Source organism: Rhineura floridana, chromosome 1 (genome assembly GCF_030035675.1).
Source record: "Rhineura floridana isolate rRhiFlo1 chromosome 1, rRhiFlo1.hap2, whole genome shotgun sequence".
Lineage (NCBI taxonomy): Eukaryota > Metazoa > Chordata > Lepidosauria > Squamata > Rhineuridae > Rhineura > Rhineura floridana.
The window spans coordinates 104,910,118-105,054,296 of NC_084480.1; the positions used below are offsets into that span (position 1 = coordinate 104,910,118).

The 144,179-nt window shown below is 40.8% G+C and overlaps 1 protein-coding gene and 1 long non-coding RNA gene across 6 annotated transcripts; one reads left to right on the forward strand and one right to left on the reverse strand.

Annotated features, from left to right (window-relative positions):
* Positions 1-31,395: 31,395 nt before the first annotated feature.
* On the reverse strand, positions 31,396-104,780 carry GDA (guanine deaminase). 5 transcript variants are annotated; one of them, XM_061628006.1, is made up of 14 exons: positions 104,743-104,780; positions 91,561-91,649; positions 81,529-81,700; positions 79,131-79,218; positions 78,002-78,107; positions 65,515-65,542; positions 64,031-64,138; positions 51,440-51,547; positions 46,153-46,250; positions 44,817-44,884; positions 43,367-43,513; positions 39,418-39,536; positions 37,860-37,887; positions 31,396-36,425 (listed from the first exon to the last, which is right to left on the reverse strand). In XM_061628006.1, exons 1-14 carry the CDS (start codon positions 104,743-104,745, stop codon positions 36,355-36,357), a joined length of 1,233 nt encoding a protein of 410 aa, XP_061483990.1. In that variant the 5' UTR covers positions 104,746-104,780; the 3' UTR covers positions 31,396-36,354. The 5 variants fall into 5 exon arrangements, with proteins under 5 accessions (XP_061483990.1, XP_061483999.1, XP_061483962.1 ...); XM_061628015.1 differs by lacking the exon at positions 104,743-104,780 and adding an exon at positions 103,976-104,051; XM_061627978.1 differs by lacking the exon at positions 104,743-104,780 and adding an exon at positions 102,640-103,141.
* A 350-nt stretch (positions 104,781-105,130) lies between these two features.
* LOC133385301 (uncharacterized) lies at positions 105,131-121,361 on the forward strand. The gene is made up of 7 exons (XR_009762848.1): positions 105,131-105,204; positions 110,781-110,877; positions 112,262-112,363; positions 115,084-115,199; positions 117,832-117,914; positions 119,745-119,817; positions 121,123-121,361. It is a non-coding gene; the product is annotated as an uncharacterized LOC133385301 (long non-coding RNA).
* Positions 121,362-144,179: the final 22,818 nt, after the last annotated feature.

Sequence of the window (144,179 nt, forward strand, 5' to 3'; positions counted from 1 at the left end):
CCTAATCGCAGTGGAGGGACAATTTCAGGATCTCTCCTCAGGTGTGACCTCCCTCCTATGCTGCAATCAGGCTTAAGTTGCAGTGTGTATATGGTGCTTGCAACAGTTTAGCCAGTTTGCAAATATGCCTATGTGTACACGTTAACTTTAGCCCTCTGGCTTGTGACTGTATTTCCAAAAACTACTGAAGAACCTGTGCTGCTGCCTGCACATCCTTGATACATGGAGGGCAAATGTTAACTTTTTTCAACCAATTTGGCAGGTGAATTTTTTCCTGGTGTGAAGGTAAGTGCTAACTTAAGAATGTGTCTCTGAATGTGTGTAGCTGCTTATCTGTAAGACTTTAACTGATATGTGTAGCTTCAGGATACATAAGACAACCTGTTGATGGTTTTTTCCCAATCAGCTTTAGGATAATGTATCTCTTGATGATAGATCTTAAACTTGCTTCAGAATGTATTGGGTTTGTGGCATTAATGGATAAATCTGAGTGGAAGATTAAAATGAGGAAGAATAAGGTCTGCTGCAAACAGTATATTGGGACAGCTGACCATCAGAATGGCTTTAGAATTGATAATGGCAATTTAGGCAGACAGCTGCTCCTTTAAATTGCTCTCCACAACAGCCTTTGTCAGGAGGCAAGCCATTTGTGTGCAACTGCCTGCATCAAGTCCATAGCCAGCCTAAAAAATTTGAGGGCACCAAAAAAATAGGGGGGGGACCAGCCTTTTTTTCAATCATAAATTTACGGGGGCAAGGCATCCCAGCCCCTTGTGTTGGACTTGAACCAGTGTTGGTTACCGTTAATACCTGAGCTACCTGCCTTTCATTTTCAAAAATGCAAAGGTCCAGTCTGGAGACACCAGTCTCAGCCTGGGGCCAGCCACATTCAGTATGATTTGCAGCAGCATCCTTCTGTCTTCTCTAAATCAAAATCTTCACTGCCGCAGCATCCAAATAAAGGAGGGAGCAGGAGGCAACAGGCACTCTAGCACCTTGCAGTGGGGAAGGAGGGTAGGTTGTGTGACAGGGCTGATGACCATTCCAAGAACTAGTTAACAGGCAATCTACCTTTGTTATTTCTTTGTGGTCTCTGTGCAGTCCCACCTTTGGGTAGAGTAGTCAGCTTACATCCCAGAAGTGTGGCAGGGGCTAAGAAGTCAGGGGACTGAGCACAGCTGGACATCAAGCCAGTCATGGTGGGAAAAGGTAGACAGCTGTGACCAAGTGGCACTAATGAACCAGTGTTTCAATCTCCGATTAAAACTTGGCTCCCAGTTCATTGGTGAGTTTGACAACAAACAAAGCCTTTAGAGTTTGTGGGCAGGCTGCACAGAGGTGTGATGGCTCCCATTTCTTTGCATCAAAATCTGTGGGGAACATGCTTAAAATAGAGCTGTTCTTTTCCATTCATGTCCAAAGTTGGCACACAATTTGCATTTCAGGCTGGAATTGTGCTTATTGTCTAAAAAGACAACGGAAGGCACACGTGTTTGGCTGAAATCCACATCATTTCATTTTCTCCCTGGATCTTCCTCAATAGTGAGATTGAGGTTTGTTTTTTAATTGTTATATTATAGATGTCATATTCTAATTTTCATGAAAAAATATTAAATATAGCCTTCCTTTTAACTTACCTCAAATTACTGTATAATTTAATGAATGCAGAAGTGAGATATACATATTGCCTTACATAAAAGTAATTGATCCTGCAAGCCTATATGCATTTACCTGGAAGTAAGCTTCACTGAACTCAGTGGGATCTACTTTTGACTAAGCATGTATAGGATTACACTATCAGTGAGATTTTATAATAATGGTTAAGTAAAATTTATTAGTTTGAGCTACAGTCCTATATGCATTTCTGTTGAAGTAAAAAAAATTGAAATGGACTACCTTCAAGTCGATTCCGACTTATGGCAACCCTATGAATAGGGTTTTCATGATAAGCGGTATTCAGAGGGGGTTTACCATTGCCTTTCTCTGAGGCTGAGAGGCAGTGATAGGCCCAAGGTCACCCAGTGAGTTTAATGGCTGTGTGGGGATTCGAACCCTTTTCTTCCAGGTCATAGTCCAACACCTTAACCACTACACTACATAAGCGCTTCTGAATTCAATGAGATCTAGCTATGTATAGGATTGCACTGATAAAGGATGTACTTATTTTTGTCAGCGCTCTGGCTCCAACTGGTTCTACTAAATCGTATTCCACTAGCTGTGTATCAAGACAATAATGCTGGGAAAAATAGAAGGAAGTAGAAAAAGAGGAAAGCCAAACAAGAGATGGATTGATTCCATAAAGGAAGCCACAGATCTGAACTTACAAGCTCTGAACAGCGTGGTTCATGACAGATGCTCTTGGAGGTCACTGATTCATAGGGTCGCCATAAGTCGTCATTGACTTGAAGGCACATAATAAACAACAAGCTGTGTATCTGTGTGTGAAGGCAGGAACCAGTAGCCTGCAGCAAAGTACCTGGGTTTATGCATAGTGAGAACATGTCACTACCCCATAAGCATAAGGGGGGGGGGGGGAGAAGCATTGGTGTTGAGTTGAAGAGGGAGGAAAATGCCATTTTAAAATTATGGTGGACAAATGACAATGGGAAAGACTGTTGTGGGAGCTTGTCTGCACTCTTATTCCTGAGCCAACAAATCACAGCAATAATCACTTTGCGTACATTGGAGGGAAAACTACAAAGAAATATATGTTTTGCATAAATTACCATTTTTATGGTTCCCTTCCCCCCCCCTTTAGTTCTGAAGTAGTTCTCTCGATATGCCCTGAGGGAATATGCATTTCAGTGTAGGCAGATGAAAAAACTGGTTTGAATATTTATTTCGCCATCATTTCATCACCATAGCATCTGTGAAAAGTGGATCATTATGTGATCAGTGTTATGGATTTCCAGGTTTCAAATATATATCCAAACATAATTTACTGATTTATAAAGCAGGACAGCTCTGCTCTATCCCAGGTGTTGCAGGACTTCCTGTATTCCAGCCAGATGCCATTCACTAACCTGGTACCCTCTGCTAATTTGTTGTGTTCTCTTGAACACATAGTTTTGTCCAGGGTGTGCTGGCTTTCATGTCGTTGTGTCTTAATAAAGCAATCCTATATGTGTTCAGTGTGTGTAGGATTGCTTCCTACATTTCTTATTGCTATCTACATACATATGATCTTGTGCTGGCATGCCTCTTAGTATGACCAAACTATCCTGTCCTAACCATGTTTCTTGGCCCTTATTCCCAGTTGATCCTATCCCATCCTCCCACCATCACGACCTTATTCTCACTTTTTCCTATTTAATATTTTTTTGTTAATTCCAGCATTCAATGTATAATTTGCATTTGTTGTTATATGCCTTCAACCTGATTACGACTTATGGCAACCCTATGAATCAGTGACCTCCAATAGCATCTATTATAAACCACCCTGTTCAGATCTTGTAAGTTCAGATCTGTGGCTTCCTTTATGGAATCAATCCATCTCTTGTTTGGCCTTCTTCTTTTTCTACTCCATTCTGTTTTCCCCAGCATTATTGTCTTTTCTAGTGAATAATGTCTTCTCATTATGTGCCCAAAGTAGGATAACCTCAGCTTCATCATTTTAGATTCTGATGATACTTCTGGTTTAATTTGTTCTAACACCCAATTATTTGTCTTTTTCGTGGTCCATGGTATCTGCAAAGCTCTCCTCCAACACCACATTTCAAACAAGTTGATTTTTCTCTTCTCCGCTTTTTTCACAGTCTAACTTTCACATCCATACATAGAGATCAGGAATACCATGGTCTGAATGATCCTGACTTTAGTGTTCAGTGATACATCTTTGCATTTGAGGACCTTTTCTAGTTTTCTCATAGCTGCACTCCCCATTCCTAGCCTTCTGCTGATTTCTTGACTATTGTCTCCATTTTGGTTAAGGACTATGCCAAGGTACTGATAATCTTTGACAAGTTCAGTGTCCTCATTGTCAGCTTTAAAGTTACATAAATCTTCCATTGTCATTACTTTAGTTTTCTTGTCATTCAGCTGTAGTCCTGCTTTTGTGCTTTCCTCTTTAACTTTCATCAGCATTCATTTCAAATCTTTACTGGTTTCTGCTAGGAGTATGGTATCATCTGCATATCTTAAATTATGGATATTTCTCCCTCCAATTTTCACACCTCCTTCATCTTGGTCCAATCCCGCTTTCCGTATGATATGTTCTGCATATAGATTAAGCAAATAAGGTGATAAAATACACCCCTGTCTCACACAATTTTCAATTGGGAACCAGTCAGTTTCTCCATATTCTGTCCTTACAGTAGCCTCTTGTCCAGAGCATAGGTTGTGCATCAGGGTAATCAGATGCTGTGGCACCCCCATTTCTTTTAATGCATTCCATAGTTTTTCATGATCTACACAGTCAAATGCTTTGCTGTAATCTATAAAGCACAAGGTGATTTCCTTCTGAAATTCCTTGGTCCATACCATTATCCAGCATAAATCCAGCTTGAACGTCTGGCATTTCTCGCTCCATATATGGTAAGAGCCTTTGTTGTAGAATCTTGAGCGTTACGTTACTTGCATGGGATATTAAGGCAATAGTTTGATAATTACTGCATTCCCTGGGATCCCCTTTCTTTGCAGTTGGGATATATATTGAATGCTTCCAGTCTGTGGGCCATTGTTTTCTTTTCCATATTTGTTGACACATTTTTGTCAAAATTTGTACAGATTCAGTCTCAGTAGCTTGTAGCAACTCTATGGATATGCAATCTGTTCCTGGCAATTTGTTTCTTCCAAGTATTTTAAGAGCAGCTTTCACCTCACATTCTAAAATTTCTGGTTCTTCATCATACGGTTCCTCCGTGAATGAATCTGTCATCCTTGAATCTGTTCTTCAGTGTATTGCTTTCATGTTCTTTTTATTTCATCTCGGTCAGTCAGTGTGTTCCCCTGTTGATTATTCAACATCCCTACTCGTGGTTTAAATTTCCCTTTCATTTCTCTAATCTTTTGGAATAGGGATCTTGTTCTACCCTTTTTGTTGTCCTCTTCTATTTCTATACAATATCTATTGGGATAGTTCTCTTTGTCCCTACATACTAGTCACTGTATTATTGCATTTAGGGTTCTAACTGTGTTTCTATCTCCTTTTGCTTTCCTTCTCTCTTTAACCATTTCAAGAGTTTATTCAGTCATCCATTGAGGTCTTTCTTTTTAACTAGAGGTATTGTCTTTTTTCATTCTTCCCTGATAATGTCTCTGCCTTCAGTCCATAGTTCTTCTGGTTCTCTGTCAAGTAAGTTTAAAGCCTCAAATCTGTTCCTTATTTGATCTTTGTATTCTTCTGGGATGTTATTTAAATTGTATTTTGGCATTATGATTGCTTTGTTCTTCTTCTTTAGCTTTACTCTGATTTTCAATACGATCAGTTCATGATCTGTACTGCAGTCTGTTCCTGGTCTTGTTTTTGCAGAAAGTACGGAACTTCTCCATCTTATGCTACCAATTATATAAATTTGATTCCTGTATTGACCATTTGGTGATGTCCATGTGTACAGTCATCACATTTGCATATATTTGCACATTTAGTCTCACCTGTTCTCTGCTTCTGTTTCCACTCCACAATGATCTTCAGTTCATTCTGCTCAAATAATCTCTGCCACCAGATGCTCTTGGTATTCACTGCATTGTACATCGTTATCTGCAAATGACTTAATTCTATGGATGTGTTCAGTTAGCATAACCATTATTTTGATGAAGAGGAATAGGATTATTGCTATTCCATGTTTTTTCCATTTTCACCAGGAGGTGCCAAGCCCTACCATTCCAGAGTTGTGTCTCTGTTATTGAACTTCCTTGTATTGAAATGCATTATAGTACAATTTCATTTATCCAAAGGCAGGCAGGAGATTCAATATGATAAAGTTTAGAAGAGTGGCATGCTACTACAATATAAATGCATATTGTTAGGCTCAAAAAGCTATACAGGAAACAAATAAGCTCAGGAATTGCATTTGTTTTGACATGATGAGAAAATCAACACAAACTCTTCTCTAACACATGTAAACAGTAAGCCTTCCTTCTCTCTTATATAGGCCATGATTTAGCATGTCTCTAGGCTATTGTTAATGGCTCATCTTACTATAACGGGGATTTATGTTGAAGAAAAGTTTTCCATATGGGAATAACAAGGGAATATCACCGGAGGGTGATGACAAGATCTAGGGCCTTCTCAGTGGTGGCCCCCAAACTATGGAACAGTCTCCCCGAGGAAGTACGCCTGGCGCCGACTCTGCTCTCCTTCCGGCACCAGGTCAAAACCTTCCTATTCTCTGAAGCATTTTAAGTTACACTGATTTACTTTTTAAAATGTTTATTGTATTGGATTGATGATTGTATTTTAGTATTATTTTGTTATTCATTGTATTTTTATGCTATTTTATGTTCACCGCCCAGAGAGCTATTGCTAGTCGGGCGGTATATAAATTTAATAAATAAATAAAATAAAATAAATAAATGTGATCATATTGAAAAAATGAATGACCATTAAGGCCCAGCACAGGGCCTCTGAGAAGAATTTTATCAGGGGGTACAAAGTTTCTTTTGGGCCCCTTCCCTTCTCCATTAGTCATTCTGTTTTTATCCACTACGGTTTTATGCCATGAGCTGTAGCCTGTAAGGTCAAAAAGGGTATGGAAGATGAGAGAGGGGTGGAGTGGAGCGCTCTGTGAATTTTCTGCATTTAAGGCCTTATGCTCTTATACTCCCTCCACGATAAATATAAATAAAATAAAAGAGGATCAGAGATAAGAAAGCACATTTGATTTGAACATCTTTGTTTATGCTACAATACAGATAAGGAGAAAGAATTCACATTGAAACAAGGTAGATAAACTTACTATTTACTTTTAAAAAAAGAGCTTTCCTGGCCTTTTTTTGTGAAAGATTTCAAATCATAGCATGAAAATTAATTGTTCTGGCAATGTTTGATTCAATACTTAGCCTGGCCAAATCCACAAGATGCTCCTGAGACATTGTAGACCTTAAATAATTCTTAATTAGCTTAAGTTTGCTAAATGACCTCTCTCCAGAAGCTACTGTTGCTGGAATTGTTAATAGTATTCTTAAGCTAACACAAACATTTGGAAACAGGTCACCAAGTCTGTATTCTGTTAACAAGTTCAACAGATCTAATGGCTTTAACTGTGCATTTACAAAATTTGCTTTATGTACTGAGGGTAAATGTTGCATTTCTTTTCCAAAATCATCACCATTAAGGTCAGCAGGATATTGCTCTGATAAAGATAAAGCTTTTCTCTCCACATCACTTTCGGACATGGTGACATATTTCCACAAGAAATCAAATTTTTCTGCCAACTGTTTAACAGCATTGAAGCGGACAGTTAATCCTGCTATAACATTGTCTACCAAAATGTAAAACACACACTTTCTGAAGTAGGCCTCTTCTGGAGTATCATCTGTGTCATTCATTTCTTCCAAGTTAGCATCAGGTGTGCTGTCGTCATGCGGCCTTGCCCTCTTGCGCCTAACTCCATCACATCTACAGGAGAGTTTTATTTCTATATTTGGGTTTGACGCAACCAATTTGGCTTCATTCCACATGCATTTCCAGTTCTTTCAAAGTTTTGTCAGCTCTGTGACGAGAGTTTCTATGTTTGCTACTTCAGCATCCAGTGTGGCATCTCTAGCTTGGATGACCTTGTTGCCAATATCTATGCCAGCTAATATTTTGTACCACACGGCTGACATTAACACACACGCAAAAGATGTCACATATAATAAAACTCCATGGACTTCATTTCTTGTTTTGGCTGTCAAATTTAGTTCTAGGAGGTCTTCCAGTGCTAATTTAATGCCAGGCAGGTGAGCTGCAAAAGGCTTTACACATTCAACACAATCTGACCATCTTGTTTCAGACATACCATGAAGAGAACAACCAATACAGTTTTGTAGTAATTCCCACCACTTAGCACTGGAACTGAACAGGTGGTACACCGGTTGAATTGTTCTGAAAAAGGTTATTGCTTCAGGTATGCATTCAGCAGCATCATTTCCACATAAGTTGAGTGTGTGACAACCACAAGGTGAAAAAATTGCTGTTGAGCATTGTTCTTGTATTTTTGCTTGTGCGCCATTGTATTTTCCGGCCATATTTGCCCCATTATCGTAGCCTTGAGCTCTACAATCACTGAGAGGAATAGCATGGTCTTTCAATGTATCAGTTATCAACTGAGCAATTTCTTCCCCTCTTTTCTTGCTACAATCTGCAAACTTGAGAAATCTTTCTTGAATCTCATACTGCGTTTCTTTTAAAAGTACGTATCTCAAAAGAAATGTTGTTTGTTCAATATGGGAAGAATCTGGTGTGGCATCTACTATTATTGCAAAGTACTTTGCAGATTGCCTCTCAAGCAAAATGTGTTGTTTCACAAGATTCAAGCATTCTGCAATAAATTCATTTTGTGAGTCGGGACAGATAATGAACTTGAAGCCGCTCACTCCTTTTCTGTGACTCTACACTTAGCACATGTTCCTGAAGGATGGGGTCCCACCTGGAGAGCAGTTCAATGAGTCCTAAAAAGTTTCCATTGTTTGAATCACCAATTCGATGGGATGAACCAGTAAATGCTAGGCAACGTTCTCCCAAGAAGAGTACAACATCGATGATGCGCTTTAAAAGGTTGTACCATTTCACAGCTTCAGTGTTGATTGACGCTTCTAAGATTATGTCAACTCCTGTCTCAGACAGCAGGCGCCTTTCTAGTTCTCGCCAAGCTAGGTAACATTCTCTGTGACTATTGCCTTTTTCATGTTTTGGGATCCTGTAGGAAAGTTTCCGCCACTTCCCATTAGAATCCCAGCCTTCAGCAGATACCAGTGCAGACTTAGACGCAGAAGTGCTAGTCTTGACTGTCTTGTGCCAAAATAATCGACATGGAAAGCAATATAAAGCTTGTTTCTGTTGACTCCAGACAAGCCAGTCTCTTACATGTAGTTCTCCATTAGTGCTTTGAAATTTCAGTATGCTTTCTGGGAACACTTGATTTCAGGTGTCTTTTGGGAATGTTTTAGGCAGAGGGATGTGACCATTCGTAACATACTTCTCTATTTCCTTTTGAGATGGAAACTCGGTTGTGATACATCCAATGTCAAGGCCTACATTATGATTACTCCTCTCATCTTCCAGATTCACTTTCACATGCATCTGTATGTCTGTTTCTTTCTGTTTTCCATTTTCATTTTCTGCATCTGCCCCTTCATCAAAATACTGTGCATGATTACCCAAATCAACTGCTCCTTGTTTGGGGATGAGGTTTCCAACAGTGTCTTCTTGCTCCAATTCTGTAAGTGAGTTCAATGAAAAAAATTTTGAAGCCTCACTTAATCCAAATTGAAAGAGCATTTGTTGACCCCTTTTTTCATTTTTCTCTCGTTCTTTCTTGTCTTGTCTTTTCTGGGCTCCTGATTTGTGAGAATACATTTTGGACAGATGATTTTCTCATCGTGATAGGGTTTAAAGGTTCACACTGCTTACCTTATATAAGCCCTCAAACTGCATTTTTCCTTTCATACTAAAGGGGAAGGGTTAATCTAGCTTCCTAATGACCACGCCCTCTTAAGGTCAAAGTATCTCTTCCTCTTGTTACCTTGGCCACCGAGCATGCTCAGTTTCTTCCAGAGTAAGTTTCATAAAAAATGAAAAAAATCCTCAAGTTGGATTCTGAAAATACAAATAATCAAACAGAAATACAAATATTTGTTTGAACAATGTTATGCTTTTTTGCACAAGTTAGGGGGGAAAGAAAAAAAAGCACCATTTGTAGCAGGCTTGCAGAATGGGAGCCAGCAGGAAATGACATGGGAGGAAAAGGGAGCTCCCCTCCTTTGGCTCCCGGGCCTCCTTTTTGAACCCGGGCCAAGGTAAGATGTACCCCCTGCACCCCCCTCTCATGGGCCCTGGCCCAGCATATTTGAGGGTGCTGGAACAGCGCTAGTGCTAAGTGTAGCAGGCACAGATAACAAGTATCACACAGACTATGCTCACATATACTTCTGCTCCCTTTTCTCTGTTTCCTTTGGTCTGTGGTTACTTGTGTATGTGTTTGGGGCATGTACCATAAGATGGTGCTATCATCTATATATACGTGCACCCCAACTCCTAAGCAGTGTGATTTCAGAGGTGGCAACACATGCTTCTGGTTTTGTTTCCTTAGAATGAAGGTCACTGGACTGTGGTGCATTTGTAAGATTTGGTTTTATTTACACACACATACAGGCTGAGCATATGATGGAAGGTCTTATAGCATTATCATTTCAACAGATTTTAGGAATATCAGAAGAGACCTGCTGGACCGGGCCAATGGCCCATTTAGTCCTGTTCTCACAGTGGCCAACTAGATGCCTGTGGGAAGCCTGCAAACAAGGACCTGAGTACAACAGCACTCACTGTTGTAGCATATCCCCTCGCTGGACCTGCTCTGCACCTTCCTCAAGTACTTTTGCATAGCTGGAATGTGTCCTTGTTGTATGATTATGATTATGATTATTTATTTATTAAATTTATACCCCACCTTATGGCCAAAAGGCCCTCAAAGCGGCTTACAAAAAAAACATGAATATAACAATACATCAATAGAACATAATACATCAATAAAATAATATAATTCTCAAAATTAAATAACAATTCTCAAAATTAATTATGCCTATTCCTTACCTGTATGGTGGATAGGAAGATGTAGAAACCCTGACTCTGGCCTGGCTGAAATGTAACTGATGGCAAAAGTAAGAATCACATCCGTTGCCCTACCCATGTTTGCCTGTAGTCCGGCCCACTTTTGTCTTTGGCCCTGCCTGCATTTTGGCATTTGGCCCCCAAAAGGTTGCTCGAATGCAGCTCCCAGGCAAAGAGGTAGTAAAGAAAATCAATTGAGACAATTGCAATGCAAGTCTAAGCCTGTTTCGTCAGAAAAAAAGCGATACATTTCACATTTTGTTAACCCAGAATTTGTTGCTGGATGAATCTTTTTAAAACTGTAAGCAGCTGCTGAGGCCTCTGATTAGGATGGGGACTGCAATTTATGGTGGAGGGTTTCACCCTTTTCTCCAGGACAATGTTCCTAACTAAAATCCTCCTGCCAAAGCTGTTATTTGGCATGGAAGGGAAGGTGGTGCTGGGGCCAAAAGATTAACACAAGTTGATGTCTTTAACATAATGTTTCGTTTGGCCCTAAATCTGATTGAGTTCAATAGAACTGACTCCCTACCAAGTCTGTTTAAGATTCCTAAACAGGCCTATGGAGTCAGCCCCATTCAATATGGTTGGATTTACTTATGAGTAAGCATGCATAATAATATGCTATGTGCATTTAAGAGGCTTTAAAAAGGTAAAGGTGTCCCTGCACTTATAGTGCGAGTTGTTTCTGACTCTTATGGTGATGTCTTGCGACGTTTACTAGGCAGATTGTATATATGGGATGGGGTGGGATTGCCAGTTCCATCCCCGGCCTTTCTTTACCCCCCAGCATATGCCGGGTACTTATTTTACTGACCACAGATGGATGGAAGGCTGAGTGGACCTTGACCCCTTTTACCGGAGATTCGACTTCCTCCTTCCGTTGGAATCGAACTCCGGCCGTGAGCAGAGCTTCGGCTGCGTTACCGCTGCTTACCACTCTGCGCCATGGAGGGCTTTAGGTAGGGTATAAAAGCAGGAAAAAGAGGATAATGTTTTAATATGATAAAGAACAAACCTTCTATGGATTGCTAAATATTTATTGAAGATATCTCAAAATTACCAATGCTCTTTGAACTAACTGTAGCAGAGGGGAAAATGCCCAGTGCCCAGTAGGGAATTAGCATAATTTGCTTTACATTTGCTACCGATCAATAGAATACTGGCCAGGTTATAGTGTACTCATCTGCAAATAGGAATGGCTGAATCTGTCAGTTTCTATTTCTCTCATTTTCTCAGTCTCATACTCAGTTCTCCACATTTCCACACAAATTAGCAATTTTATTTTTTAACAAAAGTCCTCATGAGAATGCATCAGCATTTTAGTGCACATTTCTCCTTATAGATGTTTGTCTGCAGTTTTACCTTATACACACATTTTTGCAAAAATTTTCATAATATTATGTTTTATATTTTCTCTGTTTTTTTCATAATATAATATATTTTAATGTTTGCCTTCCCAAAACATGGCAACGTTACTTGACCAGAGAACTGCATTCCAACATTTGGTTTAGCGTCTGAGCCCATGCCTGTGGTTAAACTCTCTCTAGACCTGAGGTGGCGAACCTCTGGCCTGTGGCTCAATCTTGGTCTGCCAGGGGTTTTACATTTTCTCCAAACCACATCCACTGCTGACATCACTTTTGATATCATCTGATGCAAGGGAAGGTGGGGTTAAATCCTATGTTGGCTGTATGCACTTGTTTCCACGTAGGAAAAGGTGTGCACAGACAAAATCAACAGGATTTAACCCCTCGCTCATCAGCTGATGAGCAGGAGTTAAATCCTGCTCAGTTCAGCAGGATTCCATTCATGAAAACCCTTACTTAAATCAGGGGAGGGGATTTCATTTTCATAGCACCTGACCTCATTGTGATGTCAGGTGAGCAACCCTGCACACCTGTCAAATATGGTCTGTGAGGTCAAGCCTGATAAACCTCTGGACCATGGAGCCAAAAATGTTCCCCACCCGTTGCACACCAATCACCAACTGTAACTAAGGTTTGCTCCTAGTTACGGCTCATGATGAATCTGGACAGTTTAACTATAAACCCAGATTTGGGCAACACACTAAGGTAAACCTTGCAAGGCAGCAAAAAGCATTGAGGAGGAGCAAAAAAGCTATGACCTCATCTCCTGGAAGTTTGGCTTAGCATGACATGTGAACCAGGCCACTGTGTTAGTAATGGGCCTGCAGGCAAGGAAGGAAAGCTCAGTAAGTAGGACTATTTGCATGTCATGTAGTGAACAGTTTGAACAATCCTCTTGCTCAATATGCTTTAGGTCTGAAGACTAGTGGAGAGCCCAGCAGAGTGTATTAAGACCTTTTTCAGATGGTCTTTTATACGCAGTACACATGGGGTTTTGGAAAAAATGGCTTGCCTATGAATTAGGAATGTTTAACAGCTCTGAAATAAATCTGTACAAGGCTTCCCTGACTCGCACTCAGAGCCATTTTATGCAAGCAAATGCTACCAGTTGTAATGGAATCACACCAACAGCTTGTGTGTGTGTTGTGTGGATTTCTTTTGGTTTCCATAGCAATTATTTTGGAGCTGCATAAGGCAAAAATATTAGTAGAGGCCCATCACTGAAGATTTGGCTGCTTATATCAAATCAATAGGTGAACGGTCCTCAGCTTTCCTTACCTTGCTCTTCCTAGTCATGTGCAACTGTCCTCATTGTCTTATTTATTTATTAAAATATTTTAAAATGTCCTTTATCATTTTAGACATCAGGGTGGTGTACAAAGAAAAAAAGTCATACAATATAAAACCATAGAGTGTAATCAAATCAGTTTGTCTGCTTCACTCAGATTTCCCAGGCCTCCCTGAGAACCATTCCTCTGTATCACTCCCAAACCTCCCTTCGCCACCTCCCTGCTGCCGCCTCCTTCTCTAACTCCTCTTTCTTCTACCCTAGACTCTTCTGTTTGATGTCAGCGTGTCTAGGAGGTGAATAGGATAACCTATAAGAAACAGACTGCCTTATCGTCAGAGCAGGTCAACCAATGGTAGGCACAGACATTCTGCCTACCCTTCTGCGGTGTTTGGGTGGTTCACTTACTCACTGTCATAGGCTTCACTGACACCACCACCACATCCCTTATATTACAATATGAAATTCAGTGATGACGCTTACTGGTGGTGCTGTTCTCCTTGATTTGCTGCGTGAATCATTTTTGCTGTGTAAACATTTCCATGCCCCGTTGCAGCTAAACTGCTGCAAAGAATTATTATGCAACCATTCTGATTTTTAGGTATGACAAATGACAGCAATGACTTTCAGAGTCCTTTTGTTGCAAAATCCCCATGTTCATATAGTCCCAATATTAAATCAATAGCTGAATGGGGGGCTAGCATGTTTTATATTGGATTGCACATGCCCATGTTAACCAAAACTGTAACCTAGGATGATGGGCATCATGGGCTCCTGCTGGGAGGAAGGGCGGGATATAAATCAAATAATAAGTAAGGCATACATTTATTTATTTATCAAAGTTGAACATAATTTTCTATAAACCTGATTTCTTATATGACCAACACTAACAGTGTACCACTGAGACTCAAGCATATTTTAGATTTTTAGAATTGGTGTTCAATCCTATGCAGGTTTACTCAAAAGTAAGTCTCAATATATTGTTATGGGATTGGGGGTTGAGATAGATTATTTCTTTGGGTCCTCTTCAAGCCTGTGATCTTGTATCTGGAAGCTAGGATATGTGAAGAAAGACACCTACTCTACTGGTCAGACTAGTTCCATTCATAAGTTAATGGATTCAGCCAAGTCTGTCAAGTGCTTTCATTAACATAGGACCAGCCAGGGAAGCAATGTGGCCTATTAAGAACTCTTTGCAAGAGAGAGGCCTTCCTCCCCCCCCCTTCAAGGAAGCAATTTGTGTGTCTGTGTGAGAGTTAGTCTGAGGGAAGGCTGAGAGCTGAAAAGAGACAGAGAGGCTTGCTTGCTCTCTGTGTCTGCAGGAACCCCAAAAGTGATGCTGAGCCAGATCTGATGGACTGTTAATGTGGAGAACTCCTCCATCTTATGCTCAGGTTGTGAATATGTGTAAATAAAAACCATAGATCCTATAAGACACCATAGTCTCCACTGACATTCTTTCTAAGGAAACCAAATCCTGGATAAACACAGGAACCCTAGGAAGTCTTTCACTGCTCAGAGATTGAGCTGAAATGCAATAATACTCTTTTTTTTAAAATGTGCCCTCATTATATTCAATGAGGCTTACAACCAAATAAGAGATTGCAGCCCCAGGTTTTCACTTTGTTCTGCCGAGATGCTTTGCTATTATGCTCGTTTTGACTTGAAGGCAGTCCATTTCCATTTTATATAACTCTGTTGATTTCATTGTTAATTTTTTACTGCTGCAAGCTACTCTAGACTTCAGAATATGAATATAATACAAAAACAGCAGAACATTAACATCATAATAAATAACTGAGATCCTACATATGTCTATTCAGGAGTAAGTAGGCAGATGGAACAGGCAGGGCTCTTGCACCTTTAATAGTTGTGTAGCAGAAGGCACTTCAGGTGTCGCTTATCATGCAAGTTACACAGACTGAAACTCCTACTATATCACTCTTAAAGATGCAGACACCCTGTCCTCATTTCCATTTGGCCACTCTAGAAGTACATCAGATTGAGTTCAGTAGGGCTTACTTGCAAGTAAGTGGATATAGGATTGCAGCCTTAATGCAAATACTGATCCCCCTCCACTCTAAGCATTCTTATATATCAATATAACATGGGTTAGTTACTCAGTAATAACCTTAATCCTACCTTGTTATCACAGAAAGGGAGATTTTTAAAAAACAACAACCCATGATTGTTTCCCTGCTATAAAGGGGAGGTATATTTGTGGGGAGAAATTTATATATGTGCAAGATCATTTGAAATGTGTAGGTTTAAAGTAAGATGCCAAGCCAGGAGCTCTGTCATGGAAACATCGGATAAACATCGGATAAATGTTTGATAAGGACTATACCTCAGCTTTGTAGTGACTTGCGGGTGGGCCAGTTCGGCGTGGCCCCTCTTATGTCTGTTGTGTCGCCAGGAGCTGGACCGGGAGGAGAGAAGTGTGGACGTTGCTGCTTGGGCTGTAGTGCGGTTTTCCAGCTGGAGGCCTGCCGCTCGACAGCCCGTTTGCCTTGCTCTCGCGGCTGGCGGATGATACGGTCCCGGGGGCCTGGAGACACTGGAGGCCCTGGAGACAGTGGGGGAGGTGTTTTTTCGCCTGTTCGGACCGCGCCGACGTCGCCTCTCCTTGCGGTCCTGGAAGTTGTTGAAAAGTGGGAGGGATTCCCCGCTCCCTGCTTCCTGTTCTTTTTCGGGTGGCTGTTTCGAAGAACGAGGCGGGGGCCCCCTGTTTTTCCGGCACCGGATTCCTTGGATCTCCTGGTACTGCCTTTGTGTGGACCTTGTGTTTGAGACTCGTTTGAGACCCGTGGATAGGAGCGGTGGCTGGACTTGGGATGTTTGCCCCTTATCATCTGTGACTTTTGCGCTTACTTGGTAGACGAGGATAACGGCTGGACCATTTTGACGGAGCAGGAGGCAGCTGGTGACGGCGTTGTTTTATGTGTGGGGTGTGGGGAGTGTATGGTGTGAGTGTGTGAGTGTGTGAATGCTTGCAATATGTGCCTGGGAGAGAGGAGCCAAAGTCGATTAGGACAATTTCAGGGCCCCCAATTAGTGTAGTGACGGGTAGAGGGAGATATGACGTTGTGTGGAGGACTTGCCAGGTGAGGGGAACGCGGCCCAGGCAGTTAACGGCTGTGCCATGTTCTGGTCCCCCACGCATCCACGGGTTTGTTGGTTGCACTATCAGCCAGCTCTCTGATCTCCGGATGCTGCTTTTAAATGCCAGATCAGTTCATAATAAGATTTCTCTCATCCATGATTTAATTGTGGATGAGGCAGCCAATCTGGCATGTATAACCGAGACCTGGGTGGGTGAGCAGGGAGGGGTTTGTCTCTCCCAGCTGTGCCCACCTGGGTATTTGGTTCAGCATCAGGGTAGATCGGAGGGCCGGGGAGGGGGGGTCGCTGTGGTCTATAGGAGCTCCATCTCCCTCTCCAAGCACCCTGTCCATTTAGCTACTGGTCTGGAGTGTTTGCATCTTATGTTGGGTCAGGGGGACAGATTGGGGATTCTGTTGGTGTACCGCCCACCCCACTGCCCAACAGACTCCCTAACTGAGCTGACGGAGGTTGTCTCGGATGTATTGTTGAGATCCCCTAGACTTTTGGTGCTGGGGGATGTCAACATGCTGAGGCCGCCTTATCCGGGGCGGCTCAGGACTTCATGGTCTCCATGACAACCATGGGGCTGTCCCAATATACTATTGGCCCAACGCATGTGGCAGGGCATACTCTAGACCTGTTTTTTGCAACTGGACATGGTGATGGTGATCTGAAAGTAGGGTGTCTTATATCAACCCCTTTGTCATGGACAGATCACTGCTTGTTGAAGTTTAGACTTACAGCGGCTTCTCCCCTCCGCAGGGGTGGGGGACCTATTAAGATGGTCCGCCCCCAGAGACTAATGAATCCTGAAGGTTTTCAAACGGCTCTGGGGAGTTTTCTGGCTGATAGGGCTGGCGCTCCTGCCGAAGCCCTGGTCAAATTATGGAATACTGAAATGACCCGGGCAGCTGACACGATCGCTCCCAAGCGCCCTCTCCTGGGTAGAGCTCATACAGCTGCATGGTATACTCCAGAGCTGAGAGCGATGAAACAGCACAGGAGACGACTTGAGTGCAGATGGAGATGAACTCCTGATGGATGCAATTTTGCACTGGTAAGTGCCTATACCAAGTTGTATTTAGGGGCAGTGCGGGCAGCAAAAAAACAACATTTTGTTGCCACTATACAATCTTCTATCTGCCAGCCGGCGGAGCTTTTTAAAATTGTCCGTGGGCTGTTACATTCTGGCCCAAGGGACATGATAGATCCATCGGAAGCTCGTTGTAATGAATTTGCTAGGCACTTCCAGGATAAAATCTCTTGCATCAGTCAGGACTTGGACTCCAATGTTTTGGCAGTGGAATCAAATGAGGTGTCCGGAGCGCAGTCTAGTCATGATTCTTTGGATGAGTTTCAATTGGTGCAGCTTGAGGACGTTGACAAGGTGCTTGGACAGGTGCGTGCAACCACTACTGTGTTGGATCCTTGCCCCTCTTGGCTAATAAAGGCTAGCAGAGTTGGAACTGCCGGCTGGGCCAGGGAAGTGATTAATGCCTCATTGCGTGAGGGAGTGGTCCCTGACTGCCTGAAGGTGGCGGTGGTGAGACCACTTCTGAAGAAATCTTCCCTGGACCCAGAAAATCTTAACAACTACAGGCCGGTAGCAAATATTCCATTCCTGGGCAAGGTCCTAGAAAGAGTGGTTGCAGACCAGCTCCAGGCGCTCTTGGATGAGACCGATTATCTGGATCCATTTCAATCGGGTTTCAGGCCCGGTTTTGGCATGGAGACGGCCTTGGTCGCCCTGTATGATGACCTGTGTCAGGAGAAAGACAGGGGGAGTGTAACTCTGTTGATTCTCCTTGATCTCTCAGCAGCTTTTGATACCATCGACCATGGTATCCTTCTGGGGAGAGTCGCTGATCTGGGAGTTGGAGGCACTGCTTGGCAGTGGTTCTGCTCCTACTTGGCGGGTTGTCTCCAGAAGGTAGTGCTTGGGGAATTTTACTTGGCACCCTGGGCTCTCCAATATGGAGTTCCACAGGGGTCAGTACTATCCCCCATGCTTTTTAACATCTACATGAAGCCACTGGGTGCGGTCATCAGGAGTTTTGGAGTGCGTTGCCACCAGTATGCTGATGACACGCAGCTCTACTTCTCCTGTTCATCTTTTTCAGGTGAGGCTGTCAAGGTGCTGAACCGAAGCTTGGCTGCGATAATGGACTGGATGAGAGCGAATAAATTGAGGCTCAATCCAGACAAGACTGAGATGCTGTTAGTAGGTGGTTCTCCTGAACAGATGGTGGATGTTCATACTGTCCTGGATGGGGTTGCACTCCCCCTGAAGGAGCAGTTCCGTAGTTTGGGAGTTCTTTTAGAACCATCCCTGTCAAGAGGCACAGGTAGCCTCGGTGGCACGGAGTGCTTTCTACCAACTTCGGTTGGTGGCCCAACTACGCCCCTATCTGGACAGGGACGACCTTGCGTCAGTTGTCCATGCACTGGTAACCTCTAAACTAGACTACTGCAATGCACTCTACGTGGGGCTGCCTTTGAAGACGTTTCGGAAGCTACAGCTCGTGCAAAATGCAGCGGCCAGACTATTAACAGGGACTAGGCGGTCCGATCATGTAACACCGATTCTGGCCCGCTTGCACTGGTTGCCCATATGTTTCCGAGCTCGATTCAAAGTGCTGGTTTTAACTTATAAAGCCCTAAACAGCTTGGGACCGCAATACTTGTTGGAACGCCTCTCCCGATACGAACCTACCCGTACACTGCGCTCAACATCAAAGGCCCTCCTCCGGGTGCCTACTCAGAGAGAAGCCCGGAAGGTGACAACGAGAAAAAGGGCCTTCTCAGTGGTGGCCCCCAAACTGTGGAATACTCTTCCTGATGAGGTACGCCTGGCACCAACATTATTATCTTTTCGGCACCAGGTAAAAACCTTCCTGTTCTCCCAGGCATTTTAATATTTTAATATTTTAATACCTTTAATATTCAATGTTGTAATTCTTAACACCTTAACATCTTCACATCTCAATATTTTAACTAATTTAATTTTAATATTTATTATCATGTACTGAGTTTTTTAGTTATTTCTGTTTGATTATGTTTGATTTATGGTATAATGAATCTATTTTAAAGTTGTTTAATATATGGTTTTAATTATGTATTGGTTGTTTGTCTGTTGTGCACTGCCCAGAGAGCTTTGGCTATGGAGCGGTATATAAATTTAATAAATAAATAAATAAATAAATAAATAGAACTGATTCCTGGACAGGACATATTACAAAGAAGGAAATGACAAAAGCAACTGGGAAATGGCTACAGCAATCTATGTAGTCCAGAATAGCAGTATATAGACCATCTGGTGAAATTCTGCAGCTGTTCCATTTAGTTTTATTTTGTTTATTTGTTTATTTTGTTTTAAAAGATGTATTTTCCAAACTCTGAAAAACAAATGGAAGCTGAACAGGGAAAACATGGAAGGAGGATGTGCTAATGCCCCATAAAAAGTGAGTGAACAAAGTGTGTCTATTTCACAGTAAATGATCAGTGTGGAAGCAGCCTATGTTAAAAGGAACAATGCGCAAGGATTCATCTGCACATCTACAAAAAGAGCTCTGTTTCAAAGAAGCATCAGTAACTTTCACTAACATGCCCCACGCCACCGGTCCACCCTAATTTCCTACTGTGCCACAGGCTATAACGTCTAATTCTACCATCCTCTTTCTTTCTGTTTCAGATTTTTGTCTAGCTTGCAGAAGGCAGTGCTTCCACAGAGATAGTTGCCATTTAGAGGGCTGTAGGTTCCTGGTTGTAAGGCAATGGACTCTGACATCAATAGAAGTGAATACAATATCAGTTTATTAAAACAATGCTAACACATCCGGGGTGACTAACACATACCTATTTAGGATGAGTTGGGCAGGGCATCCAAGCCAACAGGCTTGCGTTCCTTCCAGGCAGAAACATAAGAAGCAACTTATACCAGGTCAGAATATTTGTTCACCTAACTCAGCATCCTGTACTCTGACTAGCAGCAGCATTCCAGTATCTCAGGCAGAGTCTTCAGTTTCACCTTTTCTCTGGTCTTGTTAACTGGAAACACCAAGGATTGAACTGTGGACCTTCTGCATGCAAAGTATGTTGGATCCCACTGAGCTTCTGAACTGCTATTATTATTATTAACCACTAAAAGCAGCATATAGACCAACATAATCAAAAGTGGTGCAGAGCTTGATGTTATTGCAGTTCAAAAGCTAAACACCTTTTGCTTGGGAGAGAAGAGTGCCATCTTCTGAAGGAACAGAGTCATGGCAAGTCATAGATCCGGAATCTCTCTCCCTTCAGAACACAATCCTGTTTCTTCAATGGCATTGATTTCATAATATACACTGCCAAATGATTTTTTTATGACTGGTTTTATCTTATTGATTTTTTAATTGATTTTATTATATGATTTATATCCCACCCTTCCTCCCAGCAGGAGCCATCATAAAAAAAGATTTTAAAATGCATTAAAACAAAACATCTTTAAATACATTTTTTTTAAAAAGCTTTGAAGACATCTTTAAAAAGAAAAGGTTAAAAACATTGTTTTTAAAAAAGGTTTAAAAAAACATATTAAAAAGCAATTCCAACACAGACACAGACTGGGATAAGGTCTCAACTTAAAAGGATTGTTGAAAAAGGAAAGTCTTCAATAGGTGCCAAAAAGCAGAGCTTGGAAAAGTTACTTTTTTGAACTACAACTCCCATCAGCCCCAGCCAGCATGGCCACTGGATAGGGCTGATGGGAGTTGTAGTTCAAAAAAGTAACTTTTCCAAGCTCTGCCAAAAAGATAACAGAGATGGACACCTGTCTAATATTTAAGGGTAGGGAATTCCAAAGGGTAAATGCCGCCACACTAAAGGTCCATTTCCTATGTTGTGCAGGACAGACCTCCTGATAAGATGGTATCTGCAGGAGGCCCTCACATGCAGAGCGCAGTGATTGACTGGGTATATAAGGGGTAAGGTGCTCTTTCAGGTATCCTGGTCCCAAGCTGTATAGGGCTTTGTACACCAGAACTAGAACCTTAAACTTGGCCCGGTAGCAAATGGGCAGCCAGTGCAATTCTTTTACCAGCAGGGTGACATGTTGGTGATACCCTGCCCCAGTGTGCAGTCTTGCTGCCGCATTTTGCACCAGCTGCAACTTCTGGACCAACCTCAAGGGCAGCCCCACATAGAGCACATTACAGTAATCCATCCTGGAGGTTACCAGTGCATGGACAATAGTGGTCAGGCTATCCTGGTCCAGAAACGGCCACAGCTGAAGCTGGTAGAAGGAACTCCTAGCCACTGAGGTCGCCTGGGCCTCTAGTGACAAAGATGGATCCAGGATCACCCCAGGCTACAAACCACTTTCAGAGGAAGTACGACCCCATCCAAAGCAGGCAACTGACCAATTATCTGAACTTGGGAACCATCAATCCACAGCACCTTTGTCTTGCTAGGATTCAGACTTGGTTTATTGGCCCTCATCCAGCCCACCACCCAATCCAGGCAGCGATCCGGGGCTTGCATGGCCTCTCCCAATTCAGATGTTATAGAGAAATACACCTTGCCCCAAATCTTCTGATGACCACTCCCAAGGGCTCATATAGATGTTAAACAGCATGGGGAACAAGATGGTACCCTGCGGCACCCCACAGCATAACTGCCAGGGGGCCGAAAGACAATCACCCAATGCTATTCTCTGAAAATGACCTTGGAGATAGGATCAGAACCACTGTAAAACAGTGCCTCTGATACCCATCTCACCAAATGTGCCCAGAAGCCACTGAGAGATCAAGTTAGAGTAACAGGGTCATACTCCCCCAGTCCTTCTCCCGATAAAGGTCATCCATCAGGGCGACCAAGGCCGATTCAGTCCCATAACCAGGCCTGAACCCAGACTGGAATGGATCAAAATAATCTGTTTCACCCAAGAGTGCGCCATGACCCTCTCAATCACCTTCCATAAGGACCGGTTGGTAATTGTTGCAGACCAATGGGTCCAGGGTGGGCTTTTCCAGGAGCGGTTGGATCACAGCCTCTTTCAGGGTGGCTGGAACCACTCCCTCCCGCAATGATGCACTGACCACACACTGGATCCACTCGGTCAAACCCACTCTGCAAACTTTAATAAGCCAAGAACCTTTAATAAGCAAGCACCTTGTCTACGTCATCAGGCTCAATCAACTGAAACAGTTCCCAAGAAGTTGCAGCAGACATTGCAATGGACACCTCATTGGGGACTACAGGTGATGTGGATGAGGCAACTTTACCCTCAAAGTGCCTTGCAAACAATTCACAGTGGGCTTATTTTTATTTATTTAATTAATTTGTATCTCGCCTTTCCTCCAAGCAGGAGCCCAGGGCGGCAAACAAAGCGCTAAAAACACTTTAAAACATCATAAAAGCAGATCTTAAAATACATTGAAACAAAACAGCATTAAAAACATTTTAAAAAACAATTTTAAAAGGGTTAAAAACATTATTAAAAAACATATTAAGCAATTCTAACACAGACGCAGACTGGGATAGGTCTCAACCTACAAGTCTTGTCGAAAGAGGAAAGTTATGTTATCTTATGTATTTTATATAAAGTAGGGCCCCACTTATACAGCGGGTTACATTCTGGACCCCCGCTGTAAAGCGAAAACCGCTGTAAAGCAGAACACATTGAAGATAATGGTGCGCGTTGCGCGAAAATGACATGAAAATGGCGCGTGACAAGCAAAAACCGCCATAAAAGCAGAACAAGCGCCGTAGGAGCGGGGCCTTTCTGCAATTGACAACTGCTGTATTAGCAGAACGCTGTAAAGTGAAGCGCTGTAAAGCGGGGCCCTACTGTACTTCTGTTCCCCTCTTATATATTGTATATTGAGCAATTTATAAATATTTGAAACAAATAAAATAGTAAATAATCTTACAATTGTAGCATAAAGATTTTAGGATTACCAGTAGATGAGGAGAACTACTGCAAAGAAAGCTATTCCACTAAATATTAAAATTCAAAACTGCAGAAGGCCAAGCTGATGGATTTCCAACAAACAAATATGGACTGGGAAGCCTATGTGAGTCATAGCCTAAGGACCTCTCCAGATGTCCTTTTTATGGAGCATTCATCATGATATTATTGGGGCAGTTGTACAATCATGCTTTCAATAGCATTTGGGGCAATCACACTGCTTTGTTAGCAATATTTGCATGTCCTGTAGTTTCTTGCTAAAATCCTGTAATATGATAAGATTGGGGAAGCATCTCAGAACAGCCAATAAACCTGTTACAAAGTTTGCAATTTGCAGGCAACTCTACAGTTCTCACATGCAACCCTAACACTCAGTTCAAGGGGCCTGTTGATGTTACCAAATTCTTCCAGGCTACACAGGAAGTGGATTGGACTGTGAAAGACCAACCCAAATTGTCTTTGCATTTTGACAAATTTGTAGGGCAGTCCAATATCTCAGAGAGGAGTTCAGGTCTCCTGCTCCCCTGCTGCATTTACTATTCCCTGCTTTTTAAAGTTTGATAGAAATATCTGTGGGCTATAGGTACGTTCTTAAACCACAAAGTTTTTTGCTTATTAGTGAATTTTTAATGTGAGAGGTAAGAAATGGTATCCTGTGCAAGTTGCTGAGAATGCATTGATCATTTGCGTGCTTATTGAGTTCAGTGGGATTTACTCCCCTGCAATCATGCTTAGGATAGGTAAAACTGACCCGGGGAGGAGGGAGGGCTGCAGTGGGCAGGGGAGGAGGAAGAAGGAAGAAGTGAGGGGAGGGGGAAGGGAGAAGAGAGGGGAAGGAGGAGAATGGCAGGTCTGATTATTTGCATGCTTATTGAGTTCAATGGGATTTACTCCTATGCAATCATGGGTAGACTAGGTAAAACTGACCATGGGGGAGAAGGAGGGGGGAAGGGGAAGGAGCGTATTGGAGGGGGGCAAAGGAAGGGGGAGGGGAGGGCAGGTTTGATCATTTGCATGCTGATAGAGTTCAATGGTATTTATTCCCATGCAATTATACTTAAGATAGGTAAAACTGACCGTGGGGAGGATGAGGGGGAGGGGGGGAGGGGGAAGGGGAAGGAGGGGATTAGAAGGAGATGGGGATGGGAGAGGGGCAAAGGAAGGGAAAGGGGATAGGAGGGAGGAGGAGTTCAATAGGATTTATTTCTGTGCAATCATGTTTGAAAATGGAAATGAACTGCCTTCAAGTCAATCCCGACTTATGGCGACCCTATGAATAGGGTTTTCATGGTAAACGGTATTCAGAGGAGTTTTTACCATTGGCTTCCTCTGGGGCTGAGAGGCAGTGACTGACCCAAAGTCACCCAGTGAGCTTCATGGCTGTGTGGGGGTTGGAACCCTGGTCTCCCAGGTCATAGTCCAACATTGACCCGGGGAGGGGCAGGGAGGGGACAGGGAGGGAAGGAGATTGGGTGAGTGGGCACTGGTCAGAGGAGAAGCCCTTTTCCTTTCCAAAAGGAAAACATTGTGAACAGTATCATTGTTTTTCAGCGTTTCCCCCACCTTTTTATTCTACAGCAGGCATATGTAGCCTCCCACCCCAGTTTAAACCAAAGCTGTCCCTGGCCACATCCACACCAGGCCTTTATTTCACTTTGGACAGTCATGGCTTGTCTCAAAGAATCCTGGGAAGTGTAGTTAGTGAAGGGTGCTGAGAGTTGCTGGGAGATGCCCTGTTCCCCTCACAGAACTTCAATCAGAGTGGCTGACTATTAAACCACTCTGGCCACTGGAGTTCTGTCAGTGGAATAGGAGTCTCCTCTCAGCACCCTTCACAAACTACACTTCCCAGGATTCTTTGAAGCCATGACTGTCTCAAGTGAAATCAAAGTTTGGTGTGGGTGTGGCCCCCTGATTAGTTGGTTCTTACTGAGCATGCCCAACACTATCATTCAGTTCAATGCAAAAATTCTTAAATTAATTAAAAAATCAGCCAGCCATTTTTTAACTTTTAAACTGCAGAAGATGAAGGTCAGAGTATGGGGCAAGGTCAGTAATAGAATTACAGGTACTCTGTGAACATGGCTGATTTTTAATGAATTTCAACAGATTATGAGAACTCTGACAGAAAAAAATCCAAAAGGGCTCTGAGTTTCCTCTCTCTCTTTTTAAACTTTGAACTCTCGATTCTCTCTGACTGTTTTGTGTATCACCATGAAAATTTAGATGGCTGTTAAAGCAAGCATTTCTGAGTCCAGGACTATAGGTTTTTGTAAGGTTTAGTTTTAAACTTAATCAGAATGGCATAGGGGTATTTTCAATTTAACATTGCGGAATGTGAAAAATCCACACTGGCTATAGTATACAGCCACTCTCATGGCTGTATAATACCATCCCTTATGAATACATCCAGGCTATGTGCCTGCTACAATATAATGCTACTGAAGTAACTTATCAGATCTGCTCATATGTCTATATACACATACACATGAATCCATATCTTACACACTTGCTTATGCAGTTATTAATTATTAGGTATCTTTACTGGAGATGTTTGTGTGCCACAGACATTGTTTCCTTAGAAAAATACCAATACTATTCTGCTCACTCTTGGGGAATTTAGCAATGACCACTAAAGCAGCATCCACCATTTGCTTCGGACATCTTTTTGTCCATGCTTTCCCTGATGCGTAAGATTACTGAATCCCTCATTTTATCTGTTATGTTGTTGTTTTTGTTTGCTACTTAGAGATTTTTAAATATTAAGCAGTTTAGAAATGCTAATAAATGAATGAATAAATGCCAATATTACATTACTTGCTTAGGTGAATTAGCAAGAACGACATAATTAGTTATAATTACAATATTTATTGACACAAATGGCAAACAGAAAATAAATATGGCTTTGTACTTTGATGTGCCCTTACAGAAATATGGACAAGAAATGGTTAGTAGTTATGCATCACACAGCTCTTGCATGGACCATGCACTTAAGCTGTTTCCTATAAAGATAGGCAGAGATGTGCCTTATATAGAGTTCTGGGGTGGGTGTTTAAACCCAGAAGAACTAAAAGGATATTAAATAAACCAGGAAGTTCACATACAAATATCTGGTGTTCGGGTCTCATAGAAGTTTGTGAAATGTAAAAGACAGAAAGAAATGTGATGGATTGCACATAATAGTGACCTTTTTTGTGGAAGATGAAAGCAGAACGAAGAAGTTATACTGAGGTTTTGGGGTTTTCACTAACCAGTGGGTAGATGGCTGGATTCAGAAGTCTCATTATATAAGCAGTAAAAATAATTCTTCACCCTAAGTCCTGAAAAGAGCAGCTAGCAAATTGGTCCCAGGGCTGAACTTTATATTGTCTTTTGGGCTACTTCAAGCCCTCATGTACTGTTAAGAAAAATGGAAAAGCTCCTTATAGAAAGAAACTGTCTGGTGTCCTCTCTAAGGTACCTGAGTGTGACAAGTCCTAGGAAAAAACAAACATACATGGAGCAGATATAAAACAGGGGTTGAAAAGCAAGGAGAGAATACTAACTAAAGCCAGAGAAAAGAGAGGTGCAGTCCCTCCATGATTTAAAATGTAAATGTACTGCCTTCAAGTCAATTGGCTGTGGAGACCTTGTCCAACTGCCTGGAATCTGTGAGTGGATGGATGGGAAGGAACAAGCTGAAGTTGAACCCTGATAAAACCGAGGTACTACTTGTGGGGGACAAGAGAAGGTTGGGTGACATTGACCTGAAGTTCAATGGGGTGAGTTTACCCCTAAAGGACCAGGTCCGCAGCCTTGGGGTTGTGCTTGATTCCAGGCTGTCCATGGAGGCTCAGATTTCGGCAGTGAGCCGGGCAGCCTGGTACCAACTACACCTCATACGAAGGCTGCAACCCTACCTTCCTGTTCATCAGCTCCCACTGGTGGTACACGCCCGGATCACCTCTCATTTGGACTACTGTAATGCGCTCTACGTGGGGTTACCCTTGAAAACGGTCCGGAAATTACAACTGATACAAAATGCGGCGGCTCGACTACTTACGAATAGTCGCCGCCGAGATCACATCACACCAGTGTTGTTTGACCTACACTGGCTTCCAGTTGTTTTCCGAGCCCAATTCAAGGTGTTGGTATTGACCTTTAAATCCCTATACGGTTTCGGCCCAGTTTATCTCACGGAGCGCCTTCAACGCCACCAATTATGCCGCCCGACAAGATCGGCCACACAGGGCCTTCTCTCAATCCCGCCAACAAAAACAGCCAGATTGGCGGGTACAAGAGAGAGGGCATTCTCAGTGGTGGCCCCCACTCTTTGGAACTCCCTCCCACAAGATCTCCGGCATGCCTCTTCCCTAAATGTATTTCGGAAAGCCTTAAAGACCTGGCTTTTTCAGCAGGACTTCGGGGTATCTGGGGAGGGTTAATCGATATAATTGTAATGCCTCCTACCCAGTTTTAATATTGTTGTTGTAGATCTATTGTTTTTATTGTATTACTGTATTTTATTAATTGTATTTTAATAATTTTGTAAGTTGCCTAGAGTGGCCATTGGCCAGATAGGCGACGAAGAAATTAAATTCATTATTATTATTATTATTATTATTAATTCCAAGTTATGGTGACCCTATGAATAGGGTTTTCACGAGGCTGAGAGGCAGTGACTGGCCCAAGGTCATCCAGTGAGCTTCATGGCTATGTGGGGATTCGAACACCTTAACCACTACACCACACTGGCCCTGATTTACAGGGGCTTTTTTTAAAAGGAGAAGTGTGGAGCTATCAAAGCTGAACAGTCTGGAGATGCAAGAGGGGGCTAGTTAAGGGAAGAGGCTTATTAGGGAGCATTTTCAAGGTGATCTCATTATTGTCTGGACTGGGTGTGATAAATAACAAATGACATAAGTAATAAACTGTCCCGAGTCATAACAATTAAATTTCCTACCACAGAGTTGCAGTGGAATGATATGGACATCTTAATTAATCAGATCATGTTTAAGAAGTACTTCTGCATTTCCAGGGAAGGTGGGGCTTGGATTTCTCAGGAAATGCAAACTCGGATGTTTCTTTCAATTAAGGTGGAATATGCTTGCTGGAGGGAATCCATTGTTCTAAAGAGATAATAACCAATAGCTGAATTAGAGGTGTTATCTGCACTAGAAATGGCAGAGGTATCAGGAAATTATTTAGGGTTACCATCATCTTATCACAGTAAGTGTTGGCTTATTACTATACCACCATATCCGCTTTCTGTGACTTAGTACAATGATGTTTGCACTCATTACTCAGAGCAATGGTAAATTATACACATGTAATCTTGGGGCATGTGCAACATTTCAATTGAGCTGAGCTTCTCAGTAACAACTGTTCTAAACAACTACTTATTTTTCATGTGTGAGAGAGCTATTTTTTTGTCTTTTGCCTGTGATGGAAATTGGCTCATTTCAGTCAGTCTATTCTCCTGTGCCTCAGTAGCCTTTGAAGTTCCAAGTTGAATTGCAAAATGAAGATATGAAGATGTGTTTGCTTTGAATTCATCAAAAAGGCAGTCTTAGCTGATTATTAAAGACTCTGACAACAAAAAGCAAGTCTGTAGCACTCTCTTCCCAGAGGGAATGGTGTGATACTAATGAAATCTGACTCCATTTTTATATCATGTGAAAAAAACTTGACTCTAAAGGAGATGGTAAACGAGCTGTTTTCTAGAGAGGCAAGAAGATGCCACTTTATACCCATAGTTAGTTTGTTGCTGTTTTAAAATATCATCTAAAACATTTTAAAATTGCTCAGGTAGATGTGATTTGCTGTAAATAGCACCACTGGGCTTGAGGAGAAGAACTTCAGGGGTGCAGCAGTGGGCAGGAAAAGGATTAAGCATCTCCCACCCACAGCTGTCTCTCCACTTCAAGTTGCACTCTCAAAATGCCCCTCCCCCTATTTTGTAACTGGTGAAGATTTTCAGATCTGGTTTTCTGTCAAATATCTAATACCACCCCTTGGTGTTTGCACAAGATGGGCAGCTGGGATGGTGCAATGAGAGATGATGAGGTACCAGCACCACCTTGCCAAAGTCCATCAAAAGCATTGGTTGAACTAGCTACCAAATACAGGACAGGTTTTAGATATGTGAACAAAATTTACCAGGTACTTACATACTTACATATGGTGCTGATAATTGTAGAATTGCACAGAACTAATTTTGGATATTTTTGTGTTTATCTCATTTTATGGTCATTGTGTTGTACAATAGCTAGAGCAAAGAGAGCCAGTGTGGTGTAGTGGTTAAGGTGTTAGACTACGACCTGGGAGACCAGGGTTCAAATCCCCACATAGCCATGAAGCTCACTGGGTGACCTTGGGCCAGTCACTGCCTCTCAGCCTCATGAAAACCCTATTCATAGGGTCGCCATAAGTCAGAATCGACTTGAGGGCAGTACATCTACATCTAGAGCAAATAGATTGAGCAGCAGTGTGGGGTAACCAAACTGTTGCAATTTATGCTTCCTAAAACAATATATATAAATGTATTTTAAGTCTCATTATGGATCATTTTCTTTCATTGCCATTTGATGGAGTAAATTAAGCTTCATCCCAAGAGATAATCTTTAATTAAATTTTTATAAATTATAAATATTTGCTTTGCTAGGACATAGTTGAAGTATCGGTTTGAAAAAGAGAAAAGGTAAGTATGTACTTAACTTTCATTATAATCAGAGTGCTTAATGTTAGCTGTACTGTGGGCCCTTTTGGTGTGTTATTGATATACAATATTTTTTTAGGAATAGGTTAAAATTTTTATTATAAAATGTCATTGTAATGTAAAGTTTGAAATTTCATGATTTTTATTGCTGTGCTAGAATGTGAAAATCATTTTTCACTACATTTTACAAAAATGCAAACAAGGTATCATAGCTTTAGGGAGTCCACTATGTTTAGATAATGAGATTTCAGGTGCCATATAGTGAAATACTGACAGTGAAATTGGCATTTTAATTTGATACATGAACCCATATTGTTTTAATGACCTAATTTTGTTTGACTTCAGGAAATTCCAAACAGTTCCCTTTAATGGGAATGGGGTCCCTCATCATTTAATGTGCCTGCCCTTAAGAGGAAGCAGCTGATGGCTCAGGAATTTAAGATTTGGACTGACAAAGTTGTGGGGGGGGGAACACCTTCAGAGGCATATCAAGCCATTAGTCCTGGTATACACCAGGATCAAAGTTCAGGAATGGGTCCTCTCTCAGTATTGCCCAAGCCACAAAATATTTATTGCAGAGAGTGTCTCTCTCAGTCAATAAGCCATTTAATTTTACTTTTCCCTTTGGAGTTTTTCAAAGTCCAGCATGTAGCCTATACACAGCTCAACAGGGCATAAGGAAGTCACAAATTCAATTGTCCTCCCATTCCCAGAGTGCCCAGGGACCATTCTCTCCCAAAACAACATGCACATGGATCCCAAGTACTAATAAGTCCACCTAAAACTAGCTTTTAGCCTGTTCCATATGGAGTGAAGTTGGGCAGGTACAAGATCCTCACACAAGGAGAATTTACAGCTGTGTGAAAGGCAACAGTTCAGACTGAGCTGGGGCAGGAGCAGTTTATCCTAGTTTTACTCTTTCCCAAGCTCCACTCGGTTACCATCAGCTACAGTAAGTGGCAGTAGCTCTTCAGGGGTCTTTTCCAGACCTATCTGGAAGTTTCAGGGATTAAATCTGAGGCTCTTCATGCAAAGCGTGTGCTCTGTCATTGAGCTACAGCTGTTCCCTAACTTGTTGTATGAAAGTTCATTAATTCGTAGAAGAACACCAGAGCAAAACCTGAAACAGGTTTGCAGTAGCTCATCCCTCCCAAAGGTTTCTCCCTTCAACTCTTACTGTTCCCATAGGACAATATATGGGTCATGTTTTCGTTTACTCACCAATCAAAAAGACAGATGCTAAGTCATGTAAACATGGCCTCTTTATTTGTTACATCAGCTCTTTTTAGCATAACTGACAATAAAGCAGCCAGAACACAGAATAACAACAACTATTCCAGATGCTTTTCCCACTCCAAAACAATGGAATCGAAAGAAAGTAAAGATCTGGCAAGAATATTTCAAGATGTGTCCTTCAAAAAACAGCTTTACACTTCTGCAAAATGCGGTTAGAGCACTGTTCACACCAGCACTGTTCCATGATTGCTCTTGCATGTTGATGAGATGGGCTAAGTGCTCCTCTCCCCATATTCTAATCTATACCATCTAAACTGGTAGTCTATATCGTAGCCAGCAATGTTAACTTCCCAATGGCTGGCCAAATCTTTGAGTGGTGGGAATAAAACTGATGTGTTGATATAGGATTTCATTTAAATACATACAGACTTAAAGTAATCTTGTGTTTGTCTTGTTTTCTTTCATTAGTCTCAAGGCTAGGCAAAATACTCTAGTGATAGGAAAAAATTGGGCAAGCTGGTTTAATACTGGTTAAGTGATCTTCCGCCCTAGTGGAAACCAGAGAAAAGAAAAGAGAAAGAACGTACTCTTATTCCAGTCATGTCAGCGCTAGTGTGAAAATAGCCATAGCCTCCCAATTCTCCGTGTTGCATATGCTGAGCTCTTGGTGCATATCTGGACATTGTGGTCTTCATTCAGAAAGTACAATGATGATGAGTTTAGGTCATCACACCAACCCCTTTTATTTCTATTGAGGGTTCTGATTATTTTTTACAAGCAGGACCCCTACATTTTTGGTATAAACTGACAAGGTGGAGCACTTAAATTTTTGCTTTCTTCTCTGTTACTGCAAAAATGTACAGGCACAGTGCATTGGGAACAGCATTCAATATAAGAAAATAAAGTGCAGTCTTTCTCCTGGGTTCATTAAGCATCTGCTTGCAAATATTACAGAACATGGACACTACGCCAAGGCAACATTATAAAGTGCAGAACTCTTCTTGTCACATGGGAATCATTCAAATAACTGCACAAAGCACAGGCTATATTCAGTTTCATTAAAGTCTTCAAACAGAAGGTTAACGAATGGCACAGTAAGATAAAGACAGATTTCTACATTTAAATCAACTCCATTTGTAATAAAAAGTGTTTCCCACAAAGTGCACATTTAAATTTCCCCCATAATAAGTTATATTATTTCCATAATCTACTTTCTTTTTCTTTGTCTAAACTGCATGCTGACACACAGACCATATGGGGGTGGAGGGGAAGGAGAGACATTTTAGTATCAAACTTTCATAAAAGGAAAGTGCTGAAGAATGGGAGACTTCTCCAAAAATACTTTTCCTAAGGTTTTGTTCCCCATTTGTGATGCAGTGGGGCAGTCTTGGCTAAGTCAGGGCAACTCCCTTTGTTACACCTTGGGTTCAGCCGAAGCTTTTTTGTGTGTCTACATATGACAGGGGTTTCTGCTTTGCCTATGCATCGATGAACAATACTGAGGACATCATATTTTTTTACTGAGAATCTCTTAGAGTCAACATTGCACAAAAGTATTAATCCTAAAAATGTTCTACAAAAACTGTGAAAACCTGGTAAAAATCAACAGAAGACACACATCCTTCCAAAGGTGTCCTATCCAAGCCTGGTATGTTTGCACATGCCAGCCTGTGGGTGCAGCACAATAAATCATTAGCATTTATACAGTCCTTTTCCAAGTACTTCACATACATTATCACAATAAAACAGCTAGATCATTATCCCCATATTACAGAGAGGGGATTAAGGCTAAGAGACAGATTCTTGCCTAAAACCACCCAGTGGCTGAGATGACCTTTGAATTAGGAGCTTTCATCTCATTGCTGGTGTCCTGCTCCACTATGCCATGCCAGCAATTACCTTTTCAATTAACTGTACTCTCTAGGTTAGTAAGAAGAGATACAAATGAAGGAGAAGGCAGCAAGAGACACTTCTCCCTCCAAAACTGAGAAAGGGAGACCGTTCCCTCCTAAATGAGCTCCTATAATTCCTGATTCATTTCACCTGATCATACACTCATTCCCAAAGATTATGAATTTTAAAATTCTAGGGAGCACCTATCCATGAGAAAGAAAAGATTCCTCACACAATTTATTTCCATAAGCCAGGCGATTGACATCCAGCCACCATCTGACTGAAAGACAGAACAGTTCTTGTTTTGATCAGTGTGTGCGACTCTGGTAAAAGATCATGCTTCTTTCTATTGCATTTGGATAGGTACTTTACTTTTGCTGTAAAGTGTTTAAGGTTTGCAAGTAGTACTGCTTTAAAACCTTTGTGCAGATCACAACTGCAAAGTCTATCACAAAATATCTTATATCTAAACACTCTCACTTTAAGAATATGTTGTCCACATTGGTTGTTGAACAAACAGCATAAAATATGCTGTTAATGGAGGTTTGTACTTCTAATACTATAATAAATACATTGGCCCCCAAACTATGTGCTCACAGTTCTACATGGATGAGGTGAATCTCCTTCTCTTGCTATCAAATGAAATTTGATCCTCTCTTCACAAAGAGCTAGATTGTCAAGTACAACTTGAATCAATTAATTCATAGCTTAACTATTACCTAAAATATTGTTCATACAGCATTAGATATAACATTTCCCCAACACCCTTGAAAATGAAAAAGCTGCTTCTAGAGAGGTGATCAGAATCAGAGAAGCCACAGGGTTAACTCCCTTTGCACCTGTTCTTTGAAAGCTCCAAATCTCTCTCTCTCTCACACACACACACACACACACATGAACACTGTGTGGGTTTAAATGCATTTAAACCTCCTTAGAAGAAAAAGCACTGAGGTGTGTGATTTGGACTCAGGAAATGAAAGGTGTCAAAAGAGTTAAAGAGGGTGGTACAACATCTAATTTGGCCCTTAAAACCTTATTCAGGTTATTTGTAATGCAGTTTTATAATGCAGTGTGTGAGTGTATTATGTGCCTTCAGGTGGTTACGAATTATGGCAACCCTATGAATCAGCAACATCCAGTAGCATCTGTTGTGAACCACCCTGTTCAGATCTTATAAGTTCAGGTCTGTGGCTTCCTTTGTGGAATCAATCCATCTCTTGTTTGGTCTTCCTCTTTTTCTACTCCCTTCTGTTTTTCCCGCATTATTGTCTTTTCTAGTGAATCATGTCTTCTCATTGTGTGTCCAAAGTATGATCACCTCAGTTTCATCATTTTAGCTTCTAGTGACAGTTCTGGTTTAATTTGTTCTAACACCCAATTATTTGTCTTTTTCAGGGTTCATGGTATCTGCTAAGCTCTCCTCCAACACCACATTTCAACTGAGTTGATTTTGCTCTTATCCACTTTTTTCACTGTCCAACTTTCACATCCATACATAGAGATCAGGAATACCATGGTCTGAATGATCCTGACTTTGGTGTTCAGTGATATATCTTTGCATTTGAGGACCTTTTCTAATTCTCTCATAGCTGCCCTCCCCAGTTCTAGCCTTCTGATTTCTTGACTATTGTCTCCCTTTTGGTTAATGACTGTGCCAAGGTATTGATAATCCCTGACAAGTTCAATGTCCCCATTATCAACTTGAAATTACATAAATCTTCTGTTGCATTTAATGCAATGACCTCTCAGTTAATAAGTGACATTCTTTTGTTTCCTTTTTTAAGTAACCAACCTGAGGGTACTATTGCTGAAGCAACTGTATAGTTATTCACAATAGCTTCTCTAGCAAGAGCCTGTTAAACCTGTCCCAGTCTATGAGTGTGTATTCACACCATTTATTACAGAAGCATCCCAGGACATTTTGGTTCCTGAGGCATAAGATCCATGGGGTAAAACCATACTAAATAAACTAAACAATTGACCGTTTGCTGTCTTTTTGTATTACAGCAAAGGTTGTTACTGCAGGCCAGCTGCCTTATCCTGTCTAATGTTAAGGCCAGCTTTGGTGTTAACCTAGAATTAGGCATGTAGTGATGTCTGAAACAATCTGGAAATTGAGGCTGTGTGTGTGTATGTATGTGTGCCCATCTGCTCTGGTGCAAATGTCTAAGACAATGCTTACATTCACAAGTATCTAATAATTTCCTAGAAGGAAATAATCAGCAGAATATGATTTTTCTGCAGGCCTTGGAGCCTTCAGTAAAAGTGCTTTTAGGGGAAGAATGAAAAATGCAACAACAGCAAAAAAAACTACAACAGATGGTAAAACAAATTGGGATAAAACTTTATCTGTGCTCAATTTTCTACCTCCCAAATAATTCCTGAGTAACGTTTATTGTCATTGGGGTGAAACCAATGGGTTTAGGTTTGGTTTAAGAATTTTATTTTTCTTTGCTCAAAAAATATTTATAAACAGTGACCAGCATCCAAAAGGTCCAGTGTTAAGCTTGCATACCAGAACTTTTCCACACCCCTCCAATGCGCAGCACATTGTGCCCCTGAAGTGTGACACTTGAATGTTGGGGAGCCCTCTGCAGTAGCATGTCCATGAGGATTCAGATTTTATTTTGGGAGCCGGGGGGGGGATCACCAATACTCTCACACTCACACAAACCAGTACCAAAGTGCTTTGGCTTTCAGTCAGTGCCTAAAACTCTCAGTATAATTATGAATAATTTTCCTAAAATTTCATGGGATATTTAGAATTAGTACTCTAATTTACCTCAAGGGAAATGCCTGCTATGACTGCATCTATAGATTCTTCTTTATGTCAGAGTTCATTCCATAGTCAAGTTTGCTTTTACTTTAGACCTTTGTCTCTTATACAAGTGGTATACATTGTTAGCATCATATTTTTTTGTATCTGATGAGTACTTGGTTTCTTTTGTGCAAATAAGAAACATACTAGACAGAGTGAGCACGGCATCACAACAAGGCACCGCATTTTCACCCACTTCTTCCAAGCTACAGAGTTACCAGCACAGCATTTTGCAGCAGGGGGATCTATTTTTATACAGAGCTTGAAAATGGCACCACCAGTTTGCCAGCCACATAAACTTCTTCAATATTCCTGTCATCACCTGAAATTACAAAAGATGAAAGAGATGATTACCTTAATGTATGCATGCTGTACCATTGTTAATCTTGATATCTATATTTTTCACAAAGATGCAAGCACACTATGAGAATGAATTATACATAGTTTCACATGCTTCCAGTAACTGAAAGTGACACCTAGACTTAGTTTATACCAGTGATTTTCCTAGTGCACAGAGGAAGGAAGCCTCATAGCCACATTTCCTCCTCCTCCCTCCTACATCTATGAATGCTCTCCTGGCTGTATCTTTTGTCAGGCAACTAGCTTGGTGATGACCAGTCAAGGGGATGTCTCTTTTTGGGAGGCTAATCATTAAGGAGTTTGTTGGCTGGTTAATTGCTTAAGATGGGTAGATGATGTTTTCCAAACAGGAGAGAAAATGGGAAGGTGACACACCTCCACTTCCCCAGCACAGGGTAGGACTGATCTGAAGTCTGTGTGTGAAACAAATTGTGAGGTTTTTGAGAGAGAAGCAGAGAATTAGCTGAAGCCTGAAAGTATCTTGGCTGCTGTGTGCCTGTCTCTGGGGATCTGATGTGGGGCAGTGGGTATACTCCTTGCTAAGGGTGCTATGCTATTTGCCTCCACCTATACTCCTCTACTTGTATATTTGTAAATAAAATAAACTATCGCAAAAACACCACAAGTCTCTCCAGTGAGCTCTCCTCTAAAAGGAAGCCAAAGCCAGCCACCACTCCCCTGAATTCCTCACCTTTTGTGGAAGTCAGGAAGGTGTCACAATGCTATTCACACATGCTGTACCTATTACTTATGCTACTCTCAGGCTATGCTTGCTGATTAGTTTTCACAGAGAAAGAAATAGCAGTTCATGATGTCATCCGCAGAAGGAAGGAGCAAACAGAGTTTGGGAAGGAAAAGTAGTCAGGAACTTCGGGATGAGAAAACTTAGTGGAATTCCAGTGAAACATTTCATCCACTTTTACCTCTTTTGTAATCCACACAAAAAGGTGTTGCATGCAACTAGAAACAAGTGGAGACAATCCGGGTGCAGTGTATAGACAGCATTCTCCTCCACATAAAGGGATGAATAGGATTGTGTATCTTCAAACACATTATGCCAGGGCAACAGAGAATGCATAAGACAATGCATATGAGCATCTTGTTCTGTAAAGGCATCCTGTCCCTGCAGATTTGCACTGGCACCCATGAGTGCATGGCATACACCATCTATCCCACATGTATGGCTAAGCAGGCCTTTGATAACAAAGCAAGTTAGCATGTGCAGTGCAACAATTCCACACATGCAATCACCTTGTTATATAGACGAACATATACTGGATGGGGATGATTGATGAACTCAATTACATTATTGAATGTACTAGAATTGATTCCTATGGGCTAAATGTTAGCAAAGTTAACAAATGAAAGTATCTGTATAGTAAGAATTGGTACATACCCAGATACAGGAATTTCTGAATAATATCCTAAGAATATGGGAGAAGAAACAAATATTCAAAAAGCAGTTCCTCCTTCCTAATAAAAGCAGTAAAAAAGAAAGCTAACAGTGGTCTATAAAATCCAAATAAATTTAACATTTTAAAAAGCAAAATCCCAATCCAAAATGGCTATTTACTTTAAAGGCATTTTAAAATGAAGAGTATTAAAGGACTTTGAAGCATTACAATAAGTAATTCTCAGTTGTAGATACTTTTAAATAGATATTTTAATTTCCCATTCCATATTCAGTTCTTTGTCATATTGCCATATTATCCTTTTTTCTTCCTTTCCAGTATCAGATTTTGATTTTCAAAGTCAGGACATCTACCCAAATGATAGCTTCTGTGTTCAATGGGTTGGATCCAGAGAAGATTGAGTAGAACTGTACTCAACTCTGATTCCAGACAGGTCCCTGCAGCTAGTGGTTTTGAACTTTTTTGATGGTGCCAATAAAAAACACCTTGGCAAATAAATGTTTGATAGGACATTTATTAATGGCAGCCAGGATCACCTCTGTGACTCATTGGAAAGATTTAGCTGATGCCACCCTTCATTATTGGTATCAAAAAGTCTGGTACCTAGCATTTATAGAAAAACAAACATCTAAATTATGGGTGGCCCAAGGATTTTCTAAGATGGACAAATTTCTGTGCATGTGGCATCTGTTTGTAGTATATGTCAATCAAATAAAACAGGGGCACAAACCACCTCCGCCCTATACTCGAATCTGGAATGCCTGAGAGTCAAAAGATTTTTAGTTTACCGAATAGTCATTTGTATCAATGCCCTCATTTCTTGTCACCAGTCTCTACCATCAGAGCACTTTTTATTATTACTTCATATGGAGATACCTATTCATGATTGCCATGAAGGGAGGGTGGTGTGGCGGTTTGGTTTTCTTCTTTTTCTCTAAGCATAGTCCTCTCCAGTTGTAAAGGGGTTGACTTGCACTGTATTGGAGTCTGCTAGTTATTATTCTTGATTCTTCCATTTTTACAGATTTGTTCTGGCTTTTTTTGCAAAATCAAATTTAAAAATTACAAAAAAAGAACTCTACTCATGTAACAAGGCTTTGCTGGGTTTCCCCACCACCATTACATTCCCGAAGGTTGTCAGTCGTCCTGGAATGGCATGGGATGGGTGGTGGTGGCTGAAGCAGGTTGTAGAAACTGGAGGAACTTTGCATGGCTGCCCTGCACAAGCAGAAGTGTTTTTCTGTGCATGCAAGACATTCCTGGATCCAAGTTATTTAATTATTCCATATTAAATGGAATAAAAAAACTGTCTTAGTCATAATTCTATGGGGTGGAAACCTAAACAACAAATGTTAGGCTGTTACTGTTCATCTTGCTGATTTCTCTGTGGTGAGTAGCGACAATCTTGGAGAATGATCGCCAGGAATCCACAGTGTCCTTATAGAGAAGAAGCAACCAGAATATCATGAAGACCAACCCATTGGCCTAAAGCAAGTTCTTGCATACATGTCAACATATTTCCGTGATGCAGTATTTGATTACCTCAAAGGTATCAGAAGCAAACAAATCAAAAGGACTGTCTGAAGCTTTGGTGTTGATAAGCAGTGCATCGAATTCTTTGCCAACCTCAAAGTTTCCAATCACAGTATCTAGTCTTAGGGCTGTGAAAGAAAGTCAAATAACAAATTATTTTTTTCTCTTATTCTTTTCTATACACAAATATCTGATTCAATAAGATGCAAGTATGATATCTTGCAGTGGGAAGAAAACAGTTCTAGATTTATGTTGGGAAATATTGTGTAAGTAAACATCAACGGAGAGCTTTGATGTGTATTAGAGCAAGGGTGGACAGAAGGTAGATCAGGCTCTACTGGTAGGTCTCTGGGTGATTTTCAATAGATCAACAAGAGTTTCTGACTCCCAATTGTTGAACAACAGAATCCACAAAATGACTTTTCCTGCCTATATTAGTCTGTAGAAATAAAGAAAGCTAATCAGGAACGGACTTGTGTAAAATGACTGTGAGACAGATTGTGAGCTCAGTTCAGTTATGGAACTGAAAGCAAATTCCTAGGCTATGAATGTACTCAGTTCATTCATTCTAACTGTATGTCTTTTCTACCTAGCTCTGGTTTGTAGATCTTGGGTTCTAGTAAAAAATAAGGTAGATCCAACAAGCCTGAAGTCTGCCCACCCCAGGACTGAGAGACTTTTAAAATAACAATAATATGAAGATTTTACTAAACTTTACATTCTGCACTTAGCACTACTCTACTGGTACAAATGTTATGAAAATACCTTTGCATCCTGATAGGTTTAAATTAAAACACAAGAGTCAGGACAATTTTCATTCTATGAGATTTGCACAGTTCTTTGTCTTCTTAAATGGCAGATCAACAGTGTAGAAATTTTGGTTTTATAACAATTTAACTGACTGTCATGACCCCAATGTCTGATTCTTCATATTTGGGGGATGAGGCTGGGAATTCAGACCGTATTGGAGAAGAAGAGGGACTTGGCCTCAGAATCAGCCCAGATGTCCCCACCACCCTAGAAGCTCCAGCACAGGAGGAATCTGTTTTGTCAACATCTCCATGGCATGTGGGGGTCATGTTGCCTCAAGGTGGTCTTTGCACTGGAGTCAATGGCTACTGAACCAGGCTAGGAACTTTCACTCACTGAAGGCAGAGCTAGTCACCCAGATGAAACTGAGCTCAGTTTAAGGCTCAGTCTGGGTTTGCCCGTTCCTAAAGCTACCTACATGCAAGCCTACTTCTATGCGTCCTTAGCCTGAGTTTCACATGGAACTATCCAGGGTGCTACCTGCTTTGCTTACCAAAACTTGACCTTTGCTTTGCTTGATTTTGCCTAACTTGAACTTGCTTGACTCTGCTTTGCTTCCCTTAACAGAATCCAAACTCATGCTTAGCGCACACAGATGCTCAGGCTAGAACACCAGCCAGCTAAGACCATCATTTGGAACAGAACGCTGTTTTGGCTGGCCCCCAAAAATCTTGGGAATTGTTTGTTTTACAAAGGTACTGAGAATTCTCTAATAGAGATGACAGCCCCCTCACTGAACTACAGTTCCAGAGTTCCCTAGAGAGACAGCAATGACGATCAAACCAGTGTGTAGTATATTATATTTAGTATATGCCTAAGGATATACCTGAAAACTAGCACTCCTTCCCACTGGGGGAGAATTTTTTTAGAAAATGTATTATGAATGTCACTTGCATTAATCCCATTCATTGGTGATGTAACGGGCAGTGAAATGGAGGGCCCTATCACCAAAACATGTGAGTAGATTCTTGTCCATCTACCTATTTAAATAGCTTCAAAAGATTTACCATTTTGGAATATTTGAATGGAAATCAGTTACTGAAAGCTATTTATAAACAGACTGAGATAATTCCATCAAGCATGGATTTTATATGTATTGTAAAATTATAATCATTGTCATTTCACTTCCAAAATCACTGTTTGTATAACGCCAGTCAATGTAACACCAGTATTGCTAGATGTTTTTGTAAAATGTCAAGTCTTGGGAGATCATTGGTAATCAAAAGATGTTTCATTTGGTTTTTCCAGTTTTTATATGCAATAAATGTCATTTATTATACCTCACGGTGACATACAGCAGCACATGATTTATTACTGTAAATACTGCATGGAAAATGGAAGCATTTCAGCTATAGAAAATGAAATGGAATAATGGAAGAAAAATGTTTTAGACGTACCAACACTGAATGCTAGTAACTCAATAAAATACTGTCTCTTTCAGCAAGATTTCCTACCTATGAGTGAGTTTTTCAATGGTATCTTTAGTGTAGTTTTCACAGTAAACACAAGAGGGTGGTAAGAGATCAACAGTCTTGCCTGTCAGAGCTAATCAGAGAAAGTAAAAGAGGACCAAACAAGATATTTATACACAGTTGCTTTGTAACATTTTCCTAAAAGGCCCCTTTTGACAAGGAAAAGCTGTGTGTGTGTGTGTGTGTGTGTGTGTGTGTGTGTGTGTGTGAGAGAGAGAGAGAGAGAGAGAGAGAGAGAGAGAGATGAGAAAAGGAGCTGTGGGAGAGAAAATATGGCAAATCCTTTCCTCTACCACTTTCCCTGCTCCCAATCCCACCCACTCTAGCAGCTTATTCTAAAAGTGTAAACCAACCACAAGATTTGACTTGTATCTCTAGCTTTGGGAAGCAGCCAGATATGTTTTGGGGCTGCTCTGTGTCTTTCCAGTTAAACACTTTATTCAGGATTAAATCTGTTAGATCTGGTCTGTTTTCTCCCGGTTCACTATAATGAGTAATTTTAAAATGGCTATCACTTTTCTTCCCCTTTTCACAGAAGCTGATGAAATTTGTAGGCAAAGCAGCTGCTCCAGCTTGCCAAATTGTAGGCAGATACATCCAGGGGTTTTTATGCAAGTAATCTTTAAAGTTTTGATTTAAAAAACAAAACAAAACAAAGGAAAAGTCTATACCTTTTTCATTTTCTGATAGAATTAAATGCAATTTGCAATCATGGTAATCCCTTTTCAGGTGATGATGCCTGCCACATTTTAGAATAACTGCAGTAGTTCTCCCACAAAGATAGACTTTACCATTTTGAATTGCGTATAATAGGAATCATAGGGGGCAAGCAGTAGGGGTGGGAAAAAAGAGCATGGGACCCCTGTAAAGAAAGAGGTGGGGAAATGTCATCCCTAGCAAGGACTCTGTTACCCCAAGGGTCGTTGGTGGGGACTGTGCTTCTGTTGCTCCACACCATCCCCTCGTAAGCCCTGGGCATTTCATATATCAGAAAAGAAAAGAAAAAAACAGTCATGGGGTTTCTTTTGGAGTTGACGTTGGAGTAAAAATGTAGGGGGTAGGGAAAGGGTTAAGCATGCCCCACTGTTTCTCCAGACATGACCACCCCTCTATAAGCAGCCTTTTCTATATAAGAATCACTGTTGGAGTAATAATACATGCATTTACATGTAATTCAAACTTGACCGTGAGACACCACTGGGAAGTCCGTATTCTGTGATGATGTTGAGATGTGCAAATAGCACAATTTTTTCCACACAGATAGATCGATCCTGAGGGGAGAGGGGAGTTTCCATATCATGGCTTTACATCACATGACTTTTAAAAATTCATTTATCTCCCCCAAAGCATAGCTCTACTCACCAAAATCTGAGTACTGAGAAGCCCTATTGTCAAAATGGAAAATTTATTCACAGCAAAATTCAAAATCCTGGGAGGAAGGTTGGGATATAAATTTAATAAATAAATAAATACATTCAAATATCAAATTCAAATTTTAAGACAGTCAGATTTTCAGGCAGCCATAAGGCAATCTTGTCAATTTAGGATATGAGAGGAAATGTGTCCTGCATTTACTTTAGCTCTAGCTTTGCACAAGAGATTCCTTGATAAGCCCCAAATTTGACTGCTGTGTCTTCTATGGTACAGATTTTTTTTTTAAGAAAGAGCTTCATTACCTTGGCTCCCTCCAAGAGTTGCTAGTCGGAAAACTTCCTTCAGAGATAAGGCAGTTTCATTCTCTTTATTATTGTGAAGGACCTTAGATACCATAATTGCTTTTCTGATAGCATCTAGCATAGAAGCTGAATAGCCACCAGCAACATCTATAATAGAATATTAAAATAAAGCCTGGAAGGAACATACATTGCGTGATAACATTTGTTGCATTAAATATGCAGCCTGGTAGGCAGTCAAGAGGCTCACTATTATGATACAGATGTGTCATGGAGCAGGCTTCCCCTAAAGAGAACCTCCCCAGCAACTACCATATTTTCTGCAGGCATCCCCATGCTGCAGATGATACTTCTTTGTCAGCTACACTGTGAGGCCTGCACACCTATTATGAAAGCACTTGGATGCATCAGAGCCTTAATGCAGCTCTGGATTTGCTGGTCACTGTCAGGGGGCTGGAGAAGCAATTATTCTTCATAGATGCTTTTGGATCTACAGCCAGGTGGAGGTGCCATGATGGGAGGGCACAGCTGCCAGCAAGGCTCTGTCTCCCCTACCACTGACATCAGCTCTACATCACTATATTAAACCCTGTTCCAAGGCTGTGAACACACTAGTCACCAGAGCAAAGTATTTCCATTAGCCACACCAGGAGGGGGAATGGGTTGATCTGCTGATCAGTTGCAAAATCTCTTTGAAGCTGAATTTTTTAAAAAACTCACTCAAGCTGCTCCCACCAGGTTTTACAGTAAAAAGAAGTGGGATGAGACTAGCGTTGTCTGCCCCTGTTCCCAGGAGGTGGATAGGCACTGGAACTGGCAGAACAGTGAATGTGTTTCTACCCCAGCCCTGGAAAAGTGGGGACTTTACATGGCTTGGAGTCCTCGTAGCTGAAGGGCACCTGGCCAATTGTTAAGAACATCATCTGAGGCCCTTCTCAGGATGCCCCTGCTGTGAGAGATTAGGTGGGTGGTAAACTCTCAATTGATGTATATCTTTTTTAACAGAGGGCTTTATCTAATGCTGTGCAAAGGGAGTTCAGCTAGCACAACAGGACTTCCCTTTCTTTTCCTCTCTTCACATGTTACCAACATCTGCTCTAGAGGTTCCCCCAATCCTCTGGATCAGATTTGGAGAGTGTGCAGGAAAGGACAGCAGGGGACAGGAAAGGAAGGGGAACTTCCATTGCACAAACAAAATCTGTTGCGCATGCAGAATGGTAGCATTGGATGCAACCCAGAATTCTTATCTACACAGAGATACTCATTGAGATATTCCATTTTTTTTTTAAAAAAGTATTAAATGTTTTTTTAAATCTCTCCATTCAATAGGCAAAGTATGGGGGGAGGCTTTTTGTTAGCTGATATGGTGATAATTCCAAGTCAATGTGCATATGGTGCTTTGGTCTCTTAATAAAATGTTTCAAAATAAGCGTAATAAGTGTAAATTGCTAACCTGTGCCGAGGCCAAGCTTCACATTGTGCTTCTGAATCTTTTTTACGTTTAAAAGGCCACTAGACAATCTGGATTAGAAATGGGGAAAGGAAAAGATGTCATCTTTACCATTAAGAAGACTGTGTTGAGACAAATGTATTATCAAATATTGTCATTAAAAGTACAAGTGAAGAGCGAAACCTAGAATAAAGGTTTTATGTTTTTATGTTAAATAACCTCCATTATTAAAGATAGTTTTCTTCCATTACTTTCATTCTTTTGTTGGCGTTTCCCTGTTTGGAACTGAAATATATATGGGGAAGGTGGTATTGTATGTGATGCGCTAGAAGAGTAGCCAGCATGGTGCCTTCAGGATGTTTTGGACTCCAATTCCTGTCAGCCCTAGTTACCATTGTCAATAACCAGGGATAATAGGAGGTGTAGTCCAAAACATTTGAAGGGCACAATGTTGGCTACCCCTGTACAATAGCGAGGACACAAAAAACAGTATGGTCAAGGAATTTGCAATATGATAACATCACATCACATGGTGAATATTCCTACATGTTATGGTGGAGATGTGTAGAAGCACATACCATTTAAATTTTCTTGATCGTGCTGTACATCAAAGGCTGCTGTTGGCAGGAAAACTTGCATGATGTTAAAGACACATCAAGAGGGTGACTGTTCCCTGCACACTACTGTGATGTCATTTTCAGGGCTATCTCCCTAGTGCATGATATGTCTAGTTCTGGCCTAAGGCACCTGTAGCGAGGAATGCAGTGGCAATAACAAGCATGCCTCCAAGCTACTATGTTTCAGACAAATTATCCATTTTAAAGGTTTTCCCTTTTTGGCTTGAAGAGAAAGCCTTGCCATCCCAATTCAACACTGTTGACAAGCAGGCATGTTGACAGACTGCAGCTCTACCTGTAGCTTTAAAAGCAGCACTCACTATAAGTAAACTCCATGACTTCTCACACCAATTCCCATCACTATGTTTCCATGCCAGGAAAAACTTTGCCAGCTCAAATTTTCATGTCTCAGATTGATTGTTAAAGGCACAAGAGTAGGGCTGGTAAAAAAAGATGGCAACTTTAGGGCACCCAACATTCATACTTATGATAGGGGCATCTGGCAAATGGCTGCTTTGAGCCTTTCCAAACGGGTCAGTGCAAACTGCCATTTTCCCTGTGAAGAGGCTGGTACAGTGCTTATTCCATTTTAAAATTATCTAAACCTTTGAGCTGTCCAAAGTGAAATGTAGGCAACTTTACAGCACAGATGTGAAAGACCGCATTGGCTGAAACACACCTCTAGGAAGCATTACTTACTATAAATGAATTATTTTACTTACGATATGTTTGAATTAGGGCAATGTGCAATGGCAGCTCCTTTAAGATTAAAAACTTTCAGCTCTTCATCAGAAAGATAGCAGCCATGAGCCATTATGGTCTAAATATTAAAACAAAAAACAGTGAAATCTATCTTTTTCTCCCCTTGTGAATTACCACCACTTTGCTTGTGCTTAGAGAGGGCATGGAACATTACACAATACCTAGGCAGGGCCCTGATGCTAAAAAGAGTTGTTTCTGCTTCCTTTTCGTACCTCATTGCTGTGAGTGCCTTTGTTAATTCAACAGGGCTAAATTAGATACGACACCGTTCACACAATTAGAAGCTGTGTAAATGTGAGTTGTCGCTTTCTAGTAGGCATGGGACCCACAATCTAGTTTGGGACCCAGGTAGGAAGTGACCCTGCCATGGCCTGCACCCAAATCAGAGTCCTTGCACTTGCAATTTACATGGAGAGGAAAGTTTCCATCAGTGTCCATGAGACCTTTTCTTCCTCTTCAAGTAGCAGGAACAGGGGACTTGATCTATATTGGGACCATGTTGGGGCCAAAAGGTTGAAGGCCCTCATCCCATTCCACCTTCACCAGGATCCTGATCCAGATCAGACCTCTTATATCTGATAGTTTAATTTTTTTCATGCAATTGCTAATTTAATGGAATACAGCAATTGAAAGATGCAACTTGTTCAAAAAGAACAGAAAGTAATAGAAAAGGGAGGCAGAGTCACATTATATGATAAAAAATATACATCCCTGCACAGAAATATAGGAGGATGAGCTTGATAGCCCCACAAAAAACATCTGGATTAAAATAAATGGGGCAAGGAATAAAAGGAACATAATGGCTGGAGCTTACTACTGCCCACCCAATCAAGGAAAAGACGAGGATGAAACTTTTGAAAAGCAAATTGCCAATGTTTCAAGGAGGCACAATGTAGTAGAGTAATGAGGGACTTCAATTACTCTGATATCTGTCGGGAGAAAAATTCTGCCAAACATGGCCCCTCCAAGAAATTTCTGACTTGTGTTGGAGATAACTTTCTCCTACAGAAAGTGGAGGAAGCAACTAGAGGATCAGCTATCCTTGATCTGATTCTAACCAGCAGAGATGACTTAGTGGATGAAGTGACAGTTACAGGAACTCTGGGGCAAAGTGACCATGTTATACTTAAGTTATTGATTTTAAAGGAAGTAAAAGCTTAGAATAGCCATACTCGTATTCTGGATTTCAGGAAAGCCAATTTTAATAAACTCAGAACAATGATAAGTAAGGCTCCTTGGCAAGCAACACTAATGAGAAAAGGAGTCCAAGATGACTCCTTTGTCTAAAGACAAAGTGGCAAACAATTCCAACAAGGAAAAAAGGGGGGAAGACAGCAGAAGAAGCCAATGTGGCTTCACAAAAAGCTTAGAGATGACCTGAAAACATAAAAGGACACACATAGGAAGTGGAAGGAAGGCCAGGTCACAAAGGAAAAATACAGACAGGTAGCACAACATTGCAGGGATGGTGTCAGGAAGGCTAAAACTGAGAATGACCTGAGGTTAGCAAGAGATTCCAAAAGCAACAAAAAAGCTTTCTTTAGGTACATCCACAGTAAAAAGACAGAGAAAAGAAATTGTGGTACAGCTACTCAATGAGGATGGCAAACTGATTACAAATGACAAAGAAAGGCAGAAGTGCTCAATCCTTACTTTGGCTCAGTCTTCTCCCAAAAGAGGGTCTATGACCCTCCCGGGAAATGTGAAGTTGAAGGGGCAGGATTGCAGCTTGTGATTGATAGACAAATGGTCAAGGAATACCTAATTACTTTGAACAAGTTCAAATCTCAAAGGCCCAATGAACTGCATCCTAGAATATTGAATGAACTGGCTGAAGAACTCTCAGAACCACTGTCTATTATCTTTGCAAAATCGTAGAGAATGGGTGAAATGCCAGATGACTGGAGGAGAGCTAATGTTGTCCCTATGTTCAAAAAGGGCAAAAAGGAGGAACCTGGGAACTACAGACTATTCAGCCTGAGGTCAATCTCTCGGAAAATTCTACAGCAGATTATAAAGCAGTCAGTCAGCACACAATCATTACTAGAAGCCAACATGGATTTGTCAAGAACAAATCCTGCCAGACGTATCTTATTTTTTGATCGGATAACCTCCCTGGTAGAGTGTGGGAATGTTGTGGACACAATATATCTTGACTTCAGCAAAGTTTTGACAAAGTGCCCTATGATATTCTGAATGCTAAATGTGGGCTGGATGGAACAACTATCAGATGGATCCACAGTTTGCTACAGAATCAACAATTCCTTCTCAAATTGAGGAGAGGTAATGAGCAGAGTAATGCAGGGCTCGATCCTGGGTCCAGCGCTCTTCAACATTTTTATTACTGACTTGGATGAGGAGGTGCAAGGAATGCTTATCAAATCTGCAGATGATACTGAAATCTTCAGATGATATTGGGTTCCTGCCAGGTTCAAGGGCGAGATATAAATAAAATAATAAATAAATAAATAGGGAGGGATAGCCTGGAGGACAGAAACAAAATTCAAAGTGATCTTGATAGGCTGGAGCACTGGACTGAAAACAACATAATGAAGTTTAATAGGGATAAGTGCAAAATTCTACACCTAGGAAAAATAAACCAAATGCACAGTTATAAGATTGGGAGTTCTTGGCACAGCAACATTACACATGAGAAGGATCTTGGCATTGTTGTTGATCACAAGTTAAATATGAGCCAACAGTGTGATGGGGCTGCAAAAAAGGCAAATGCTATTTTAGGCTGCATTAACAGAAGTATCATTTCCAAATTGTGTGATGTACTAGTTCCCCTCTATTTGGCACTGGTTAGGCCTCATCTTGAGTACTGCGTCCAGTTCTGGATACAGCTCTTTAAGAAGGATGCAAACAAACTGGAACAGGTTCAGAGGAGAGCAACAAGGATAATCAGGGGACTGAAAACAAAGCCCTATGAGGAGAAATTGAAAGAATTGGGTATATTTAGCATTGAGATGTATGTTTAGCCTTGAGAAGATAAGACTGAGAGGAGATATGATAGCACTCTTCAAGTACTTGAAAGGTTGTCACACAGAGGTGGACCAGGATTGCTTCTCAATTGTCCCAGGCGGCAGGACACAGAATAATGGGCTCAAGTTACAGGAAGCCAGATTTAGGTTGAACATCAAGAAAAACTTCCTAACTGTTAGAGCTGTACGACAATAGAACCAATTACCTAGGGTGGTGGTGCGGTCTCCAACACTACATTCAAGAGGAAGCTGGACAGGCACCTGTTGGGTATGCTTTAGTTTGGATTTCTGCATTGAGCAGGGGGTTGGACTCAGTGGCCTTATAGGCCCCTTCCAACTCTACTATTCTATGATTCTATAATGAATGATGTCATGTGTACTGAACAAGAAAACACACGCACTACAACTATATAGCACAACATGGAAGAATAAATAGACTGCCTTCCCCCAAATCAGAACATAGTTGGATAAAAATTGGGGTGAAGACTCATCAGCCAAAAAAGGAGCTTTCATATATTGAACTCCAAGGGGAAATCCAGCAGGCCTTCATCACTTAAATAATAGTGTTTTCACTAGTGACATTAAGAATATTTTTTAGTTTGGAATTCATTTCTTTTGAATGTTGTCAATGCAGGATAAAAGAAGAAAATATATTTTTTAGATCAAAGAACATTCTTGCCAATTTAGGTTTTATGTCAGTTGCCGATTTGAGAATTGCTTGTAAAAAAGAAGACCAAAGAAATTGCTTGCACCACAGCATGACATTGCTTGGACCTATGTGCAAGACTTCTAGCTCTTCAGTATCTGGTTGTTTCTTTTTGAACTGCAATCACTGTGAATCCTGTGTTTACACAGATATGTTATCATGTGCCAAAAAGACCACCCTCATGTGCTGTTCATACCTTTCCTATTTCTTTTCCAGACCTCTTAAAACGCTAGAGTGAACTACCATATATCTTGTTGAATTTTATTCCAACAACCAAAATATAAATGAAAAGCAGTAAATCTGAGTTTATTATGCCTTATTGTATTTATTCAATGCTGCCTTAAAGAAAGTGTATTCCTTGTAACAGAAAGTAATGTTTGTTTCTTGGACAATCAAAGAACAGCCGTATATAACAATTCAGCATAGCAGGGCCCTGCGATACACAGACCTGTGATCTGTTAGTAGTAAACCCTCATCATCAATGACTTTATTTAGAAGCATAGCACTTAAATTTGAAACTCATTAACATGATTAATGCTGTGTACAAAATCTGCTAATTGACAATAATTCAGCTAATAAAACGCTATGCAAATCTGAAAATCCAAAGGGAGAATTTCAAAGGCAGACTAGACATGTTCGCTGAAGAATTTCAGTGGCAATTGAAAATGCCTTGAATGTCTTTGAAAAAATCTCCCTTACAAGAATAATTTTAAAAAGGTAATGTTTGCCTCAAAGTAATGTTTATTAATTTCAGAGTGCTTCAGGGCAATCACAAAGAAAACTGTTTGAAAAACCTGGAGATCTACACTAAAATTAATTCAAAGGCCCACAAAAATATGTATTTTCCTCTTTTAGCGGATTTCCATCAACGTTAGAAGTACAATAGCAGTATTTGAAAACTGGGATGGGATGGAATTTGAAACACAAGTTGATTTAACAGAATGAAACAAAAGCAGGCATTTATCATACAAATTTAAAATACATTATTAGAAACATATACTGAATTATAAAAAGTATTTAAAATGAACTATAGATCAGTCATTCACAGAACACCACAAATTATCTGAGTGTTAAGTAGCTTCTTGAGTCAAACATAGTTATGGAAAAAACTTTTTATGTCTTCACATGCTCTTGTAAGTAGTCCTAAAAACATTTTACCCTTACAAGTTACAAGAGACCCTTACAAGTGTGATCAGGTTAGAAACAGGTTTGGGTCCCAAGACATGACTTGATGGTACATGATGCAGCCACCTTGCTAGAACCAAGCAGGTCTCGGTCTGCTCAGTGCCTGAATAGGAGGTCAACTGGGAACTCCATGCACACTGCTTTGAGTTCCATGATGGAAGAAAGGTGAGATATAAATGTACTAAATAAACAAGTCAGGGATTGCCCTTTCCCTGCCTCACACGGAATTAATTCAGTTAAAGTACTGAATTACCAGTTTGATCAACATTTATTTATTTCTCAGCAGTACCTTCCTCCTCTTCAACAAAGAAAAAGATTTATGTATACATCTTCCTCACTGATAAATCTAAGTGTCCCATAAAAACATTGTACCTTGTTTGTAAGAAGGTTATTTTTATCATATAACTCTGTATAGTTTTGATAAGTAGGAAACATTTTTTCTACAAGTTTGATTTCCCCTTCACTCTCACTTATGTGACTCTGTAAGGAAGAAGGAAAAAAGACAGTTAGCATTTCAATATACGCTTAGCTTAAACAACAAGAAGGCATCACAAGCAATTCCCTGGTCCAAACAAGTGTGTAATAGCTTCAAATCTACAGAGCACATCAGAGTCACCTAGGCTGTCCATGCATGACTCGTTTTCAAAATCTGGAATCCAACATATCAGCTGTTTAGTAGCAAAGATAAATGGGTGAGATTGAATCCAGGCTCTGCTCCCCCTGCTTTAATCAGCAGGATTTCTGAATTTTAAAGACCTATGGACATATAGGCTTATGGAAAACATGAAATTGGCCTAATGTCCTTATCAGCCAACAGGTGTGGGCAGAAGCAGCAGTGAACGTGGTTAAAGGGCACATTAGGAAACCATGCTTGAACAGGCTGGTTGCCAAGTATCCTGCTTCAATAGCCTAGTCAGTAGAGCTTATGTGACTTAAATCCTGAGAAAGCAAAAAACTAAAGTGCTGAGCTGGGTCTAAAGGAAAATATTTCCTTGTGGCAGAATCTTATGGCTAGGGAAAGAACATCTGCTGTGTTGATTCGTAATATATGGTATATATAAAGTGCTTTCAATGGTAAAATTGTCTTGGCTATTTAGAGTGAAGATTAAAAAAGCAAACGAAGGTCAGGACACAGTGATTTGCAGTTTAAGCATCCTGTTTATTTCTGCTTACCAACTTTGCATATTCTCAGAATAATGGTGTAATGAAGGGAGGGTTTATGCTGCATCGGAAAAGAGTAAATCAGGCAGGATATGACAGTTATGAAGCCTACCCATTGCAATGCTAGGAATAACGCAAGTTCTGCACCCATCAAGCAACTGCCCTTGAAGTGACCAGCAAATCTGTAGGCCCTGTCTCCAGCCTGGGGCTGGCCATTCAGAAGGAGCATGGTTCTTGTTGTCCATGTAGCAAGATATTGTAATAAAATGGATTTCTACTCTCCACTGTAGTCTTATCAGTTCTCACCTTTTGGCCACCTTTTTACTACAATGCACAGAGCCATGGCTCTTGTTCAGGCTGGGGAAATCTATTTATTTATTTATTTATTCCATTCCCCCCCCCTTCCTCCAAAGAGATCAGGGAAGTGGGCATATATGGTTTTTCCAATAAAGGAAATCTTATGTGCAGCACCAGTTTGTCTGCGTGCATGTGATTCCCCATTCAGATAGTGATATGAGTGCAGAAGCCTGCCTTCTCATCTAGCCAGACTGAAGTGAGTATGTTGTAGGCACTTTATAAATGGTAAATTATGAGGTGTACATTCACAGCGTGGCTTTTGCTTATTTTTTTCAAAACAGCACCTCACGCCATACTGTGTTCTTCCTTTAAGCCCAGCCCTGCTCATGCCCCTTAGAAATCCCTTTTCTGGCTGGCCTGGCCTACAGAGAAGAGAGTAGGGTAAGACCAAAAGCAGAATGGGCCCTAACTACTAGCAGCCATTGTAGGTGGCAAGAAGAACCAATTGGAAAAGGAGACATGACCTATAATTTTCCAATTATGTACACTTATAGATAATTATAGCAATATATGTATGTTGTTTCACCACTCCTAAGCTATCCTGAGTCCAACTCTCAGAGGTAAGGGGTGATGGTGACTTACCCATCAAAGTCCCCTCAAAACATTTCCTGCCTCATCATTTGCCCAACAGATGGGATAATGGTAGGAGGAGGTTTCAGAGCAAAACAATGGCCTCTAGTACCAGAATGGCCTTTTGAGATCGAGGCTGGTTCACAGATACGTGTTAAGATATTTGCTATATACAAATATCTTTAGGTTCATGCTTGCTTGCATTTGCACGGAGAAAGTAGCACATGGAAGTACACATGTATGTGGTTTGCTATAATCCTGTGATCATAGTAGCTCTAAAATGGGTTGGTGTAATTCAAACAATAATCATAATCACTTGTAACCATGCATGTGCACGTCCAGTTCCTAAACAACTTATTCTATGTATATATGAACGCTTCTTCTGGGTGACCTTTCCAGATGATGATAATTCATATACTAAAGACATAATATTCAAAGGGCTAGACATGTTGCATGGAAATAGCATATTATGTATATTATGTAACTATATAGATATAGATGCACATACATTTTAAAATATTCATTGAGAGATTTGTGTAGTGGTGGATGTCCATAGCCTTGTAAAAAATTCCAAGGGTGAAATAATAACAAAGGCTACAAAATAGTCATATGTTGTTTGGGAAGCAGAGGAAAGAACTAGAACTGCTGACTTTCAGCACTTTTTGTTTTGTTTTCAATGCAATGTTATGCATGATTACTCAGACATAAGTCCCACTGTGTTCAATAGGCCTTACTCACTGGCAGGAGTAGTGAGTACCCTTCATGAGTACATGCTGTAGCAATGCCCTTCTGGCAGTGGAGTCACTGCCACATACTGGCAGCAGCAGAGCTCAGGGCTCCATAGATGCACAAGTGCTGCAAATCTGGTGCTCCAGCCAATACGGCTACACAGCTCTGACCTCACCACTGCTTCGTCCCTCCCTCTCTCAGAAACTGGCAGCAGCTGAACTGCCGGGAGGCTATTGTTGCAGCTCTGTCCCACTGGGCAAGCCATTGCTGCTCACAGGGAAAGTGTGCAGAGGAGTGTAGCCTTTGTTCTGTTTTGAAAGACTCCATGGAGTATTTGTTATTATTTGATATGAATGTGATCAGGTGTGTGTGTATTGGTGCTTTTATCTGTTTTAATATGTGCCTGGGAGAGTGTATTATACATCAACCGGGGAGACCTTCGGGGGCCCCAATTAGCGTAGTGACGGGTAATGGGAGGTATGGTGTTGTGAGGAGAACATGCCAGGTAAGGGGAACTCGTCCCAGACAAGTAGTGTCTGTGACCCGTTCCGGTTCTCCTCACATCCCCAGGACTGCTGGTTATCCTATCAGTCAGCCTTCGGATCTCCATATGCTGTTGTTAAACGCCAGGTCGGTACAACATAAGATCTCCCTTGTTTATGATTTAATTGTGGAGGAGGCGGCTGACCTGGCGTGTATAACCGAGACCTGGGTGGGTGATATGGGAGGAGTTGCTCTTTCCCAGCTTTGCCCACCTGGATACATGGTTCAGCATTATGGTAGAGCCGAAGGTCGGGGAGGTGGGGTTGCCGTGGTCTATAGGAGTTCTTTCTCACTCTCCAAGCACCCTGTACAGGTGACGACTGGTTTGGAGTGTCTCCACCTTGAGCTGGGCCAGAGAGACAGGTTGGGAATTTTGTTGGTGTACCGCCCGCCCTGCTGCTCAACAAATTCCCTAACTGGGACTTCCCGGAAGGAGTGCTGGCTGGTGATTGTCTCTGAGTGAGCTCTATCTCAGAGGAAGCTTATTTCAGTTAAAAGCCAGTCAAGAGGAATTTTTGATTGGCGTAAATGTTCTCCAAGATAAAAGGGGAACCAAAGAGATCATCCACGGAATTCCGTCGAGCTGTAGATTACTAGATTTGATCAGGAATCCCCCTGAGATAAGAAGGCTTTTCTAGCAGCGGAAGACTGAGTCTGGATTTCCAACAGGCTGGGCTGAAAGTAAGCGAGACATTTTTTTCTTTCTCTTTTAAAAATGTTTTTAACGAGCTAGCCTCCTTCTGTCTAAATCTTATCAACTAACTTAAATTACTATCGTAAAAGAGACTTGTTTACGAATCGGCAACTCAGAAACTTGGGTGAGTCACACTTTTTTCGTATTATACAAAGCTAAGGAAGAAGGGAGCAATTCAAAGAACCTGCTTTATTTTTTATGACAAAAAGCTGGCTTAAAGCTGGAATTACAGAGATTAAACGGATAAGAGGCAACTTATTAGATAAGATGATTTGATTATTTGAAGGAAATATATCTGAGAATATTTTTTTTATTTTGGATTAAATTTTTTTTTTTAACGAATCTGCTGTTCGTGTATCTTACTAACTGCTGGATGCTGAGAACTAGATTTGTTTTACATTCTTGAATGTGCTGGAGATAAGAACGGTGTTGGTTAAACAGGCCTGGAATATTAACTTTTTTGTTGCTGGGAGAAAAGAAACTGTTTGCCTCTACATTGGCTAATAATAGAAAAGTTTTTTTTTTTTTCAAGAATGACAACTAGGAAAACAGCCAAAGTTTTGGAGCGAAGAGTTTCAATTGATACACAGGAAGGGATGGACATGTTCCAGAAAATTATGGAGGGATTTAGTGATTTTAAACAAGAGTTGAAACAAGAGATGAAACAGGACAGACAACAACTTAAAGATAAATTTTGCAATATGAAAAAGGATTTTAAAGATTTACAAGATCATATTAAAACAGAAGTGGGTGAGATTAAAAATAACATTGGGCAATTAACACAGGATGTAAAAAATGTTAAAGATAAGGTGCAAACCTTAGAGAATAGAATAGATATTACAAATATGGAATTGGAAAAAAATTTGGACTATATTGCTGTTATGGAACTTAGAGATAAAGAACATTGCTTGAGATTCCGTGCAATTCCTGAGGAAACAGGTGAAGATATCAGAGAGAAAATTGTTAATGTTTTGGCAAAATCCTTCGACAGGAACGAAGATCGGATGGAATTTGAAATAGACAAAGTTTATAGAATTAATTCCAGATATGCAACAATAAAAAAAATCCCAAGAGATGTGCTTGTTTATTTTTTAAAAAAGAGGACCAGAGATATGGTTTTGCAACATCATTTTAACAATGTCTTCAAAATTGACGGTAAAGAAATACAGGTGATGAAGGAAATTCCTGTTAGGCTTCTACGTAAGAGAAAAGATTACACTTTCCTCACAGAAAAACTTAAACAATGTAAAATTCAATTTAGATGGGATGTTCCAGAGGGAGTGATTTTTACATTTAGACAACAGAAGTATCGATTAAATACTGTTCAAAAAGCAAGGGATTTCTTGAGAAAAGCTTCAAAAGACATGGAAGAAGATAAACTCAAAGATATGGATATAATTCCTGGGAAACAAAGTCAACAGAAACAGGTAGAGGAAGAAAAGAATGATGATGGATCAAAGGGAGCAACAGGCACAGATTTTTCTAAAATATATGCTTAAAAATGGATTACAAATATCTAACTTGGAATATAAATGGAGTTAATTCGTCGCAGAAGAGAAAGTATTTCATTATTTGAAAAAATTAAAATTGGATATAATTTGTTTACAAGAAACTCATATTAAGAAGAAAGATTCTAAATATTTAATTTGTAAAAATTTGGGTGAAGAATTTATTTCGGCAGGATTCAAAAACAAATGGTGTGGTTCTTTATATTAATTCACAATTGTCTCCTAAATTGATATTATTGGATGATAGTGGCAGATTTGTGGGAGTTGAAATCACCATTCAGGGTACAAAAATTTTGATAGCGGGCATTTATGCTCCTAATGAAGATAAAACAAGGTTTTATACTGGACTTATGGAAAAACTATCAGAGTTTGCATATGATCATTGGTGTGTCATGGGTGATTGGAATGGGGTAATTTCACCAAAAATGGATAGACTTTCTGAGAAAAATATTAAAGAGACACAGGGCAAATTGCCGAAGATCTGTTTCGAACTGATGGAAAATTTAGAATTGGTGGATGCTTGGAGATATATAAATGACAATGCAAAGGAATTTACTTACTTTTCAGAAAGACATAAAACATTTTCGAGGATTGATATGATTTGGATGTCTAAAAATTTAGTGAAAGATATTTCCAAGATGGATGTGTTACCAAAAACCTTTTCGGATCATAATCCAGTGATATTGACTTTAAAAAAAAAAATCTTGGATTTAGATGGAGACTAAATGAATCTTTATTACAGAATGATAAAATAGTGCAGGAATGTAAGAAGAAATTAAAAGAGTTTTTTGAACACAATTTACATAAAGGAACAGATGAAAATATTGTTTGGGATACAAGTAAAGCATTTATGAGGGGATATTTTATTAAATGTAATTCTGAATTAAAAAAGAAGAAACAACAGAAAATGCAATTGATCTTGGAAGAAATAAAACAAAAAGAGGAAGAATTGAAAAAGAATCCAACTAAAGCTTCTACTGTAAATCAAATTAAAATGTTACAGAAACAAGTGTCAATGTTGACAGTTAGAGAAATTGAAAGGAAATTAAATTTTGCTAAACAAAGGACTTTTGAATTTGCAAATAAACCGGGGAAATTGCTAGCATATAAATTAAGAAAAGAACGACAAAAAAATTTTATTTTAAAGATACAAGAAGGAGATGAGATGTTGACAGACAATTTAAAAATCCAAAGGGTTTCCCATCAATATTATTCAACTTTGTACAAGTGTCAGGAAATTCCCTCAGAAAAAATAGAAGAGTATATATCCAAACAGAATTTGCCCAAAATTACAGATCTTCAGAGACAAGCTATTAATGGTCCTATTACGTCAAGAGAAATATCTGAGGCTATAAGTAAAATTAAATTAGGAAAGGTGCCAGGACCGGATGGACTATCAGCAATGTATTACAAATGCTTGGAGGAGGAACTTTTACTACAATGAATTCTATTTTACAAGAGGGGAAGATACCAGATAGTTGGAAAAATGCCAATATAACATTAATACCTAAAGAGGAGCAGGATTTAACTAAAACAAAAAATTATCGGCCAATATCTTTACTGAATAATGACTATAAAATTTTTACAATGATTTTGGCTGAAAGAATGAAAATAATATTCCAACAATTTATTCAGGAAGATCAAGCGGGGTTTTTACCTAAAAGACAATTACGTGATAACGTCAGGAATGTTTTGAATGTGTTGGAATATCTAGAACAACGAAATGACATACAAGCTGCTTTGATTTTCTTGGATGCTGAGAAAGCATTTGATAATTTGAATTGGAAATTTATGTTTAAGGTTCTAGAGCAAATGGACTTTGGAGATAATTTTATAAAATGGATCAGATCGATTTATACATCACAGAAGGCACAGATAATTGTCAATGGGGATTTAACGGACTCATGTGAAATACAAAAGGGTACAAGACAGGGATGTCCATTGTCCCCCCTTCTATTTATTCTGGTTTTAGAAGTGCTGCTTAGAGACATAAGGCAAGACAAAAGGATTTCGGGAATAAAGATAAAAAAAGAGGAATATAAATTGAGAGCATTTGCTGATGACTTGATAATTGTATTAGAAAATCCCTTGGAAGGAATCAAAGTATTGATGGATAAATTAGAAGAATTTGGACCATTATCAGGATTTAAGATCAATAATCAAAAAACGAAGATGCTGGTGAAAAATTTATCTTTAAGAGATCAAAAAGAGTTAATGGAGAAGATAGACTTTAAAATAGAAGAAAAGGTGAAATATTTAGGTATCATTATGACAAAAATTCAAAGTTGTTTCATAATAATTATGAAAAACTATGGACAGAGATTAAGAAAGATTTGTTAAAATGGGATAAATTACAGTTGTCATTAATGGGTAGAATATCTGTAATAAAAATGAATGTATTGCTGAGAATGATGTTTCTATTTCAAACAATACCTGTCATATCCTCTGATCTACCTTTCAAACAATGGCAAAAAGATATTTCTAAATTTGTTTGGCAGGGGAAAAAACCAAGAGTTAAATTTAAATTATTACAAGACGCCAAAGAAAGAGGAGGGCTGGGATTACCAAATTTGAGACTTTATTTTGCTGCTTGTTGCTTAGTCTGGATAAAGGAATGGATTCTATTGAGGAATAAAAGATTATTGGATTTGGAGGGTCACAACCTGAAGTGGGGATGGCATGGATATCTATGGTATGATAAAGTAAAAGTTAATGTGGATTTTAATAATCATTTTATAAGACGTCCTTTGTTGAATATATGGAATAAATACAAAACAAGGTTTTTTTTTAAAATACCACTATGTGTTTCAAGTCAAGAAGCATTTTATAGAAGAGAAATGGCTGGAAAAGAGAAATGGTTAACTTACCAAGAACTATTAGAAAATGGGCATGGTGAATATATAATGAAAGAGAGAGAACAACTAATAAAGGAAGGATATAGTTCACAATGGTTTGCCTATTTACAATTGTTAGAAAGATTTAAAATGGACAAGAAAATGTATGGGTTTGAAATAAATAAATCTGATTTTGAAATAGGTTTGTGTACAAATGATGAATGCATAATTGCAAAAATGTATAAATTTTTATTAAAAATGGACATGGAAGAAGAACAAGTAAAAGAGTGTATGGTTAAGTGGGCAAAAAATTTTGGTTATAATATACAAATGGATCAATGGGAAAATATGTGGAAAAAAGGTTTGAAATTTACATTATGCTATAATCTTAAAGAAAATTTTTATAAAATGATGTATCGTTGGTATATGACTCCAGAAAAGTTGTCAAAAATGTATAGTAATGTTTCTAATGTATGTTGGAAATGTAAACAACAAGAAGGATCTTTTTATCATATGTGGTGGTTGTGTAAACAGGCAAAATTATTTTGGGCACAGATAGGTAGGATGATGCAAAAAATCTTAAAGATAAATATTCAGTCAAAACCAGAATTTTTTTTATTGGGTTTTATGGATAAACAAAAGGAAAAGAAATATGGAAGAATAATATTATATATGATCACGGCAGCAAGATTACTATATGCACAAAAGTGGAAAATGGAATCGATACCAACAATGGAAGAATGGCTATTGAAATTAATGGACTTAGTTGAGATGGACAAACTGACATGTCTTATTAGAGAAAAAACGACAGATACATTTCTTAAGGAATGGAAGCCTCTTTTGGACTTTTTGTTGAAAGAAAAAAATGAAATGATGATAATGGGATTTGACGATTAATTAAGATAGACCTTGGAAAAAAGTGAATTTCGTATGTTCTAGGAGACATTTTGATATATATTATATATTAATATATATTTGATATATATTATATACTTATAGCTGATCTGTAACAAATCCGAAGTCAAGTTTTTCTTTTTATTTTATTTTTTTCTGTTGTATTGTTTTTGTTGTATTTGTATTTGTTTTTATAAAAATTTGAATAATAAAAAATTATTATAAAAAAAAAAACAAATTCCCTAACTGAGCTGACAGAGGTAGTCTCGGAGATATTGTTGCAGTCCCCTAGACTGTTGGTACTGGGGGACTTCAACGTTCATGCCGAGACTGCTTTATCTGAGGCGGCTCAGGACTTCATGGCGTCCATGACAACCATGGGGCTGTCTCAGTTTGTTACTGGCCCGACGCATGTGTCGGGACATACCCTTGATTTGATCTTCGCCACTGGGCAGGGAGATGGTGATCTGGAGGTTGGGGATTTTTCATCTACCCCATTGTCATGGACAGATCACCGCTTGCTGAGGTTTAGGCTTACGGCGACCCTTTCCCTCTGCAAGGGTGGGGGACCTATTAAATTGGTCCACCCCCAGAGACTAATGGATCCTGAGGGTTTCCAAAGGGCTCTAGGGGATTTTCCGACTGAGAAGACTGGCGCTCCTGTTGAAGCCCTGGTTGAACTGTGGAATACGAAGATGACCCAGGCGGTTGACACGATCGCTCCCATGCGCCCCCTCCTATGTAGAGCTCATACAGCCCCATGGTATACCCCGGAGCTGAGAGCGATGAAGCAAGAGAGGAGGAGGCTTGAGTGCAGATGGAGGCGCACTCCTGACGAATGCAATTATGCCTTGGTAAGTGCCTGTTCTAAGCGATATACAGCAGCGGTGAGGGCAGCAAAAAAGAGTTATTTTGCTGTCAGTATTAAGGCATCACTCTCCCGCCCAGCGGAGCTTTTTAAAACTGTACGAGGGCTTTTACATCTTGGCCCTCGGGATACTATAGATTCATCTGTAGCCCGTTGTGATGAGTTCGCTGGACGCTTCCAAACTAAGATCGCTTGCATTCGTCGGGACTTAGACTCCAATATTATAGCAGTTGGATTCAATGAAGCATCCAGACCACGTTCTTGTCCTCATTTATTGGATGAGTTTCAGTTGGTGCAGCTTGAGGATGTTGACAAGATCCTTGGACTGGTGCGGGCGACCACGTCTGTGCTGGATCCTTGCCCCTCTTGGCTGGTGAAAGCTGGCAGGACCGGAACCGCTGGCTGGGCCAAGGAGGTAATCAATGCCTCTTTGCGAGAGGGTGTGGTCCCTGACTGCCTAAAAGCGGCGGTAGTGAGACCGCTCCTGAAGAAACCCTCCTTGGACCCAGATAACTTGAACAACTATAGACCTGTGGCGAATGTTCCGTTCCTGGGCAAGGTTCTGGAACGGGTGGTGGCCGGCCAGCTCCAGGGACTCTTGGATGACACTGATTATCTTGATCCGTTTCAATCCGGTTTTAGGCCTGGGTTTGGTACCGAAACAGCCTTGGTCGCCCTGTATGATGACCTTTGTCGGGAGAGGGACAGGGGGAGTGTGACCCTGTTGATTCTCCTTGATCTCTCAGCTGCTTTTGATACCATCGACCATGGTATCCTTCTCGGAAGGCTCACGGAGTTGGGAGTTGGGGGTATTGCTTGGCAGTGGCTCCGCTCCTACTTGGTGGGTCGTCAACAGAAGGTAGTGCTTGAGGAACACTGCTCGACACCCTGGACTCTCCATTGTGGAGTCCCACAGGGATCGGTACTGTCCCCCATGCTTTTCAACATCTATATGAAGCCGCTGGGTGCGGTCATCAGGAGTTTTGGAGTGCGTTGTCACCAATACGCTGATGACACGCAACTCTATTTCTCCTTTGCATCTTCCTCAGGTGAGGCTGTTAACATACTAAACCGTTGCCTGGCCGCGATAATGGATTGGATGGGAGCTAACAGACTGAAACTTAATCCAGACAAGACCGAGACACTGTTAGTGAGTGCCTTCTCTGCCCAGATGGTGGATGTTCACCCTGTTCTGGATGGGGTTACACTCCCCTTGAAAGAACAGGTTCGTAGCTTGGGAGTTCTTTTCGACCCTTCCCTGTCTCTTGAGGCTCAGGTAGCCTCAGTGGCACGGAATGCTTTCTACCATCTCCGATTGGTAGCCCAGCTATGTCCCTATCTGGACAGTGACGACCTCGCCTCAGTCGTTCATGCTCTGGTAACTTCTAGATTGGACTACTGCAATGCGCTCTACGTTGGGCTGCCCTTGAAGATAGTTCGGAAACTACAGTTAGTCCAGAATGCAGCGGCCAGATTGTTGACGCGGACCAGAAGGTCCGCTCATATAACATCTGTTTTGGCCCGTCTGCACTGGCTTCCTATTTGTTTCCGGGCTAAATTCAAAGTGCTGGTTTTGACCTATAAAGCCTTACACGGCATGGGACCGCAATACCTGGTGGAGCGCCTCTCCCAATATGAAACTACCCGTACACTGCGGTCAACATCTAAGGCCCTCCTCCGAGTACCATCCCATCAAGAAGCTCGGAGGATGGTGACTAGAAATAGGGCCTTTTCGGTTGTGGCTCCCGAACTGTGGAATGGTCTTCCCGATGAGGTGCGCCTGGCGCCGACGCTGCTATCTTTTCGGCGCCAGGTGAAAGCCTTTTTATACTCCCAGGCATTTTAAAGTGTATTTTTACAGTATTTTATTACTATGTTGTATTCTGGATGTTGTGTGGTTCTCGTATTGTTTGTGTGTTTTTGTTTTTTTGAGTTATTATATTTATTGTATTTATATATTGTGCCTGCTTTTACCTTTTATGTACACCGCCCAGAGAGCCTTCGGGCTTAGGGCGGTATATAAATTAAATTAAATTAAATTAAATAATAAATATTGCAAATGAGGGGTACGGGGAATGCTCAGCCTCTAAAAATGTTAATAAAATAGGGTTGGAATGTATGGTAAGTGTGTGTTGCTCATTAACAATGATGTCATGGGCAGTAATCATTAGGTCTGTGAAACTTTAAAAACCACATTTCACACAGCATTCCAATATGCAATAGGTGTGCAAAGTAGAGAAAGAACCACACTTTCCTGGCATCTTATATTACCATTTAGAGTGCTAGCAAAAGTTCCTCACAAAATCAGTACTTTGCCAAACAACATCAGGATCCACAACAATAATTAACTACTGCACATTTACTGTGCAATGAAATATTTTTCAAAAACTGCTCTCATTCCTGTTTAAAGACATTGGATTGTATATTGACACAAGCAAACAACATTGTAAGGCACCATCTCATAGAAATGATGTTTAAGATATTCCAAATGCAAAGTTTTTTATTGCTTCTGAGCTATATGTTGCATTGTGGAGGAAAAACAAGGCATTGTCAGAAAGCTAATTTCCAAATTCCCCAGGGCTGCTTGGAATGCATACTGCTCTTGGAATATGAAAGATTACTCAGCTTTTAGCAGATCCTATAAACATGAAAGAAATTGTATTGGGTGTTCCATTTTCCAAGTATATCAAGCAGGACCTGACATCAGAGCTGGTGAGCTTAACAGAGTTGTTTCTTAAGCTATGAAGTTATCTGAAAATTGTTGGATGGATGAATTTTCACTAAATATGATAAGAAAAACCTTACCTGCACATGAATGTCATGAACCTTTGCCAGGTTACCAAGGCTACTAAGCAATTCCTCTGTGCAGGATGGTCCAAAGCGGGGTGTTACTATGGGATGTACTCTTGGATACTGAGAATATTCAAATAATATCAATGACAGACAGTGGACATTTGTGCACAACAGTATGCTAACATATAGCTATTATCAGCTTGTTTCTTTAGCAATTAATAAACGGGGGGCCAGTTTTAAGACTGTACACATTACTTTTTCCAAAGCGCATAGTTTCTGTTCTCCTGTGGCTAAATCACAATTACACATAGCTAAACAGTGACATCAGTTAGCAAGCACAAAGCACCCATGTGCAAACTCAGACTTTAAATTAATCGTTATTTACAAGAAGGGTGTTATTTAATTACCAGAAGGTCTGTCTGTTGATTCATGTCTGGCGCAAAATTATTAGGTATTTAAAATGTCTTACTGTTTTCCTATATGAATATTAATAACTATGGAGAAATATATAAAATACAAAATTATCAGGAAAACAAAGGAGAATCCACTTTGTTTAAAAGATACTGGCTAGTAATACTCTAATTTTATTTCCAATTCTCAAAGTGCTGTATTATCCTTATCTTATTTGTCTGCATTACTGCCCTGTGATTGTCCACTCATATTCCCATTTTACAAAAGCAGCATCAATTTAAGCCAAGACAACAGGTTGCATCCAATGACGTTGTTCCATTAGAGTAAGGACTTCTGCCAGTGTAATGGGACTGCCTCTCCTTCTCCTGTCACTACACTCCCAGATGTGTTCTGCGGGTTCACCCAGCCCTCCAGTGCAGGTTTGGGGGACACATGAGGTGTGCAGGGAGAGGTGAGGGGGAGGAAGTCCCATTGCACAGGTGGGAGTCCATACGCTAATGGGACAATTTTGTTGGATACAACCCAACAATTTTAAGTTGATGCTGAAGCTAGATGCAACAATGACAGACCCCTGTCTTTAAATGTTATTCTGATTCAGATATAACATGAAGGCTAATAGATATGTGCCGGTCCAATTCAAAAGCAAAAGGGGTGCTTAGATAAAGGGTGCTAACTTCCCGCACCCCCTGAACATGGCTTACCCCCTTGCAGTCTCTCTGACATCACTTTTTCCACAGTCTGGCTCCAATAATGGCAATGAGTCTGGCTGGGGTGAAAAGACAGTCTGCAGCAGGGTAAAGTTTAACACCCATATTTTCTTTTTATCTTTAAAACTGGTCTTTTAATCTCTGTTTTATGTATTATCTGGGCAGATCAAATAGATGGTTCTATCGCCATCACATCTACTTCAGCCCTAAGGTGAAACCTGAATTCATATATCCTAAGATCAGCACTGTATCCAGCAGTCCATTCTGTCTAACCTTTTACATAGGAAAACATCCTATCTTTTACATAGAAGAATTCATACACTGAGAGCACAACATGATTAGTAACTGTTTTGGGGAAGGAAATGAAGTTCTACTTACTTTCTTCTCCAGTATTCCTCTAACAAACCTGAAAGGATCAGGGAGGGGAGTGAAAATATAAAAATAATGTTTTTGTTTTTATTTACTAGATTTCTTACCTGCCCTTCACCATGAGATCCCTGAGTGGGTTGTAATAATTTAAAAATATTACTATTTGGGTTGAAAGGGAGTGGGTGTGTATTGGTCTCTCTGAGTTTACGTATTAGAGGTATACATGGGCCCCAAGATTCATCTTGTATCTGTGCATTTTAAAATATTCCTATCTGGCTTTTTTAAATTGCTATGTCCTCTCTGCTTTGATCTGTGTTTCAGGTTGCAAGCAGCTCTATATAAAATGAAGCTCTGTGGACAATGGGGAATCTAAAAATGGTTATAACTTTTTTCTCTTTTTGCCAAAGTGAATTGAATTTACAAACATAGGAGTCCCTCCAGAAAAGCAGAAGAATAGACCTAGATGCTTTTTGTGAGGAAAGCAAAAGGGATTCATTTTCCTCCATAATCTCTTATGGTGAGGGAGCAGATGTTTGTCTTTGCTTTTCTTACCGTAAAATATTTAAGAGGTGACCAATTAGTGTGTATTCTTGCTTGTACATTTTGTAATACTTTGCAGCTTCATACTGGCCTTTCCATTCCAATGATTGTTTGTGTCCCAGTAGGCCTTATAGCCCTAGGCCTTACAACATGAGGCTGTCTAGAACACTCTGCATGCAGTTTTGAGGAGCTCTGAGTTGTTGTTCTGTTGTTAAAGCACAGCACTAAATAGGATATTTTAAAAACTTAAATGAAGCTTTTAACCTTTTTATATGTATATATAAAAACCTCCTCCACTGCTGTACTTTAACAATGCCATCCCCAGTTAGTTGTGTCGGTCTCCGTTGCTATTAACTTTCAGGAGGAAGTTGAAAACATTCCTGCTTACCCAGGCTTTAATGGCTGAAGGGGATAGTTCTGGATGAATAATGTTTTTAAATGTAATTATTTTTTGAATGTTTTTAACTGTTTTTAGAATGCATTTCTTTTTGTTGTTAAATGGTTTTGCTTTGCTTTGTTTTATTAAATGTATATGATGCCCTTCCTCCTAGAAGGAGGCCAGGGCAGCAAATAAAAACACTAAAAACACTCTAAAACATCTTAAAAACAAAAGACTTTAAAACATATTAAAACAAAACATTTTAAAAACATATTAAAACAAAACATCTTTTAAAAAAGCTTTAAAAACATCAAAAAAGTAATTCCAACACAGATGCAGACAGGGATAAGGTCTCTATTTAAAAGGCTTGTTGAAAGAAGAAGGTCTTCAGTAGGTGCCGAAAAGATAACAGAGATGGTGCCTCTCTAATAGTTAAGGGGAAGGAATTTCAAAGGGTAGGTGTCACAACACTAAAGTTCCACTTCCTATGTTGTGTGAAACAAACCTCCTGATAAGATGGTATTTGCATCACCTACCCTCACCTGCAGAGCTCAGTAATTGACTGGGTATATAATAGGGATTGTATCCTCTCCTTTTTTAGGTTTGGTTTTAATGTGGCCCCTAGTGGTCATTAATGATCCAATTCCTTTTTCCTCCGATATCTTTTCATTTTTTCAATCTCCTCCAATATTTGTTTGTTTTGCAGAGAATTATCGATATTATAATTGCTATTTTTTCACAAGTCTCCACTGGTATTGATCTTTATTCTGAACTCTGTAATTATTGCCTGTTTACATTTTGTTTCAAGTGCATTGCAGAGCATATTAAGGCAGATAATTAAGTCAGTGTCTCTTCCCCTGCTGATTACAAAACACCTCATTCATCCCTGCTGCTGTCTGTCAGTTACAATCAACACCTCATTCCCCCTGCTGCTTTCTGTCTGCCAGTTACAATCAATATTTTATTTTGCAATCAGTGAAAGGGAATACACATTTGAAGAGCTCACATAGAAAGCAGAAAGCATAGTGTGTGTGTGTGTCACTCACAGTATCGATGATTTCAAAGCTATTTTTTAAAAAAATGAATCAGAAAAAAAGAAGAATGAATCAGAAACCAGGAGCGGAGAGCTACTTCAAAATTCTCTCTGCAAAGAGAGAATTTCAGAAATAATAATCTGATGGCAAATCCAATTATTACAGAAATGGAGCCCATCGCTAGTATATAAGGGGTAAGATGATCTTTCAGGTATCTTGGTCCCAAGCTGCATGGGGCTTTGTACACCAAAACCAGAACCTTTAACTTGGTCCAGTAGCTAACGGGCAGCCAATGTAATTCTTTCAGCAGCGAGATAACATGCCCTAGTGAGCAGTCATGCTGCCACATTTTGTACCAGTTGCAGTTTCCCGACCAACATCAAGGGCAGCCCCACACACAGTGCATTACAGTAATCCAACCTGGAGGTTACCAGTGTTGCCATATTGATATGTTTTGTTGATATATTTGCTGCTCTGGGCTGCTTCGGGAGGATGAGCAGGATATAAATTCAATGAATATCAACAACAGCAGCAGCAGCAACATTCCAAAGCTCTTCATTGCTCCACAGACAACATTTTGAACAGCCTCACTTTAATGTATAGGAAAACATAAAACTATATGGCATGGAAATAGATCAACAGTGTCACATGAGGCTTTGTGCGGGCCCTGATCCAACTTGGGGGTGGTGATTATTAGCATCACAGTTCTACTCAGGAGAGGGGGAAGATCCCCAAATTAATGTATGGATCGTTTGAAAGTGTGATCACATAGTAAATCAACACTGCCACATGAGGTCTGTAAGACTGTGCAAATGTATACCAGCTAAGAATTTTTACCTCAAATCTGCCCAAGCTGTTCGTAATTAACAGCAGACAAGTGGTCATTACTATGTTTCTTGTGACAACTAAATAGATAACATGTGAAACCAAGTGAAAACATAATTATATACTACAGCGGCAAGTTTTTTTTTTAAAAAAAGTAAAAATTTTGGCTGTGTATCACAAACCTGAATGTATTCTATTTTTATAGTCCTATTTTTAGGTGGCATAAATCTATGCTTCATTTATATTACTTAGGTCCACCAAAAAAAAAAATCGGTTCTTCATTCACTTCTTTGATACTGTCTATCTCCTCTGTCCTTTTAGGGACATTTATCTGCTTTCAAAGCATGTAGAAAAATTACAGCTTCTTCAAAGATTTATCAGACTGTAGTTAACTATTCACTAATAGGCAAAAAACCTTGCAGTTTAAGAACGTACCTATAGCCCACAGATATTTCTATCAAACTTTAAAAAGCAGGGAAATTGGGCAGTGTCCGGTTCAGAGCAGGAATCACGAGTCGGAGACGAGGGTGCAAGGAGCTCTTGCTTTATTAACGTAATGGAAACATCAAAGGCTGAGTGCCTCATAGAAAAGACTCTATACTAACTCACTGCAAATCCCTAACTACCCTCTAGACATGCTCTGCAACATGTGATGAAAGTTGACTCAACGCCCCATTCACAGCGCAGCAGTCTTAAATAGGAGAGGTCTTGGAGCGTAACCTCTCACTCCTTCGCACACACGCCCTCTGCCCTGTCCACTTCTCCCTACGTCGTGAGCGTGGTGAAGGGGGGGCGAGTCTCCATGGACTCATCTGACAGAACAGGGTCCTTATCTGCAGGCGGGGAAGCAGAGGGCTGGGAAGCGTTGGACGTCTCTGGGATACTGCTTGGCACAGGAGGAGTTACTACTCTTTCGGAATCTGCCCCTAACGGCTCCGTGGGGGTGCTTGATGGCTGAGCGCTGTCCCATTGAGGGGCAGGGGCATCCGTGGGAACTGGCGGGTCGGCTAGCTCGCTCTCTTCCTCAAGGTCTGGGCTAGACTCAACAACAGCTGGATCGTCCATGCCCACTGACGGCTGAGGCACCTGCAACTCATGCCTTCCCCCTCCTTGATCCACAGGAGAGAGGCTGGGCTCAACACCCCTGGGCTCAACAGGCAGCTATAGTGAATGCACCAGGGGAGCAGGAGACCTGACCTCCTCTCTGAGATATTGTACTGCCCTACAAATTTGTCAAAATGCAAACACAATTTGGGTTGGTCTTTCACAGTCCAATCCACTTGCTGTGCAGCTTGGAAGAATTTGGTAACATGTGCCTCTGAGCATATGGTGAGTGGTGGCAACACCTGCCATCTCCAAAGATACAGAATTATATTTATGTATGTTTGCTGGTGTTCTTCTTTGCTTCTTTCCTGTGTTACTAATGTTTCTACAAAGAATCTAACCTAGAAAAATTTATTTCCGTCATTATTCATCCTAGAAATCTGTGTCAAATTTATTTTTATTAATTTCAAAGCCTTCTTATTGGTCAACATCATATGATGGTGAAGACAGACTTTTGTGTTTCAAATTGGAGGTTATGTTCTATTTCTATTTTGGCTGCATTAACAGTTGAATCTGAAACTGCAGTTTGATGTAAAATCAGACTGATTACAATATGTTGCTACTTCAAAAATGGCTCTAGCTGTTGGAAAGAAGAGGATGCATGTTTTCAGCCTGCTATGTTTAAACCACTTTATTTAAGGCAAGGTGGGCACGGTCAATTAAAAACATAGAGCACACCTAGAATTTTGCTAGAATATATTTCACCTCCCACTGTTTTATCTTGTGCTGAGACACTCCTGAGGTCCACTGGAGACTATTCTGCAGAAGTCAGTGCCATTATTCCACAATTATGTTTGGAGTTTTTTTAGTGTAGATTTTGCAAAGTGTTGCTGTACTTCACATATTCACAGAAATAGAAACAAAAGAAAATGATTTCCTACAGGAAACTTCACTAAAATGGCAAAGTAAATCAGACATATTTAAAGTGACCATCTGAACTATATCAACTGTCTTAATAATGTTGCTTCCTCCCTGCTAAAACAAGATCAGCACAGCACATGTCTTCCTTCTATTATTTGGGCTGATTACAGGTGTTGCCAGCACTCACCATATGCTCAGAGGCACGTTACCAAATTCTTGCAAGCTACACAGCAAGTGGATTGGACTGTGGAAGACCAACCCAAATGGTGTTTGCATTTTGACAAATTTGTAGGGCAGTACAATATCTCAGAGAGGAGGTCAGGTCTCCTGCTCCCCTGGTGCATTCACTATAGCTGCCCAATTTCCCTGCTTTTTAAAGTTTGATAGAAATAGCTGTGGGCTATAGGTACGTTCTCAAACCGCAAGGTTTTTTGCCTGTTAGTGAATTTCTCCGCTTTTTAATCCGGGAGGTAAGAAATGGGATCCTGTGGAAGTTTGCTGAGAATGGATTGATCATTTGCATGCTTATTGAGTTCAGTGGGATTGACTCCCCTGCAATCATGCTTGGAATAGGTGAAACTGACCACAGAGGATGGGGAGGGGAGGAGGAAGAGGGAGGGGAGGAAACGCAGAGGGGAGGGCAAAACTAAAAAGAATCTTGGCAGCCAGTCAGCCAAGGCCACAGAAATCCTCATTGCAGCACAACAGTTAGTGCAGAATGCTATGGCACAACTGCTGACATGAATGAGATCCTATCAGCACATCATACCTCTTCTTTGAAATCCGCATTGGTTGCTCACTTCCGGGAAGGGTGACTTAGCCTGTGCCTGCTTTTGAGACGGGCTCCTGCCTCAAAAGAAGCTTATTCAGATATATCAGTCAGTTTTTTTTTTTTTTTGACTGATTAAACTTCTCCCGGGTAGGGAGAAACGAAGAGATTAACCTCAAAGCCTATTTTTGTTGGGACGACCAGATCTCATTAATTTATGGGACGAGGTCCAGCCGACGAAGGTGGGACGGATTTTCAACAACAAGCTCTATCTGATAAAGCGAACGTTCATCTTATCTTCTAAGAGAGAACGCACTAACAGGCAAGCACCCTTCTTTCTATATTTTTCTTTTACTTGATTTAAATTGTTGCTGTTTTAAAGAGATTTGCCAGATTGATCGGTTTTTGACATCTCACTGGGGAGCCATAACTTCTCTCTGCTACTCACTAATTAATAGCTTATCTCTGTTTTTGTTGCAAAAAGCTGTCCTGGATTTGCATTCTAAAGATATACACAGAAGAGGGATTTCTATTCCAGATTTTTATTTTGAAGAATATTATATTGTCTGAGACTACTCTCTTTCTGGTCTATTTTATTTTGACGAATCTGTTTCCTGACGACCGCCATTAATTGTTTCGATCCTGGGAACTGCATTTTGTTTACTTAAGCATGGAGAGATAAGGCTGTCTGCTCTGTTTATACTGTGATGTCACCAAGTTTGGAGTATTAACCCAATTGTTGCTGAAATAAGAAGTGGTTTTCCTATATTTTTCTTTTAAAATGGCAATTAAGAAAGTGGCTGAGAATCTGGAAATAACTATGTTTCAGAAAATAATGGATGAGATTGAGATAACGAAACAAAACCTGCGACAGGGCTGTAAGGAGCTGAAAATTGAATTGAGTAAAATGACGCAGGAGATTAAAGATATAGGGGTCCCTGTGAGAGAGGTGACCCTGGAAGGGGTCCCTGTGAGAGAGGAGACCCCGGAGATTGGAACAAACGTGGAACAGGAAAAAGATTTGGAGTCTATGGACTTTAGGACCCTGGAGACTGGAACAGGGGTCCCTGTGAGAGAGGAGACCCTGGAGACTGGAACAGGGGTCCCTGTGAGAGAGGAGACCCCGGAGATTGGAACAAACGTGGAACAGGAAAAAGATTTGGAGTCTATGGACTTTAGAAATAAAATTTATTGTTTGGAACTCAATGTTATCTCTGAAGAAATTTATGAAGATTCTAGAGATAAAGTTATCAATGGCATGGATAATCTTCTGGACTGGAATGATGTGATGGAGCCCAATATAGAGAAAATCTATGGAATTAACTGCAGCCATGTGACAATGGAAAAACTTTCAAGAGATGACCCAGTGTATTTTGAAAAAAAGAACAGAGATATGATTTTACAGCAGTATTTCAGCAACCTATTTAGAATGGATGGCAAGAAAATATTTGGGATAGAGGTAATTCCCATCAGACTCTTATTATATGACTATGGCTTTGACAGCAAGATTATTATGGAATACTGATAATGGAAGATTGGATACTGAAATTACTGGACTTAACAAGACTACTGAAGATGGAAGATGGAAAATGGAACTAATAGGGATAATAGAACAATGGCTACTGAAATTACTGAACCTAACAGATTCTGATGTGATGGATTAATTGAAATGTTTATTTTGACTATGGTTATGACAATAAGATTATCATAATTAGTAATGAGATGGATTAATCGATATGCTTATCTGGAAAAAAAAATTGATAGATATATTTCTTAAAGAATTGAAACCTCTCTTTGACTTTTTGTGGAAAGAATAAAGTAATGTTTATGAGATTTGATGATTAAGTAAGATAACTACTGGAGGAAAGTGATTTTATAATATGACTTAAGAGACAGGATTGTTATATATTATAGACTTATAACTGATTTGATCTTTGACAAATGGGAAGTCAATATTTTACTCTTTATTTTTTATTTTTGTTTTTGTTTTTTTTTTTTTTTGTTTAACTATTTTTGATTTTGTTCTTTGTCTTTGAATGTTTTATGATTTCGTCTTGTATGTTTTATGAAAATCTGAATAAAAATTATTGAAAAAAAAAAAAATGAAATCCGCATTGGTTGCTGACTTGCTACCAGGCCAAGTTCAAGGTGTGCTCTCCATGTTATGGGTGCCACATAGTATTTGTCCTGCCTTTGTAAGAAATCAGTCCTTTAATGTGGCAGCACCTACACTTTGGAACTCCTTGCCTATTGATATTAGGCAGATGCTTCTTTTCAGCACCTACTAAAATCATTTTTGTTTAAGCAAGCCTATCCAGGCATGTAGAAGCTAATGTATTTTTAAATCTGTTTTTAACTCATTGTTGGTTTTATTTTGAATGTTTTTAAATATCTGTCTTTAACTGTTTTTGCCAAACTGTTTGTTTTGTTTTAATTCCTTCTGTAAACCACTTTGAGGTTTTTACAATAAAGTGGTATGTAAATGTTGTAAATAAAATACATTTTGGAGCACTGTGGCCCTTGAATCTCTTTCTACTTTTAGGAACAAAGGAATCTGCCTTATACTGACTCAAGCCATTTGGTACCATCTAGCTCAGTACTGATGACATGGACTAGCATTGGCTCTCAAGGATTCCAAGCAATAGTCTTTTCCAGAAATTGAAGTTTGGACCTTTGCATACAAAGCATACGCCCTACCAATGAGCTACAACCCTTCACCTGTTCAAAAAAGTATTTTCTAAAATTGTTCTTTTCAATTCACTCATGAATGCACATCATACCTAGGGCAGATCCACACCATTCATTTAAAACACATTCAACACCCATTTGAAGAACATGAATCTCACCAGGGAATCATGGGAACTATAGTTTGTTAAGTGTGGTGAGAATGAGAACTGTGAGGGTGGAACTACACTTCCCCAGATTTTTTAGGGGAACTCATGTGCTTTAAATGTGAGTTGGATGTGCTTTAAATGTATTGTGTGGACCTACTTAATAAACTCTGCCTGCATGGAAATTGTTTTAATTAATTTTTCAAAATAGAAATGAGCTATAAAGTGTACTGGGTGACCATGGGCTACTCACCATCTCTCAGCCTATCTGCCTCTCAGGATGAAAACAACGGAGAACCATGAGCACCCCAAGGAAGAAAGGCACGCTTAAAATGTAGAGGAAATAATAATCCACAACCATAGTGTGAAATCAAATACTTATTGGGGCACAGTATGAAGAAATATTTATATAAGCATGACTGTCAAAGATGTTTATTATTGACACAACCTGTAAATATATTTATAGTGCAATCCTATGTTTGTTTAGTCAGAAGCAAGTCCCAATGTATTCAATGGGGCTTACTGAAACAGGGAAGTGTGCAGAGAACTGCAACCTCAAGTGATGAGGAACTTGTTCTTTCTACAAGCCTTTTAAGTTGAGACCTTATCCCAGTCTGCATCTCTTAAAGCTTTTTAAAAATGTTTTTAAAGATGTTTTGTTTTAATATATTTTATAGTCTTATGATGTTTTGAAATGATTTTAGTGCTTTTGTTTGCTGCCCTGGGCTCCTACTGGGAGGAAGGGCGGGATATAACTCAAATAATAAACAAACTACATTCACCCAACCAAAAATTCAGAATCATGCCACTTTAAGCTATTTTGTAACTGTTGATACTTGTTTTATGGCTATTGGATTTTAAAGGGATTTATTTCTTATTGTGAGCTGCCTTGGTTTCCAGTCACCAACCCTACCTCACAGGGTTGTTGGAAAGACTCCATACACACACACACTGCAGATGTAAAAATACATACACCCCAAATAATAGTTTATTGTCAAACCAGTTTGTCATTGCAGAACATTTAAAAAAATCAGTATTAGTTTCCTATATAATAAAAGCAGTGACACCTAAGTAAGCCCTGCCTAATTGCTTTAAAAATAGGATTGGAGAGGGAGAGAAAGATTTACAACACAAACACAATTCTTTGTTATGTTTACTCGAAAGTCCCATTAATTTGCAGTACAATCCTAACCATGTCTACTCAAAAATAATTCTTATTGAATTCAATGGTGTTTACTCCAGGTAGTGGGATTAGCATTGCAGCTTTACTCCCAGAAAAGTGAATATTGGATTAAAGCTTCATATTGGGAAGGTTTTCAAAACACTGCCCTCTTCCAGGCCCACCCTTAGCATGTGCGGGGCCCAGGGCAAAAGCATAGCTGCCCCCCCACATTCTTTCTCTCTCTATATATATATATTTAGCGAGAGAGAGAGAGATTTTATTTACGAATATATGTAATTATAATATTTACATATGAGGTTAACAACATATTAAATACAAATATGATTACCTTCACTTCAGGGAATAGGCCTCTAGTCAACCTGTTCCATACATACCTATTTCTTCACTGGTCTCTCGACATCTGTCTTCCCTTTGTTGATATCTGCTAGATATGGCAGTCTATTTCTAGGCATATTTTCCCATCTTTATCATCCTAACTAAACAACTGAAAACACTTTGTGCAGAACCATTGTTTTAAATATTGAGGATGACATAATTTAATCATTTCTGTAAATGTCTGGGCCTGGCTGCTTTGTTGATGGGCAATTACTTTTGGATTAAAATTAAAATACAAATATAAGAAACTATATATTTATTCTCAAAGATTTATTTTCCTTGCTTTCACTTCTGCAAAATCATTAATCAACTTGTCAAAATCTAGATTTTCACAGCTGATGAGTGGCGGCAGCACAGGGAAGCCACTGACTCAGGCACGCAGCCGAAGAGTAGGCAGGGGATTCAAACCTCCCGCCTAAAATTAGCTGGCTAAGCCCGCACACCCGCTTCACAGCTGATGAGTGGCGGCAGCACAGGGAAGCCACTGACTCAGGCACGCAGCAGAAGAGTAGGCAGGGGATTCAAACCTCCCGCCTAAAATTAGCTGGCTAAGCCTGCACACCCGCTTCACAGCTGATGAATTCAGCTCGGGAAGTGGCTGGCGAGACGGCCGCTGCACAGCTGAAGAGAGAGGAAAAACCCCGCTGCAGCCCAGCTTCTTAGATCGCCAAGCATGGGGCCCCCCCAAAGCGCAGGGCCTGGGGCAGCTGCCCCGCTTCCCGGTGCCTAGGGGTGGCTCTGCCCTCTTCACAGGCCAGGGTTTGACTCCTGCACACAAGAGAAAAAAACCCTGAAAGCTATATACATAATTTATGAGATTTTCAGATAAACAGGAAAAAAACAACCATTTTCTGGCACTGCCTGGAGGTCAACAAATAACAACCCTGACTTCAATTACTGGCTATAATCCTGAAATGGCGGGGTAAGAGCAGCTTGCTACAAGCTGATTTAACAGATCTGTTAAACAGATTTAACCATGGGGGGGGGGTGATGTTTTGGTGTATGTCTCGTGAACCAGACCATGTAGAAACTTTTTTTTTTTAAAATGAAAGCTGAGAGTCCAGAAATTAAGGTGACTCACGCAGAGAGGACCCCCAAAATACGGAATATCTGGGCAAAACCCCTAAAACATACCTATCTGCAAATAAATAATCATTTAATATATTTTAAACTATCTGAAAAATATTGTTATGTATGCTTTTTTAATGTACAATATTATCTTCAGAAAAATATTATTTCAGTGACTTGCTAACAAAGTTATAAGTACTTAGATAATTTCAGACACACAGACACTCTAACACTGTTAAGAAATCAAGTTTCATTGGCCTAGGAACATGGCTCTGCCATGTAGAATTGTGGGTAAGATCTTGTTGCTGGGAAGAAGTCTGTTCTTATCAGCAGAAACATGATCTCATGCTGTAGCACTGTTATCTGGTGAGAGCGATGCTCATGGCCACAATCTGGAGTCTGCGAATTGGGAGGCCTAGTTAGCTGTGAGGAAGCACATAGGCCATGGCACAAGAAAATCCTAGAAAGTTCTGTCAAGGAAGCCACCTAACTGGTACTTATGCTTTACAGTACTTGCTATGCATTTTTCTATAAGAGCTTTTTCTTTGTTCTGGTGCCACACAGCTTCCCAGACTTCTTCTGTCTCTAGTGGGATCAATGTCCCCAAGCTCTACTGGCATGTGTTAAAGTTAGGAATACTTAAGTCTTTTTGTTTTATCTTGTTTAATAATTATCAGTTATAGCCTTACTATAAATGGTGTTTTATATCTGTAACTTTTATGGGTGTTCTGAGTTTTTTTATGCTTCTACTTTTACTTAATTATATTTTTAATAAAGCTGTCTCATATTTACTGGTGTGTGTTCTTTCAGGTAAGCCTTGTTACTAAATGCAGCATCTTGGCTATCCTTGCCTGACTGTTTGCCTGTCTGTAACCTGTTTGCTTGGGGTTCCAGGAAACAGAGAGCCTGGCTTTTAGCTCTTGCTTCTTTGGAATCCCAGGAATATCCACTAAGTTTAAGGTTTGGGAGTCTCATTCCTCAAACTGGTGGACAGAAGGAGTGGCGGCAGTGTTCTACCTTGCAGAGTTGATTTTGTCCCTAGTAAGTTGGCAACTGTTGTTTGCCTTATAAGAGCTAGTTCTCACGTGTTTGGGACACAGTGATTTTGACAAATACTATCCCCATTCATTTTCAACAGGCTTATTTTGATAACTTGCTTTGTGAACTGGGCTCAAGGTAAATCCTAAACAGTATGAAATAGTTTCCCCTTCTGACAGTAAGCTGTTAGAAACATGGAAAATAGAAACAGACACCATATGTTTTTTGAAAAATTACAAGTGCATTTGAAAATATATTAAAAAAGAAATGTGTCTATCAATTTACTTCATTGGTAAACACTCAGAAGAATGTTACATGGGTATAAAAATAGCTGTAACAGGAGAGTCAAATTCTGTGGTCATGTTAAAACAATCTTTCTGTTTTGATCAAGTCTTTATTTTCATTTCTAGATCCTACATTTCCCCTGTTTTGTTATATTTAGAAAAATATACTACCTAATTTGTACAGGATGAATTATCAGCATTTTACCTTTCAGTCTCCTTGAGAGATTCAGTGGTGGTCTCCTTGTATTCTGGAAAACTCTCACTGATATCCATGCAAACTTTACCTACAAATGCCCTCTGCCCAAATTTATCTGTGAAGAATAAAAGAGAACAAAACTGTTTTCTGTTCACACTTCTGGCAAGCCTTACTTTTTAAAATGCTCATAAAATCTCCCCTTGTAAACAAACATCTTACCTGCAGCCATCCATTTGTAACAAAGCTCCATGGGAAGAGCATCTGTATGACTAATTTACCAACATAACCCCCACTCTGAAAACAAGGGCTTACAATGGTGGGGTTAAAATCTGATTTAATATAATGTAATGTAGTGATTAACTGGAATCTGGTGTAGTATAATGGTTACAAGTGTGATCTGTGACCTATGAGGTCCTCAGTTCAAATCTCATCTCAGCTGCGAAGTGATTAGGTGCCCATAGGCAAGCCATTGTCTCAATTCAGTAAAGTGTTCTAAATACCCCAGAGTGCTACATCTATGGTAGAGGATATACAACAACAATATCACAATCATAATAAAGTTATGTAATAATTATCACAAGATATGGTAACAGCCATAAGCTTAGGTGATTTTAACAAAGGATTAGACAAAGTCATGAAGGATAGGTCCATCAACTGCTGTTAGCGATGCTATCTACTTGGAACCTTCATTTTGCTGAAGACAAATAACATGAGATGGCTAGTCTTCATCATACTTTGCTTATGAGCTTCCTAGAGAAATCTCACCACAATGCACAACAAGAGCGACACTTCATCTGAACCAGCACATAATTCTTAAGTTATTAAGCACATGGAGAGCCATCTGAAGACTTTAAGTGGGTTATGAAGAACCTATGAAAAACGCTATCATTCCAATCCAAGGCTTTTCATTTCCTTCAAGGGCAGGGTCCATTTGCACTGCATCTCACATCATTGTACTTCTGCAAAATGCATACAAAGACAACTGTTCATCATTCCATTTGCTCTACACTGGTCAGGGTTACCAACACAAAAGACTTTTATATGAATCATTCTGTTGTGGTGGGAAATGATAGCTAAATTGGTTTTCGCTAACAATAACACCTCTAAAGTATCCTCTCAAAGCCCTCCATAATTTTACCTATAATATCAGCAAGAAGCAAAGAAGCATCTGTGTGAATTGTTGCAAAGTAGCAGGCTGTAGTGGTGCCATTCTTAAGTGTTCGCCTCTGTAAAAAAGAATCCAGTTTTAGTTATCTGCAGAAACAGTCAAGCAATGAATGTTAGACAACAGTGTTTGGACCACTAACTTCAGGAGTCACCATAGACTATGCAGATTTTTGTATGGCTTCAAAACACTGCAAAAAAATGGCCAGAGGCAACAGTCAGGAAAAAAAAGAAATTAATGTATATATTATGGCCAAATAAATGCACCTTCAATTTGTTTAAAAATGATTATCCGTTTCTCACCTGTAAGGTACATTTATTAGACATCTTTCATGTTTTAAATGTCCACTTTGTGCTTCTTTTCCTTCCCTTTTTCTCCTCCTGCTTCTCCTTATTATTCTTATCCTTTTAAATATGTATTTGGTACCAAAAATATGCAAGGTGCTGTGCAAATACCATTCCCTCCATCACAATTTCTTTATCTTAGCTTTTTTTTATCAGTCTGCTGTTCCTTTTGTTTGCCCTTTCTGGACTATACTTCCTTTGTCACTTTCTTTTTCATTTACTGTTGATTGTAACACACAACATAATGTTGCCACTTACATCACTGATTTTCTTTTATGCTTCATTCTGACTATCGCAAAGGAATTTGTTCAAGCAGTTGAACCTTAGGCATTTGATAACATGTCCCACTGAAGATGGAGATATTCAAGTATATTAATAAAGCCAAGTTCTACCAGAGAACGTGTACATGTGTATGGTGGGCATATATGCATGCACATGCATGTGCATACACATATGATTGCCCCTTGGGAGCCACTTGCCAATCTGGACGAATGCTATAGGTCAGTGACAGAGTTCATGCTTTGCATGCAAACGTTCCCAGGTTCACTCCCCAGGATCTTCAAGTAAAACGAGGAAAGAGTCCCATCTGAAACCCTGGAAAGCCACTGTCACTCAGTGTGTACATGACTGAGCTAGATAGGTCAATGGTCTAACTTGGTGTAAGGCAGCTTCCTGTGCTCCTATGACCTAGTAGAAAGCCCTTTCTTTTCCTAGGAATGTTAATCAGTGAGCATGAACCAAAAGCCATGAAGCGTGTATCTCCAGAAGATTATTTTTAAACAAATCTACTTATCTCAGTTTCTTGTTTTAGATATGGCAGTCCTTGATTTTCCAGAGGAAAATCAGGGGAAGCCTTGAGATCTTAAATGACTGTGAGTGGAAGAGGAAGTACAGCCAAATTTGGGTATGTGAATTAAAATCTGCAGTAAACACACTGCATCCCAAACTGAGCACTTTAAAAATCCCCTGAATTTCAAAGGGAAAGAAATGGACACATGCTTCACTTTCCCTCTGAAATCACTTAAAAGTGTTAACTTCGGATCATGGCAAGAGATTGACAATATTTTTGCTACAAGCAGCAAATGTTCTTAATTAGTTTCTCATGAGGTCTTCTAGCAAAATAACACCTGATACTATTATTTTACTTAGTTTTCATTCCTATACTAGCTGAAAGACTCAGGGAAATGTGTAACAGATTGGTCACAATCATCCATATTTGCATAAACGGATAAAGAAATCATTGCAAAACTAACTTTTAAAAATATTGGTGCTCAACAGCATGAACTTATGCATGTTTAGCCAGAAGTAAATCTTGGGTTTTATATGATTTACTTCCAGTGGGATGCATTTAGGATATCAGCTTTAACCTTTTATGATTAATTAATCTAGATGTTAAGCTTGGGAGAGAGGTCAGTGACCTTAAACAGTGACTTAGGGCGATCCCGAGTCTATTTCCATTCTGTGTTAGTTTCTCATGCCTTCAGTCATAAATTCAATCTGTCCTCCCCCCTATTTTGCAGATCTTTTAATGCACAAAAAAGAATAAAATATACATTTTTGGATGATTTCCTATGCATTTCCCTCGCAAAATATGCATCTCTCCCATAATGTACACATTTGTGTAAGCATTTTAAAAATTCAGTGACAAAATTCAGTGACAAAATTCAGTGACAAAATTCAGTGAAGTGCGCAGTCTGATAAGTGCATTCTGACCTGATCTGGGAATGGTGAATTAGGGCAGTTCACTTTAAAATGCGAACCAAAATAAATTCTCTTCCATCCCTATCTTGGATTAATGTTTTCTGGATATCTTAGCTGCTAATATTTTGTCCATTAATTGTTTATAGCTCAGCTGTAAGGTTCAGAAAGCACAACTTTTCTTCATATACCCTTACTGAATGTGCACATGGAGCTCTTAAGAGGGTTAGAGAATCTGATGGGCTGCATTTATTTCAGCAAATCCATTTCAAATACTCTTGCTTACACAGATGCACACTATCATAACAGCCAATATATAATTTACTTACCACAGCTCTAGTGTATACCTCTTCAGCAAAATCAATATCTTTGAATCTGGCCTCTGCTGGGAAAGTATATGTCTTTAACCACTGCAAAAGAGGCAGATCTACTCGGGTTCCTGCAAAAGAATACTGCGGAGCATGGATGTGTGCATCAACCAAACCTGGCATGAAGAATTCGCTGAAGAAGAAATGCATGAGAAGAAAAAAAATCTCAGGTTTTAAAACATTATCTTATAAGCACCTCAAGTCTTCAGTTCTTGTGTCTTAATAATATGCTTAATAATATAACAAGCTAATCCTCAGCTTGAGCATATAGTAAACCTTTAAATAAAACCCAGCACCCGAAGTTCAAATGCTACTTTTGGACAAAGGAATAATTCCCCTTGCACAAGAAACAATACCCTTATTAAGACAACATATGTGGGGATATCAATGCACGGATGGAGCAGGATCACCACACTGGCTTGGTGTCAGAAAAAGGAAAGGTTAGGCAGAAGACATTCTTCTCTGGAGAGAGGATTCCAAAGGCAGGGTGCCGCTAATGAGCAGTGGTGCAGCTAAGTGATTTTAAGTCCTGGACTTAATGGTCTTATGTGTGGCCCTTTAGAAGACCACGTGTGTTATTTCAGTTGTGAAGGATACAATTGAAATTTCCCTGCCTTTCCATATTTTAAAATTGCTTGTGAATTCCTAATATGTTCCAGCAAAACAAAAAAGTTTGACAAATTGGATTTTTTTAAAAAGAAATATTCGCAGCATGTGCATTTTCTCATTTTAAACTCATTTAAATCATACCACCATCTAGAGGAATGAAATGGGGTTTGATTTAGCTGCCATTATGCTAAATACATTTACTTGGGAATAAGCACCATTTTACTGAAGAAAAAGATACAATATGTGTAAAGCAATCACAATAAAATGAGCATCTGTAACTATGTACATGCCTGGCAAGCCACCCCGACTATATATATATATATATATATATATTTAAAGGATGCTGTCGTGACCAGCCTCAGCCTCAGTGGGCTCTGGCATGTCCATGCTGGTCCAAAGGCTGGATGCCTGGCCTCTTTAATACTACCCCCATATTTTGCCACTCTCTGGCTACTCATTTGGGAATGCCCAGCTGTGTCACTGCCACTGCCACTGAAAAGGCCCCTTTCCCCTGTCACACACGCACCTAACCTCATGAGGGGTACCTGGAGAAGGGTCTCTGAAGATGGTATCAAAACCTGGGCAGGTTCGAGTGGAAATAGGTAGTCCTTTAGATATGTATAGGGCTTTAAAGCTTAAAAATAGCATTTTGAATTGTACTCAAATATGGATTGATAGAACACTATTTAAAAACTGGTGTGAAGTGTTCCATCTAACCAGTCTCAGTCAACAAACTTGCAGCTGTATTTTCAATCAACAGAAGTTTCTGAGTAGTCTTCAAAGGCAGCCCCACACTCAATACATTTGAGTCATCTAATCTGGACGTTACCAGAGCAGGAGGAACAGGGGCCAGGCTATCTTTATCTTACAGTCACCAAGCTCATTTGGGCAAAAGTTGGGTATTAGGGTTCCAATCCATTTAAAGGTTATATGGAATTCCTGCCCTCTAATGTTTGAAATTTGAAGGCTTGCTGTGGTGACTGGATGATGACAGAAGGGGTCCTTTTACATAGTAGCAGCCTATGCAGAAATATGAACATTGCAATATTACCTGATGAGAAGGGTGGACCTAATTTAAATAATTCCAGCACTGTGAAGCTTAAGCATAGAGGCATCTAGCAACCTCACCCTGCCTCATCAAGCCTGGGCTGTGACAGCCATGAATACCCCTAGTGCCAACTAGGAACTGCAATACACATTGGATGAATATAGACAACCAGCTTACCAAGAGGTTAATGTGGTGGCACTTGCCTGCTTCTTAAATGTGTCCAAAAAATGAGGTAAAATGAAGCAAGATAGGCAACCTTGACTGGCTTTCTAATATTCTGTGACTGCTCTTGCCCCAGTCACTGTCGCTGTGCTGTAAAAACCTATCCCCTCTCTGTGTTGCTGCACTTGTTTTGTCACTACTGCTTATTCTATTAGGGAAGTAGCTGGTTACTTATTTGTTCTCACAGCCATAAAAGTTTATTCATATAAATAATAGTGTTTCAAACCAGTCAATAAAATACCTTCCTGCTCTTTGGAGTTGTGCGCTCTCTTTCTCTTTTAGGAGAAAGTATGGCTTAAAAAAATAATATGTTGCTTTTAACCCTGTGAAGCCACCTATTTTGTTTAATTTCACACCTTAAAACCACTCCACCCAGAAACCTGAGTGTACAGTGTTCGGAACTGTAGCTTTAGAGATAGGACTACAGTTTGTCACTTAATTAAAAAACAAACCCTAAAACACACTGTACTAATCTGACCATTATGAGGTTAAAGTCAGAACATTGTTATTATATGCCTTGTGGGGTGGGAGTGAGATAGCTGTTCACCCTGGAGGACAAGCTAAAGAGGGGCCCAAGGCAGCTGAACTCAATGGCTAGGGCAAAAAAAAGCAGTACATGTCTACCCTTTTCTGTTCCTCCTCCTCCCCCAAAGTTCTACAAGTTGCTTGGGTACTAACTACAAAAATGAACTTCTAGCAATTAGCTTTCAAGGAGGCTTCTCCAACCTGGTGCCCTCCATTTATGTTGGACTTGGGACTGATAGGAGCTGTAGTCCAGAACAGCTGGAGGACACCAGGTTGAGGGAGCCTGCTTCAACTGTATGGTTAATTTCCCATTTCCATTTTGATGTCATTTGTTTTATACAAAAACAAGTATGATTTAATGTTTGAGAAGCTAAGCCTGCCATTGGAAATTGCATTTGGAAGCACCATAGGAGACATTTGGGAAGATGTTGTTAATTTTTGTATCATGGATTTACTGCAGTGCAGGACATCTCAAGACAGCAGTAAGGCCTATTACACTGCTAGGTTTTACAACGCTGCACAAGCCATACAACTTGGCAACACCACAAAGCTGGCCATAGGGCAGGGAAGCATTCTTCACCCTTCGGTGCTATTTATTCTAGGACTGCCCCTAGTTCTGGTATTCAGAATCATACTACCTCAGACTATGTGTCGGGAGGCAGAGTTGGCCTTTGAGGAGCTGAAGAGAAGGTTCGCTTCCGAGCCCATTCTGCGCTTTGCAGACCCGACCCGCCCTTTGCCATCGGGGGGGTCCTTCTGCAATTAGACCAAGGGGGAAAGGAGCTGCACCCCTGCGCGTACTTCTCTAGGAAGTTAAAGCCAGCAGAGAAGAACTACACAGTATGGGAGAAGGAGCTGCTGGCCATCAAGGATTCTTTTGAGAACTGGAGACAATACCTAGAGGGGGCCTTTCATCAGATTGAAGTGTGCTCCGACCACAAGAATCTGGAAAGCCTCCAAACAGCCAGAAAGTTGAACCAGAGACAGATAAGATGGTCCCAGTTCTTCACTAGATTCAACTTCAAGATTATTTATCATGCCCAAGCCAAAAACCAGAGAGCAGATGCCTTATCCAGACAGCCACAATTCAAAGAAAGTGAATCAGATGACCAGCCTCAGTACGTGATCCCGCCAGAGAAATTAACGCTGGGATCGTGTCACCCTTCATGGGAAAAGGAACTCAAAAAGACACAACAAGAAAATGTAGACATGCTAAGATATAGGCAGGAGACGGGACAAGATCAAGACTCCGAAGTAACTTTCCACTGGAGGGATGGACTGTTATGGTTCAAAACAGCCAGATATGTGCCAGAAGGGGAATTAAGGCTCAGAATACTACGCCAGTGCCATGATTCCGTCACAGCAGGACACTTTGGGATTTACAAGACCATTCAGAACGTGGCCAAGGACTTTTGGTGGCCTAAAATGCGTCGGGATATTGAAAACTATGTAAAGTCCTGCTCTGTCTGTATGCGGACAAAAACACAAACAGGAAAACCAACAGGACTGTTACAACCGTTACCTGTCCCACACGAACCCTGGAAGGACCTATCCATAGATTTTATAACTGATTTACCCAAGTCCCAAGGAATGACAGCCATTCTAGTAGTGGTAGATTTACTCACCAAAATGGCGCATTTTCTTCCTTGTGCAGGGGCCTTAGAGGCTAAAGAAACGGCCAAGTTATTCATCAAAGAAGTCTACCGGCTGCATGGGTTGCCAAACAGTGTAGTCTCGGACCGAGGAACTCAGTTCACAGCCAAATTTTGGAGAGCCATGTGGAAACAGCTGCAGATGGAGTTAAAACTCTCCTCCGCCCATCACCCCCAGACAGACGGCCAGACGGAACGCTTGAACGCCGTTTTGGAAAGATATTTACGTAGTTATGTGTCCTATCAACAGACTGATTGGGTATCATATTTGCATTTTGCAGAGTTTGCCTACAACAACTCCCTGCATTCCAGCACTCAACAAACCACGTTTTTCGCTAATTATGGATTCCATCCTAAAGTCTTTCCAAGCAGATCAGAGGGTATGCTGGTACCGGCGGCAGAGAACTTTCTTAGGGAATTGCAGGCGGCGCAACAGACACTGAAACAACAGTTAAACGAAGCCAAAACGGAGTACAAGCGAGTTGCTGACCTGCACAGGAAGGAGGGCCCCCCCCTGCAGCCGGGAGATCGGGTCTGGCTGTCCACCCGCTTCCTCCAAATGCCAGGCAAATGCAGAAAATTACAAGACAAGAGGGTGGGTCCTTTTGAAATAGAAACTCAAATTAATCCCGTGGCATACCGACTGAAGCTACCTGACACGTTTAAAATACATCCTGTGTTTCATCGATCCCTGTTAACAAAAGCCGCCCCTCCCAGTGAGTTACGGCCGGAGGAGCCTCCCGGAGATCCGCTCCTGGTAAATGAGCAAATTGAGTTTGAAGTTGGGGAAATACTAGACTCCAGAATAAGACGCCGCAAGTTGCAGTATTTGATTCACTGGAAAGGCTATGGACCAGCTGATAGATCATGGGAAGATGAAGTTGACGTGCATGCTCCAGACTTGGTAAAACTTTTCCATCAACGTTTTCCCCACCACCCCAAGTCAGCAAAAGGGGGGGCAGCTTGGGAGAGGGAATGATGTCGGGAGGCAGAGTTGGGGTCCCGGGGGGTTGGAAGAAGGGGATTCAGACGGATGGCAGGGAGGAGGGGGAGCAACTTCGCCCGAGTGGAGCGAAGACAAAGCAGAGGAAATACCAGAGATAGGGTTGCTTAGCAACGGAGAGCCTGAGAGCTTTGGAGTTTCAGAAACATCCCTGGACATTCCCACGCCTCCCCTTCTCCGAAGCTCAGAACAGGAGGGAGGGCTGCCCAAGGCAGAAAAGCCGCGAGGCAGTTTACCATCAGCCCCTCCCCCACCCCCATACTGGAATCGGAAACTTCAGAAGAGGAGGGGCCGATGCTTCCCCCTTCGCCGCGCACACGAAGACATCTGAAAAGACAAGAGAGAAGGGGGGAAGGCGGGTAGTACCTGAGGGGCAGTTAAGGAGGAGCGAAAGGTTGCGCGCCCGTTTGGCCCTTTCTTAAAGAACAAGCGGGAAGCAGCTCCTTGCTCTGTCAACTTTCTCTCAATGCCGCAGGACCTGTATTTCTGTACTGCTTCATGAGAAGACGCAGTCTTTGTTTGGACATTACTCTAATAAAAACTGAATTACTTACAACCCCTGGTCTGGTTCCTGAGTCTCATCCTGGGTCTGACATTATGGAAGTTGAACATAGCTATCAGGGATAGTAGCCAAAGATTAGTACCCTCTCACTATGTAGTCTTTAATAAGACATCCAAGCAAATCCATGGTAGAAAACTCACTTGGTGAATTGGTTGTCTGAACTGGGCCAGTGGTGCATGGATTGCTGGAAGCACTCTATGTGCATTTGTTACCCTCTCCAACAGATCTACAGATATAGGGGAAAGAGTTCCAGCTAAGACCCAATAAGTTCAGGTTCTAGGCCCAGAGATGAACAGGCCTCTGTTCAACTTAAAAACTGCTTCGCAGGTATGCAATGGTGTAAAGTATGTTATCATTATTTAGTAAATGCTAGTGGTTGATAAAGCTAGGGGGTTAACACTCCAGTTACTTATTTTCATTATCTAATGCATGGAAGTAACAAATAGCAAGGAAGGACATTTAGAGCTCTAAATTCTATGATGTAACTACTCTATAAAACATTTCAATATAATTCCATTATTTTTATCCAGGGACCTGAAAAGTAGATTTCTCAGGTTGACACTAGTTTTGGGGACAATCTTCTCTCCAGTCACCACCTGCCTACTTCAGGCAAGGGCTTCTATAGATAATTGCAGTGCACAGGCAGTTGATGTTGGAGCAGATGGTCCATCAGCTACCCATTTCTTATTGACAGTTGCAGGCCTATAGGCCACATGGTAGCTGTTTCAAGGCAGGGTTTAATTTGTGCCAGTGCTCCACATTTGAAGGCTGAGAACTTATGACCTAAGAACTGATGAAAGTGCCCATAAGCAGATATAGAATGAATTTTCATCACCAGTGGGTAAGTGGCCCCAGACATCATGGATGAGGCAGAAAGCTCTCAAATGAGAATAATCCTACACTAAAACCATTTTTATCTGTTTTCTTTTTCTGCTTGTTTTTCTGCCTCTTTCGAAAGGTGCTTTAAAATTTCAGGTGTGAGGTTGAGTTTATTGTTGCAAGGTGGCTGTGATGTTCCTGTATATAGATATTCCTGTAAATATGGTAAGCGCAGGTTTATTAAAGTATAACTGGTAAGTGGACTGAGTGAGAAGGGGGAGTACATGGGCTAGAATGCTGGAGAATGCTGTATGATGATTGGCTGAGCGTTTGAGTGGCTGAAGGTATAAATGAGAGGATGACAGTTGAGAGAGGGGGTTGGTTAAGGAGAGTTCTGAGGGTCGGTTGTTGTGGGTTGGAGTTGGTTGTGGGTTGGATTGTATTAGGCTGGTATTGAGGCAGATTATATATGACTAGAAACATAAAGAGTAACACAATATATGAAACCATACACTTGTTAAATATACCTTAAGTAATCTGGTTATTTCCTGGTATTTATACATAAATATTTTCTTGATTTACCAAAAGCCTGATCCTTGGCTGGGGCTTTCACAGACCAGAAGGGAGGGAAGGGTATTTACCAAGGTGGAGAAACAGTATCAAATGGTGGCAGCGGTGAAGAGATAGTGTTACATCAAGTATCCAGAGCAACCCAGGGCTTTATGCTTTATAGGCACAAAGATACAGGGGGGCTGTGGCCTGCAAGTGCACCCAGACACAAAGTAACAAAAAGCCAGAAGGAGACTATGGCAAAGTCCGAAGGCAATATTGTAAAATAGGGTGTGGCTGGTGGTGCTGCCTAACAGTGGGATCTTGCGAGATCTGTGCTAGAGCCAGTGAGAGAACAAATAAAAACCAGGATCCTGACTGGAGGGACCTGACAGGTGGTGGTGGCAGGTGGGATCCTGACAGTGGCCCTGAGTGATATATGTGTTTTTCTTTCCATTAAAAATGTATGCATCACTCTACAGCCTTCATGTCTGCCTGTGCTTCCTGATCTGAGAGAGTATCTCATGACACCTTCCCCTAGGCTTTAACGAAAGCTTGGGAAGCTGGAGAGGCTATCTGTGAGTACCAGAATTTGGCCCATTCATTAATTTTTTTCCCAAGGAAAATTCTTCCTGTCACCTTTTAAAAAAAATCTATCCACACTGATTTCTTTAAAAGTAAAAATACAACCTTCCCTTAAAAACAACAGCAACAAACAATAACAGTGAACAGCTGTCAGGATGATGATAGACAACCTCCACAGCTTTCTTGCACTTATAGGAAAGGCCAGTCAAGGACACAGAGTTCTCAGTAAGTACAAGTGCTCAGGAAAGCTGCAGAGCATAGAGAGATGATTTGCAGAATGAAAAAAGGGCACTCCGAAAGCCCTTTGGTCACCTAAATACAACAAAAACCCACCTTGAGAATTTCACTGAAAATTTCTCTCCACTGTGATGATTTTTGAATACAGTTTCTTTTCTCATTAATTAACAGAAAATGGGGGGGGGAGCGCAGAAGAAATTTTTGGCATAGGACTGGATGAGAGTACGTTATTTCCAAACAGCCCCAGGATCTCTCTTACACTGTAAGCATTTATCTCAAGTGTGCCTGTCATGGCTCAGCCACTCACACTGTCATACAGAAGGGGAGAGAATCATATAACTCTTGTATGGATTGTGCCCATCATTTTGAACATTTTCCTAGATAAATATATTACAATATTTGCTTTATGTTGATTGCTTCTATGAGTTATATAACACTGATTCAGCTCTCTGGAGGATGCCTACTTCTGTTGCTATCCCACACTTCACATGATTCTCAGTATTTTAATCAATCATCATATGTGATTCATGAACATCTTGACAAATTGTCAAGCCTTTTTTGGTTACGTGAATTCTGAAGCCCAATCAAAAAACAGGCCTCTCTTAAAACAGGCCTCTCTTATACTGTACTAAACACTGTTAATAAGATTTGCTTTCCATGAGTATTGATGCTAGTAAATCTTGACAGTCTTAATATTCAAAGAAAACAAACCTGAACAGATTGCAAACCATGATTATATGACATTCTAATTTTAATGAACTTTTGTTGAATTGTGTGTGAATGTGTTATTCGCTCAGCTGGGTTTCAACAGTGTGATCTGCACAAATGTTTCTCTCATATGCTGAAACCTAGCCTTTCTATTGCACAAGGAGGTAAAACAAAGAGCTCCCATGCTGCTCTGCCAATTTCCTGCTACCCAAGACAACCCACACTTATTTAACTCAGCTGGAGTTTGCAGCCAACCTGTTCTGGCAAAGCTTTATAAAATAAATAAATAAATAAATAAATAAAGATGAAAAATAAAAATTTTAAAAGAACATTCTGCCTTAATTATCAACTAACAAACACCTCAAAACTAAATGCATATACTTGAAAGTAAGGCTAACACCCTCCAACAGTAGTCAGCCACTTTGGAGCAGTATCCCTATTTCAGTGGAATGGCTCCTTCAGCTAAGTGGTTTGCACATTTAAATACCTCTTGTCACTGTAAACAAAATTTGTCTACAAGGCCTAATTACAAAGCTACTTTGGAGGGGGCAATTTCAAACAGGGAAGCAGCTTGGGGTGTGTGGAGAGACAGATGTTTAACATGCCTTTGGAACCCCAAAGGAGAAAAATGGTTGGAGGTGCTTGGCATCACTGTTCCATCCATTTCTTCCTGTGGGTATTCCTTCTCATCAATTTCAACATGTAACAATATTCTTACTTAACATTTATATATCATGGATGCAAACTTCAGCATTATCCGCAACCTGCAGGGGAAGAGGACTGGGGTTTAAAATCAAGGGATAGTGTGGATACAAGGAAGTTAAGCTGTAAGCAAACACAAAATGTGAAACTATACAAAATGTTTACTATTTACATGGTGCAGAAGTTAAGGTGGGACTTGTAATATAAGGTTTCCTTGCTTTTTGGAGCATGAATGAAAGGTCTGTCTAGTGACTACATTCTAGCCCAACATTGGCCATCCAGCTGCTTCCCATTCTGGGAAGCCCATAGTCTGCTTTCTGCAATTGATATTCAGAGGCACATTTCTTTGGAAAATGAATATTCCATGATTGACTATTTTGAAGGGGTACTTTCCTTCATGTAATTGACCCCATGTTTGTGTACACATATATACCTATTGAGGTGCAAGGCAACTGGAGCATGGCCTGAGAGATGGATCTCCAGTTCAAATCTCACCTCATCTATATACTCACTTGGCAGCCTTAGGTTAATAACTGTCTCTCAGCTCCAGCCCAGCTATCCCTCCCCTTCTTTGTAATATAGGTGTAATATGTAATATGCAGATAGTTGTGCTGATCTACCTTACGGGGCTGTTGTAGGGATAAGTGGAGAAAATGCAAAGTAGTCTGAACCTCAGAAAAAGTATTGCATAAATAAAATTATCATCGTCATCAACATAAAAAAAGATAGACAAAAAGATTTGATGACAAAAGGAAAATAACGAAATGCATACTTATTACTGAGCTCGCGAATGTCAGATGCTTTGAATCCCCACTTCTTTGCCAGTTTCTCCTGTTCATCAACTGGTTCCAAAAATGCAATCTGAGGAAGGGAAAAGAATATAAGGTATTTAAATGTTTATGTTTGATATACCTCTCTGTTCATGTTTAGTTAGATTCACATTTAATGGCAAATTAGTAAAGGCTTATTTTAAAGAATTTGAAGTTCATTCTTTTAAGGCACAGATTAATTCATATTAAATGTTCCACTTTATTGCTCTTCCGAGGTAACGCCAAACTATTGATCATCCATAATGCTGGAGACTGTGGTGTGATATTAAACTTCAAATACCCCTAAAGTATTTAAGTGCTGCCCCTGTTTTTCATCTATAATGCTAAGGGCACAATTCTAGCCTTACCAGGGCAGCCATGGGGCTTAACAGAGCAGCAGAGTAATCGTCTGCTATATCCGCATCCTTGTCACTTGCACCAGTTGGGGCAGAACAGGGGAGGGAAATCTTGTGTTTTTGATAAACCAAATACACCACAACTTGCTGGGAGCATGGCTGTCTTAAGATCCAGAAGATCCTTTGCCAACTCAGCTTCCAGCCCCCTACACTGGGTGTTTATGCTGGATATCACAAGGGTAAATACTGCTGGTATAGCACAGTGGGGAGGAAAGCTTGACTGGGAGTCCAGAGTCTGAGTTCAAATCCCCGCTCGTGTCTCCTGGGTGTCAAGGGCCAGCTAAAGATTGCCCCCACAGTGAGTGGCTCAGGGGTTACATGCCCTGCCACCTGTGCAGCCATGGGCAAGCTGCACAGTTCCAAGGAGCCCAGTTGCCCCCCAGCTGGCAGTTGCGGACAAGGAAGGGACTGGCTTGTGCAGCTGTGGCAAGCTGAGCAGGCCCTCACCAGCTGAAGAGGACTAGCCTCAGAGGGAGGCAGTGGTAAACCCCCTCCGAATACCGCTTACAATGAAAACCCTATTCATAGGGTAGCCATAAGTCAGGATCGACTTGAAGGCAGTCCATTTCCATTTTCCAAATACTGCTGAAAGTAGCTTGCATCCACTTGCAGTATGTATTGTGTTGCTGGACCTGATTGACCCATCCCTTAATATCTCTAACATCTTTCGACTTTTAATATCTAGGCTTGTTGATTGGCGGACGGGATAGGGGCATGTGTAAACCAGGGGGGGAGGAAGGGGGGAGGGTTGGGGGCCAAAAATAACGAGATTGGGCGGCAGGCGCTGGAATGGTGCTGGGGGCAGACCACGTCAATCTAGAGGAACAAGGAATAGATACATAATATCCATCCCTTGTTCCAGGTCTGCCCAGAACCAGAAGGAAGCTGGGGGACTCAGGATTCCTACCAACCTCCGGCTGCTGATGTGTAATGCCAGGTCTGTAGTACAAAAAACATCTACCATCCGTGATGTGATCTTGGATGAATGTGCAGACCTGGCATGTATTACGGAGCCCTGGTTGGATGAAGCCTCAGCTCCTATTCTTGAGGCCATGTGTCCACCAGGTTTCCGCTATGCACAGCAGCCGAGGGTGGGAAGGCGGGGAGGGGGAGTGGCAAGAGGGTGTTATGCCACTAGCCCTCAAGGAGGCTATTATAAAGCCCATCTTAAAGAAGTCCTCCTTGGATCCCCAAATATTAAACAACTTTCGCCCAATTTCGAATCTACCATTCTTGGGCAAGGTCATTCAGCGAGTGGTGGCTAATCAGCTGCAGACACACTTGGATGAAACGGATTATCTAGATCCATACCAATCGGGTTTCAGGACTGGACATGGGACTGAAACAGCCTTGGTCGCTCTGGTAGATGATATGAGGAGGGCATTGGATAGGGGAGAATTCACCTTCCTTGTCTTCCTAGATCTCTCAGCGGCTTTTGATACCGTCGACCACGGTATCCTTTTAGATCGCCTGGAGAGTTTGGGATTGGGAGGCACGGTTTTACGGTGGTTCCATTCCTTTCTCTCCGATAGGCGTCAACAGGTAGCATTGGGTGATCAGGTTTCAGACCCTTGGCCTCTCAATTGTGGTGTGCCACAGGGTTCTATCCTCTCTCCCATGCTATTTAACATCTATGTAAAGCCGCTGGGAGAGATCATCAGGAGATTTGGGCTGCAGTGCCACCAATATGCGGATGACACTCAGCTCTATCTCTCATTCAAATCTTCACCGGAGAGGGCTGTGGAGACCGTATCCAAGTGCCTGGAATCCGTGAGTGGATGGATGGGCAGGAACAGGCTGAAGCTGAACCCTGACAAGACCGAGGTACTACTTGTGGGAGACAAGGGAAGGTTGGGAGATGTTGATCTGGTGTTTGGCGGGATGAGGCTGCCCCTACAGGACCAGGTCCGTAGCCTTGGGGTCATTCTTGACTCCAAGCTGTCCATGGAGGCTCAGATTTCGGCCGTGAGCCGGGCAGCTTGGTATCAGTTACACCTTATACGTAGGCTACAACCCTACCTCCCTGTTCAACAGCTCCCACTCGTAATACATGCCCTGGTCACCTCTCGATTGGACTACTGTAATGCGCTCTACGTGGGGTTACCCTTGAAAACAACCCGGAAATTGCAACTTATACAGAATGCAGCGGCGCGCTTACTTACCAACAGCCGCCGCCGTGATCACATTACGCTGGTGTTATTTGATCTACACTGGCTGCCGGTTGTTTTCCGGGCCCGATTCAAGGTGTTGGTCTTAGCCTTTAAAACCCTGTACGGTTTCGGCCCAGTTTACCTGAAAAAGCGCCTCCACCGCCACCAATTATGCCGCCCGACCAGATCAGCCACGCAAGGCCTTCTCTCAATCCCACCAACCAAAACAGCTAGGTTGGTGGGTACTAGGGAGAGGGCTTTTTCTGTGGTGGCCCCCACTCTCTGGAACTCCCTCCCGTTTGATCTCCGACATGCCCCTTCCCTGGATGTATTCCGCAAGGCCCTGAAGACGTGGCTATTTCAACAGGCCTTTGAGATCTTTGGGATGGGTTAATCTCCATGATTTTGTCATCTATTATATGCTGTATATGTAAATGTTTTTATAAATGTACTGATGACTGTCCAGTATTTTATTTATTGAGATTAATGTGACTGCATTTGATACTATTGTATTTTATCCCATTTTAATGTACGTCGCCTAGAGTGGCTATCTGCCAGATAGGCGACACACAAATTAAATATTATTATTATTATGGACAGCTCCATTAAGGACCTTGGTGGTGGTACAGCCTACACCCCTATCAGTAGAAGCCAGCAGATCTAGGCAGAGCTGGATGGTGAGACATTTCTGCCTCATCCAGTTCCCATCCAGCATGGTAGATTAAGGATCTGGCTCTGCCTTTTTTCATACAAGCAAAGGTAAATACCCATATTCCTACAACATTATTGGGTGTAGTATTATTGGGCAAAGTATGAAGGGTATTTTAATGAGAAATGAGAAAACTCAAGGGTGATGTAATTGAGGTTTATAAAATTATGAACAGCATGGAGAAAAGACCCATTTCTGTCTGTCTGGGTGCTTTCACACTAGGCACTGGAGTGTGGCATTGTCACACTCCACTCACTTTGTACAGGCCATCTATACAAAGTCATCATCCAATTATTGTCATCCTGTATTTTCCCTATAATTCTTCCATCTGTTTTCAGACAACAGAAGTCTGACTTTTTTTCAGAAGACAGGAAGAACAGTGGTATCTTAGATGCCCTTCATGCTATTTTTCATCTTTTTAAAATTATGGGGTTTGACCTAGTCTGTAACCAGCCTTCCTTGTTAGATGGGGCAGCCACATTTCTAAGTTTTTGGAGGGGAGGGCATTTTTTGGAGAGGAAGTACATAGTGCCAGCCAATTGACCTCTCCCCCCACCCCTTACTGATGGAGAAGATGTGAGGGCCTCCATGAAGAGAATGTGTTAACTAACTTACACAATGAACTATGTAAAGGTCAAATTAACAGAAAATTTAGTATGAACACCAGGGATTAAATGACTGGCATATTCTTTGTTTCATAAGAAAAAGGGATGTTAAGGATACTGTGAACAAGGGGATGCCAGAAGGTGATAACTTCTCCTTGAGAGTCCCTCCTTCTAGTCTTTTTCCTGACCTGGGTACATGGTGGGAGGAGGGGGAGTTTCTTTGCGTAAGCAGAAATCCTTGCATTATTGGAGCAAGTAAGTTGGATACTGCCCGATGTTAGCACCTCCTACAGATCCATAACTCTCTTAAATGTTGATTACAAAATACCAACATCAGTACTAACAAGATGACTAAACAAAATCATTTAAAATATATTCAAAAAGATCAAGTGTCTTTAAGGCAGACAAATATGAACATCTGCAGATCAATAAATATTTTTGACAATATAAAAGACAAACAAGCAGCTGCCTGCATACTTTTAGATGCTAAGAAAGCCTAGGACAGATTGGAGTAGGGGGTATTTAAAAGACCGTATATTACAAGGCACAGTATTCACATATGGCAAATGGGGTGGGGTTGAGGAGAGATGGGAGGCAGTTGCAGACAGTGAGACTATATCTGTGTGTAGTGTTCTGTCCTGGCATTCTCTCTTGCTGAAGTGGAGTTTATGTTGGTTGGTTGTGTCTGCCGTTGTGTGCAAAATGCCCTTTCTCCACAGTATTCCATTGCCAGAGGGTCCTCCAGAGCTCCTGGGCCCCAGCATTTGCCTAACATGCTGGGTGGTGATGTTGGGCCATTATTGTGGCCATATTATGGAAATGAAGGGGCTTTGTGGTTTGCCTACATCATATCCATATCACACCATGATACACGCCATTTTGCACAGGTGTAACTTTGCCAGCAGAGTATCTACACCAGTGGAGCCTTCTGCCAGCAACCCTGGGGAATTCCACAGCATCGTATGTGTCCTTTAAATATCTTGTGTGTGTTCCTGTTAAGTTGATGCATGTATTGTTTTATGGGGGCTTCATTGTTCATATATTCATGTTGGTTTAATATGCATTGCATGTATGAGTTTTAATGTAACCCACTTGGGGACTGCTTTGGCAATGAAGGGGAAAAAAATTAAATAAAGAAAATATTTTTTCCCAGTGTTGCTTCATCTCTTTTTGATGGAATGACACTTAAAGCTGCTTCCTAAGGCCCCTCTGTCACAGCAGATCTTGGAAACAGGATCACACCCTATAGCCTTTTTCAGGTGCTGGGTGGTATTCTGATATAAATACTTGCTACTGAAAATAATAAATATAAACTGTGGAATTGCCCAGTAACAGTTCATACAAGGTAACAACTCTGTATTTTTTTCATTATCATTATTATTTAAAATGGCATGTTTTGGCATATGCATCCACACTACCCAATTATTCAACAGATGCATATGCTTTATAACTCAGATCTTCTAATGAGCAATAAAAGAAATGTCACAGAGATGCTGAAGTGAAACTGGGAGGAGAATGACTCATGCCACTTTCTGAACACAAACTAGCTAACTAGAATAAGTGAAAGAAAGACAAACATGCAACACCAGATGGCAAGTACTGAATGCAGGCTTGCTGTCATGGAAGAGAAGCTGCGTATGCAGTAACCATGGCAAGGTATCTTGAAATAGTTCCATTCGGGAGTAGTAAAAGGCAGTAGCATAATCATCATACAAATGTCATTTTAGGATGAATGTTCAACCAATGAGAGTGATGAAGCAGGGGTCAGTTCACACATGCGTGTTCAATACCACTTCATTTTTTGATTGCTCTACTTATTATTTATTTTTAAAACTTACATCCCACCTAATTTTATAAAAAAAAGTCAAGGTGGCTAATAAATCCAAAATTCACAATATTAAAATACATAACAATCCCCATTCCAATTCCCATTGTAAGATCAAAATATTAACATAAAAAATTAAAAACACAACAAATTCCAAAATAGCCATAAGAATGAAGACATTACAGATGAACCAGAAAAAGTTTGTTTGAACAGCTACATTTTTACCAGTCATCTCAAACAGTACACTGATAGGACTAGATTCACCTTACCTGGTAAAGCATTCAACAGGGTGGAGACCAGTATAGAAAAAACTCCTAGCCCTGATTACTGCCGTCATCCCTCATGGGACCACAGGATCTGGAGCAGTGCTCAAACAATCAGGGCCGGTTCTAAAGGGCGGCCAGGTGGAGCACTGGCCTGAGGGCCCCTGGAGCTACAGGGGGCCCCTCAGCCACCCCTCCACTCCACTTCTGCTATCCGCACCCCCCCACACACCCCACCCACTTGTCTCCTGTCTTTTACCATTGCCCTTAATGAAGATAGCGGCCGCGGTTTCCCTAAGTACTGAAGCCCCTGCCGCCATCTTAGTTGATGCCAGAGATGAGCGTGCATAGCACGCACACATGCCATCAACAAAGATGGCGGTGGAGGCGTCATCCCTTTAGGGAAACTGCGGCTGCCATCTTTGTTAAGGGCAATGGTAAAAGACAGGAGACAGGTAGGTGGGGGGCATGGGGGGGCCACACATACCCACACACACCGGGGCCCAGGGCAAGCTCTTGCCCAAGGGCCCCGGCATGCCTGGAGCCGGCCCTGTGCAGGTTCATATATACATGGGGGGGTACAAAAAGTGAGGGCAGAGGAAAACAAAATACAGAAAAGTACAGACAATGGTGTTACATATTTAACCATGGTAATTTGCAAAACAGTTTCTGAATAATTATGAGCTTTTACTATTCATCCCACAGTGATAACCACCCTTGGCTGAGACTGTGGGTGCCAATTTTTCACCTCACATCCACTTCTGGATGAACACCATCCTGGATCTGAGCCTAGGAACTGTTGCTGTAATTGCTCTTGGCTCTTCACTGCCACACATCCTATGATGTGTTGAGGTAGGCATGCTGCTGGAATAGCTATTCCTGAGTCTGTTAACTTTGGATGAGGTAGGGGTGTGTGTGCTGTTCCTTGTTCCCCCAACCCTGAGAGGCCAGTCTTAAGAAGCCCCTTTCACCCTTCATTTGATATCTCAGAGTGCTTACCAGTATTTCCTTCTTGCCTGCACTGTTTCTGCCATCTGTGAGCAGGATAATCTACTGTTTTATCATCAACAACCAATCAGTACAGAGTAGGCCAAAAAAACCAAAACACCATTCTAGAGGCCAATGTGTAAAGATGATTTTAAAAAACCTACTCAGCCCTGGTGGCCAGCTAACCCTAGACTGGAAAAGGGGAAGGTGGACAGGTACCTAGATGCAACAAACCTGAGGTGCAGAGTTGGGTTTTTGACACTTTTATACCTGGCCAAAGCCTGCCAGGCCACACAGCTATTGATGCTGCTCTTTCACTTCCTCCCTTGGCAAGCCACAACACTGCCATACCCACCATACCATTTCCCAATGAGTGAGGGCAAAAATGTATAGCAATCCAAAATCCAAAATAAACAGCCATTTGGAACTTCTTTCATCACCAACCCCAGCCCAGCCCAATAGGCAGTAGGCAGGACAAGTGGCTGCCTGGATGGGAGAATATGAGAAGCACCAGGCCACTCTGGAAAACAGACAGAGGAGGAATACAATGTTCCACACTGCTCCAAGGGTGCCAATATAACTTGAAATGACCTTGCCAATCAAATCTATGGAAGACAACTAACCTAAACACAGAAGATTCTATTCATTGTTGGTCCTATTCAGAGTGGACCCACTGAAGTTCAATAAACATGACTAACTTAGGTTTAGTCATTTTAATGGGTCTACTCTGAGTAGGGTTTACTTGAATACAACCCAGTCATTTTAGTTCACTTCTAAAAATCTCTAACTTTTTAAGATGACCTTTTTCCTTCTGCCCTATCCCAAACATTTGACTATAGTATCCTGAGCAGCAATCAGATTGGCCACAAAACAATTTTAGAAAGAGCAGAGAATTTTAAAGGGAGAGTGAGCCACCAAACAATAAAGTAGAACACCAGTAATTCTCTGTGCAAAACTACCATTCTTTCTGTGCCACCTCTTTAGGGCCACCTGTTAATTCCTACTCTTAATTCAATAGTGAGAATAAGACATAAGCTGCATTTGCACACACTAATCACCCAAGGTTTGTTTTAACCATGGTTTGTTTCACAAACCATGAGTCATCTCACAGACAAGCAAACAAGCCATGGCTTGTATCCCCAAAGCTTGGTTTGGTTTTTCAGCTGCTCTTGCCTCATTTTATGTAGCTTGGGAAGCTTCTCGGGTGGGATAGCCAAACAACCATGTTTAAGGTTATGGAATTCACTCCTACAAGAGGGGGTGATAGCCACCAACTTGGATGGCTTTAAAAGAGGATTAGATAAATTCATGGAGGATAAGACTATCATAGCCATGAACACTAATAGTTATGTTCTACCTCTACTGCCACAGACTGTATGCTTCCAGATACCAGTTGCTGGAAACCGCAGGAGCAGAGAGGCTCTTGCACTCAGAACCTGCTTGTGCGCTTCCCATAGACATCTGGTTGGCCACTGTGGCAACAGGATGCTAGGCAAGATGAGTCACTGGCCTGATCCAGCAGGCCCTTCTTATGTTCTTAAGCAAGGCTGTTGAGTTCAGCCGTAACACCAAACCATAGTAAAAGTAAGTCAACAAACCATGACGTAAAGCCATGATGTGTTATCAGGAAAAAAATTGTTAGCCTGCTGGGGCAGACTTTTAGCCACACTTTGGCTGAACAAACCTTGCTTAACATCATGCACAAATTAGGCCATAGTGAGGAAAGGGTTTTGCAAAGTAATCTTTACATTTATATGAATTGGGGCAGAAACAGAATGTGTAGTCATGTGGCAAGGAAGAAAGGAACTATATTAAATGATCTGTACAGTCAAGAGCTGCAAAAGCAGGTATCGTTGCTATGCCAAGCATTCATTAGTCACTGCAATCATGTGTTCTCCATACACATCTGAAAATGTTTGATCATGCACAATACACTCCATTAAGCTTTTAACTGTATACTTACCAATGAATGTGGAACATATAATTACACATCTTGTTAAATGAACATCTAATTAGACAAGAATTTGCTGGCTCTAAGAATATATAAGGCCAGATGGCCAAAACCCAGAAGCGTTATGTGTCTAAAGGTTGAGCAAAACTTGTTCTTGCAGGGTTGGCTAGTGGAAGCAAAATTTTTTAATAGTAATGGAGAAATTGTGAAAAGATATTGATGAAATGACTTTCTGCAACTTTTTATATACAGCAGAAAATAGCATTAAGTATAGTAGCAATGTACTACTTAGACGCAGAACAATTTGTATGAGCAGAGCAAGAGATGGGAATACCCCCCCCCCCTCCAAGAGATGTGTGAAAGGCTGGTTGAAATAATGTCTTCAGTAATGTAAATGTACCTTTTTTCTAAAGTCAGTTTTGTGGCCATATGTTCTGTAAGCCATTTATAAAAATATCTGCCGATGAATCATCTCAGTTTATTCTTGTCTTTATAGGAAGCAACATCCCGAAATAATATGATTATTTGGAGCTACCGATAGGATAAAATCAATTTTACTGGAAACTAATATCATAGTAGCCATAATTTTATATTTCAAACCTTCACAGGAAAAAGAGATGTGTCAAAAATATTGCATATCACTTTTATATTAAATGTACTAGAGATATCTATGCACAAGCCCTATTGTCTCAAACACATGTTCCCAGGTGTATTTCTAACACCCAGAGATGCCCCATTTTTTTATACACACAACACTTTACTGCTCATTCACTCCCTAAACACGAACACCTAATGTCCTCTCTCCAACACTTCCCTTCAGAGATGCTCAAACACTATCAGCCCTCTTCAAGAACCTCAATACTAATTTTATTCCGTACAACTGATATACCAACAGTCACTGGGAGAGAATACTCACAAATCTCTAGAGCAGAATAGGTGTATTATTGTAAAATAATTCAATCCTGTCAAGTACTTGAAGTATGGGCATACAAAATCAAATCAGCGTGGCAGGTGCTTCCTTGTTTTCAGTGTGTATATTTATTTAGTAGAATTTCAAATCTATCATAGCAAGTAAGGATACATGATCAAGGAGCCGTAGTAAATTGTTTATATCACCATACCACTTTTGTGAACATATGGTGCGTTATAGTACCCTGCCTTGAAAATAGTCACTCAAAATACTCATAATTCTAGCACAATGTGCCTTGATGAATGCTTCGTAAGACTATCCAAGCAGACAATGGCATAACCTGTGATATTTTTGCACTTGGCATCATCCACTGAGATTGTACTACAATAACCCTGTAAAGAGCATCCGGAATACCATTTTAAGACTGAAACATCTTGCAGACTGGGTTTGCACCATGCTGTCTGCCATCTCCCCCACCCCACTTTTCTGATTTTGTTTTAAGAGGAAGCGCTCTGTGAAACTAGAAAGCCAGTTCATTGCTTTGTGATTCACTCTCCCTGTCCGGAATTTTTGTTTTCCTAGTGGACTAACAGTGGGGTCCTATCCATGCCTATGCCTAAGTCAGCGGGGCTTACTCCCAGGTAAGTGGGTTTAGGATTTGCAGCTTAAGACGGTTACATTTATGTATCTGCTGCCTCTCAGGACCTTACAAACTCTTGGCATATTTTCTGAATTCAATGAAGTGTCATTGCCGCATCCCATCATCTCTCCTACAAGCCAACCCGGCTTTCATTTTCCCTCGGCCAAGCGTTATATAACCCAACTACACTTCCTCTTTGTGCACATTTCTTTCTGGGTGTTTCCACAGCCGCTCCCCTTTCCACACTCATCCAGGATGATGAAGAACCCTTGCCTTTAAAACGCCCATGAGTTATATAATTCAGTCTGCCCTTATCCTTCTTCTTCTCCTCTGTCGATCCCCACAAGTGTCCCACTGCTCCACCTTCCCGCTCACCCCCCAACACACGCACTTGAGGGGCTACGGCTGCTCCCTCTTCCTTCCCCCGCCCCCGCCCCCGCCCCGTCTGAGTGCTCTTCTCACTCCTGTTGCTACCCACGTCCTCGTGTTCGAAGGCGCTCATCCTCCAGCCGTCCACGTGCCGGGAAAGGCAGCAGCTAGGAACTCCCTCCCCCGTCACTCCCGCGCTACCCCCTCCCCGTCTCACCTTCCCGCTCTCCTCGACCCCCAACAGGTGGCCTTGAAGAATGTCCATAGGCGAGGAGCAGGTGGAGTGCGCAAAGGTCCCTTTGAAGAGGTGCGCGAGCAGCGAAGCCTGAGGGGAGCCCATTGCGCGCGCCACTGGGACTGGACGGGGCAAAGCGGGAGAGGGTCACCACAGGCGCCTGCTGCTGCCGGTTCCGGCCTCCCTGGCCGTGCAGCTGGCTGCCCACCCTGGAGTCAGCGGCTGCGGCTGCTGTTGCTCCCGCTCTCAGGAGTCCGTCCTCCTTCGGTGCCAAGAGCAGCTTCCACAGCACCTGTCACCATCTCTCCTCCCCCACTCGAAGACTTTCCCCCTTTGGGGTGTGGTTACAACGCACACTGGCATGCTCGCCACCCTCGTCGTCGTCGTCGTCGTCCTCCTCTCGCCCAGTGGAGCCTGTAACTCTGCAAAGTGTCCACTAGCTTAGCCTTTGATCGGAAAGGGAAAGCTCAGGCGCCATCTCCGCGGGTCCTGAGTGCAGGAGGTGCAACGTGGCTGCGACTCAGGCTGTTCAGCTTTTGCTGCATTTTTTGTAAACTTTTTTTAAAACCACCGGCAAGCAAGGACTGCCACAAAGAGCATTTAGCAGCTTTCTTTAAAGGAAAAGTAAGGTGTGGGGGGGAGAGAATCAAGAAGCAGCCATCTCTAGGGTTACTACTGCAGACCAACCCAATTCTGTATTTCCTTTATAAAATGTTATAATGCTAAGACGAGGGGGGAGTCTGTTCCCTACCTATTCTCTAGGAACCTGGGTGGTGGTAGAGACCCCCCCATCCCTCTTTCATTGGTCAGCCTCTAGTCCTAATAATGTCACAATGAAATATTTGCTCTATTCTATCTAATGGGAGCCACTGATACAAAAGGGATTTCTCTCTACCCACAGCCCAAGATCACTTCAAGGTCTAGTAGGTGAGCAGCTAAAATTCCTATCACACAAGTACAGGGTGTACCTCAGGTATAGACTACATGCCTGGAAGTTACCCGGATGGGAAATGTTATTTAATCTGGGCTTCTTGGGGAAAAGAACTGGATTTGTGTAACACACTTTCCAAAATGGAAAAAAAATATCAGGCAGCAAACCTGTGCCTGAAACCTTGAGAGAACCATTTCATAATTTGCTTATAACTAGATGAATCATTGCATTCAAGTACAAGCTTTATCCTAGCCATGATTTGCCCACAAAACATGAGGCAACCAGTGAGCCAAAACATGCCTTGTACAGCAGCACAGTAGTATTAACTAATCTAGAACTTTTTAATTTGGTAGAATTCGTTATCATTTGCATTGTGTTTATTCTCACCTCAGCCCTGCAAGGCAGATCACTGTTGTCAAAGACCCCGGGTCCAACTCCCTCACCTCTGGGCAATTATCCCTAGATAGGCATTCCTCATGCCCCCTCTTACCAGGAGGAGTTACACCCTACACCAGTCCTCTAAGATAGGTAGACTACCACCATCCCTTAACCTGTTCTTCTACTCTGAGTAAGGAAACTCAGAGCACCAATTACTGATAGAGATTCCCAAGAGTTAGAACTAAAGTTGCACTCATAGCTCTGGAGCCTTTAAATGGAAATGGACTACCTTCAAGTCAATTCCGACTTATGGCTATCCTATGAATAGGGTTTTCATGGTAAGCAAATCCAGAGATGGTTTACCATTGCCTTCCTCTGATGCTGAGAGACAGTGACTGGCCCCAGGTCACCCAGTGAGCTTCATGGCTGTGTGGGGATTCAAACCTTGGTCTCCCAGGTCCTAGTCCGGCACCTTAACCACTACACCACACTGGATCTTGCACTGGAACTTTTAACCAAACCCCAAACCAGTAGTCAGTAGCTTTATGGTCAAAGTACTGGTTTCAGAGCTACAGTTCTAAATAATACACACCAAGTAATATGAGGTAGCTTATTAAATATATTAAAAGTGCATATAAAAGAGCAGTATACAAGCTCCTTTAAGCCCAAACATCCTTAAACAGGACTGGGCATAGTCAACCTCTACATAAAACACAGTGAGAAGTGCACACAGACAAAACATAACAAAATTTACTAGCCTAAGCTAGTATTCACACCATAAAGGATAAGACCCTAGTTCCCTTCTAACTTATCATAGGCAAGTCAAGATGGAATGGAAACAGCTAAGTGAAGAATAACCCCTTTCTTATGGGGATTTGCCTGGCAACAGCCAATTAGGGCCAATTAGGGCCAATTAGCCAATCATGACCCCTCTTGATGATGCAATAGCCTAGAAAGTTCACAGCAATGGCAGGGCTACAAACTTACAGCAACTCAGGCCTCTTGACCTCAGTACCAGGCAATGTAAATAAGGCTCAGCTGCCTCCCTGTTAGAATAACAAGCTACAGCTGGATGGAATGAGACACTCTAATTTTTCCCAGCACAGAGCATCCCAGGGACCTATACAAAATATTCCCCATAATCCTCTCTGGCTGAGCCATCTTACTTTGGACAACCTCAGCTGATCTTGACAACTATTATGGCCATTGCTTACAGGGGAAATGGGAGCTGAGAAAAAGTGAGTTTCCGATGGAATTCAAACACACATTCACATCAAAGTCCACATATGCAGCCAGACAAGACTAGCTTCTATTATTGTTCTTCAAGCCATATGACCGATGTTATACACTGTCCAGTCTCTTGGGCCTGCTGTGCTGTGGGTTCCCTTCAGATGTAAAAGTCTGCTGTAGTGGTGAGAACACACTAGTCTGCATAACTTCTCCAGTCCATAGGGAGAATAATGATGAGACAGTGGAAGTGGACTCATTAAGCAGAAGCAGTGCAAATCTAACGGCTGTTTTTTAATTGCAGTTTTGGAACAAAGGGACACATTCAGTACCCAACCAGTCAGTCGTCCCTCTAGCCACCATCTTCTTTCCAATATGACTAATTTAATGCCAGATGGAACAGGGAACATATTCATAGAGCAAGGTCCTTCCTCCTTTTTAATGTTAGTTATATGGCTGTCAGAGTTCTCAAAGTGTAAACCAGTCTTGCCTAAGGAAGGACTGGCAATTGCTACCTTCTCTCAAAGCTAATTCCTTGCACCTATTTAATTTTTCCTTGAGCAAAGTACTCTCTGTGTCATGGGTGGCAAATTAAAGTTTTAAAATCTTTGAATGATTTGGCTCTTTCAGTCTAGTGAGATGCTTTGCTGCTGGGGAAAATTGAGACAGGAATGTTGTTCATCCAAAAAGAGTTGTTTGCTGCTTAAAGTATCAGGGATAAACATTTTAATGCTTAAGACTCAAGTGAGGCTCACTCACTAAGTTATGGGCTGCAGGGGTCTGCTTGAGTCCAGGGTGGGGACCCTTTGATCCTCCAGATGTTGCCAGACTACAACTCCCATTATACCTGACCATTTACCATTCTCACTGGGACTGATAGGACTTGTAGTTCAGCAACATCAAGAAGTCCATAGGTTCCCCGCCCTGCTCTATGTATATATTGCCTTCACAGAGCTCCTACATGCTCTTAGGTGGCATGGGGCTGGATGGGTGAGGTTGGGGTTGGTGATGCATCACTGAATGTGAACTGGCCCATAGAAGTAGATATGTGTATAAATCCCTTGGTGCTGCATTTTGAGGTTTCTGATTGGTCATTGCTAATAATTTAGAGTGAAATACACTTAAAAGTGGGACTGAAATCTTTTTGCTTACTTTTGCATTACCAAAGTCTCCCTGATTTTCTCTCAAAGTGATTGGGTAGTTAGTTAAACTATGGAGTTGTGAATGTTCAAGTGACATGCTTCTTTTAATATTGGGAAACCACTAGCTGCTGTTCAGCTGAGTTTAACAGAGTATCTCAAATGTTAACTGCAGTTCAAGGACTATTTGCTGGTTTTCCTGGAATTAATGAGAAAGCTGCCAAGGACACACCAGGCAAATCATCTAGTGAACTATTGATCTAAGGCCAGGTGATGTGTGTAACAAATTAAAACAGACCTTCCCTTGGCCATCTTATTTTTATGTATTAAGCTGCAGCAGTGTAGGGCACCGTACACCTAAGAATGGTTTTGATTTATTTTATATATGCCATGAGTGGGGAACCAATGGTAAGTGGTGCCTTTGGAGCATCCTCCCTCTTTGCCCCCACTCCAGTGTAGCAATTATCCTTAGGAAGAAAAAAGTCCCCATTTGTGCAAATTGAACTGTTTTGCTAAGCCTAATTACCGTGCAGGGGGTTATTGGGAGGAAGTAGCAACTGGGAACATGACAACCCTAAACAATGATTTTGATGAAATGTACTTCCAAGTAAGTCTGTTTTACCCTTAGCCTTTATAAATCTCTATTTTGGATGGATTAGTGGTTGGCTGGCAGCTATTGCTGTATATAGCAAAACTAATCACTTACTTTTAGATTCACTTTGCATTTAAAGGTCAATCTACCAAATTTGCACTTTCTGAAACAATATGAGAAACAAACAGGCCTGGTGCCAGCAGGTCAAGGGCCCCTGTGTCCCAGAAGGGCCCCTCCTTAGGCTAGGAGGGTGGAGCTCCTGCTCTGTGATATGTGCCAGTGTCGGGTTGTGGGACCCAGTGGCCCAGCGCTGCTGCAGAATGCAGAGTGGGAGCTCCCATGCAGCAACCTCCCCAATACAGGCGACATAAGCCTGCCTGCCCACCTACCTCCCACATCACTGCATCAGCACATTAATATACTGCACGCGCAGACCCATGGGTTATAGTAGACATGCTCGCACAGTGCACTGACACAGGAGGTGGGTGGGATGAGTTGTCTTATTTAAGCCCCGCACCACCTGTATTGGAAAAGTGTTGGGGAGTATGATGTAGCAGGCCTGGGTCAGGCTGTTGTCTAAGGGCCCAGTCATGCCTGGTGCCAGGCCTGGGAAACACAGCCATCCTTTAAAATTCACACTTATCTGAATTTTGTGATGTAGTTCTCCAACCAATGTTTACAAAAATGTGTAAATTAGGGGAAAGTATGCATAGACATTAATATATTAGTGAAAATAACATACAACTGCATTATATTAGGGAAAATTGCTGGCAAACGTGTACTTTCAACAAAACTGCAATAAAAAAGTGTATTAGGAGAAATTTGCACAAAATTGCTGATAAATTTTCATGAAGATTAAAAAAAAAATCAATGTGCTGCAGGAATGTGGAAAACTGAATTTAAGACTGGAAAAATCCAAAACTGAGTGAAGCAAAATTGACAGATCCTTCCATCCCTATTGCTAACATAATAGGCGATGTTCAGAGATATACTTTTAGAAATTATCGTATAGCTATCTCCACAGGAAAACAATACACACAGACTACAATATTTCCTTGATGTAGTTAGCATGGGCATCCATGGGGGAGTAGCCCCCACAAAAGCATAATTCCCAAATTCCTGGGTTTTCCTAATTGTGGTAGCCATTTCTGGTGGAACTGCCCAAAGGTCATAAGATTCTGTGGAAAAGTGCAAAAGGAAATTGATGGTATATTGAAGGAACCAACTGAATTCACACTACAGTTGTTATTACTATCTGTGTTTTTTTAAGTTTAAGGAACTATATACCTTCCTTATCAAAGCAGTTCAGTTATCTATTGCTCAGACTTGGAAATTTTTACTGGACATTGCTTTATGGAATAAAAAAGTATGGAAAATGCAATTGCAGAAGAGATAACACATCAAATGCAAATAATAAAAATGGAAATGGACTGCCTTCAAGTCGATCCCAACTTATGGCAACCCCATGAATAGGGTTTTCGTGGTAAGCGATATTCAGATGGGGTTTACCATGGCCTTCCTCTGAGGCTGTGAGGCAGTGATTGGCCCAAGGTCACCCAGTTAGCTTACTGGCTGTGTGGGGATTCGAACCCTGGTCTTCCAGGTCGTAGTCCAACACCTTAACCACTACACCACACTGGCTAAATACTAAAATAGTAAATACTAAAAGTAACAGAAAACCCCCAAACCTTTAATGCTGTGTGCTTAAACACAAATAGTTCTCTATTCACAATATCACTTCCGCAATATCAAGCCAGGCACCAATGGTCAGCCAGGTCAGGGGCTTAGAAGGGCTCCTCACCAGCCCAACCTGGCTGTGCTGCTATTTACCACCTACCCACTGGTCCTCCAGATGCTTTTCAGTAGTGGGTGGCCATGTTGTTTTTGAAGGAGAGCTAAGCTCAGTTCTCATCCACAGGGGGCATCCACTATTTTTAGTTACTCTAAAAGTAATACCCCAGCCCATAGGTTTATGGAATTTATTGATTTAATAGATCTGTAGTTGGGGAACCATTGCCAAGGCATTGGTTTTGATGGGTGACCACCATTCATGCTCCTATTCAAAAACTTAAAATTATTAAAACCTATTCAACAACCTAAAATTAAACCCTAAAATTCAAACCTATTCAAAAACCTAAAAGCTCCTATTCAAAAACCTCACCACCTGTCCAGCATGTTCAGGGCCCCAGTGGAGGGTGGTGAGTGGCATCACAGCCACCACTAAAGCTGACACACTAAGTGTGTGTCAGTGGCTACTGTGGCTATGACAAGCAGGACTGAGCTCTGTTCTGGTTAGGAGAGCCTATCATTGCTAGCATGCCAAGGGCATCCCAAAGTCTGACAGCGGCTCTGTGCAAAATGGGAACAACAACGAACTACCTCACCATATTGTTGTGAGAATAAAGCTGAGAAAGAACTAACAATTGTTTTTACATTAAAAGTGCTATATAAATTACCCATAATTTAAAAAATGTTCAAAGATATGCTATTGAGTTTAAAAGAAAAAAAAAGTCTACCCAAGTATGATTTTGTACGTTGTCACCAATTAGGCTAATACACTGTCATAAGACTCCCACCTGTTATTTCTCTATGTGGTTGGTTTGCGAATTATTGTGGATGTTAATGGCTGGCTGAGTAGCACAAATCTTGATTATAAGAACATAGGAAGCTTATTCCAGGTCAGACCATCTAGCCCACTATTGTCTTCTCCACTGGCAGTAGTTCTCCGTGGTCTTAGGCAGATATCTTCCCCATCACTCATTACCTGATCCATTTACCAGAGGTTGACTCAGAGACCTCCTGTAAATAGAGCATGTGGTCTTCCATTATCCCGGCAGCTATACAGGTATTCAGAGCCAAAATTCTAGCCCAACTATTGTATGGTGTCCAGATCTGGATACATGCGTTCAATCCCATGGTGGAGACAGTGCTGTCCATCTTCTTACGAAGAATCTTTGGAGTTCAAAGATGCGTTCCAAATGCTGTGTTAAGATTGGAAGCGGGATCGTGCTCGGTAGAATGCCAAGCATGGTCCCTAGCTTTTAATTTTTGGACTAAAATTGCTTATATATGCCCGTCAGGTTATCTGTCATGTCTTGGAGAAGACGGGCTCCTTTCCAGCTGGATGAAATGCTTTTTAGACAAGCTGCCCTACTTAGGCCTTTCATTAGAATTTCTTTCCTCCCAAGACCTTGGTAGGGCTAGGCAGATTATTAAGGATAGACTCCATGACATTGATAGACAATCAACAATCCAGGCCGCATCTAAAGTATGTTCCCCCCTTCATCATAAACTGGACTTCAACTTTCTAAAGTACGCGCCATATCTAGATGTCTTAACGAATCCCAAATACCGATTAGCATTCTCTAGGGCCCGCTTCAACTGTCTGGAGTCTGCGCTCCTGGAGGGTAGATTTAAGGGCATGCCCTTAACGCAACGCCTCTGTCTGTGTAAGGAAGACTTAATAGAATCTCTGCCCCATATCCTCTTTGCTTGTCCTCTATATGCTGAGGAAAGGGATCTATATATCGTACCTTATATGCAAAATCATCCCAATAGATCTCCTGAACATTGGATGTCATGGCTTCTATCTGGCAATAATAGCTCTCATTTGATTTCAGTTGCTAAGTACTTTTATGCAGCCCAACGTAAAAGACAGTTATTTACTATTAACCCTTCTATGTAATTGCTTAATATTACTAGTACTAGTTTAGTGATAATTTTAACAATATGTTTGCAACTGGTTGTAATTTTTATTTTTCTTGACGGGTTGTTGACCGTAATAAAATATCGTATCGTGGTCTTCCACTAAGTGGTGTTTTCATCCTGTCCCTTTGCTTTCTTTTGCTGAGGCTAGAGCTTAGGTTCCTGTCTGAAACTGGATTTCAAAAGCAACTGTGCAAGTCATTGCAAAATAAACAACAGATGTAAGAAGGGCACCGTTTTAGAAGATGGTAATTCACTTTCTTCCTCTCTGCTTTTTGAATCTTTTATTCCTCTTATAGTACATTGTGCTCCCTTTTGCTGGTCAGGAAATTGATTTAAATGTACTGTTTTCAGGGAGCTATTTCCCCTTAGAATGATATCCCAACAGTGTTCCAACACAAGCATTCAAACAGGAAGAGATTCAGTTCAGGCCTTGAATTATTATATTATAAATGTGGACTGATGGCTGGTCTTTGTCCATAATGTATAAATTTGGCATATTACATGGGTTGGATCCAGACTCAGCCATATTTAGAGTAGACTTATTGGAATCAATGGGAATGACAAACTTAAGTCCCATTGATTTTATTGGGTCTACTCCAGGCATGGTTAGCCTGGATCCAACCCTGTGACATAATCAGATAAATTTTTATGAGGGCATGGAGTTGAAAAGCATTTCCACATAAAATACAAATTCTTCTTTATAGTAGTTAATTATTACTCCATTACACAAGCCAGTTAATTTTATACGCGGCTTGATTGTGCAGCTGGGTTAGAAGAAAGTATTTGTGAGCTCAAAATGCTGTTGACCTATGAATTATCTAAAGCAGGGGTGGGGAATTGCAGACCCAGGGGTTGAATGCAGCCCTCCAGACCTCTCTATCTGGCCTTCAGAACTCCCCCAGGCTACACCTCCCCCAGGCTACAGCCCTCACTACCCATGCTTCACACCCTTCTTGAGTGTTTTTGCCCGGCTAGAATATGTCCTTGAACTCTAATAATGCTTATCTGGGTGGAGAAAGGGTGTGTGAGTGTGTGTAGATACTAGCATATTTGTACAAAAGCAAACTTTATGATGGTTGCTTTGCCCGCTTTTACCCCTGGCTCATTTTTACCTCTGGCTCTGCTTATTTATTTATTTTATTTAGTTTAATTTATATACCGCCCTAAGCCCGAAGGCTCTCTGGGCGGTGTACAAAAAGATAAAAACAAGCACAATATATAAATACAATAAATAATAATAATAAAAAAATAACGAACCAAACAACATCCAAAATACAGAAATGCTTGCAGGGGTATGGCCAACCTCCTGCCCTCTTGAACGTTGCCCATCTTGGGTTCTTAGAACTAGCTAAAGGGGATTGACTAGGTGAGTCCAGGGAGTGATTAATGCTTCAGTGGAGGAAGGGAAGATGCCATCTACCTTGAAGGAGGTAGTTTGTTCTCTACTTAAGAGGACCTCCTTGGACTTAGAAGTGCCTAACAATTATCACACGGTGATGAATATACCCTTTTTGGACAAGAAGGTCAAGAGGTTGGTTGCAGCTCAGCTTCAGGCATGCCTGGAGAAAATAGATTATCTGGACATGCCTTGGTTGCTCTGGTTTATGACATTTGTTGATCTCTCAACAGCTTTTGATACTGTCATGGGCCCAGCAGAACGGGGGTGGAGCAGCGAGATGGCAGAGGAGGAGGACTTTAAATGGAGTGACGCTTCCCATGTTGAGCCACTGGGTACACAGAACTCTGAGAACTCTCTCGCTCTGGACAGTGACAGTTCTGCCCCTGAAGCTCCAGTTACCCACAAAGAGGCTCAGCCCAGTCAGGCAGTTGCCATCCCACCTGACATGCCTCTTCTACCCAGGCCCACCCTGCCGCCTCCTCAGCACATCGCCCCTCCCTCTGACCAGGAGGGTCCTGCTGAGGCAGAGCGGCCACCCTCACCTCACTCACAAAGGCGCCAGCGCCAGTACCAGCAAGAACATTGTGCCTCAACAGCTCCTCTGAGGTGGAGCTCTCAGGTGCACGCGCTCTCCCAACAGTGACACTCAGTTCACACAAGCAGAGTGCCCACTCAACCCTTACTTAAGCCGGGTGAGGGGGCGTGTCTAGTTGCTGTGACAACATCTTAGTACAGTGTAGTCATGTCTAGCTAGCCTAGTAATGATGCTAAATCCTGTGTAACCTGTAAGTTGATTGATGATTGGGGAGGGGACAATAGACAGAACGCAACCTATTCTTCCCTTGCTGATTCTTTCTTTTTTTTTTTTTTTTTCAATAATTTTTATTCAGATTTTCATAAAACATACAAGACAAAATCATAAAACATTCAAAGACAAAAAACAAAATCAAAAATAGTTAAACAAAAAGAAAAAAAAGAAAAGAAGAAAAAAAAAATAAATAAAAAATAAAGAGTAAAATATTGACTTCCCATTTGTCAAAGATCAAATCAGTTATAAGTCTATAATATATAGCAATCCTGTCTCTTAAGTCATATTATAAAATCACTTTCCTCCAGTAGTTATCTTACTTAATCATCAAATCTCATAAACATTACTTTATTCTTTCCACAAAAAGTCAAAGAGAGGTTTCAATTCTTTAAGAAATATATCTATCAATTTTTTTTTTCCAGATAAGCATATCGATTAATCCATCTCATTACTAATTATGATAATCTTATTGTCATAACCATAGTCAAAATAAACATTTCAATTAATCCATCACATCAGAATCTGTTAGGTTCAGTAATTTCAGTAGCCATTGTTCTATTATCTCTATTAGTTCCATTTTCCATCTTCCATCTTCAGTAGTCTTGTTAAGTCCAGTAATTTCAATATCCAATCTTCCATTATCAGTATTCCATAATAATCTTGCTGTCAAAGCCATAGTCATATAATAAGAGTCTGATGGGAATTACCTCTATCCCAAATATTTTCTTGCCATCCATTCTGAATAAGTTGCTGAAATACTGCTGTAAAATCATATCTCTGTTCTTTTTTTCAAAATACACTGGGTCATCTCTTAAAAGTTTTTCCATTGTCACATGGCTGCAGTTAATTCCATAGATTTTCTCTATATTGGGCTCCATCACATCATTCCAGTCCAGAAGATAATCCATGCCATTGATAACTTTATCTCTAGAATCTTCATTAATTTCTTCAGAGATAACATTAAGTTCCAAACAATAGATTTTATTTCTAAAGTCCATAGACTCCAAATCTTGTTCCTGTTCCACGTTTGTTCCAATCTCCGGGATCTCCTCTCTCACAGGGACCCCTATTCCAGTCTCCAGGGTCTCCTCTCTCACAGGGACCCCTATTCCAATCTCCGGGGTCTCCTCTCTCACAGGGACCCCTTCCAGGGTCACCTCTCTCACAGGGACCCTTATATCTTTAATCTCCTGCTTCATTTTACTCAATTCAATTTTCGTTATCTCAATCTCATTCATTATTCTCTGAAACATAGTTATTTCCAGATTCTCAGCCACTTTCTTAATTGCCATTTTAAAAGAAAAATATAGGAAAACCACTTCTTATTTCAGCAACAATTGGGTTAATACTCCAAACTTGGTGACATCACAGTATAAACAGAGCAGACAGCCTTATCTCTCCAATAGTTAAGTAAACAAAATGCAGTTCCCAGGATCGAAGCAATTAATGGCAATCGTCAAGAAACAGATTCGTCAAAATAAAATAGACCAAAAAGAGAGTAGTCTCAAAACAGTATAATATTTTTCAAAATAAAAATCTGGAATAGAAATCCCTCTTCTGTGTGTATCTTTAGAATGCAAATCCAGGACAGCTTTTTGCAACAAAAACAGAGATAAGCTATTAATTAGTGCGTAGCAGAGAGAAGTTACGGCTCCCCAGTGAGATGTCAAAAACCGATCAATCTGGCAAATCTCTTTTAAACAGCAACAATTTAAGTCAAGTAAAAGAAAAATATAGAAAGAAGGGTGCTTGCCTGTTAGTGCGTTCTCTCTTAGAAGATAAGATGAACTTTCGCTTTAACAGATAGAGCTTGCTGTTGAAAATCCGTCCCACCTTCGTCGGCTGGACCTCGTCCCATAAATTAATGAGATCTGGTCGTCCCAACAAAAATAGGCTTTGAGGTTAATCTCTTCGTTTCTCCCTACCCGGGAGAAGTTTAATCAGTCAAAAAAAAAAGAAAAAACTGACTGATATATCTGAATAAGCTTCTTTTGAGGCAGGAGCCCGTCTCAAAAGCAGGCACAGGCTAAGTCACCCTTCCCGGAAGTCCCTTGCTGATTCTTTCTTTAGTAACCATTTGGTATATAGATTATGTTATTTTCAGGTCTTACTTTCTCCTCCTTCTTAGATAGTGTTGGTGTTAACTTCATGACTCCATAATTGCCACATGTATGTCTGCACTCTGAATAGCCTTATTTTCCAGGAGTAATAAACCATATGTTTCTTTATTCTTTCAACCACCAGGCTATCTGAAGCTGCTGGGAGCTGTCATGAAGAGATCAGGAGTGAAGTGTCCCCAGTATATGAATGACACCCATCTCTATATCTCTGTTCTTTTTGAATCAGGAGTGGTGACTAAGGTGCTAGACTGGTGCTTGGAGATGGTGATGGGCTAGATTGGGCCAACAGCAATGGATAATAATAAAAGATATGAAAGAGAAAAATTATAGCTAATAGAACAAAATGTGTTTTTTTTTAAACACATAGATATATTAACCTTTGGATGGTACAAAATTATTAAGAAGCAAAATTGTTTTATATTGTTTTAAATTTTTAAATTGTGTTTTAAATTGTTTTTAAAATATGTGTTTTAAATTGTATATTTGTTTTAATGTTTTTGGTTGCTGAAAACCGCCCAGAGAGCTTCGGCTATGGGGCGGTATACAAGTGCAATAAATAAATAGGTGTCTAATAATTAAATAATTAAACTAGCTCCTTGTTGTTACAGGCTAAGGCTTCTGTGAAATTGTGGGAAACTGTAGTCTTATAGTTTGCTACTTTTGAGACCAATATGAACAGTCCAGTTTTGAGATTTCCATATAAAGTCTCACCAAAATAATAATATTTAGCATTTATGTAGGGCTTTTTTTTTAAGTATTCAAAACTTTTCATATATCACAATGACCCTCGCAACTATTGCAGATGAGGACCAGAGGCTGAGATAGTGGCTTGCTTAAGCTAATAAACCAATAAGCTCATGGCTGGGCTGAGATTTAACTTGGAAATTTCTCAGTTCAAACAATTAGCTACTACCATACACCAGCACTCTTCAGCTGCAGTTTCTTTCCATCTCAATGCATTAAAGCTGAGGTAGATAGGAGAGCCAGTGTGGTGTAGTGGTTAAGGTGCTGGACTACAACCTGGGAGACCAGGGTTCGAATCCCCACACATCCATGAAGCTCACTGGGTGACCTTGGGCCAGTCACTGCCTCTCAGCCTCAGAGGAAGGCAATGGTAAACCACCTCTGAATACCACTTACCATGAAAACCCTACTCGTAGAGTTGCCATAAGTCAGAATCGACTTGAAGGCAGTCCATCATCATCATCAGATAGAACAGAAACCTGTACATCTGAAAGAGAGTGAGTTGAAACACCCAGATCTAGCAATTAAGAAATACTGTCTCTTTGAGAGAGATCCTACCCAAGGAATTCCTCAACAATGCCTCTTTAAAATATTCATTATACATAATTGTATAGGTTAAGGCTTGTTCTATCATGCGTATTTGGTTCCTATATAATACACAAAGGAATGATATGGCCACTGCTCCATCCAATTATCACTTGTTCCTCATCTTCAACTCAGTGTCAGACCAAGGTTAGCCATCTGGGGATTACCTGATTGTGCTGTATTACATAGATAAGAGACCACCAGTCGTTACTCAGAGTAAGCTGTTGAATGAAAAATATTTTCAAATTAAGATTCAAATATATAGCCAAGCATCAAAACCACTTCATCAGTTCCTTCGTGGGGGAATGTGTACTGATGGCTGCAAATGTGATGGACAACATATAGGTAGTGTTCAGAACTGACTTGGACCATTCTTTTTTCTTATAGTGGCATATGTTATCCATTGTCAAGGACATTGTTCTCTCATAAATTGATTGCTTTGCTGAAGGGTTTTTATTATTATTATTATTAGCCTGTATTTTTACTTACTGTGGGAACTAGCTGACTCCCTTTAAGTGCAGTTTCAGGTCTATATTTGTCTAGCTCCCCCCCCTCCCCCGACCGCTTATGAATGTCAAATTCTGAAGACTCAGATTTGCTTTCAGAGTTGTTTGGCATTTTTGATAAGTGGCTGAAAGCATTTAGAAATCTGATGTCATCATGGCTTCTGTGATGTTGCCCTTTGATTTATTCCTCTGTCTCCCTAATGATGTTAAACCTCTGAACCTTCCTAACAACACAGTCCTAGGTATGCTTATTCTGAGTAAGTTCCACAACTAAGTTCCAAAGCCCTACGTGCATAAGAGGTTTTCAAAAAGGAAGTCAAATATGACTGACCACATTGAGAATGTGTGTTGTGCTGTTCCCTTCAGTCTTTGATGTTGGATGTCACAGTGTTTTAAAAACTGTGCAATTAGTTGACTTTTGTCCAGTTTTAGTTTGTTCACAACAGTTAATGTCACGTCAAGGATACCAACATATACATTTCTCTGAAGGACATTACTGTGACTCATAATTGACATGACTCAGAGAAACTTCTGGTGTAGATCTGTCTTCCAGTCCTTAAATAGCTATAACAGAAAAGACAAAAGTCGATGAGCAACACTTCTTTTTTTAAAAAATTGAATGCTACCTTTCAACACTTTGCATTAATTCAAAGACTTCTTCTGTTGAAGTGCTTTCTTCAATTTTGGAAAAGAGGCTTGCTCAGGTACAGAAGATAAACAAAAGTAAAAGCTCACAGTTTGTAGTGAAAGCAATTACCTTACAAAAGAAAAAGAGATACTATATTTGCAGCTGTAGGAACAGAGTGAAGGTACTTTCTTAATTTGCCACAGGTCCATGATTCAAATAATACATAAGATAGAAAAGACAACATTTTAAAAAGGGATTCACAATCTATACCATAAGAAGTAAGGCTAAGTGGCAGGGGAGTGAGTGAGAGAGAGATGTGTGCCTGCTTGCTCACTGGCAATTAAAGGGCCAGGTTGTTGATTTTTAATTGGTGTCCATTGAGTTGTCATTTGTGCACCCACACAAATAGGTTCTGCCCCTGAATTGCTGGTAATGAATACAGGAAGCTACTTTGTGCTTCTCACCAAGTGAAACGATGATGATGGCTATCTGGTGAGTACCTATAGACTTGGTGCTTCTTGAATGACTCCTGTTTTGTCATAGGTGTAGGAGCTCAAAGGAAGACCAAATAGAAAAAAAGAAGACAAAAGGAGGGGATGTAGTTCTAATTAAAAGATACCTAAAACTTCTAGATAGATAAAGAAAAAAAGAAAGGAAAAACTTTCCTACATCTATGGAAAACATGGTAAAAGATTGCACTGAGGAGAGAACTCCACAGAAAAAGTTCCCTGAGCTGCTGCTGTTACAGTGAGCAAAAAAGGAAGCTCTTCAGTTGTCTCCTCCTCCTTCTCCTCCTCATAATCACCAAGGTCAGTCTTAAGAATTTAATCAAAACATTGGGCCAAACTATACATTATGATACTCATAAATAGGCTGCCTAATTCCTAATTCATGGAGGACAGGGCTATCAATGGCTACTAGCCATGATGGCTGTGCTCTGCCACCCTAGTCAGAGGCAGCATGCTTCTGAAAACCAGTTGCCGGAAGCCTCAGGAGGGGAGAGTGTTCTTGCACTCGGGTCCTGCTTGCGGGCTTCCCCCAGGCACCTGGTTGGCCACTGTGAGAACAGGATGCTGGACTAGACGGGCCACTGGCCTGATCCAGCAGGCTCTTCTTATGTTCTTATGTAATTGCAACAGAATCAGTTCCCCAAAGCTAGTCTGGCCAGGGCCGAATTTAAACTTCTTGTGGCCCTAAGCTATAACATGAGTGAAGCTCTTCTCTCTTCAACAAGTACGTGCATTACTTACAGGGTTAGTGCAGTCGACAACAACACGCGGGCTGTTTTCTGCAAGAATCCAAAAGGCTGCATGTGTATGACATTCTATAGAATTGTTTACTGTTGTCAACAAGTGAGATGCAATAATGATATTCAATACCTACCAAAAATTATCTTCATTTTGTATGATGTTTATGGTTTCCCGGTGGCAATGTTGTAAACGTCTTTCTTTCTTTCTTTCTTTCTTTCTTTCTTTCTTTCTAATGCAAGGCCCCTCATAATGTGAGGCCCTAAGCTGTAGCTTGTTTAGCTGGTCTGGACAAGGTGATTTATTTTTAATTTGTCAGGAGAATAGACATATGCATATGTAGAGAAATTTTACAAGTTTTGAAAAAAAATCAACATTTTAACAATAAAAGGTTTACTATCTAAGATTTATAAGGTTTGAATAGCAGATGTTTGTGTAACAGTCAGATAAAGCAGAACTGTGAAATGGAAACTGTTATAAGCAAAGGAAAGTGGTAATGTATACATTCAGTCTTATCAGAAACATAATTAGTGTTAATTTGAGAGAAAATCTTCTTAAAATAATACACAGATGGTAGTATACATCATCTAGAGCAGCAAAAATCTTTCCAACCGTGTCTGTCCAGTGCTGGAGATGTGAGAATACCCAAACCTTTGAACATATATGGTGACATTTTTGCATAGCTAGAAACTTCTGGGGCAGAATTTAACAAGATGTGAAAGAGATTATGGGTTTGGAATTACATTTCAATCCAGCAACAATGCTTTGGGACTATATAAACCACCAAGTTATGGAGACCTCTCTTGTCTGGTCACCCATGTGTTGCTAACAGCATGAGTCTTTACAGCAAAGAAATGGAGAACAGTTTTTACTGCTATTGATCAGTGGAAGAGGAAAATATGGGATATAGTGATCATGAGCAAAATGGTGAGATAAAAACAATTTAAGGGATCGAAGGATTCAATCAATAGAGTTCTTTAGACCAAATTGGACTCCATTGACATTTACACAATTGTGCAGTATGTATTTGTGATTTTATAAGAAAATTTAAATTTTATTTTATTTTAAATGATAGGCAGGAGGCAAAAGGACCAAAATCAGAACTGTTTTACCAGGCCCATGGAACAGAAAACAACAAGGACAACAAGGTACTGTCCCTGGCAAATGGGTAAAATTATAGTGGGTACAAATGTAGTCTTTTCTGACTCTCACTGGAAGCATGTGTGAAAAAATCCACAGATTACCAAGAAAGATGCATCTGATGAAGTGGGTGTTAGCCCTCAAAAGCTTATGGCATTATAAAGTTGTTAGTCTTTAAGATGCTAGTACTGTTCTTTTTGTTTTGCTAAATGCACTGTGCACTACTTTACTGGGTTGTCGTGAGGATAAAAAAACTATAAAACACCTTGACAAACTTAAAATGCTGCTACAAAAAATAGGATGGCCCAGACGATGGTTCAGATGAGAACTCAGTGTGCAGAGCTAGTATGAGAGAATGGGTTGCAATGTGTCTTCACACCCCAGCTGGGGAAGCTTGTCCCATCAGACAACCACACATTGGACCTACATGTAAAGTCCAATGTTGGTAGGCCTGAATATCCTGTTGTACCTGATTATTTTTTCTTTGATTTTTAGGTTGTTTTTTTCATGATTCCATGAAAAATTCCCCCAATTCAAAACTGGCAGGTAGGCTGGAGATAAAACTTTTTATTTATTTATTCCTTATTTATCAGTATTATGTTTATATCCATTCCACCTTTGCTCCAGTGAGCTCAAGGTGACACTCATAGGTCTCCTTTTCCCCATGTTATCCTCACAACAACCCTTTAACGTAGGTTAGGCTGAAAGGTCACACAGTGAATTTCATGGCTGTTTTTAACCCTGGGCTCCCTGGCCCTAGTCCACTTAATATCCCTCTACCTTATTCCACATTCTGGGGGGAAAATATGTAGAAGTGAATAAGCTGAGGGAGGGGAATAATATTTTCCCATAGGTCTGGAAATTTATGAGGTCCTGCGTGGCACCTTTAAGATTAACCAATTCAGGTTGCTATCCTGTACATACTTATCAGTGAGCCATCCACATGGAATTCAGTAGAGCTTACTTATGAGTAATGTACAGTTATTTATTTATTTATTTTATTTATTTAAACAGTTTCTATACTGCTTAATATATATAAAAAATCTCTAAGCGGTGTACAGAAGATAAAACAGCAAATATTATAAATATATATAATACAGCTACAATACAAATGCATACATAATACAAATTAACAAATAAATATTAAAACAATTGCTTTGAACTTCTCTACTCAACATCTCTCAACCTGCTATTATTATTGAACCCACAGTAGAAATTGTGACAACAGGGACCCCTTCTGAACTACAGTAAGGTACTTAGATGCTAAATATTAATAAAACTGAAATGTTTAAGTGTCTGTTGTTTCTTTGCAGAGAAGGATAGAGAATGAACCAGAACAGGTGAGGGCTACGCAACTTTTATCCTAGCAGAGAAGCAACTTTTATGAAGGGATGCCTTCTGAAACAAAGTAAGACATTTTTCAGTTTAGCTAGATGCTAACTATTTGTAAAACTGCAGTGCTTAAGTATCCACAGCATCTTTGCAAGGGAGGAGAATGGGGAGAAAACCAGAACAACTTGGCCATGCCCCCATGACTGCTCATTGGCCACACCCTTTTAACCTCTCATTGATCACATCCCTTTGACCTCTTAGCAGCCCCACCAGGTCCAGCGTACAGCAGCCACCACGGTTCATAAGTACACATCCCCAGTACCTGTTGGAAGAAAGTGCTCTTCAGTGTTCATGAGGCTGTGTGGAAAGAAACCTTTTAAAAAAACCTTCCAGGCATTTTTGAAATCCTAAAAGACACCTTGGAATGCTTGTCTTTGGCCAATATTTGCATGGCCATCATGGGAGGCCACCACTGGTGAGTTTGCAGCTATCTTCTGTGGATGCCTGATAAATGGAAGATCCCTTATCTGAAGGAACAGATCTCCATGTGGGCCTTGATAAAGGCTTACTTGGTAATTATGCAAGCACATGAACATATTTTTAAAATTATTATATTACAAAAGTTCCTGTCATGCTACATGCAGCAAGTATTTCTTGATGTTTCTGCCACAATGTGCATAATTTACATGTGCTTACATTGAACCATATGTGCTATTTTGTAGCCCCTTGGATTTTTTTTTGGGGGGGGGAGAGCTCTTTACAGTTAGTTTTGGTTAACTGATTAATTTGATGTCATAAATAAACATATTCAGAATTTTGGTCATGAGTGTAATAGTATATTTTTACCACTAAATTGATATTTGGGTCCAGAATTACTACTCCTAGCGGTGGCATAGTTCAGGACTCCTTTTGGAGGCAGGTTGAGGGAACAAAGAGGCTTAGGATCCTGAAAAAATAACATGTCCAAACACCCCACTGGGGCTTGGAAGGTCCCCCCCCCGTGCCCACAGGCACAGCAGAGAGCCTCCCTCAGTGTCAGTGCCATACCATCCACAGGTATGGAGGGGGATGTATACTACATCCACCAACCCCTCAGTCAGCCTTTTGGCTAGCTTTAGGACTGAAGCCCAATACTGAATCCAAATAGTAAGTAAAACAGAAGAGTAAAAACTTATATTCTAGTGTTTGAAATACACTAAAGGTGGTCAGATTCCGTTAACACCATTAGTGTACCAGTTGCACTCTTTGGTGCATTTCCAAGCACAATTTAAAATGTGGGTGTTAACTGTTAAAGACTTAAATTATTTAGGCCCAAGCTATTTGAAGGGCTGCCTGCATCTGTATCAACCTGCTCACTCACTACAGTGGAGGCCCTCCTCATTTGCCCAGCACCTAGATCAGTAAGATTGGTGGGCACAAGGGAGAGGATATTTTTTGTGGTGGCTTTATATTTCTGGACCTCCCTGCCAGTTGGTCTCTACCAGGTTTCCATGCTACAATCACTCTGGAAGGTCTTGAAAATATTTTTTTTTCCAATGGCCTATCCATGGTTAATATTTGTTGGCTTGGCTTCTTTGCTATTGGTTCTGTGGTTAAAATGTTTTAGATGATTAACTGAGTATTGCTTTTACTATTGTTGTTTTTTACTGTGGGGGGCTTGTGATTGTTTTTATCTTTAATTGCAGGTGTTCCCAAATTGTGGTCCGAGGACCACCAGTCGTCTGTGAACTTCATTCAGGTGGTCCACAGCATGTCTGATAAATACAATTAAAAATTATACATCTATCACAGTTTATTACAACAACAAGCAGAAAAATCATTAAGTGGTCTGCCAAGACTCAGCAATTATTAAGTGGTCCATGGGGGGAAAAGTTGGGAACCACTGTTTTATTGCATTGATGACTTTCATATTTTTGTATTATAAGCCATATTGCAAGGGTGTGGTGACCTAGAAATATTTCTAAATAATAATGTAGGAAGGAGGTGTTGGGACTAGTACACCTCTACACTGTTCCATTGCTGGCCCAACTAGAAGTAAGAAGAGGCATAGCAGGACTAACAGGACAAGAGGGGATGGTGCTCTCAGAAGCACTGGAGCAATTGGTGGGGTGATGAGGTAGCGAGTGGCTGAGTTCTCTTGGCCTCTTCCTGCAGAGTCATAAAAGGGTAGCATTGACAGCAAGAGTTGGAGTGGAGCAGGAATTTGGGAAGCACTGCATCCAACCTACATATAATGACTGGAGGATTCAGGCAGGTAGGAGAGTGGTGCCCTCTTCTTCAATGGATTAAGAAGCTATCGGGAGTAATGAGAGAGAGTGGAGTGGTGCGCACAGAAGCACTGGAGCAAACAGAACATAGTAAGATTATAAAATATTCCCCCCTCCAGATGTTACACAGTTGGGAGGGACAAGGGAGTTGTGGCAGCCTAACAAACCTAGAAGTAATCATTCTAGGTCTCTTAGACCCAGTGGTGAGCTATGGCAGAGAGGGAAAGGAGCAGAGGGAAATCTAACTTGCAACAATAAGAGAGAGGAGTCCACTGATGAAAAGGGCTACTCAGCTCTCTGAACAAAGGGTCCATGAGACAGACTCAGAAGTGAGAACATAGGAACATAAGAGCCTGCTGGATCAGGCCAATGGCTCATGTAGTCCAGCATTCTGTCCTCACAGTGGCCAACCAGATGTCTATGGGAAGCCCACAAGCTGGATCTGAGTGCAAGAGCACTCTCCCCTCCTGCGGCTTCCAGCAATTGGTATTCAGAAGCATCCTGCCTCTAACTGTGGAGGCAGAGCGTAGCCATCATGGTTAGAAGCCATTGATAGTTTTATCCACTGTGAATTTGTGTAATCCACTTTTAAACCCATCCAAGTTGGTGGCCATCATTGGCTCCTCTTGGAGTGGATTCCATAGCTTAACTGTGCACTACGTGAAGAAGTCCTTTATTTTGCCTGTCCTGAATCCTTCAACATTTAGCTTCATTGGACGTCCATTAGGTCTAGTGTTAAGAGAGGGAGAAAAACTTTTCTATGTCCTCATTCTACATGGCATGCACAATTTTATACACTTCTATCATGTTGCCTCTTACTCGCCTTTTCTCTAAACTAAGCTGCAACATTTTCTCAAAGGGAAATTGCTCCATTTCCTTGATCATTTTAGTTGTCCTATTATTTATCATTTATTTATTAATAATATTTATTAGTCACTTTTTTTCCAAAAAGGAACTCAAAGCGACTTACAAAAAAAAAGTGTACTCGAAGTGGCTTACAACAAAAGCAAACAACAATTGCAAAACAATTTCATAATAAAATAATACAACAGCAGTAATAAAACAACAAATGTCACAGCAACACAAAAACCATTTCAATACTATAAATATAACATTACAATTCTGGAACTTTTTCAACTGTACAATATCTTTTTTGAGGTGAGGTGACTAGAATTGCACACAGTATTCCAAATGCAGCTGCACCATAGATTTGTATAATGGCATTATATAATCTACAGTTTTATTTTCAATTCTTTTCCTAATGATCCCTAGCTTGGAATTTGCCTTTTTCACAGCTGCTGTACACTGGGTCAACATCTTCACTGAGATGTCCATGATGACCCCAAAGTCTTGTTTCTGGTCAGTCATCCCTTCAGACCAGTGATGAGTGAGAATTTCAATTCAGTTCACATTTCAAACCAAATCCATCAAATCCACAATTTCCAAAACAATATGACAACCATCCATCCTCTGAAATTCACACTTATTCAAATTTGCAATGGAGTTTGCCGACCAATGTTTATGAAAATGCATTTGTTAGGGTAAAGTGTGCATAAAAATGAATATATGAGTGAAAATAACATACCAAAATGCATTCTATGACAAGAAATGGCTTGCAAAAATGTGTGCATTAGTCAAAACTGCCTAGAATAAATTCTCATTAAAATGCTGGAGAATTTTCATGAGAATTCTTTTTTAAAAATTCACAAATTGCTGCAGAAATTTGGAGAACTGAATTTAAGACTGAAAAAATTGAGAGAACAAAAACTGACAGCTTTTTCCATTCCTAGTTCAGATCTCATGAATGCATATGCAAAGAAGTTTTGTCCTAACATGCATCACTTTAAATTTATGTATATTGACCTGCATTTTACTGCCCATTCACTCATTTTAGAGGAGTCCTTAGCAATGCTTTTTGTTTTAATGACTCTGAACAATTTAGTATCATCAGCAAACTTCGCCACCTCATTGCTCACCCTTAACTCTAGATCATTTATGAACAAGTTTAAAAGCACAGGTCCCATTACTGATCCGTGGAGGACTCCACTTTCTCCATTCTCCATTGGAGAATGTATTCCTACTCGGTTTCCTGTTTCCCCTCCTTTTATTCAATGAGTGCTAAGCTTACTCAGGAGGTACCTTGTTGAAAGTTTTTTGAGTGGCCAAATACAATATGTCAACTGGATCTCCTCTTTCTTTATGCTTGTTGACACTCTCAAAGAACTGTAATATGTTAATGAGACAGGACTTACCCTTGCAGAAGCCATGCTAGTTCTGCTTTAGCAAGGCTTGTTCTCTTATATGCTTGGTTATTTTATCTTTAACAATGCTTTCCACCTTTTCCCCCAGAACAGACATTAAGCTAACCAGCCTGTTATTTCCAGGATTCCCCCTGTATCCCTTTTTAAAAATTGGTGTTACATCGGCAACTTTCCTCAGGGATGGAGCCAGATCTTAAGGACAAGTTACATATTTTTGTTAGAAGATCAACAATTCCACAGTTGAGTTCTTTGAGAACTCTTGGGTGGATGCCATCCGGATCCAGCAATTTGTCAATTTTTTTTTGTCTATTAGGCCTAGAGCTTCATCTCTCATCATCACTATCTGTCTCAGTTCCTTAGACTCCCTTCTTGCAAAAGTTAATTCAGGCACAAATAAGTATTAGCCTGCAGCTCTGAGGACCCTCTATAAAGTCTACCTTAACTGAGATGATGATGATGATGATGATGATCCTGCCATTCTTCCCAGAAGGATCCCAGGGTGGCACACAAATGATAAAACAACAAAAACATATTTTTACAAAATCTTTAAAAACAGTTCCAACACAGCTGCAGATTGTATAAGGTCTCTACTTAACAGGCTTGTGGAAAGATGAAGATTTTCAGCAGTGCTTAATAGACAACAGAGACGGCACCAAAGGGTAGGTGTCACCACAGTAAAGGTTTGCTTCCTATGTTGTGCGGAATGGACTTCCTGATGAAATGGTATCTGCAGGAGGCCCTCATCTGCAGAGCGCAGTGATCAACTGGGTATATAAGGGATGAGATGATCTTCCAGGGAGCTGAAAGACAATCACCCAATGCTATTCCCTGAAACCGACTCTGGAGAGAAGATTGGAACCATTATAAAACAGTGCCTCCAATTACCCATCTCACCAAGTTGGCTCAGAAGGATACCATGGTCAGTGGTATCAAAAGTCTCTGAGAGATCAAGTAAGGGGCCACATTCACACCATACATTTATTTCACCCTTATTCCACTTTAAATAGCCATGGCTTCCCCCAAAGAATCCTGGGAAGGGTAGCTTGTGAAGAATGCTGAGAGTTGTTAGAAGACTTGTGACCTACAGTTCCCTGAGTGGTTTGTCAGTCCCTCTTCCCAGAGAACTCTGAGAAGTGTAACTCTAGCACATCCCTAGTCCAGGGGGTGCCCTTTTTCAGGAGCAGACGGATCACTGCCTCTTTCAGGGCAGCTGGGACCACTCCCTCCCGCAAAGATGCATTGACCTCACCCTGGATCCACTCACATACCCACTTGGCAAGCTTCAATAAGCCAAGAAAGGCAAGAGTTGAGAAGACACGTTGCATTGTTGCAAGCACATGGCCAATGTCATCAGGCCACACCAACTTAAACTGATCCCAGCTCAGTTACAGGTTATGATTTCTTTTTTTAGACAGTTGCACTGAATTGTGTAAAAATGATCCCTTAAAAGAAAGGGTGCACCAACATTATATCGAGTATTCTTTGCCTTTAAATGCTTGTTGGTATGAAAGAAATTGGCTTAGCTGGAGAAGTACTACTGACAGTTTTGGACAGTGCACAGTTAAAATTGTATACACAAGAACAGCTACTGCAGTCACTATGGTTACCTACTCTGGCAACTAACCACAGTGCATCTGGAATATAACTGGGCTGCCCACTTGTGCTCCAGTTTTTCCCTTTCAGAATAACACAGGTTATTTCAGCCATCACGGATAGGAAAAAAACACTGATGGTCATGAAATGAGTAGCAGAAGTTATTTTCAGTGCATATGAATTTCCTGCTGAGAATGAGGGTGGGGTGGAAACAAATAGACATCATATCTTCAGTTGTTGGTATTAGGTAGACCCATCCTCTCCACATACACAAAAAAATTACATATCTTGCCTTTCCTCCAATGAGCTCAAGGAGGCATGCATTCCTCACAACAACCCTATGAGGTAGGAGAGATAGTGTGCCTGGCTCAGTGTCACTCAGTGAGCTTCATGGCTGAGAGGGGATTTGAATGTGGATCTCCCCTGTCCTACTCCAGCACTTCAAAGTCTCATTGAACCAGCTCCATCAACTACTAGTGGATAATGGAAGCTGGCAGTGGCCTGCAATGGCATTCAAAAGCTGCCAGACACTCTGTCTTGGTACTAGTGGTTAGTTTCACTTTAAAAGACTTGGCATGTTGCTGGGGATGGGATAGGCATGGAGCACAATGAGAGGCAGGAATGGCCCTTCTTCATACATGCATAGATGCACATAAAATGTATTTTCTTCATTATGCTGCTGGTTCAAAAAAGATCCAAACTGCTTAAATTCCACTGTTTAAGAAAATAAAGCCTGCCTCGTAACCTAGACCTGTCGAGCCCCTGGGCTCCTTTGGGAGGAAGGGTGAGATATCAATTTTATAAATAAATAAATAAATAAATATTCTCAAATAATGGGAAGAGCAGCCATTGCTTCTTTACCCCTCAAACCCACTGAGTCTAGCAGATGATCTCATGGCTACAGTATCTGCCCTAGTTTTTTTAATTTCTTTTTTCCTTACCTTACTACTGCTTGCATGGTGAAACACCTTGCCTAATGAAGAGCTGCAGAAAACTTGAAAGCTTGCCATATTTTTGTGACTCTTTGGTTGGTCTTCCCCAACTGTGGAGTTTGGACCTTAAAAACAGAAACCAGCCATATCAAGTAGGCCAAATGTTAGCCATCATGGCCAGTATAGACTTGGTTTGTCACCGTTCATACCAGTATGCCCACTATCTGTTGTGTCTAAGACTAATGAGACTGGTTAAAAAAGCACTCTTAATGCTTAATGTTAGCTACCAGAAAAGTACCTCAATAGATCATAGAATATATTGTCGCATGCACCCCAATCTCTGAGCAGTGAGAGACTCCGAGGGTTCCAGTGCTTGGTTTCCTTGCAATGGACTGTGATATGTTTAGGATATATGGTTTTATTTACACATTTATACAACCTGATCATAAGATGGAAGAGTTCACAGCATTTACCAACAAATTTTGCTTCCTCATTTGGTTTCTTGGGGAGTCCCCAAAGACATAGCTTTGGATTCAGCACAGAGACAAAGTCAAGCCTCTGTCTCTTTCCAGCTCCAGACCAGACTAGCCAAGACTAGCTCCTGGACTATTGTTCTCCCATCTACAAGATGATGTGGTCTCTAGCCAGATGGGGGGGAGGAGACTTACCCCCTCCTGAAAAAAGCATCAGCAGCCAGCTGTTCCTGTGGCAGCATGGCCAACTCTTTGGTCATGCAGATAGGATAATCAACATACTTGGCCAGAGCCATTACCTTAACAAAAAGACTGGTGTGACCAGTTCAGCAGGTTCCTTCTACTACAGATTCCAACCTATAGATACAGAAACACAGGCTTGGGGAGATCCCAAAGACATCATCCCAACACTCCAATCTTATAATAATATATTAGAAAGCTCAATTCACAGATCTTGAGAAATGGAAGTTCTTTCAACATTTAACAAAGAGTATCACACATTTAACTTCACTTGTTACATCATTACCGTTAATCACATAGGGTTGGCCCCAATTAAGCCCTTTTTCAAGGAGTTCTTTTGAGAATGAAAGCAGTCCTTCCACAAATAGAAAAGTCCCAGCTGCTATCCAGTGGAAGTTTCTGAAAACTGAAACGGAGGGGAAGTCAGTTTTCAGATTTCCTCTTACCTCTGCAGAGTCCCACGGCACCTCCCACACAATTCTAATTCTCTCAACCCTGTGGAACAGATTTTTGAAGGGGGAAGACACAGAGAAAATCAGCAAAAAAATGGCCTCCCCACGTTCTCTTCACAAGAGCATTTCATGAGTAGGACTCAACTTGTGGATCCCTGAATCCAACCTATTATTAAGACCAACCCAAATTGTGTTCACATTTTGACAAATTTGTAGGGCAGTACAATATCTCAGAGAGGAGGTCAGGTCTCCTGCTCCCCTGGTGCATTCACTATAGCTGCCCAATTTCCCTGCTTTTTAAAGTTTGATAGAAATATTTGTGGGCTATAGGTACGTTATTAAACTGCAAGGTTTTTTGCCTATTAGTGAATTTCTCTGCTTTTTAAACCAGGAGTTAAGAAACGGGATCCTGTACAAAGTTTGCTGAGAATGGATTGATCATTTGCATGCTTATTGAGTTCAGTGGGATTTAATCCCCTGCAATCATGCTTAGGATAGGTGATACTGACCACAGGGGATGGGGAGGGGAGAGGAAGAGGAGGAGGGAGGGAGGGGAGAAAGGGCAGAGGGAAGGAGGGGGATGGGAGCAGGCAGGAGGGGGGGAGGAGAAGGACAGATTTGATCATTTGCATGTTTATTGACTTCAGTGGGATTTTCTCCCATGCAATCATGCTTAGGATAAGTAAAACTGACCGGTGGGATGGAGGGCTGGAGTCGGCAGGGGAGGAGGAAGAAGGGAGGGTAGGAGGAAGAGAGAGACGAGAGGGGAAGGAGTGGAAAGGCAGGTCTGATCATTTTCATGCTTATTGAGTTCAATGGGATTTACTCCTATGCAATCATGGTTAGGATAGGTAAAACTGACCATGGGGGATGAGGAGGGGGAAGGGGAAGGAGCGGATTGGAGGGGGCAAAGGAAGGGGGAGGGCAGGTTTGATCATTTTCATGCTTATAGAGTTCAATGGTATTTACTCCAGTGCAATCATGCTTAAGATAGGTAAAACTGACCATGGGGAGGAGGAAGGGGAGCGGGAGGAAGGGGAGCGGGAGGAAGGGGAGCGGGAGGAAGGGGAGTGGGAGGAGGGTGAAGGGGAAGGAGGGAATGGGGAGGGAGAGGCAAAGGAAGGAGGAGGGAAGGGGCAAGAGGGAGGAGATAGAAGGGAGGAGAAGCGATGGTGGGTTTGATCATTTGCATACTTTTTGAGTGCAATGGGATTTATTTCTATGCAATCATGTTTGAAAATGGAAATTGACTGCCTTCAAGTTGATCCTGACTTAGGTTGACGCTATGAATAGGGTTTTCATGGTAAATGGTATTCAGAGGTGGTTTTACCATTGCCTTACTCTGAGGCTGAGAGGCAGTGACTGGTCCAAGGCCATCCAGTGAGCTTCACGGCTGTGTGGGGATTTGAACCCTGGTCTCCCAGGTCATAGTCCAACACTGACCTGGGGGAGGGGCAGGGAGGGGAGGAGGAGGGGGAAGGGAGGAGATTGGGTGGGTGGGCACTGGGCAGAGGGGAAGCCCCTTACCCTTTGAAAAGGAAAACATTGTGAACAGTATCATTGTTTTTCAGCGTTTCCCCCACCTTTTTATTCTACAACAGGCACATGTAGCCTCCCACCCAAATTTAAACCAAAGCTGTCCCTGGCCACATCCACACCAGGCCTTTATTTCACTTTGGACAGTTCATGGCTTCTCTCAAAGAATCCTGGGAAGTGTAGTTAGTGAAGGGTGCTGAGAGTTGCTAGGAGACGCCTTGTTCCCCTCACAGACCTTCAATCAGAGTGGTTGACTGTTAAACCACTCTGGCCACTGGAGCTCTCTCAGTGGAATAGAGTCTCCTCTCAGCACCCTTCACAAACTACACTTCCCAGGATTCTTTTGGGGAATCCATGACTGTCTCAAGTAAAATCAAAGTCTGGTGTGGGTGTGGCCCCCTGATTAGTCAAGCCTGGCAGCTGTGAGTCTGGCTTTTAGAACACTGACAGTTGATTCTTACTGAGCATGCCTGACACTATCATTGGGTTCAAGCCAACATTTCTTAAATTGACTAAAAATCAGCCAGGCTTTTCTTTAACTTTTAAACTGCAGAAGATGAAGGTCCAAATATGGGGCAAGGTGAGTAATAGGATTACAGGTACTCTGTGAACATGGCTGATTTTTAATGAATTTCAACAGATTATGAGAACTCTGACCGAAAAAAGTCCAAAAGGGCTCTCGGGTTTTTCCCTCTCTTTTTAGACTTTGAACTCTCTGTTCTCTCTGACTGTTTTGTGTATTGCCACAAAAATTTACAGGGTTGTTAAACAAGTGTTTCTGAGTTCAGGACTATACGTTTTGTAAGGTTTTGTTTTGAAATGAGCTTATGGGAAGCATCCGAATGGCATGGGGGTTATTTTCAATTTAACATTGTGGAATGTGAAAAATCCATGCTGGCTATAGTATACAGCCACACTTGTGGCTGTATAATATGTTACTAAGAGCCTGGCTGGGAGTCCAGAGTCTGTGAGTTCAAATCCTCACTCGTGTCTCCTGGGTGTCAAGGGCCAGCTAAAGATCACCCCCACAGTGAGTGGCTCAGGGGTTACGTGCCCTGCCACTTGTGCAGCTGTGGGCAAGCTGCATAGTCCCAAGGAGCCCAGTTGCCCCCCAGCTGGCAGTTGAGGACAAGGAAGGGGCTGGCTTGTGCAGCTGTGACAAGCTGAGCAGGCCCTAGTCAGCTGGGGAGGACTAGCCTCAGAGGGAGGCAATGGTAAACCCCCACTGAATACCACTTACCATGAAAACCCTATTCATAGGGTCGCCATAAGTCGGGATCGACTTGAAGGCAGTCCATTTCCATATTAGTACATGTATATGTAAGGACCACCAGATTATTCAGGTCCCAATCTGAGATTATGAAAGCAGGTTATGAAGAACTAAAAAATAAGCATATTAACATTTCTCAGAGTAAGAACCATGTATATGGCTCAGGACACTAGTTACTGTAAACTGCCCAGAGAACTTCGGCTATGGGGCGGTATATAAATACAATAAATAAATACATAAATAAATAAATGAGTGGTTTTTAAGTGTGTTTTTGACATATTGTACACATCTACATTTCCCCTCAAATTTATGTGAGGAATACCTATGACACATGGGTGGAATATGTTGCTTTGGTCATTATATAGGGACTATCAAACAAATTTTAAACAACGCCACACATTTAGGGCAGCTGTAACTGATTATGCAGGAAGTCCTAAAGGAAAATATTGGCATCTGCTAATATTTACAGTATGTGCAATCTTGAGAGCAGCTTTCCTACCTTTGCTTCAGTGACATCTAGTGCCCTAAATAAATCTCTGCACAATAGACATTAACATAGCATTGTTGTTATGTGCCTTCCAGTTGATTACAACTTACGGCTACCCTATGAGACCTCCAAAAGCATCTGCCATGAGCCACCCTGTTCAGATCTTGTAAGTTCAGGTCTGTGGCTTCCTTTATGGAATCAATCCATCTCTTGTTTAGTCTTCCTCTTTTTCTATTCCTTTCTGTTTTTCCCAACATTGTTGTCTTTTCTAGTGAATAATGTCTTCTCATGATGTGTCCACAGTATGATAACCTCAGTTTCATCATTTTAGCTTCTAATGATAGTTCTGGTTTAATCTGTTCTAACACCCAATTATTTGTCTTTTTCGCAGTCCGTGGTATCTGCAAAGCTCTCCTACAGCACCACATTTCAAATGAGTTGATTTTTCTCTTATCCGCTTTTTTCACTGTCCAACTTTCACACCCATACTGATCGGGAATACCAAGGTCTGAATGATCCTGACTTTAGTGTTCAGTGATTCGTCTTTGCATTTGAGGACCTTTTCTAGTTCTCTCATAGCTGCTTCCCCCCAGTCCTAGCCTTATAATTTCTTGACTATTGTCTCTATTTTGGTTAATGACTGTGCCAAGGTATTGATAATCCTTGACCAGTTCAATGTCCTCATTGTCAACTTGTTCATAGGGTTTTCATGGTAAGAGGTATTCAGAGGTGGTTTACCATTGCCTTCCTCTGAGTTTGGATGCATCTTAGTCTGGTGTCTCAGCTTTGACCATTCCGCCTCTTGGTCTAGACTCCTGAAATATTGCTCTCAGCTTTTTTGATACTCTCAAACCCCCTCACCACGTTAAAGTGTGCATCCTAGAGGAGGACCATTGTTCTGAGTTTATTAAAATTGGCTTTCCTGAAGTGCAGGGTACATATATGGCTACTCTCAGCTCTTGCTTCCTTTAAAATCAAGAACTCTAGTATAGCATGGTCACTTTTCTCCAGAGTGCCTGTTAACTGCCACTTCATCCACTATGTTGGTTAGAATCAATCAAGGATAGCTGATCCTCTAGTTGCTTCCTCCACTTTCTGTAGGAGAAATTTATCTCCAACACAAGTCAGGAATTTCTTGGAGGAGCTGTGTTTGGCAGAATTTGTCTTAAGCATGATTGCACTGGAGTAAATACCATTGAACTCTATAAGCATGAAAATGATCAAACCTGCCCTCCCCCTTCCTTTGCCCCCTCCAATCTGCTCCTTCCCCTTCCCCCTCCTCCTCCCCCATGGTCAGTTTTACCTATCCTAACCATGATTGCATAGGAGTAAATCCCATTGAACTCAATAAGCATCTGCCTATATTTCTGTGCAGGGATATATATTTTTAACATATAGTGCAACTCAGCCTCCTTTTCTATTCTTTCTGTTCTATTTGAACATGTTATATCCTGCAGTCACTGTATTCCAGTCATGGGAGTCATCCCACCAAGTTTCAGTTATCCCTATCAAGTTGTATTTATTCCATATTATGCATCTGTTGTGCAACCTCTTCAGGAATTGTTACGAGGAACTTCAAGTTTGATTTGGACAGCAGCTGCAGAAGTCAGTTTTGAGACAGTGAAGGGCCTGATTGTTAATAGTCCTGCACCTGCATTATTTAATTCTTCATTATCTGTAATTGTGACAACAGATGCTTCTGATTATGGACTGGGAGATGTACTTACCCAGCTTCATGGGGATCATGCTGAAAGGACTGTGGCATTTGCATCAATAATATTCAGTGAGGCTAAGAGGAAATATTCAACCACTGAAAAAGAAGCACTTGCTTGCATTTGGGCTACAGAAAAGTGGCAATGAGAAAATGAGGCAATGTATTTAAATTACATACTGATCACAGGCTTTTAATATCATTAACTACAAAAGGAGCAGGACGAGTAGGAAACTGTATTGCCAGATGGTCAGCAAAATTACTTTCCTTTACATATGAAATAGAGTATAAACCAGGTCCCCAAAATCTGGCAGCTGATTGTCTATCTCGGTTGCCTTTACCATAATCTGAAATCCCATTGGAAGGTGATGAAGAAGTAGTTGCATTTATTGCTACTACTCTTACTGCAGTTACACAAGAGCAGTTTTTAGCTGCATGTCTGGCATGCCCAATCCAACAAACGTTACATGGATTCTTGACAGGCGGATGGCCAAATAATCAAACAAATCTTGACTTTGCTTTCCTGCCTTATTTTAGAATATGTGATGCAAGGGGGTTGCTTATTATGGGTACTTGTTCCAGAGGAATTACAACCTAAGTTCATACATCTGGCACACGATACCCACCAAGGGATTATTAGAACTAAACACAGACTGAGAGATTTGTATTGGTGGCCAAGGATGGATTCCCAAACTGAGGCAGCTATAAAATCATGTATTACTTGCCAATTACATGATAAGACAGCAATAACTCATGCATCACCACTACAACCTGTTCCATTCCCAGACTCTGCATGATACAACTGATATTGTAGGACCTTTTGATGCTGCCCCTATTGATTATCGTTACGTTATTACCTTAATTGATTATTAGAATAAATGGCCTGAAGTAGCTTTTACATCACAAGTCACTTCTGCTACTGTGATTAAATTCCTTTGTTGTTTTTAGTAGGGAAGGGAATCCTAAAGAACTGATTTCTGATAATGGCTCTCAGTTTATTTCATTGGAATTTGAAACCTTTTTAGTAGAGTGAAATGTTATACATAGGAGATCATCGGTGTATTACCCCCAAGCGAATGGGGAGATCGAAAGGTTTAATAGAAGTTTGAAAGTCAGTTTGCAGACAGCTAAGTTAAAAGGAAAAGCATGGAAAGAGTTTCTCACTGAAATTTTGCAGGTATATAGAGCTACAAGGCATGCAACAACACAAAAATCACCAGCAGAATTATTACGTGGGAGGGAGATGCATATTAAATTGAATATAGCTGGAGTTTTAAAATCTAACCCATATAGACCCTCCAAATCTGTCATGAAGGAAGTTGCTGAGGAAAAACAAAAGAAAGCTAAAGTGTATACAGACTATCATCGGGGTGCTAAGGAACAACCATTTGAATGCAGCTCTTTAGTTCGAATTAAGAAACCTGGAATGTTACTGAAGGGAGAATATAGATTTACATCCCCCATAAAGTTGTTGAAAGAAAAGGCCCTTATACTTAATAAACTTTCTGATGGCCGGGTGTGGAATGTTGCTTATTTGGCTCCAGTAGAGTATAGAAGTGAGGCAGATGAGCAGTCTGTGTTAGATGATTTTTCCATGTTGCCTGCCTCGCAGACTGTATCAGAATATGTTACAGATCAACCACAGAGTGAACCAGAAAGTTAGACCACCTACATGGACTAAGGATTATATTATGGGGTATGAGAGCATGTGGGTTTCTTATGAGAAGGAGAAATGTGGAGTTCCCCCTTTTGAGACAGCTGAGAGTAATGGCCAGCTGAAGGGATGTAGCTAATTAAAAAGAGGTGGGAACTATAGTGAATTATGTCTAGGCCTAGGTATACTTGTTATGCTTGTGTTGCTTTGTACTTAGAATAAAGTTTTTTATTACCTACATTTTGCCTCTTGGACACAGCAAAGAGATTAGTGCCTTACAAGATTATATCTGTCAACTACATCCTGTTTTATGAGGCCCTAATTTTGCTAAACAACTGCCTTTCTAAGTGGCTGTATCAGGAACGCATTTAGGGACAATTATGCCACAGGAATATTATGTCCCCCAGTTGGTGGACATGCAGGGGAAGGAGAGGAAGGAGAAGTCCCATAGTGTGAGTCGAAATCCATTTCAGTATTGGATGGGCACAACTGGATATCACTGATAGTGGGGGGGGGGGTTCCAACAAGTTCCCAAATAGCAAAATATGCTATGATTGAGACTGTGTCTGTGTACACACCATATTTTTAAAGCACATGACTTCCCCCAAATAATCCTGGGAACTGTAGTTAACTTTTAACTGTAGTTTAGTTTGTTAAGGGTGTTGGGAGTAGTAGCTTTGTGGGGGTAAACTACAGTCCCCAAGATTCTTTGGGGGAAGTAATGTGCTTTAAATATATGGTGTGTATGCAGCCTATCTAGCAATTAAATTACAGAGATTTGAAATTGAGAGCTTCTGGATTATCTGGCTGATGTAAAATCCAACATGATTGTAGGCCACAACTACATAGCCGCAACTTGGAACACATTTCCTTGGAACTTAGTAGCTGCTGAATCAGAGGTCTACTGTACACTATGAGAAGTATTTTGTTTTGAACTCGTGGTGTATCATGACAGAAATGAGGCTAGTTTTCTGTCTGGCTCATGTTCTCGCCCCTGCACAGATGTTAAGGAGTTTAAAAGTGTATACTTCCAATTTCAATTAACCATAAAAGAATCCCTATTTATTCAAAATCTAAAGCTATGGTATTTTCCAAGAAGATGCATAGAATCTGGTTGCATCCTTGGCATTTTTGGGGCCCCAGGCTAAGATCTTTCTATTCACTCAGTTTGGTTAATGTTGCCTCCTGCATTGGTGCTAATCTTTACAGGGGTGGTAGGACCTTGTCCTTATTAACATACTGCTGGATGTGCATGTTATGGATTTTTTATTGTCATTGTTTTATTTTTTTTCTGGTTTTAAATTGTTTTTATATATTACTTTTTATTTTGTCACGTTGCTTTGGTACTTTTTATTATATAAAGTGCCTGATAAATTAATTAGATACATACATACATATACTCATACATATATAATATTCTTGGGTCCTGAAATACAATAGACTTGGCCAAACTGATTCCTATAAATATTTGGGAATTTAGATTAATGAGTCTGCTACCTGGAGAGCCCAGGGAAAACTGGTAAAGGCTAAACTGGAATTATAGCCTGCTTTTTCTTTGCAAGGGATGGAAAAATTGTACTAATTGCTTTCTGAGTTTTCAAATCCAAAACTGAATCTCTCTGATCCTCTTTGGATATGGTTTCCATGCCTTAACATTTATTTAGGAGTTCACTCCTTATTTCTTAGATGTGGTGTTGTTGTTGCTGCTGCTGCTCTCAGTTTGGAAGCTGGTCTCAACTCCTTAAGTAGTCTGGCTTGTTCAGACAATCTCCATTCACTTTTGGCTTTGTTGCTTTCTGTTCCTTGGCCCCAAATCCTTCATATTTCAAGTGATGGCAGATACAACTCCAATCAATAGAAAGAGGGAACTGTTGCAAAAGATTATTTTGTTTGGGCTATCTCCTTCTTATCTGTTATCCAGGAACTGAGAACAAGCCAAATTTACTGTCAAATGGAGACTATTCTACATTGGTTTGTATGGCATGGCCAGGGGGCCATGCTCCCTCTGGTTATTGGATCTGCCGCATTCAGACTCCAACAATGGAATGTCTTATCCATGTTAGTGATATATTCCAAATAAAGGTAAACATTTTCTGCTTAGTTTATTGTCTTACCTTCTAAGATTTTAGAAGAAAGATATAGCAGAATAAATAACAGATACTGCCCTGGCAATAGTGATGAGGTGGAGATGGTCTCTCAAGTCTTTTTTATTATTATTATAGTATTTACCAGGGGGATAAGACAATTCTAATATAACCCCTTATGCATCTTTTTCTGGGATGTTCTTCAGAATCTCTGTTGACTATTTTACTCAGGGGTTCCACCATTTTAATCACAAAGCAAGTTTCAAAAATATTAAATGTAGCAATATCGCTTAGATGACCTATGACTACTTCTTAATAGTTTCTCCAAATTTTAATTTTATCCGTTGCTTGTAATTTTACACATTCCATGAATCCAACTTCTGTTTGTAGTTGCTGACCATTAATAGGTGAATGGCTAACCATGGTTTAGCATTATATCCAAACCCTAAACTGTGGTTAACATTAGCTATGGTTGGTTAAAATGAGCTGGCTTCATAAACTGGAGTTTGAAGCTGGTTTGTTTAAAATAAACCATAGTGAAGATTCACCTGTTTATTGGGCTAGGATGATGCAAGGTGTAGTTAATCAAAAATTGAAAGAAGAGTTTCTGAACTGCTCCTCATGGTTATGTCAGAGGGGGAAATGTGCAACCCTGGAGGTTGCTCACTCCATGATGATGATAATCATGGTTTGTTCTGATATCCAAATAAAACCACAGTGACCTGTGCTAAACAATGACTTAGTGTGAATGCATGAATGTGCAGGCTCCTAGAGAGGAGAGCCCAGATACTTTGCTCCTCTCTGGTTGTTTTACTGCTGGGCCATGCTGCCCTAAGCCATAATTTGGCTTACTGTGTTGTCTGACAGGTTTTAACCAAGGTTAGTTCTATAGTTTACAGCTCATGGTTTGTCTGGGAGAGCTAAAGAACGAGCCCAAGTTTGGACAACATGCTTAGCTCAGCACAGAGCAACAGTAAATTGTGGAGGAGCAAAGTGGCTGGGATCTCTTCTCCAGAAGCCTTGAGTTTGTGCTAAGTTTGGTTTAGCATGATGTGTAAACCAGGCCTGCATGGATTTCAACAGGTAACCACTCACAGCAGCATTGTCTGATATGGACAAACATCTGCTCCCTGCTTACTTTGATGTTCATTTTATAAGTTGTAATAAATTATGCTTTATGTGTGATAGTTTTTGCTGTCCTGTGGATGGTTCTATTTGTAATATTGAAGTACCTAAAGATTAATTAGGTGGAGACTGAGAGAGCTGATTGACAACATTGATAAGATGCTGAAGAAAAGTTACAGTTTATTTGCATTACAGTGAAGCCTGTAAACTCATGCCCTGTGTCGTTTTAATGAGATGTTGTGCACAAAAATTGTTGTGAAGTGTGGAAAGCAAAGTATCCACTTTAAAAAAAAGAGAGAATTAGAGAAACATGAAGCCTAAACTCAGGGCTCTTAGAAGGTGCTGCCTTCAGCTTAGGAACTCCAGACTTTTTTTTCTTCCTGAAACTAAACTGAGCACCTATTAAAATTAATTAGATATTTTGCTTGGAACAAAGGAACAATGTATGCCTTTATTTTCAACTGCATCTTGCATGGCACACTGAGGGTGATAAGAGTACCTACCAGGGCACATTTCTGAAATGCTACTATTGAATTTATTAATGCCTTTTATTTTAAATGTGATACAAAAGAATATGCTTAGATTGTATGGCTTTCCATATTAGTGAGACCCTGAATCTTGATACTTGCTTCTGACTTGCCTGAAATTATTGCTGAGTGGAAGCCTCAGCATGACAAGTGTGCATTTGTAACCTATATGGGTGTAGGGTAGCACATGGTCTTACTGCAGAAGACAGTCCTCTGTTTCAAGGGTGGGGAAACCTTTTTAACCCAGGGTCCAAATTGTAGACAACCTTCTGGGGATGAAATTCCAGAGATGGACAGGGCCAAAGGGGAAGGTGAGCAAAGCAAAATGGATGAGACTCCACAGCAGGCTACATTTCATCCACATAAAAGTCAGAGGGATATCTCACACACAAGCGTGCACACCCCAATCTCTAGGCAAGCACAAGGGATTATCACGGTTCAAGGACACATTCCAGCCAGGCAAAGCACTGGTGCGGTGCAGAGTTCGTGAGAGGTGTGGCTAGCAGGAAAGGGGCCTGGAAAGAGTCTCAAAGGCCAGAGAGAGAGAGATTTGGAAGGCTGTATTTGGGAACTGGCCCCGAGGTTCTCCGCTGCTGCTTTATTTGAAGGCATCCTCTATCTGAAGGACTGTCCAGTTCAAGCCCGGTTTAAAGACAAATAACCATAGAAACAGTGATCTGGGGCCTTGAAGTTCCTCATCAACAATGAGCACTTGGACAGCAGACTGAGCAGGCACATAACACATTGTCAGGTTTTCCCCACTGTGATAAGATGTACTATATTTCTGTTTAAGATTATAGTAAATAGTTCTCAATTTTCTTCGATACATATCAGCACAAGCAAATTTTATGCAAATCTGTGTCCTCTTGTGTATATGTCTATTTGCGTGATACATTTCCTCTTTTTTGGTACTGTGTAAGTGGCTCTTCTTATGTTCAGAATACCTCATGTTTGTGTCTGGATATTTGTAATACTGTGTGACATGTGTCCAGCATTTAGTAAGGACCATTCTTCAACTCAAAAGAGTAAGTATGTACCAAAATAGCTGTGGCGTATTATATACTATCTGAGTATACCACTGAATGAAATGACAGGGTGGCCACTAAATAGTAGCTCCCTAATTAATAGGACTTTAGCATTAAATTCTTGTTGCAACCAGGACAGGCCCGAAGCCAGAGAATTCCCTGAGGCCATTCCTTTTTAAATGTTCCATTTAGAACATGTCTTGGCAATTAAATATTGCACGAGTCTTCACATGCCATTCCACATGATTGGAGGAATGCCCCCAGTGTCCACTCATGTACAGAAGGTATGTACTGCCGATATCCACACCCTGTTTAAAGTGATGTGACAATATTGAAAGATTAAGATCTAAAGTTCAAAATCAACCGTAACAAATGCAAATGTGTCTTACACAAAGTTAGGGTATGTGGTCATTACAATTACAATTTATTAATAGCACTTTTGATTCAGGAGACAATTCTGTTTTTTTTAAAATTTCATATGTATCTATTAATGTTTGCTATTGTTTGTATCAAAAAACCTTTAAAAATCTTGTATAAATTGTAATTGTAATGACCACATACCCTAACTTTGTGTAAGACACAATATTGAAAGCGACAATGGAGAAAGCATGCCACATTCCATAATACTGTAAAAGAAGCTGATTCTGTGGAACTTTGCAAGCTATTCCCTCTCCTCTGGGAACTATTTCAAAAGAAAGTATACATATTTAGCAAAAAACACTATACAGTAATACCTCAGTTAACAAAGTAAATGCTTTCCTGGACTTTACTTCTTTAACAAAAACTTTGGTACCAGAGGTAGGAATAACATGGAAAGAACAGGGATAGGTTCCTACACCGGCTCATAGATGGTGGGGGCAGCTTCAACAGGGGCTTTAAAGGGTGCCTACCTGGCACCCCCACCCACTTCCCCTTCCCTCCCCTGAATCGTATTGGATCCTTCTCTCCACAGCCCTGGGAGAAAGCAAGAGATCTCTTTAATGCAAAGCACACAGGCTTTTCAGTTTCACCCTAGCATAGCAAAGGCAAAGGCTTATCATTTTATTGATAGCAAAGCAGACACAGGCTGGTCAGTTTCACCTTAAAGCAAAGGCTTGAAAGTTTATCCATAGCAAAGTAAAGCAAAGCGGGTCAGTTTCACCTTTTAAAAAAGCCTTCCTTAAAAGGAGCTTCATTCCCTGAAGATTCGTTAACGGAGGAATTAGAGTTGGGAAGCAGAGAGAGCAGATATAGATGCCCCTGTACCTCAAAACACAACAAGCCTTGATAGGACACACTTTAATCATGGCACACCGGTTGCTGAGAGAGAAAGCTTGTTGGCTCCTTTTTGAGAAATGAGTGGAAGAGAACCTGTAGACAGAGAATGCATAGTCTTTGAGATGACAAATGATAACTGGATGACAGGATATTGCTATACCATCATAAGATATGTGGCAGACTTAGATGAAGCCCCAAGATGGATAGATGCCCACAATTATGAATTTGTGAGAACAGATGTATTAAGAGCATATTAGAGCCAGAAAGGCAAGAGTGGCAGCTTGGTTAGGTGCCATACCATAGCGTCCACCTTGAGTTACAAAATGGGCCAGTGGCTGTAACAGCAACAGATCCCTGGGTTGAGGGTAGACACTGCACCCCATTGATACCTGAAGAAATGTCAGAGGTAACCAAAGATGACTTGGCATGAGATTATAAGGTCCCGAGAAGACAATATCTATTGCTAAGGTGATAAAGTGTTTAGGGAAATGTTGAAAGGAGAAGATGTGATACTAGTGGTGAAGACAACCATACCTGATGACTGCATGAAAACAGATGTGCCAGTAAAAGTGGCTGAAGATGGAGAACAGGATGCACAGAGAATCTGAACCCTTGCTGAAGCAAGAGGAAGCAGCAGCTCAGGAGAGCTCCAATGAAGAACAAGAAACACATGTGCGAAAGTGTCTTCAGATGAATGCTTTAGTGCAAGTGACACTATATTATCCCATATTTCATGAGCAAAGAGCCATGTGGGAAGCAAGAGGACAAGCAGTAAGTGTCACTACCCCCCAACAAGGAAGAGAAAGAAAAAAAGAACATCGCCAAGCCACCACCAACAGCAGAGGCAAGCCCGCCAACCAAAACCACTGAAGAAACAAAAGTGAGCCCATATATGAAAATGGGATGGAGAGTGGCTCATGCCCCTGAACCGGAAGAGAGTGAAAATATATTAATCCTTGCATGATCACTGAAGAAAGCCCATCCTGAAGAATTCACCAAGAAAGATATAATTGCTAAGCAAGATTTTTTCCTCCCAAGTCCCTTTGATGGAGACCCTGAATTTAGATTTAGAATCTAAGTGCAGCAGATATGAGAAGCTGTGTAAAAGAGTAGCCAGGTCATAATTAGTGAGTTGAAGATCATGCTAAGGTGATAGTGATGCATTTTTTCCTCTTATAACAGTAGCTAAATGTAATGAAAGCTATTACAATGATTGCTTTATAGGCTGAACACTATATACATGTGTATGTAAAGTATTATCAGGTTTCCCTTGTTAAATTGAATGTATTAACATGTGAGTAAGATTCAGTGTTAAAATATAAATAAGCAATTTGTATCAAGACAAAGATTCTTCCCAGAGCAGCTTTCCTGAAGAAGAGGAATCAGCATCCCCCAACACAGATGGAAGAAGTGAAGACACCAGACTTTCATGGCCAGTGTGTGTTATGGTCAGCCCATTAGAAATGATGATGATATTGTAACTGATTAAAAATCAATGATTATATGTATTTCAATTTTATATGTTAATGATTTCAGCAAGTGGAGGTGTAAGGGGCCATCCTACACAATGGCTTAAAATATGCATAAAATATGCTGAAATCATTTATATCTGCTTATATTGCTTATAATATGCTTAGGATTTGCTTACAATATGCTTAAGATTTACTGAAATAGCTTAGAAAGTCTCCCTCATGCATAAGAGTCTAATAGTAAGAAAAGAAGTAGTTTAAAACTGCCTCCCTCCTTCCCCTGTAGCTGTAATTTTCCTATGAAAACAGCTGGAAGTTATAGAGATAAGACAGTAAATCAATATTCAAACCAGCATTTTTAGTAGGAAGTTCCTCATATAGTATGGTTAACACTACCACATTCTACTAGTAGTTTACAGAGCATTCTTGCCATCTCTAGGAGAAGGCAGAGAGGTCACTAGTGGCGCCTCTAGAAGATAGCATAATTGATAAGGCCACGGGAACAAGTCTTCTCTTTGATAAGAAAGGATTTAAAAGGCCAAGTTTTATAGCACTCAGGTCCCCCCAGTTCTGCTGGAGTGGGGAGTCGAAGAAAGCAGGAGAATCATCCATCTATGGGTGATGTTTTATGACATGTATTTCCACCTACTTTGTAACTTGGCTCTGTAATATGTC

Bases quoted from the DNA above. Each gene is read 5' to 3' on its own strand.
- GDA (XM_061627978.1), bottom strand. From the start codon at position 102,762: ATGGGCTCCCCTCAGGCTTCGCTGCTCGCGCACCTCTTCAAAGGGACC. The intron at 51,548-64,030 runs GTAAGGTTTTTC...TCTTCCTTACAG, and splicing joins TTCATGACATTCATGTGCAG to AGTCACATAAGTGAGAGTGA. The intron at 37,888-39,417 runs GTAATCAAATAC...CCATATTCTTAG, and splicing joins TTGCTTCTGATACCTTTGAG to GATATTATTCAGAAATTCCT.